Source organism: Melanostigma gelatinosum (assembly GCF_949748355.1).
Source record: "Melanostigma gelatinosum genome assembly, chromosome: 5".
Classification (NCBI taxonomy): Eukaryota; Metazoa; Chordata; class Actinopteri; order Perciformes; family Zoarcidae; genus Melanostigma; species Melanostigma gelatinosum.
In genome coordinates, this window is record NC_136638.1 from 10,530,555 (window position 1) to 10,674,733 (window position 144,179).

General features: G+C 44.2%; 6 protein-coding genes across 10 annotated transcripts in view; 4 read left to right on the forward strand and 2 right to left on the reverse strand.

Annotated features, from left to right (window-relative positions):
• Positions 1-57,839: 57,839 nt before the first annotated feature.
• On the forward strand, positions 57,840-64,308 carry LOC306777593 (uncharacterized protein; the record flags this gene model as incomplete). Its single annotated transcript, XM_079268756.1, has 6 exons — positions 57,840-58,086; positions 59,346-61,019; positions 62,055-62,369; positions 63,143-63,269; positions 63,384-63,490; positions 64,285-64,308. Exons 2-6 carry the CDS (start codon positions 59,412-59,414, stop codon positions 64,306-64,308), a joined length of 2,181 nt encoding a protein of 726 aa, XP_079124882.1. The 5' UTR covers positions 57,840-58,086; positions 59,346-59,411.
• arhgef9a (Cdc42 guanine nucleotide exchange factor (GEF) 9a) lies at positions 63,191-102,128 on the forward strand. 4 transcript variants are annotated; one of them, XM_079268791.1, is made up of 12 exons: positions 63,191-63,269; positions 63,384-63,490; positions 85,951-86,130; positions 86,717-86,806; positions 87,841-88,041; positions 90,091-90,270; positions 90,692-90,924; positions 91,962-92,091; positions 93,573-93,704; positions 95,905-96,148; positions 96,301-96,369; positions 98,412-102,128. In XM_079268791.1, exons 3-12 carry the CDS (start codon positions 86,005-86,007, stop codon positions 98,585-98,587), a joined length of 1,581 nt encoding a protein of 526 aa, XP_079124917.1. In that variant the 5' UTR covers positions 63,191-63,269; positions 63,384-63,490; positions 85,951-86,004; the 3' UTR covers positions 98,588-102,128. The 4 variants fall into 4 exon arrangements, with proteins under 4 accessions (XP_079124917.1, XP_079124918.1, XP_079124916.1 ...); XM_079268792.1 differs by lacking the exon at positions 86,717-86,806 and having other exon boundaries at positions 63,192-63,269; XM_079268790.1 differs by lacking the exon at positions 63,191-63,269 and having other exon boundaries at positions 63,393-63,490; positions 96,301-96,392; positions 98,412-98,507.
• A 137-nt stretch (positions 102,129-102,265) lies between these two features.
• LOC306777624 (ankyrin repeat and SOCS box protein 12-like) lies at positions 102,266-108,046 on the reverse strand. The gene is made up of 4 exons (XM_079268793.1): positions 107,858-108,046; positions 107,156-107,479; positions 104,037-104,565; positions 102,266-103,954 (listed from the first exon to the last, which is right to left on the reverse strand). Exons 2-4 carry the CDS (start codon positions 107,438-107,440, stop codon positions 103,809-103,811), a joined length of 960 nt encoding a protein of 319 aa, XP_079124919.1. The 5' UTR covers positions 107,441-107,479; positions 107,858-108,046; the 3' UTR covers positions 102,266-103,808.
• A 17,790-nt stretch (positions 108,047-125,836) lies between these two features.
• Positions 125,837-130,196, reverse strand: zc4h2 (zinc finger, C4H2 domain containing). Its single transcript, XM_079269306.1, has 5 exons — positions 130,066-130,196; positions 129,168-129,339; positions 128,781-128,953; positions 126,971-127,133; positions 125,837-126,582 (listed from the first exon to the last, which is right to left on the reverse strand). The coding sequence occupies exons 1-5, from the start codon at positions 130,116-130,118 to the stop codon at positions 126,469-126,471; spliced, it is 675 nt and encodes a 224-aa protein (XP_079125432.1). The 5' UTR covers positions 130,119-130,196; the 3' UTR covers positions 125,837-126,468.
• A 3,049-nt stretch (positions 130,197-133,245) lies between these two features.
• On the forward strand, positions 133,246-140,609 carry LOC306778015 (moesin-like; the record flags this gene model as incomplete). The annotated part of the gene is made up of 13 exons (XM_079269345.1): positions 133,246-133,335; positions 133,414-133,509; positions 133,694-133,816; positions 134,394-134,545; positions 134,648-134,731; positions 134,829-134,975; positions 135,521-135,617; positions 136,300-136,463; positions 136,611-136,741; positions 136,948-137,108; positions 137,536-137,628; positions 139,031-139,264; positions 140,445-140,609. The coding sequence occupies exons 1-13, from the start codon at positions 133,273-133,275 to the stop codon at positions 140,607-140,609; spliced, it is 1,710 nt and encodes a 569-aa protein (XP_079125471.1). The 5' UTR covers positions 133,246-133,272.
• Positions 140,610-141,390: 781 nt separating this feature from the next.
• Positions 141,391-144,179, forward strand: part of LOC306777780 (progesterone receptor-like) — a 12,271-nt gene continuing 9,482 nt past the window's right edge. For both annotated transcript variants that reach the window (XM_079269058.1, XM_079269057.1), the window contains exons 1-3: positions 141,391-142,698; positions 143,537-143,673; positions 143,892-144,008. In XM_079269058.1, the coding sequence (XP_079125184.1) occupies positions 141,848-142,698; positions 143,537-143,673; positions 143,892-144,008 (1,105 nt within the window). In that variant the 5' untranslated portion in view covers positions 141,391-141,847. The remainder of the gene's footprint in view (positions 142,699-143,536; positions 143,674-143,891; positions 144,009-144,179) is intronic.

Sequence of the window (144,179 nt, forward strand, 5' to 3'; positions counted from 1 at the left end):
CAAATTAGACGAGTGCGCGCGCCATCTATAATTTCATGCGCGAGTTATGCGTATATTTACGTAATAAGCCCAGGGTCCCAGGACAAAAACTGAACATGCCAATTAAGACACTCATTCCCAATCTTCTCCCTTTCTCTCTCAGTCTATTTTCTTTCTTTCTTTTTCATCCTGTACTCTTCTTCTCTCCTGATTATATCTAATGCTGCAATCTTCTCGTCTTCCCCCAGACACCCACCCACCCACTCCCTCCCACCACACCCCGTCCCCCTGTTAGCATCTCAACCTCATAATTAGCCGGCATTAATTAGATGCACTGGCATAATTGTTAATCATTGGTTACGCTGGAAACATCTTGGAAAATGAACGGAATGCCAAGCAAGGCAGGGAGGAAAACAGCAGCTCGGTAGCAGACAGAGGGGGAGACAGAGAGGGAGAGAGAGGTGGAGAGGGGGAGACAGAGAGGGAGAGAGAGAGCGAGAGAGAGGGAGAGAGAGAGGGAGAGGGGGAGACAGAGAGGGAGAGAGAGAGAGAGAGGGAGAGAGAGAGAGAGAGAGAGGGAGAGGGAGAGGGAGAGGGGAAGACAGAGAGGGAGAGAGAGAGGGAGAGAGAGAGAGGGGGAGACAGAGAGGGAGAGAGAGAGAGTGAGGGAGAGGGGGAGACAGAGAGGGAGAGAGAGAGCGAGAGAGAGGGAGAGAGAGAGGGAGAGGGGGAGACAGAGAGGGAGAGAGAGAGAGAGGGAGAGAGAGAGAGAGAGAGAGAGAGAGAGAGGGAGAGAGAGAGAGAGAGAGAGAGAGAGAGGGAGAGAGAGAGGGAGAGAGAGAGGGAGAGAGAGAGGGGGAGACAGAGAGAGAGGGAGAGGGGGAGACAGAGAGGGAGAGAGAGAGAGAGAGAGAGGGAGAGAGAGAGAGAGAGGGAGAGAGAGAGGGAGAGAGAGAGGGAGACAGAGAGGGAGAGAGAGAGGGAGAGAGAGAGGGAGAGAGAGAGAGAGAGGGAGATTGGGTGTAGTTGTGAGGAGAGAAAATGCAACACAACGTCAACAAGTCCTCAGCTTTGCTGCTTTGCTGCTTTGCTGCTTTGCTGCTTTGCTGCTTTGCTGCTTTGCTGCTTTGCCCAAGGAGGCGGCACGTGCAGCTGTGAGAACAGGCCGGTAGGTAATCCGTTAATGACTCTGAGGCCTCTCTTACCACCTGATATTATTGCTGCCTGCACCCCAGAGGAAACAACCCGTGAACGAGCGTTGCAATGGAAAATCGTGGGGACAGTTTGCTTGTGAAGTCGTCCCCCCCCCCCATTTGCAGCTTGCTGACACTGGCAGTGCCGCTGCCTGTCCATCTCCGATTACCATCTAATCGAATTCAGCCTCATGTCTGGCTGCTCCCGCGGGTCTGCTCTGGCGGTCGCCTCCTGTGATAAAACATAAAAAACAAGACGCCGCCATTTCATTGTGGCTGCAATCAAAGACGAGGGGGGGTGTGTGGGGGGGGCATCAAAGACCTGCATCGCCTCTTTCTCTTTAGCTATCACTCTCCTCTACCGTCCTCGCTTTGCTTTCCTTCATCAACTTGTTTGCATTCTTCCCCCACCCCCGTCTGTCCCCGAACCTCCCCATTTCTTTTCTCTCGCCTCGTCTCGCGCCACGCCGATGACGGCGGTCAGGCCCCGGATACGCCGGCCGAGCGCCGCGCCGGTCGTGTCATCAGGAGTCAGGCGGCATCCTGCAGAGGTTACACGGCTCATTCTTTATTCTCCGTGTCAACTGCCCGTAAATGTTTACGGCTTTGTGGTAAGACCTCGACTATTCAAATTATCTTGTCACAATGCATCCCTGAGCAGGAATAAAGCCCGCCTTTATGGGAAACTGTAAACAGTCGCTGTGTGCTTCACGGGGAACAATACCCATTTATAAGAGTCCAGCAGAGGCCCTGTCCATAGCTGACAGTCAACTTTTCTTTCCTTTCTCCCTTAGATTTCCTGTTTCTTCTGCTCTGTATGTTTTTCCCTCTGCTTTTTTTTTTCTTCCTCTTGCCTTTCTCACCCCTCCTTTTCCCAGGGCTTGGCTGAGATCAGGCCGGGTTTTAATGAGAGCTGCAGCTTCAGCCTGAGCCCTCCTCTCTATGCAGCTCCATGAGCCTCGTAATCCGCCATCGATCCTGCCATGAGTTGTTGCTGTCAGCTTTCTGAAATAACAGAAAAGAAGAAAAAAAACAAAGCGCCATTCCAATTAGTCCAGGTTATAATTGGGTATTATTACAGTGTCGGAGCGGGACTCGGTGGAGCGCGACGCGTGTCACCGCTCGCCCTCACAGCAAAGCCCCACCGAGGGGTCGGCGTGACACGGTGCCCTTCTTGCCAGCTCACATCCGCAGAGCAGAGAGGCGCCTGCTGCCACAGCTCCCAACTCAGAGCACTCCGTTTGAATGTGACCATAATCCTAGTTGCATACAGACAGCTATTTGGTGCAAGCTCGCCCTCTTGCTAAATATATATATATATATATATATATATATATATATATATATATATATATATATAAACGTACATCTACAGAGATGGACTTTCTGAAAAATGTCCGCTGACTTGCTTGAAAATGCTCAAGGACAGGCGAGGGAGATAACCTTTCTGAGGAGCAGCAGTGTTACAATATGCCGTTCAAAGCTTTTGTCCCATCAGTCTGTCTCACCTTTTTGAATCATTCACTGGACAACTTTTTTGAGTCGTGGCTCTGCCTTTATGGTGCTGAGGTTGTACAATGGAGCGGATTTGAATGACAAAGAGAATCGTTTAAGGAATGAGCCACACACTCGTTTCCTCTGGATAATAGCCACACAGCCTGATATGGCAACTATCACTCATTTATTCTATATATTTTTTCTCCAATTAATATCATTAAATCTGGGTTTTTAGTACACACATTTGTGTGTAAGCAGATGTTAGGCTGCTACCAAAACACTTGGAAAGCTTATTGCTCTTCATCGATAAAAAAGAAAAACCTCTTTGGGACAGATGGGGACGATCTAGACAAATTGTTCCAGGAATAAATTATATTTCCTTTTGCTCATTTCAAAACTGAGTTTGTACTTTTATCTGCTTGAGTCCCATCTCTGATTCCAAGAAAAATAATCTTCAGAACATTTGAATTACTGGGCAAAGGCAGAAAAAAAAAAAACCCGAGACGACTCAAAGCCAAAGTAACATTTGGTGCAAAAACTCACAAGTGTTAGGGAGGCTTAAATGAGTCTTCACACTCCTCCTCCCTGAAGTGTATTCAGAGAATTGAATTACACCCCTCCGGAGAGAGCAGAGTGAGCAAAAAAAAGAGGAAGAAGAAGAAGAGAGAGACAGAGACGGATAGAAAAACGTCTTTGCCGTGTCTGGCTATATAGCAAGGCAGAAATGTACCGTTTTTGGGCACTGCAAAGAGCAAACTTCAGGACTATCAACTCGGATGCTGGCACCTATATGCAGGAGCTACAGTACCGCGCGTTGCCATGGCAACAACTAAACCAACCGCCGATGTGATGCAGCCTGATTGTCGCAAACACGGTCACCGAGACCTGGCTGTCAAGCTGCTTGGGGAAAAGCACTCAGCGCACTTACAGGCCCGTGCTTTTCCCTCGGTTTACTGTACCCTTATCCGTCCAACTGACAAACTCGGCTTCCGTGAAGGACGGGCAAGTGTGCGCCGTACTTTTATGCCCCGCTTGAAGCGACCTGTGTAAATCTGTGTGGGCTGTTTGAAGCTGGCTCTGATTTGTAGCATCTAGTCTCACAAGGCCTTTGATGTGAGAGAAAAGCAAAAGCAAGTACACACTGTGCATGGCTGCACCATTAAAAAACTGAAAATGTTTTTTTCCAGACTTTTATGTGCTGATTAGGTATTCCGTGTGAAATGCCTTTCTGTTTTCTCGTCGGAAGCTGCCGAGCCGCAGACCGTGAAGGTGTTTAATAAAGACAGGGCATCGACGGGCGATCTTTGCCTCGCCTCTCTCCCGTGGGAGAGGCGGCGATCGGCAGCCGCCACCTGCCGCTGAGCGCAGAGCACTTTACTGGTGCCATGAAAAGACAGGCAGCTCTCCACAGGCCAATCAAAGTAAACCAACAGCTGGCCGGCTGCCCTCCTCAGCCTTGCTCTCTCTCTCTCTCTCTCTCTCTCTCTCTCTCTCTCTCTGCCTCCCTCTCTTGTGTCTCACCGCCTCAATCTGTCCCCCTCCTCGCGCATCTTCACTCAGACGCTCGATCCCCCTCCGCACCACTCAGCCCTTTTTCACATCATCCGGCTGGCCAGGATGGCACCGCGGAGAGCCTCTCCGTCCCCCTTACGGCTCCCTCCCTGGCGACAAATATTTACTGCGCTGCCCTGATTTATTCTGGGTTCATTAGTGAAAGTTAAATAGCTATCATAGGCTTGATTCCACCAACACATGGGCGCGCACACACAATCACCCTGACAACTGGCTGTCTCGCACAAACTCTGTGCCAGCTCCTGACCTGCCCCCTCGCCTCAAAGGTATAATGTGGTTCATTATAGACATGTGAAGACTTAATTAGATGTGTATAATGCATGCTGTCCGGGGACTGCTTGCAGTGCTGCTGTATAAACCAGGCCGCGTATAAAACTGGCTGTGTTAACAGCCTGCATTAGTAAATCTCTTTGTGTGTTATGTTTGCGACGAGAGGCAGCTTGGTGGTAAAGCACTGCTTGCTCCTCATTATGACAGATATATGTTGCTTTGCTACAGCCGGGGAAGAGGAAAAGTAAGGGCATGGTGTCACACGTGCGCGTCTTCCTCAGCTTCTTTTTGTAAATAATTGGCTCTCCGTACGACGAGGAAAACGGAACAGTGTGAGCAGTTAAGTAATGAGCATCATCATTAAACAAATACAACCTGATACACCTTTTGGCTCCCCATTTGACAACTGCTGTAGTGACAGCTGGCATGTCTTAGTATGGTGTGCAAAAACTCCCTTCAAACTCGGCTGGCAAAGAACTTCTGAGGCTCCAAGAGAGTTTCTACATCTCTGGCAAAATCATCCAGAGATGCTCAGCGCCCCTGCCCTGGAGAAAGCCATAAAGATTAGCAGTTAGATTGCGATGCAGGCCAGAGCTGTGGCGATGAGGGAGATTAGCCCAGGCTGAAACAAGAGGGACAAAACAAATCCAGTCAAAGGAGGAGAGGCCGGTCACACAAAAGGAAGAGGTGCTGTAAAAAATATAAAAACAGAGCATTGCTGCTGACTCCAGGAAAGATTTATGACCCACAGTGGGCATAAAAGTTGAGTGAGAGCTTCGGTGAACCAAACGGAAACAAAAAGAGGGGGAATCAATAAATCTATACAGGTTCACAGTAACGCCATGCTCTGACATTTGTCACACGCATTATTGGCCCGTTGGACAGGACAGTGACCCTGGCTGACACCGCCGACCCTGTGTTCATCTCTGTCTTCAGAAATGTGCAGAGCCGACACAAAGTGCTGGAGGAAAAGCAGTGACTTATTATATAACGTTGCTCATCTGTTTTTTAAAGGATACAGGATGGTGTTATTCTGGAACGTCAACAAACCCGGTGAAAAGACCAAAGCAGACAGCGCGTGAGTCCGTGAGTCCGTCTCTCAACACATTCAGAGCTCTCCGTGTCCTCTGTGGCAGCGCCGAGCCCATTCCCCCCCCCCCCCCCCCCCCGAAGAGGTAGATCCAAGAAAACAGGTCGCGAATGTCTCGTTCCATTTTTAAAAAAAGGCACAGTCAGCTGGGCATTGTAGTTTTTTTAAGCAAATATTATTCAAACAGGTGTAAATATATATTTTCTTTTGGGACTATTTTCAGCTGTGGATTAATACAGAAACCCGCAGAGAACATTTGCAGCGCCAGGAAAGTGTATGATGATTATCTCTTAATAAACTTCCCTTATTCGCTGTAAGTAAGTTTTCCACTGCGACACGTAATACGCTACATCAAACATTTGGCTATAGGGCTAATACTTATCAATTCATTGTTGCTTTTTGTCTTTTCATGGGATTTGCAGACAATAAGAAAAACAAGAATATCGGCAAAGTTATCTTTATCTTTCTTCCAGGAATAGCGCATTAATCAATTTGACATTTGAAGCAGCTCTGTATGTATTATACCAGTTATAATGATGTTCGTTAATGCAGGAAATTAATTGGGTCGGGTCGTGTAGCTGTGCCCTTGCCATGTATGCAGTAGTTACACATTCCACTCATACTCCGTGTTGCTGTTCTAAGCTGGTTAATATTTGTTTCTTAATGAACAGGAACTCTGCATTGCCAATAGGTGTTTCTGTAATCTTATCGAGTCAATACTGTAGCATTCATATTTATACAGCATGCTATCCTGACATTTTCTTTTTGAAATCAATAATTCCCTCTTTGTCTTTCTTTTCTTCTTTCACCAATATTCCTTTGGGGTCCTCTTCTTCAGTTATCAGTTTGCTGATAGTCTACTTGCTTCTAAGGTCACTAGAAACTTTCTCGCGTTTTTCTAGTAGAAAAACGCTTTAATGCTATTTGCTAAATTAGCATGAACAAATTGCCCGAGAGAGTGAAATTTAGGGCTGCAACTAACGATTATTGTTGGAATGCTGATACTAGGCTACTACTTCTTCTAAATACTAATACTTCTTCTAAATACTCATACTTCTACTACTAATGATACTTCTACTTCAATTACAACTTCTACTACTATTACTACAAATATCACTACTTCTGAAATTTGTTTAAGCTACAGAAATTGTTCAAATATCAAAATGTTCAGCTCTTTCAGAAGAGGGGTGCTTTGACTTTTCATATTTGTAATCTTTAAACTTTTTGAATTAAGCTTTTTGCAATTTTCTTTTGAATGGGATCTCTATGGAGAACATCTTCAAATCCTGTTATACTTCTTCAACTTTCAAAGCCTTCTTCTTCCTCATACTTTCAGCTACAGACACCATAGTTAGACATTTCAACGAGAAGGTTTTTCAGCAGTGCAGTTTAAATGCTTTCGGGCTTCAACATTTTTCAGACAGATAGTCTCCCATTTCTTAATTTTCAGCAATTTTTTCACAATTAATTTCAGCTTTCAGCATTCCAACGCATTTTCAGCAGGAAATACATTTTCTAGTTTCACTATTTCTTCCGTCCCACCTCTTCTTCTCCTTCATTTTTTAAGCTACAGAACCCATTCAACTATCAGAATGTTCAGCTCTTACACCAGAGGGGTGCTATGACTTTTCATATTTCTAACCTTTAAACTTTTTGAATTATTAAGCTTTTTATTTTCAATGGGATCTCTATGGAGAATATTTTCAAATCCTCTTAAACTTCTTCAGCTTTCAAATCCTTCAACTTCCTGATACTTTCAGCTACAGACACCATTTCAACTTTCAAATGTTGAGAAAACCCTCAACTATTGCCAACATGATTCAGCTTTTTGATATATTTTAAACTTTTTGAACTGGAGCAATTTAACTTTTATGATTTTTCAGCCCTTTTCTGACTTCATAATGGGTGTGTATTGCGCAGCTTAGAGTGAAGAGCAGCTTGAGATTCTTGTGAAAAAAACATTTGTATTTTGCCACTGTGTCCACAATCTTCACTCTTCATGCATAATTTCTGGATGTAGAAGTAGCTAATATTGTCCTTGTCGTAGAAAAATTACTGTGGAATCCCACAGATTTCCACATTTGACACGGAAGCCGTTAATTGAGAGGAAAACCAACTTTCTGCTCCATAGAGACAATGCAATTTTGCTTCAAAAACATCTTCCACAGAACACGGTACCCCATTTCTAGATCGCCAATTAAGCCACATTTGTTACACTACAGACACAATTTTTACAGGATCTGTTCTTCAACTCATCCTTCCTCGCACTTATTAATATCAGAGCAATAGGAGCTACGTTTATGGGAGTTTTGAGGATTTGTTTGAGAGGTATTTCCCTGTTTTATCTCCATGAAATGGCTTCAGGCACACAGGTGTTTGCGATTGAGCCAATTAGTGATGTTGATAAACACACACTCACAGACACACATGCACTCCTCTCTCTCTCTCTCTCTCTCTCTCTCTCTCTCTCTCTCTCTCTCTCTCTCTCTCTCTCTCTCTCTCTCTCTCTCTCTCTCATACACAGTCATTTCAGGTCTTGGAGACTTTTGGAGGAGCCCCCCCACATACACACCCACCCCATTTTAAAATAAAAGCCGCACACATGATTTGTTGCAGCTGTTACGTGTTGCATCTCGGCCAATCAGATATGAGGATTCTGATAAGTTTCCTGATTCGAGTGACATTTACACACACCGCGACACAAGAGGGAGAGACGAGGAAAGACATGGCAGAGCAGGACAACAGTCATGTAAGCTGTAAACGATAAAACATCGGACAATCTCCAAATGAGAAAGTTTGCCAGAGATATCAGAGTCTCTCTCTCACTCGCTCGCTCACTCACTAACTAATTCTTTCTCCTCTCTCTCTCTCTCTCTCGCTCACAAATTCTTTCTTCTCACTAATTCTTTCTTCTCTCTCACTCACTCACTAATTCTTTCCTCTCTCTCTCTCTCTCTCTCTCTCCCTGTCTGTGTCTCTCTCTCATACAGTCATTCAGGTCTTAGAGACTTTTAGAGGACCCCCCCCCCCCACACCAACACACCCCATTTCAAAATAAAAGCCCCAAAGAGTGAATTCTAATCGAAATGCTTGTGATGAAGCCAGGCATTTAATAACCTCTGTTTATGTGTGTCAGACATTATGATTATGTCTCCTCTCCCCCCCCCACCCAGCACCACCCTTTCAAAATAAAAGCCCCATGGATTAACTGTATTTAAACAAGCTCAAAATTCGGCTTTTTTGTTAAAAAAATGAATGCTCTTACTAATACTGCGACAACTACTACTGCTGCTGCTAATATAGTATTACTACTACTGCTACTGATACTACAACTTATACTATAACTTTTGCTGTTGCTACTATTACTACTACTGCTACTGCTATTACTGCTACCATCAATATTATTACTACCACTACTGCTATTACTACCACTACTACTATTACTTATACGACAACTGCTACTACTACTACTGCTGTTCATGCGACTAAAAGTAGTAATACTACAGCATTTAGTACGACTGATACTAGTACTACTACTACTGCTACATATTCTACTGCCATTACTATTACTCCTACTACTACTACTCCTGTGATATTAAATACTACGACCAATACTACAGCTATTACTATGACTACTGATAGTACGTCTTCTACTACTTCTTGTAATTACTAATACTTCGACAACTAATAATACTTCTACTACAACTACAACTTCTACTACTACTACAAATATCACTACGACTACTACTAGTAGTTTTTCTAATGCTACTAATACTACTACTAATAATACTTCTACTACAACTTGTACTGCTACAAATATCACCACTGATGAATTTTTTTAAGCCACAGAAACTGTTGAAATGTCAAAATGTTCATCTCTTTCAGGAGAGGTGTGATATGACTTTTCATATTTGTAATCTTTAAACTTTTTGAATTATTAAGCTTTTTGCAATTTGTTTTTGAATTGGATATCTATTTTCAGCAATGTTTTTGCGATTAATTTCAGTTTTCAGCATTCCAACGCATTTTCAGCAGGAAATGCTTTTTCTAGTTTTAATAATCGTTTAATCTGGCGATTATTTTTTCGATTAATCGATGAATCGGATATTAATGGGCCAAAAAAGGTGAGTGAATAAAAACGTGTCTTTAGTCTTGCAAACTATACTACCCCTGCTTTACTACTGTTATTAACGAGCTAACGCTAACTTGTCATGCTTGTCAAGCTGGATAACGAGTAAACACCAGCACCAGAAGAGCTACTGGAGGGACGTTAGGTTCCTCACTTCAAAACGGAACTAAAGTAGGATTCTGTAGTGATTTACCCTGCTGTTGAACATCCTTCCTCCTCATCAAGGACTCCAACATGTTTACGTTGTTGAATCAGGAAATACTGTAGCCGTCTGTGTTCACCCAGAGCTCTACGATACCTCATATCAATAGACACCGGACCAAACTATGTGTATACATGTGTGTGTGTAAACCATACGGTACAAACAATGAATAGACGCTGCCGTATTTACGTCTAGATGACGTTATTCTGAGTGTTGGTGGAGCTGCTACAATGTTAGCATAGCCTAGCACCGAGCCGTCCGCTCCATTGAGAAGACAAGTAGCCTACAAATCGGCATCATTACGTAGATATTTCGGAGTCCCTTTTTGTCGGTTTTTTGCCGTTAAATCACAGCCAAATCAGTTTATTTTGTGTTCCTACAGCTGTAGTAAACAGCGACGTGTGGCTTGCTTGACACAGTGAATACAGCTCGATACAATCCATGGAGCTCCTCTGGACTATGTTATGAACCAGACATGACGGCGTTTAGTTTCCCGGGATATCTGTGACTTCCACAACACATACCAAGCAGAAATAGAGGTTATTTTTTCCATGGTTAATGGCGGACAGTTGAACGGCTTTCATGGCGTTAAGCCACGCCCCCTCTCCGGCGCGTCCAGTGCTAATGAACACAAATAGTCCCCGGAGAGACCGGCAGCGCGAAAACATCTCCACGACTTATTGAGTGGCGTAATAATCGCGCGACACAACGAATCGATAATGAATTTCGTTGCCAACTCTTTTAAGAATAGATTTTTATCGATTTTATCGATTCGTTGTTGCAGCCCGAGTGAAATTGATTAATTTTCTGACTAATTATACAATATAGACAATGTACTGCATTTCTTATTTACTGACGGAAATCAATGTTATAATGCAGGGAAACTGACAGTAATCTAAAATACAAAGCACAGCTCACGTTTCATATTTTCACCGCACAATCCGTTTCAAATCAAACAAGCATTTCCACAATTACCTTCAGGAGTCGCTCAACTCATTTCTGCGGACCAATTTGAACACTATTCACCGAACAAACTGCTTAATTGGGTAAAACCAAGCACAGTCGTTGAATTGGAGCCAGCGGATCCCTCCGGACCAGGTGTCTCATAACAGCAAACGAACGTTTCATTTCCATAATCCAAACTTGTATGCTCCGCACTCAAATGTGTTTGCATACAGTTTCTACCATCGCAACAATACTGGCTAAATGAGACAAACATGAACCCTGCGTGCACAAACAGACTAGCTGTGATCATTACTTTCGGAGGTGCGTGGCTATGATTACAGTGTGTGTGTGTGTGTGTGTGTGTGTGTGTGTGTGTGTGTGTGTGTGTGTGTGCGCGTTTGTCATATTTGCTTGAGCTCGGCCTGGATGTGTGACTGTCGGCTGTTTTTGTGTGCGAGTGTGCAGAAGTGAGAGCTGCTACCCATTCATTATCCTGCAAACACAGCCTGAGCCAGAGACGTTATTTAGTTGTGGGATAAAACAGTGAGAGCAGCTGGTGAATTTAGGGATTTACTGAACACTAGAGCGAGCTGACAGAAAGATAGCGTCCTCATTTTAATAGACGGTCATAAGGACGCCGATGGAAACAACAAGTGCGACTGCATAGTTTTTGCCAGTCATAATGTTGTATTGTGATCATATAAACCAATCAAAATGTCATCATATATTTGGAAGAGCAAATCCTTGTTTGCAGAAAAACTCTCCTGGAAAAGCCCAAACTTCCAGTTTTAGTATTGCGCTGAAACCACCTGTTGCTCCTCCTGCTGGATGCATCATTACCTTCAATCGTTGTGTCTCTATGAGCTAGTGCATGCAGTCCAGTCTTACTGCCTGCTATTGTTAGTGCGGCACTCCACTTGCCTCGCACATAGCACAATGGTATCTCCTCATCAATCACCCCATTCAGTTTTGGACCAAGTGTCGAAAGAACAAAAACAACATTTGGTTATCAGGCCTCTTCAGCCAACTATGTCTTTGTGCCAATCCCTATGGTTCAATCCACATCGGACACAATAAGAGCTGAAAGTGTTTTAATAACCTATTTCATCAGCAATTGCTTTGCATCTTTCCCCAAATTTGGTAAATGATATCTTTGGTAAACCCAGGGCGCATTTATAAGATACTTAGAAGTCAGGTATTTCTACAACTCAGTTCCCAATACTTCTACATTTTATACTTAATCTCAAACATGTATTGCTCTTCCGTGTCAAACCTAAAAATGTCAGCTTTTCCTGTTGGAAAAAAAACATGTGAAATGTGAAGATTATTCAATATTCAACAAGATTCTATAGGCAACACGATTAAGTGATTTATGATGAAAACAATCCACCTGTATTTACCCCCAAAAACGACCAGCCCAAAACTGTAGATGGATCTGTACCACAGAAGGAATGTGGCCCTGCCTTACACATCCTCAGGTTCTGATCTTGTTCATTCGTAGTCGAATTTGGAAATAACTCTTCCAAACCTCTTGTGTAGCAATGAGCCCAACCCTTTGGCTGCCATCACTGGCATATGCAACATAGATATACGCCAGCACTGAACTCTCTTTCTGCTGGTGCCGTCTATGTGTCCGGCTTGTTTGCAACATTGTTTTTTTTTACGTATGTTGTGTTGCTTTTAAAAGATGTGGGTTTTTACACTGCCTGCTCTGTTTTTCCTTTGTTTTGGCTCTGATGTATTTTAGAAGGTGTTTCGCAACACCGTGGCCATGAATTACAGGAAAAATAGCCCTTTGTCTCATTCTCATTCATCCAGTCTGTGATTCTATAACTTTGATGCCATGTGTGTTAAATCATTTACAGTACACCCCCCCCCCCCCCCCCCTCAACTAAACTACACTAGTCACGAATTGCTCTTGCCCAAAGCAAAAACAACGCATGCCAACCTTCACCTCCTTAAGGGCTGGGGGAGCTTCACTACTTAAATGGAGAGATGCGGTTCCCTCTAATCACTAGAGGGACATTATGACGTATTTGATTTTTGTTTTTGAAGAAACTGCGACTTTTGTTTCTTGGTCATTTATCCTGAGCATTATATTACCGGCAGTACTTTTCTTTGGTTAATTTTCTTATTTATATTATTTTCTTTCTTTCTTCCTCTGTCTTTTGTACGACTCTCTTTTTGAATGTGCAACCTGCTGATACATCACTCATGTGTCAGTATGCGTGTACTTGTGAGTTGTCTGTCAGCCAGATTTCGGAGTTTGTCTTGATCTGATTACACTGATACTCAATAAAAAAAACATATTTTATGAATGAATTCATCAAACGATACAATCACTGGATTATTTTTTCTTTGAATCAATAGGAAAAAATAATTCTTAATTAAAATGCAGGAGCATCCTTTGTGTTCAGTCAGTGCGGCATCGAAAACCAAGCTGAGAGAAGTTGTTCAAGGTCTCGTTGACTTCAATGTGAGGCGATGGATATTGGAAAATAACCAGTACCTTCCATTCTTAATCTCATAAAACATTGTTTTCACTGGAGCGCAGCTGACATTTTAAATCCCCCCCCCCCCTCCCAGATCACTGTTTTACACTTTAATTGGAAATGGAAGTCATCCTCACAACTGTTTTCACTGGACCGGACTGTCATTGTCTGCTTCGGTTTCTCTGCTGTGCCGTGATGGCCGTCTCTGAGGAGCTCTGAATGAGCCGCTGATTCGATTAATAAGGCGGCAGATTGAATGTGGTGATGTGTTTGGTTTACAGGTCGTTCCCGGGGCTATAGGGGACCCGGCAGTGAAGCCATTTGTTGTCCACCGAAGACGCTGATAGGTCCCCCGGGAGCCGGTTGTGGTTGGCTAACTGCTCCAACGGGCTGAGCGGTCATGTTGCAGCGATATACCCCCTCGGTTTCTTCCCTCCTTTACATATGCAAGGCGCGTCTCGCGATACGGCATCTTATTAAGTCTCCACGAAAACACAGAAAACCTTGTGGGACAATCTTGAATTTGCTGCTGACGCCGACCGAGCAGGGCTGCTTCACTTTGATATTTCACCAGAAGAATTTAAGTGCAGAAAACTTTCAACGTGGATTTTCTAATATCCTGGGGTTGATATTGCCTCGCTGTTATCGAGGCCCGCCGAGGCTCGTATTATTCTACGAGATAATGGAACAACGGTAGCCTCTGCTGCTTATTTCTCCCCCTGTATAATCACTGATATGACATGATATAATGTGACAAATGAAAAATATCACATTTCAAACCGACCAGCGCCTCGCATTCATCATCGTTTCAGGAGCTGCTCAAAGGGTGAAGCCACAGTGCTTACCCGGGACTGTAGCCTATTGATCTCAGCTGGCTGCACTAACTGCTCTATTCATCCTGCTCCGGCATCAGGTCTCGCACAAACACAGCCGTCAATCACCCGCCTCGGAGGAGCATTGCCCCCCCCCCCTTTGGCATTAAGCTAACAATATCATTAGTCTCTTAAGTCACTTTTCTGCAGAATTATAGGGGCATTCGCAGGGGGAATCCTCTTCCATTTAGCCTCCAAAGACACCAAATTAAATTTAAAGTTTAATTAAGTCGTAATGAAACTTGAAGGGGAAGGCAGTGCAACTCTCCTTAAGCTCTAGTTTTGCTCACGGAAGCAATTTTAAGGTGCAGCCATCCATTCTAATGTATGCCGCTGCCACTGGAACACGTGGCGCTCCTGTGTGCCGCGTTAACACGGCTGCCTGCTGGCACGCCGGTGAATGGCATCAATGAATATGTATCGATGCGTGCCGGGTTAAGTATCCGACTCAAGGTCAGAGCAACAATGTCACTACGTCAGGAATCCTGATCAAGCTTGGGGCGGGGGGGGGGACAATATCTGGAAATAATATCGACACCTTAAACAAGTGACGATTTCATTGGGAGCTCAAGAAAAAAAATCCATTTCACATGGTTTCCCCATCAGTAACGAACAGAATGTGGGCATTAATAATTCATCTGGATTCAGGGGGAATTGATCCACAGAGATGGCAGAACCCTGACGGCTGGGAGTGTTGGAGAAATTGCTCACGCACCATGTAGACGCTTGTGCACGCTTTTACATATGGGTATATGCAACTCGCACACGTAAAATAAAGACTCCGAAAAGTCTCGAGTTCCTGATGAAACGCTTCAGCTCTGAAACACGTGGAGGAAAACAACATCCTGTAGAGCTTTTAAAGGCAGCCGCACATTAATGTCATGATAAATTGGCTCATTAAATAATGATGATGCTTTTTTATTTAATCCCCCAATTCACAGGAGGGATATCAGGTTAGCCTTCACATAGCTTCTTCCTGAACGCTAGGCGATGCCCAATTTCTGCAGCAGTTAAATGGCGCCTCGCTGTCTTGGTATCCGTGAGGTTCTTTTTTTTTTGCTTTGAATTTAGTTTATCCAATTATCTTGCAGGTGTGACATCACTGGAGCCGAAGAAAGCCCAGGAGGCAGAGAAAGTGCTGCCGGTTGAATGAGAGATCAGCAAATGAAAAAGATGCAAATGGAGAAAAGTTATTTTGAATTTTTTCGTTTTTTTGGGGGGGGGGGGGGGGGCAATGTTTAAGCTAATTGGTCGCAAGAGAGAAGATGCTGATGCAGAGGTTTTTTTTTTTGCAGCCTGCTGCAAAGCCACCCACTCTACAGCTCGGGGGGCGAGCACGAGCACGTGCACGCGCAACACACACAAAACATGCGCACACTACAATGCCTACCCTACGTCGCCTTTCTTAACAATAATCCGCTCTGCCAGTTCACATTGGACTTCATTGTGTTCTTGTGTTCCGTATCATTTCTCTTTGTGACCGCCTTTTTGTACGGCCTATGCTAAAAGCTGACATTAGCACGCCGCTAACGTGTCCTGCTTTTGTCCTTTTCATGAAGCATTTCAATCTCTCACCTGCCATTAGCCAACGCGGTCTGTCTGCCCGAGTAACGTTTTACTGAAGGGAGACGAAGAGCTGTTCTCTCCACACCCCATTAGAGACCAGGGAAAGAGCTCCGATAAGCCTGGGACTCTCTCACACACAGGTGCACACACACACACACACGTTTACGCACACACATACATTACACAGTTAGTCACAAAGCAGGCGGGCTGTTCCTTCAAAATGTTCACCGCAAAAGTCGCGAAAGATGCGATGAAACAAACCGAGACAAAATGAGCGGCGTTCTAATGAGCTGCAGAGGGAGCGGAGCACACCTGTTCCTTTATACAGTGTTTCACAAACACTGTTTGGGTTAATCACCCGAGGTGCTGCCAGGGTGACGCTTATCTCACAACGGAGGGGTCGGCTCGCATTAAACACAGAGGACAGATGCCGTTCCATTCTGCTCTGGCTTTTCGGTTTCAGCGCCTGCTTTTTATTTATTTTATTTTTTTCCCCCCCACCGATGCAGATGTTCTGTATTGTGCTGCACCTGCACTTCCAGCCCGGCTGCTGCTTGCCGACCATCAGAAAACAGCCAGACTCTATGTGCTCACGATGAGCACCTCCCCCCTAAAAACCAAAGATGGGAAAGAAAGACATCAAAAAACGATTTCAATCTCGCCTCAATTTTCTCTGAATAGTTGTCTGTAAAGTAGTTCTCCTCTATAAGGAATAAAGAGAATTCCATTACATTTTTCTTATTTTTACTAGCTCTGTTGCCTCTGATGGCCTTTCAACAGCTGTAGTTACCACTTTATTTGCTGCCTCCATAAAGGTGACTTATAAGCTGTTATCACAAGGCCGGCAAGAAACGTCAATACAAGATTAAAAGCTGTGAACCAGAGAAAGGGACAGACTTCATTAAAGTTGATGTAGCTACAAACACTATTTGATATGTGTGAGACATCCAGAGTAGTTGAGAGGTTCAATTGAGTTTTGGCCCCTCATTGACACCTATTGACTCCCATTGATTCGGCAGCGGGCTGACGGGGAAATCTTGTTGAGTTCAACATTCATTTTCAGACAATGGTAAATATCGGCGCTGCATCGAGAGGACTGAGAGGAATGCCACGGAGCAGATGGACTTCACCGGTGAGACACGCTGATCCAAAGACGATCTAAATGTTTTGGTTTTTTTTGTTCCAGAAACCACACACACACACACACACACACACACACACACACACACACACACCTACACACACACACACACACACACACACACACACACACACTGATTGACACGGTGAAAACAAGGCTGGTGACTCAAACTTCCTCAACTTGTGTTCAGACTTCAACGACAGAACAGGCCCAGACTTGAACATAAAACATGATAAAATACACAACACCTAGAATGAAAATATGTAACACACTCCACGGGCACTCGAAAGAAAAGAAACAATGTCGTCGGCTACCTGTCATCCGTGGTTACAATAACATAACACCATTGTTTCTCACCAGTTGTCAAACAGAAGATTCATCATCAACTGACTCATCGTGCAACAATTCGATGGCATGAGAGATAATTCAGTTTTGAATTACTCCATAATGATGTTTACCTTTGACAAAAAAACAAACCAAAAAGAGGCACTTATGTTCAATGTGATGCATTACAAAACTTCAGCAAGTTTCAATAGCCTGCGAATGGATTTTCATCATGCACCAAAAGAAAAAGAAAAAGAATCGATGGCTGGAACAAAAAAAAGCAGCACAGTTTGCCAAATGGTGAGCTCTGATATTAAGTGTATTTGATGAGTACTTCAAGAGCTGAATTGTACAAAACCACTAGCATGGTGCTTTAAAAGATAAGTGTGTTGATATTCTACAGTTCCCTTATTGTTAAAACATTACATGAAGAGACCGAAAGCAACGGGGAGTTGATCCTATAACGAGCACCGTCTGTGTGCTGAGCCTGATGTCGCTAGTTCCTCTGTGCCATAGAATTCCATTGTTGTCCAGAAACTACTTAAAACACTCAAATGAGCCATATTGCTGCACGTTCCCTCATTACAAAGAACGTGGGCAGTGCACAGTAGATCATCTTGAGTCAATCGCACCTACACTGTCCTGCTGCCATACATACTCAATAGAGCACCATATCAGCTCCTGGAAATAGTTTCCAGGAAACGCATAATTTACTCCTACATGTATGATACGATATACTTTATTGGACTCCCAACGCTGCACACATGATATGACACATGACATATATCTGAGTAACATTTACAGTGCCCTGCTCTGAACAATGATGTATATGTTTGTGAACTGTCTTTAAAGATGTATGTTTTCAGTCGGATTGACGTCGACTAGAAGTTACTGAGAGATGGACTTCAACGTTGTCGGATTTAGCCTTTTCATGAGATTTGTTGACGCTCACAAAAAAATGTGATAATCGCTGGTCTTATCTTTTAATATAACATTTTGGATAGGCACACATCTTTGTTAGGGGTCGGGAAAAGCTCATGGTCATCGTTAAAGGTGCTATATATTCGAGATTAGGAGCATTCGGAGTGCCTCTGAAGGGCTCTCCGCGTGGGGACTGCTCGCAGCTAACGGGGCTAATAGCGCTAACAGTACCAACAATGGCAAAACTGCTGACAGAGCTCCCAGTGATCACTTGAGGAGGAACTGAAGGGTGGCTGGTGGCGGCCACGAGCTAGCCGAGCATGCACTAACATGCACTAACATGCCCTAAAAGCCTGCCCACCCAGCCCCCGCTATGTAAACAAGGAACAGAGATGCTCGGGTTACAACACACTTCATTCCTCCACGACATCTTAACATAGCTGTTATATGTCGTAAATAGTTGTATGCTGCCATATTAATGCTCGGAATCTGGTATGTTGCACCTTTAAGGTTCGTCTTCTTGTTGATGTGAACACAGTCGCTCTCAAAAAGCCAGCTTGACCTCCTGACGAGGTTTTGTATAGTTTTAAAACAAACACCACGCTACTTCTGCCTTTCCTCCAGAGAGGGGGCAGTCATTATTCTGAAAACCGCAAGAGACAGCGTGTCAGAAAGACATAAACACAGGTCATTTCAGGCATCTGAACAAGCATATCTGTTGTATTTTTGGTGAAGACCGTACAAGAAAGGAAAAAAAGAAATATATATATATATTGCACGTCTCCGCTCTGTGGGTCAAAACATGCGACAAAAAAACATCACCGAAAAACAGTGCTGCTGCTGCTGCTGCTGCTGCTGCTGGCCTCTGTGGCTGATTACTCACTTAATGCATCTTCATATCGCATCATGCTGTCCTGGCGTAGTTTTGCTCTCAGCTCCCGACAACAGAGCGAAGGCTGCAGCAGGTGAAAGAGTTCATTAGAGCGGCAAGCTGGGGTCCACAACAAGAGGCCTCTTCACATGGAATAGCAGAGCTTAGCCTTCAGCTGTGACCTCTCCCATCTAACACGCAGAGATAATACGGCAGCGCAGAAACTCAAGGCAAACAGTGTTCCCACTGTGCTTCAGTCAAGGCAGAACGTTTAACAAGTAGCGCATAACAACCTCTCCTCGCAGCACACTGCCGCCAAACTTACTTCTTACCCAGACTCTCCACAACTCACAAAAAAGTGCCTTTCAAATATCTTTATTTTATTTTTTAATGTTTACAAAGGTCAGAGCTTGAAAAGTTGGGACACTGTCGGAAGAAATCTGAAGAGCTAAGGTCAAGGTTAGGGGTGTAATGAAGGCAGAAGACAAAACCTCGGCACATATATTTCACACTTTTTGCATGCTGATGATTTTTGCCCACCACCCTTCAAACACACAGGAACATGCTCCATCCCGCCTTCATATGGGCACAGAAAACAAATGTCTACCATGCGTATCAGGTGTAGAACAGAACCAGACATGCCTTTTTCACTCAAAAGCATTTTACCTATAGAAACTGGATGAGCACAAATATATGGCAGTCTGTTAAAAATGAAACTAAATTGCCATCTCCTCTGCCTCGGAATAACGTGTATCATTGTTGCAGTTTGCCAACAGAATGAATTTCCTTTGATACAAACATTATTATTTAATCTCTTGAGTTTAATTGGATTCTCTCAAAGTTGGTTTCATGCAAAGACGTTGAGAAAACCGCCACCAAATGTGCACATTGATGTTTTTCTCTCCACCAACACTGTTCTCGAAATGAAATGATCACATATAAACCTTAAGTGCAATTTGCAATGTTTTTTTTGTTGGTGAAAGGCCAACACTGTCTCGCGGCAGTTGGTAAAATAGTCAGGAAATGCAATTTATATGTTTTGTGTGAAAGCATACATTGTCCTATTATTTTGTGACGCTCGGAAGACTTCTTTTTCGGGACGACATTACCGTACAAAGCAAAATGTAAGTTTAGGCAAAACCACTTAGTTAGGTTTTGGAAAAACATCATAGTTGGGCCTAAAATACGTACAGTTAGGTTTAGGCAACGACAACACTTAGTTAGGTTTTAAGAAAACTGTAACGAACATTAGGTTCAGGAAAACCATCACAAAGGTTAGGTTTAGGCAACAAAACCCCTTAGTTAGGTTTTAGGAAAACCATCACGAACATTGTGTGTGTGTGTGTGTCATCTTAATTGACTTTCCATTGGCATCATTTTTCTTCCTGAGCGATACAACAAAATGAGTGTCCATGTACACAAAACTAATAGATTACATTGTGTGACTATTTCTCGACCTGCCATAATACTGGGCTGGAAAGTATTGCCTGACAAAATGTAGATGTTGCTGGTTATTTGTACAGCATTTGTTTTCTCCAAAAAATGCTCTCTTCAGTTTGTTTCAACAAACCATTAAGAGGTTCTTCGCAAAGCCGGGGGTCAGCTTGAAGTAATTCAGAGAGATGTCAAGGTTTGTTTCCCACTGGGACTGACGTGCTAAGAATGTCAGCTTTCATAAAGACCATCAGGATGCCCATTAAATGAAATGTTCACTTCTCTCTCAGAATATGTGACTTGCCTCAAACAACACATCCTGTTTTAACTAGTTATGGCAAAAGCCTTGGGTGTCTGACTCACTCAAGCCTTCGTCCTGTCCTTGTTCTACTTGTCTGCCTCCACCAAATGGATAATGGATTTTGAGCAAAATACCAGCCAAGAAAACCAGCCAACCAGTCAAAATGTTCTCCAACAGTACATCAAGCCTCCACTGATGACAGTAGAAGCCATTGAGCTCAAGTATGAAAGATCAAGGTGAATGATTTTTCTTTTTATCCAGGTATGCTACAGTAAGTGCTACTTTGCAACAGCATAACTCCTTAAAAATCGAGCTGTACTTTCTTATAGACATCCTCTTTATCATGCATGAATTCAAGAGACAATCTCGGAGGCACAAACTATTTTTTATGAGAAGTTGTATACGATCCAAGAAGAAGAAATGGCTTCCTATACGCTTGTTTACTTCTATCGCAATTGTTCCTGTCCAGTGGGGGAAACTGTATGAAAAAAGATAAACGATAAAAAATTGTTTCTTCGTATCTTCTAAAAAGAGTATTTTTGATCAATGTCTTCGCACAAAGTCTGACCATTCAATTTGAATGGCAACACGGAAGGAAACCATGCAAAGTTACGCGAGAATCGCAGGATCACATAACACACGAAAGTCCACCTCGATCAGCTACCGGTCGGCTGTCCTGCAGGTTGAGCAGTACTACGGTCCGATTTCCCACGTCGATGCTGTCAGAAGACCAGTTATAAACTGCTTTAATATGTTTTTAATGCACTGCGCTGTGGTATAAAACTGTACTTTGCTGCAGGACAGACAGATTACTGTGACTACATCTTTGGGCCCTTTCCCATATGTTTCTCTGAGGATCTTTTATTTCTTTTCTTCTCCTTACTTTCTGTTCACAGTAGAATTCCACAAAGAAATGCTGCCTTTCTCTCATTTTGTCAACATTGGTGAGGAGTTAGTTGTTTGAATAAACTTTATTGGAATTGTCAATGGACTAAACCGACCGTGGGTTCTGTGCTTACATTCCGTCTGCCCTGTCTCTTCAAAGTGATGTTCCCATACAACTAAATTGTATTTTGTATTAAGTATCGAGGGAAAAGTACTTTATCGTAAATTACGTTTGCTTTTAATGAGCCACAAATTATTTTTAAACAAGTCTGCGGAAGTCCGTGTAGGGAGGAGGTCGCGGTGGCGGATGGGTCAAACACCAAAGTGCGTTCACGGAGGAGAGCTGTCCCTGTTCCGTATAAACCGAGTACCTTTGTTGACAAAAAATATTCAAGGTTAGTTTTTTTTGTTTTTGTTTTGTTCCAATTGACAACGTTAACCTCGCATTTCAAACTGCTCAAAACCGCAAATGAGACCTGCATGAGTGTGCAGTTAAGTTGTAGGGAAACAAAATTGTGTCGGAGACAGTGTCGAAGCGACAACATCGCTAATTGATGCACTGTGTGAGCGTAACAGTCGCAGGTTATGGCCATGCAGTAAGGACGATTAAAACCTGCAGTGCGAGCGTCTTCCAACATTCCCACGGTCACAAATACTTTCGAGGTGCTGCAGCAACTGAAGAAAACCCCACACATGCCCGGAGAGAGCGCTCATACTCCACCAAAGAAAGGTCACAACCGCCAAGTGGTTTTAAATCCAGGATCTTCGTTGTGCCAAGAACATCATTACCTACTTCTTGAAACTGTATTCTTGTGCAATGATAGACTTGCAGCGTGTCATTAAAAGCAGTAAAGGTAGCGGTGCGTTACACTACCACCGGAACAGTTGTAGGTCTTGCTCAACAGCCCTTTTCCTCATTAAAAGTTAGTTAATTGACGATGAACTGGATCCACTTGGGAAGGAGTAATGAGCTGGGAGGGAAGGTCAGCTTCAGTGAATCAGCACTGATCTCACTCGTGCTAATTAATATAAAGGACAAATCTGGTCGACTTGCATAAGGAAGCAGAAACAAAACCACCATGACAATCTGTTTGTCCATCGATGGAGAATACGCTCAAGAATTGACGCCGCATCGTACAGAACCTTGCAAGCACGAAATGTTCCCTTTGTGGACCAAAACATGTTGAGTTAAACGCATCAGCGGCAATTTGATCTCCTCCTCCGCCCTCTCATCCTCTGTCCATTCGACTGGTCATGTGCGTGTACGTGACTGCCTGTCCCGCCACCCTGCAGCGAACGCATTAGCCCCTTTACGTGAACACTTTATCATCCTCCCCTATGTCAGCATCCGCTCCTCAACCCTCCTTCGCTTCTCCACTTCTCTGCTCGCCCGTTTTCTTCTTTCATTTTCTTTTTTTTGTCACATGCTGGCCAGTGTCCCTGCCTCTGCTCTGCCCCCCCCCTCCTCCCCTCCACTGTCTCTGCTTTATCTCTCCAGATGTCCCTCCCTGCCCTCCCATCTGCTGATCAAGCCCTGATAACTCTGCCAAGAGAGGCTCTCCCCCCCTCACACAGTCCCTCTTTGCTGACGCTCCCCCACTTTGTCCCCTATCTATCTGACTTTCTAAATACGCCATCGCTCCATCTCTCTATCTCCCTTAGCCTCTTTCCTTCCCTTCGACCTCACTCCACGTCTTTCATCCATCTCCCTCTTCCTCCCTGCGTCTATTCACAAACCCGGCCATTCATCTAGCCGTCCATCCATTCATTCAGCCAACTCTTCCCCTGTACACCCAGCCAGTCCACACCCTACAGCAGTGGGATCAAAATGTAGGGGAGCCAGAGCATGAGCCAAGATAAGCTCTCCCCCGCAGGTTACTGTCTATGTACCAGCTGATAGGAATCAATCTGCACCCCAGGATACTGCTCCTTTTGTTGTGTTTTTCCTCTCTGTTACAGGCACCGTCGTTTTATTTTGCTTTTACTCTAATCCTCGCCTTTTTTTTTCTTCTGAGGCACCGCCAAAAATCATTACAGTGCAATACCTTGATCCCAGTTTTTTTCTTTTAACTCCTCAGTGTCTGTAGAGCATTTGATTGTTATTCTGAAAACCAGAAGGGGCCGGTGTCTTGTCGTTGTCTCCAGAATAGCTGTTTTTTTAGCTTCTGTAACTTGATGCAATCTGCCATTAAGTATTCCTGCATCTGCCTTTCTGAAGTGAAACACGTCCCTGTGGTTTATCATCCTATCCTAAGACAAATGAATATCTATTGTTGTAGATGTTTAAAGAGCATCTATATCTGGAGACTTGCCATCCACAATTGAATCCATAGAATTGAACCTGAAGTGGCTACATCAAGAGAAGAACGGCCACATTAGGAGGAAGGTCCACAGATCTCAGCTGTTTCATGGAACCATTTCCTTTCAATTCATATAGTTCAACCAATATTCACTCTCCTTTTTGCTCCTCTTTGGTCTCCACCAACTTGAACCGTCGCTTTATGTGTTGAAAACATCTACCTGCTGCTGCTGAAAATGAAGTTGCTGTGAGTAGAGAAACTGAACCAACACATTAAAGATTATCCCACAGACATATGTTTATGAAATGTGAAAATACTTGAAAATGCTTTGAATAATATTTCGTGCCTGATCTTGTTTTTCCACACAAAAAAAATGAACAAGTTAGAAATTCTCCACTCCTTTCCCCTCACTGGATTCACACAAAACCCAGAATCTATGAATGTGCAAATATGTTTCACTTTGAAAGCTTAACTGCTCTCCTTCTTCACTCGAGCCCTCTCTCAGTGTATTTGCACCAGAGGCTTGTGTAGATTGTATATATTGGATGGCGAATGAATGTGAAAACAGTCTGCTGGTGTCAAACTCTGCACAGCGAAGCTCAAACACCCAAGTGAAGTAACTGTTAGCAAATCACATACAGCATGTGAGTGTTTGACAAAGCAATGAGCTGAAACCCTTTTCGCCTCATACATGGCCGTGGGGTCTATTGTTAGTATAAAAATAATGATAAATGCAATTTGATGTGCATTCAAAATTGTACTTGAGGAGAAGTACAAAAGTTTTAGCATCAAAATATACTTAAAATACCAAAAGTCAAAATATTCGTTCTGCAGAATATCCCATTTCAGAATAATGAATGTTATATCAATGAAGTATAAGTATCGATGCATTGCTGTGTTCATCACTTTAATGTTGCAGCTGGCAAAGGAGCTCATTTTAATTCCTTGATATACTTTTGGGCAGCTTGTAAATTCCACGAAGGGATCAATAAAAGGGAAACAATGTTAACTGTGTTTTGAATTGATCTGAATCTGCAAAGTAACTAGTGACTAAATGTTTCAAATAAATGTAGTGGAGTTAAAAAGTGCACAATATCCCCCTGAGTGGAAACGCTCAAGTGAAGTACAAGTACCTAAACATGTCCCAGTTAAGTGGCAGTTTATAAGAGTATTTTAAATAAAATCCCTTGCGTTTGACTGATTGATTCAAATTGATTGATAGATGGATGTCATGATATTATTTCTTGAAATCAGATGATACCAGCATACAAAACCACCCGTCATATTTTGTTTCAAATGAAGAAAATAATTACGATACCATATGTTGCTAAATGTTGTAAATTAGATGCACAGTATGCCTGGAGATGTGATCTAAAAGGGTCAAAAAGGCAATTTTCACTTCATCTTGACTTGAGCAAATGCACTTTGTAGCATTCCACCACTGCCATCAACTGGCCTCAGCCTGTCAGTCTGGTGATGGTTAACCAGCAACCGTCTTGTGCTTGTGAGAAATAGCGGTCATTAGAAAAGACATTAACTATGTTACATTGTCAGGTTGTAGGACATAATTGTTAGTCATTTGCAAATTGTCATTTACAAATTATGTTGCCCAACTTCTGGAACAGAACCAGAAAGTTGTGCTGAAGTCGACCAACCGACCATCCATTGATATTTTCAATGGTGACGCTCTTTGAGGTCCCCAGTTAGTAGAACCCCCCCCCCCCCCCCCCGCAAACACACACACACACACACACACACACAGCGGAGAAAGGTCACGGTAAAGGTGGATGGGAGTGGACCACACGCCTCCTGCTACAGAGAGATTTATCAAGCCAGCGCTGCTCCCCGAAACACATGGTTAATTTAGCAGCCATTACAGGTGACATCTTGATGAATGGATGAGGGCTGTTCACGCATACATAGGCAATAGGCATAAACACACACAAACACACACGTACACACACACACACACACAGGGAGAGAGCGAGAGAGACGCTCATGGAAAGAATAATGGTCATTTTACTGCAGTGTGCAGGAGGACAGGAGATAAAAGTTAGTGTTGGGAGAATGATGTGTCAGGATGGTTTCATTAGCTCACAGATAGAAGACTCCTGTCTGCGCCATCAGGGGGAAGAAATCATTCTTCACTGTCGGAGACGGACATGTGCACTAACACAGTGACAAACTATCATGTTAACTACTGTCAGCCCTAGCTGCTTATGCACTTGGCTCTGTCATTTCCGAAGAAATTTGAAATGCTAGGAGCATTGTGTGTGTGTGTGTGTGTGTGTGTGTGTGTGCATCCCCAGAGAAACTAGTGAAGCCACGAGACAACTGGCCATTGCTTATCAATCCCATCACCCATTTGTCATCGTTCTCACCCCTTGAATCTGATACGTATTGATTTGGCGGAGCTGCCCTTCACCGCTTTGAGTGGGAGGTTCCACACGCACACACGCGCGCACACACACACACACACACACCGCAAATATTTGATCACTGTCAGACACGTGTTGGCCGGGCCTGTGACAAACGTACACTAAGCCGCTCTACAAAGAGCTGTCTCTTCAGACCAACAGATGACGTAGAGCCGCTCTGCCCGCACGTTGCAGGCAAGCGGTCGGCCTGCGGTTGAACGGCAGCCCAGAAGCAGGAGCGGATAGAGAACGTCCCTTCATGAGGCAGCGGCTCTGCTCATGCGGCCTTGGCAGGGTGCAGAACAGACGCGCAGACAGACAATGGAGAAGTCTCTATGGAGATAAGCCTGCACCGCGACACGACCACCACTTTTTCTCTCTTTCTGTTATTCCCCTTCCTTCTCCAGTCCCGATGCCTGCAGGGACACTGTAACCCTTTTAATAGACATTTTGAAAACACGGACAAATTCATTTTGCTGCACTTTGTCGAATACCAAAGTGCTCTCAAGGACTAGCCGCCGATGCAGTGGAAATTACACCGTGCAAATTAAATGAGAGGCCCGAGAATACATACAGTGTAGCTCCCAATAAAGAGATGCGAGAAAGTCAATACGTTGTTTGTCTGTATCATCGGAGTAACAATCATATCAGGTCAAGCAATCACATCAGATGCAAACTTGATTCGATTACAGTTTTCTGCCACTCTGGGTGTTTTCCTAGCGACTGGCGTCGCGGAGTGGAGCGATGTCATTACCTTCGGCACCCATCAAGATGCACCGCTGAAGGTCAGACCGGATGAATTGGAGAGACAGCTCCGTTGTCGAGAGAGCGGCCATTATCTATGATTCTGAAAAAAAGATTATTCACTCTGCTGTGAAAGGAGAGGACAGGGGAGGAAAGAGGAAGGAAAGAAAAGGAGAGAGAGAGCGAGACAAAGATTGAAGAGAGAGGAATAAAAATAGGAGGGTGGGGGGGGAATTGGCGCACCGCATCCAGCGGGCCCTGAGAACACCTCAGTGAAGAGTCACTGTGAAATGTTGATAGCTGATCGGTGACAAAACTCCCCTACCCACTTAAAGCTGACACCTCGGTGCAACTGTTTCTCTCCACAGCAGGCAGTCAGGGATGATATCAGTGTACCAGAGAGAAGCTCAAATACTCCCAGCCCAGTTAGAGCTGACACCAGGAAACCCTCCTGTCTCCCTCCTCCGCTCCCCTCTGTCTCAACTCAACTCAACTTCTTCTTTTTTTTTTCTCAGCTGAGATGTCCTCTGACAAGATTGCTGTGCTGAAACCACTCCACGAGGCTGTAAGCCGCGGATCCCCTCAGGCTGGAATTTGAGGAGGGAAACGCCTGCTGGTTTGAGTGAATTAAAAGGAAGTTGATCCGTAACCCTATCACCAAGCCATTTGCCACTAATCTTAAAACATGCGGACGTCCCATTGTACACCCCAAAAATAATCCCGCAACTTACATTTTGAAACAGGGGGGGGGGGGGGGGGGAAGTGCTTAGCTGAGTCAGCCAGCCTATGGGATATCCCATCCTAATAGGGGTCTTCTTGAATGAGCCCATCTCCCAGTCTGTCTCTGCTTCACTCTGCAGGCTGTGGTGAAGTGAAGTGAAGTGCTCTGTGCCTGCAGTAGTCCAGCGGTGTGCCATGCATGATAAAGAGCAGGAGATTGTGGGGGAAGCCTGGGGAAGGCTGTGCAACCTGCAGCTGCTGGTACAAAGCTGCAGGCCAGGAGCAGAGCACGCTGTAGGCCGTGGGGGGGGGGATAACGGCTGCAAAACTCGGATGCAAATAGGCTCGGCATGCTGCATAAACATACAGTCGGCGGTGTGAAATGACACGCATAAACAAAGGTGAGTGTCTGGATTTATCCACGGGAACAAAAGGAATGCTAATGCATGCACACAGCCACACACACACACGTATAACTGCATATTGTATACCCATGTATACGCTCACCCTTGTGATCATCTACAAGAGATGAATACAGAGAGACAGGATATTGAGGGAAGAAACACCTTATTTTTCTTCTTCTGTTGTGACAGATCACGTAGATTCACACCTTAGCCTCTAATGTCTTACACTCATACCCAAGACACAGGGGTGAAAAGATATAATAACACATAAGGTGAGTTTGGGAATTCAAATGACCACAAAAACAACAACTTAGTCATAATTAAAAGTAAAATGCATCATTAATTAAATCATTTAATGGCAGAAAAAAAAACAGCTGTGTGTATATGTGTGTGATGTGTCTACTTCAGTCTCAAAGCTCAGAGGATTCAATTAGAGGAGGAGTGGGTTCTCTGTTGTGAACAGGGGAAGGGTGGAGCAGTTCACGGGTCACACCTCCAGACTCCAGAAGATCTCAGGGGTTCGGGGTGGCAGGATGACCCGAGGTTGGCCTGGGGAGCCCACGCAGAGACGGGCAGACTTCACTGTGCAGGTCAACTGCACCTCTCAAGGGTGTAATTAAAAAGTTAGAGGTGTGATTTCTGCTGTTGCTGCAGAACACAGTACAGTGTGTTGCCCGAGGCAAAAGGTGCTCGGTTTCTCTCGGCGAACATTTGTATTTTTGGCCATTTGAGTGATTTTGCTGTAAACATTAATTCATCTTAATATTGAATTCAAAATGGTGTGTTTTCATTTCATGCTTTATCTGAAGTTGAGTTGACTTTGTTTCACCTATACTTAAAATTCACATGTATCACACATATATATTTAAATCTTCCTCCCCATCGATTTTTCTTCCCGGAACCACAATAAATTTTAAGGCAGTGATGTACAATCTTTATGGCACGCAAAATGAAGCAGTGTGTCTGTGCATTATGACAATAATAATAATGTTTGAGGCCTGAGGAGGGAGAACAATCCAGTGAAAAAAGCAAACATTAAAAAGCACTTAAAAAAGAAATAAACCACCCCTCAGATTCATCATGTGACCCCTGAGGTCCCTAATCCCGGGTCTGGAAGCACCTGTGAGACACATGTAATGCTCCTCCGAGTAAACCAACATGCACAGTTGCATGCTGGTTCTGATGGTTTTTAGGACATAAACGTATTGTTCCTGAGTGACTGTGGCAGCCTCATCCAGCTACGATGAGCAGCAGCAGTGGAGAGTAAGTACGTACTTTTAATTAAGGTACTGTACTTAATAATAACAATAATAATACATTTTATTTATATAGCGCTTTTCATGACACTCAAAGACACTTTACATTAAAATCATCATATATAAAAACAATACACTAAAAACAAAGTACACAATAATAGTCACGCATTAAAAGCAGTTTTGAACAGGTGAGTTTTGATTTGTGATTTGAATGTGGAAAGGTCAGTGCAATCTCGGATGTTTTTGGGGAGAGAGTTCCAGAGGGAGGGGGCAGATATGGAGAAGGCTCTGTCGCCCCATGTCCGGTGCTTGGTCCTGAGCGGAAGGGACAGGAGGTTGGCATCAGAGGAGCGGAGCCGGCGGGATGGAGTGTGGTGGTGAAGCAGGTCGGTGAGGTAGGAGGGGGCCTGATTGTGGAGGGCTTTGTGAGTGAGGAGAAGGATTTTGTATTGGATCCGTTGTGGGACGGGGAGCCAGTGGAGGTTCTGGAGAACAGGGGTGATGTGGTCACGGGAGCGGGTGTGGGTGAGCAGGCGACCAGCAGAGTTCTGGATGTACTGGAGTTTATTTAGGATTTTGGATGATGTGCCGTAAAGAATCATGTTGCAGTCGTCAATTCTGGAGGTGATGAAGGCGTGGATCAGAGTTTCAGCAGCAGATGAGGAGAGTGATGGGCGGAGACGGGCAATGTTTTTTCAGTGGAAAAAAGGCAGTTCTGGTGATTTGTTCGACGTGGTGTTCAAAGGAGAGGTTGCTGTCAAACATGACTCCAAGGTTTCGGATGTGTGGGGAGGGAGACAGAGTGGAGTTGTCGATGGTGAGGCAGAAGTTGTGACAGGTTTTAGTGAGGGATTTGGGACCGATGATGATCATGTCAGATTTATCACAGTTCAGTTTGAGGAAGTTGGTTTGCATCCATGATTTAATGTCAGTGAGGCAGTTGGTGAGAGTGGAGTGAGTAGCAGTGGTGATGGCTTTTGTGGAGATGTAGAGTTGGACATCATCGGCGTAACAGTGAAAGTGAAGTCCATGTTGACGTATGATGTTACCAAGAGGGAGCAAGTAGAGGATGAACAGAAGAGGACCAAGCACCGAACCCTGGGGGACGCCTTGAGACAGAGGAGCAGTGGAGGAGGTGCAGTTGTTGATACTGATGAACTGTTGTCTGTTTGTGAGATATGATTTAATCCAGGAGAGTGTGATGTTGAGGGAGGATTCGAGGTGGGAGAGAAGGATGTTGTGGTTGATGGTGTCAAAAGCTGCGGTGAGGTCGAGGAGGATGAGAATGTTGAGACTTAAGTACAGTTGAGTAGTTTTGCAATACTGTATACTTGTTTGACAGTGCAGTTACCAGATACTATGAAGATACAACACTTTCAAACATGAATAAATGATAAAATTAAATGAGATACAATGTTCAATGCATCCTCATCCAATTATTTATATGATATCTTATGAAAAGTTACTGATTTTGTTGTGTTTTCCTACAAAAACGAGCGATCAGTGCGTCTCTGCAAGCACATGCGGAGTTTTGGCAACAAAACAACTTGGTTAGGTTTAGGAAAAGAAAGCAGTTTGGGTTAAAGAAGTTAAAGTTACGTGGCAAAACATTTGACTTCTGGTTTCCATTGGGACATGGCCAGCGGTCTCCTGGGTGAAAGTCCAGTGTTGTTAGACCCACCCATCCCCCCCGACCTCCTCCCTACATGGACTTGTTTCACTCTTTATGTCCTGGCTCACGATAACATATACCAAGTAGGGGTTATTTAATACTTATAATGCAGTATTTTTGTAGATAGAGCAATGTATGAGAAGAGCCTGCATTGTTACATGTCAAACTACTCAATAGCATATAAAATAAGTTGAAATTAGCTCCATCTCCACCAACGACAACATTAAAAGGGGACCTCCACCGAATTGACATATAAAGGTCAGCTAAGTGCGGCAGAGTACCAATCAGCCTTTTAGAAACTGTCGGAAGGTCTCCTGTGGCTCTGGAGGAGCCTTGTCAAGTCTGACAAAACAACCCTGATGATGTTGGGCTAACAAATTCAGAATGAAAAGATTCTGGTTGAATTATGGGAAATGTAGGATCCAGATCCATCCGTAGTGGATAAATTCAGACTTTAACTTTCATTTAACTGCTGCATGTTTCTTTCATGTTGAGGAAGCGCCTGTGCACATGGCAGACAATGTTTAAAAATCTGGAAAAGCTGTTTACAAGAGAGAGTATCCCCGGTTCAGGAATAGCACATCCAGGTTGATGCAGGTTTCATAGTTTATGCAAAACATAACCAAGATACTCCAAAAACCTGATCATAACTAAGGTGTTGTTTTATTGAGGTATTGTAGACTAGCACAGAGCTCCTGAAGATGGATTTATATCGTACTAACTCAATCACAACTCACACCACAATACTCTAGATCAGAGGTCTTCAACAGGGGGTGCGCGACCCCTAGGGGGTCCGCGGAGGTACTGCAGGCGGTCCGTGAAATTTTTGGTTGATTAGACAATTTATTTTTTATTTTTATTTTTTTTTTCCAAACATGAATCTGTCCATTATTTTAATAGTTCAGTATTGTATGAAAGATAACCGGTATCTTTATGCATTGCAGTGGCATAGGCGATCACTCATTTTCGTTTCCAGAATCAAATAACGTCAATTTGAATAGCTTGTATGCATGATTATCATGCAATTAACAGACAATGTTGATATCGGCCATGGTATCAGCTGACAAGGTATGTTTATGAATGGCAGCGGCACGCCACCCTACTCACTGTACCTTACACATGTTTAAAATAAAAACATGAATATATGAACCTGTGTATTATTTGAAAAGCTTAGTATTGAATGCACAATAAAGAGGTCTACATGGTACTAGGCCCATTTAAAAATAAGTATTTTTGATTTTGGGGGTGAACTGTCCTCTGTCCTATTTTGGTTTTAGTCTTCAGAGGACCCTGACTCAAATATGATGGTCTTGACAGTGATGGCAGGATCACCGTGAGGTTCAGGAGCTCCCGGAGCATGAGGTCAATGTAAAGTGTGGCCCCAGTATAAAGACATCCTTACTGCAGAGATTCTGCATTAGCTGGCTGACCCTTTGCCCCAACCATGGGAGGCACAACCTGACTTTTTCCAAACAAGATCATATTCAGTTTTATACAGCAAAGCCCTTAAAAATCCTTCGCTGCATGCCATCCCTCCCTTTGCCCGTCTCAGCGAGTAACAACTGGCCACTGGAAAAAACTTTTAATTTGTTCATGTTTTTTTTTTTACAGGGAGAATCGCAGTAATTAAGAACTGACAGGATCTCAAATCGCGTTTATTTTGTTATCATGTATTTTTTTTTTAAGGCAGATATAATCCTGAAGAGACCATCAGTGTATCGTAGAGAAGAGCTCTCGGCAGCTGCTAATAAACTACGAGCTGCCAGTCATGTCTTATATCCTCCCCCAACCCCCTTCCTCATTTCCCAGAGGGACTGAAGGGAGGGAAGGGGGAGGAAGACGGAGAGTTAATCAAAGGAGTAGTCTTGCAATTAAGTGACAGTGAAAGTTGCAGGATTGTATCTTGAATCCATTTGGCTTACTTCATGCCTGAGATGAGGGCTCTGAATAGACTGTTGATTCCCAGGTTCAGTGATTAAGCTGGTCATGGCGCATGAGGCTACAATAGAGAAGTGTTTTTACACCGCTTTGCCGTCCCGGGGCAAGCGGGGTCAGTTTTGTTTTGAGAAATTCCCCCTCCGTCACGCATGTTGAGGTTAAATTCAAATGTTTCGTGATGCTCATCAGCTTCCCCTATGAATATTTCCAAGAAGCCTCCATCCGGCTGAGGCAATTCGTTCTGATGGGACTGAAAGTCATCCACGCGGATGCGGAGCGTGATCTCAGTGTATGATTACATGTTTAGCTCCGATATTGATGTAATCCTCAAGGGTATAACCCTCAGGCAGAATACCTGTAGCTATGCAACACGGAGCTTTAAATCTGCACCCAATCTCCCGGTATCTTTCCCCCCCCTGCGGCTTTTCCTATCAAGCGGCGGCGATGCAGCGCACTTCCCCTGATGGGCTGCTCCTCTATTCTCCCGCTGCTGTTGGACAGCTGACCCTCTCGCCAAGGTGCCTCCTCTAACGGAGCCGGAATGTTTTATTCATGGCACCTGTGGAACACAGTAAACTGCTCGACCACAACCAAAACAAAACGGCTCAGTCCCCTCGGGAGAGCCACTTTCCCATGTTGAAATAAGACACCTCACATCTCTGTTGCGGCGGTGCTGTGATCCTCACACCATGCAACAACCACGCTGTGACAACCAAATCCATTTATGGTTGGTCGTACATCAAATATTCGTATGCTTTTTTGTCACCCACAGTATTCGAAAGAGAGATTTATTCTCATGTCTTGGATGTTGTCGAGGGTGGACTATTTCCATCTTTCAAAATAGCCCAGCTATAAGTTTCATGCTTAAGGAAATAGTTTGATGTTTAAGGGTATATACATTTATTCATATATTGCTGAGAATTATAAGAACATTTATACCATCTCGTATATGTTCTCATAATTTATTGTTCCACGAAAAAAAGGCAATTTTGTTCCCCTGTTTACTGGATATTGTGCAATAATAACTTGACAATAATTGTATCCTGTACCTCGTACATTTGTTCGGGAAGCATAGAGAGCCGAAGTCATGATCGCTGGTCCACACAAATTGAAATCTTAACATAGAAAGAAAAAAAAATTGAATACAAATCCCATGACAATTTGCAAGCACAGCATGGTAACTTACTTTTCACTCACATCCATAAAATCCACCAGCTCACTTCTTAATGGCATTCTAGAATTGTTTTAGTCGTAATCTCTGCTGTCAAACACGCTCACAGCGTTCGCTCTCCTCCGTACTGTCGCACCACAAAAGGACATTCAAATGCAATTAAAAACATCAATTAAAGAGAAAGGAAAATCAAAACAAGCTCAAATAGAATAAGGCAGGTATAAAATACAATAATGGAAGTTGCAGTGCAGAGTAAAACATGAATAATTGTTTGATTTCATAAAAGAACGCAGCAAACAGAGAAGTCTTTGGCCTTCAATTAAAAGAACTGAGAGTTGGAGCAGACCTCCAGATGATGTGGTGCATACAAACTGAATGCTGTGGTTTGTTTAGTTTGATTCTGTGGACAGAAAGCAGAGCTGTCCCAGACAACCTGGATGGTTCATAAACACCAAAAATGTAGTTTGGCCTTAAACTATTCAGCACTTTATAGACAGACAATAGTATATTCAATTCTTGAACAAACAGGAAGCCAGTGTAAAGACCAGAGAACCAGAGTCTTAGTCTGAGTGAGGACTCGAGCAGCAGCGTACTGAATCAGCTGCAGCAGTCTGATCGTTTTTTTAGGGAGACCTTTAAAGACGAGAACAGACAGTAGCCGTAGACAAGGCATAAAGCCTGGTAACAGTCAACACATTCTCCCTCCCGTCTCCTCAAGCTTCAAACTGTGACGCTCTAGATATCCCTCTCGCGTCACGTATGCTCGAGGCTGAGATGGCATGTCGGTTTCCACTCATAAAATGCATCGTGTCTTTTCAAAATAAACGTCATCACAGGTTTACCCAAACAAAACCACTTAGCTAGGTCTCGGAAAAGAGTCGAACTTCAACGACTCATGTGACTAGCGACTCTCGTGTGAGTCACGTGGCTGACGACACCGACCACTCACGTGGCAAAACGTCAAGGTTTTCTATTCGTTTTGCACGGGACACATCCCGCGGCCTCCTGAATGAAAGTCCCGTGTTTGTTTGGCCTATCCGCCCTGAGTAGACTATCTCGCACTATACCCCGTCAGTGGCTGTGACCGGTAATGCGTCTCTGCATCGGTATCAGACCCCGAGTACCACTGACCAAACGTTGGTATTCGACCAGTTGAAACGGTCGCTGTTCTGGGCCATGAACAGAACATTTGAGCTTGTTTTACTCTTTGGTTTTCATACAGATTACCGGCTGCTTATAGCCTTATATTAAACCAGGCACACAGAGAACTGTATATCTGAGAGTGGTATTGATCTTCTCATCTCGGCAAGTAAGTAGAGTCAAACTATTGCTTTAGAAACAGTGTGGCTGCAGTTGCTGTGAAGGAGAGAGTCTGCCTCTTTCACTTCTCCAACCCCGATCTTTCAAGGCAATCAGTGGATTTGAGCCAGTGGCAGTTTGAATCACAAAATGTCTTCTCCCTCAATAAAAATGCAGGAATATCCTTCATGATCAATAACACTGGATCCCAGGTGATCAGACAGAGTGCATAATACACCTTGTGTGTGACAGCCGCGCAATCGCATTGAAATTGATGCGTCAATGTTGGGCAATCACAGAGCTCCCTGTCTCTTCTCCTTGATCCTTCGGAGTGAATCAGAGTCAGTCTTTGATCAGTCTCTGGCGCTGTACCCGGGGACCCGACAGAAAGAGACAGGCAGTGCAGAGGAGAGGACAGACACAGCCACGTATTTACCCCTGCATTTCAATTTCGCGAATGATTATTCACGTCCAGCCACTGTACAACAGCTCGGAGGAAGCCAAGTGCTGAGGCTTTATTATGGAAGATCTGAGTGAACATTATTGCTTTTGCTGCATGAAACAAACGCTTCAAGCTATTATAATGATTATCATTATCTGCTGAGAGACACGCTCGACGCAAATTACCTCTATGTCAGTAATTAAGAGATGCACCCCTTTTTTAGCGTGTGGGGGGGGGGGGGGGGGGTAAAGTTTTCACGGTGCTTTAAAAAAAAAAAAGCCTGAGTGTTCATGGTTCGTGGTTCATTTGACCCCTTTTCTACAAAGGTTCTACATTTCAATGTTTTCACCTTTCACGATGGCTAATTACATGAGAGGAAAAAGCAATAGGGACAATTTGCAGCCCAGTATGAATCTCTATACTCTAAAATGCCGAGCAACACAAGAAATGTACTGACTTAGTCAGGTCTGACTTGTGTAATTGTACTCGCCGATGTTCTTTTTTTGTGTCTCTAATTTCCTAATTCTTTCACTGGAAATGGACCAAGACTGTGTGTGGCAGTGTGTAACAGTCTAATTTCCTCTCCACCTCGAGCCAAGAGAAGGTGTCTGCCTGCATTAAAACAATGTATCCAGCCTCATCCCCATAGTAACAGCCTCTCCAGTTACAGTAGCACCACCAGCCAGTCCAGGTGTGAGTTTATGGATACATAAATTGCACATTAATTTGGATTTTCATCACCTTGCCTCCGCTGCTCTCACAGAGGTGTTGCTGTGACAGAATGAGGTTAGGCGCAGCATGACCAAAAAGGGATGGCTGCGGTAAAAAGCAATGATAGGAGAGCCAAACGCCAGATGCTGTCACGGAAGAGCGTTATTTGTTTGCATCTGACGTCCTCTCAAACAAAAAACAATCATCTCCAAACTTCCCCTTCACTTCACACGAAATGGAAAACTTTTGAGAGGATTGTTTCAGAGCATTTTAGAGTTGTTGGCAGGGAAACATGTGGACCCGCTGCAATTTGCTTACCAGGCCAAAATGAATATCGAGGATGCCATTCTTTTTTTTGTGTGCTTCAAATGTGTAAAATGCAGATAGCTCCGTCAGGGTTTATTTAGATTTTTCTCTACTGCTTTTAACACGATCCAGCGCAGGCGTCTCTGCTCAAAGACATGCTGTTTCCATCTCCTATAATGAATCTGCTTTAAAACCCAATATGGTATGTGTGTAACGCCGGTACACATTCTCCCCAAGCTGATGTACTCTATGTACTATGTTTCCTTTGCACTGCTGACTCCCATTGCAACCAACCTGCTTGTCACATACATACAGATCTTCTTTTTAATGTTTCTTCTTTGATCTGTATACCTATCCATCCATCCAGCCGTGTGTTATCTATACCACAGGTCACACAGGTATTAAACACGTAGAAAATGCCTGGAATTCACCAAGCAGTCAGCCCGCTATTTGGAGGTGCTTCCCGACCATTAACAGCTGGCTTAATGTTAGCCCCACTGACTGCACGCAGCACACTTCGGCTGCATTCACACCAAACCATGCGTTGCGGCGAAACCCTTGCATTCATTTGAATGTGGGTGGTGCGCCTGGGCCGTGGTGGTGTCAACCGCGGGATGCTGAAAAGAAGCAAAAACACATCGGCCTGCAACAAAAAGTTGATTCCACATTCACTTTCGGAGAAACAAATCCCCATTGTCAAGTTATATGGCACGTAAACCAGCGATCAATGGGCCATTGTCATGAAATGGGTCACCCAAATGGGTGTCACTCAAATGGGCCATTTGATTGATATTCCCACACTATTGGACCAAACTCTCCATTAATTGCCGCAATGTCTGACTTAGTGTGAACGTAGCCGAATGTCTTCCTCACAGTGAAGATGCGAGATTGACACATTCATGTCGAAACAAAACCGGATCGATCGGCCTACCAGCGGCTAATGATAGCGAGCCAACAACTAAGAAGACACAACACGTAAATATGACAACTCTGAGTAATTGGGCGTTGAGTTGTTTCTCTTTTGGTAGATTCTAACCCATAAGTTGTTATCAAAGTATCGGAGCGTTGCTGGGATAAGTCATTGTGATGTTATTGCTGAATATCAACTTGTAATCTCATAACCTCTTCATTGCTAAAAAAAAAACTCATGACATGTCTCGGGTTACTAAGTAATGTACTGGTGCTCAAGGTTGTCCATCTACCGCTGTGTCTATCTATCTAAAAAAAAAATGTTTTGAAAAGCAAAAGCTTCACATCTTACAGCAAAACCATGGAAAATAAACCTCTTGTAATTATTCAGACTAAGCGGAGGTCACAAGTGGAAGTGGGCCGAAGGACTATTATGCGATCCTCCGCCTGCAGCTGAGTATTCTTCATGCGTTTAGAGGGGGGAATGGGACTGTGCAAAAGGGCACGAAAAGAATTATAAGCCAAACATCTCACAACGGAGCGAGAGAGAGAGAGAGAGAGAGAGAGGGTAGAGAAGGTGAAAAGAGAGAAGGAGAGGATTGTGAGATTGATGTGCGGTTGGAGGAGAGGAATGGACAGAGCGGAGGAGTGGGTGGGTTTGGCGGGGGCTGTTGCTTGGGTGCAGGCGGCTGGGGAGGGAGAGGAAGTGTGAATCCATGGGATATTAGATGTCCTGACCTGGCCAGTGGAGGGCGTGAGGATGGATTGGCCACTACGGACCAACTGAGAGAGCAAGAACAAGGGAGAGATGGGGTGATGGAGGTGTGGAGAAAAAGAAGGGAGTAAGGAGAATATCAATGGCCAGACAGAGACACTTATGGATTTCTCTTCCGTCTCTTCAGAGCCCAACTTTACAGCGGCGCAGAAGCGGATCGAATCGGGAGGGAGGGAGAGAAAAAGTGCCTGCTGATCCTCCCCAGAGAAATCAACACTTATGCATGAAAAGCTTCTTTGACTGTTAACTTTGTTTCCCTGCTCATTGTTCAAGAGGATGCACTTGCTTTTTCGTGTCCTTCTGTTTACAAGTCGACACAATGAAAGCAACATAAGGTGGTGACAGAAAATAATGAATACCACATAAATGATGAAAAGCAAGTCCATGCCTCAGACTGAACTAATAATAAAAAAGAAGGACATTTATGAATAAATGTGGTTATTACAAAGTGCTGCCTTGCGATTATTTGCATAATTCCAATTATTGCACGATGACACAGTTCCTTCCTGATGTGATTTGTGCTGACTGTTACTCTAATACCATCAGCACAAACAAAGGAATCTTACATTGATGCTCAAGCTAAATCCGCCAATGTATGCATCAGCATCCGCATCATTTTAAAAAACTGGAATGTGGAAAAGACATTAAGAGGTTTTGCTGTTAAGAAATGATCAACTGGAATAGATTAGAATAGAAGCGAGTAGAATAGAATCGAATATATCTCACCACAAGGTCATTGTCGTTGCTGCTCTGGATAAGTCCTTGATTATGATCTCAATGGCGACCATGTGATGGTGAGATTGTTTTCTCAGCAGCTGTTACGAAGGTCGAGATTGGACCTAGAACCTCGTATTTTAAGCAGACATGGACCAGACGATATTGAAGTGCTCAGAAAATAAAAATGTAATAATTCCATGGGGGGCAAATGGGCAAACCTCATCTGCTGATGAAGAGCATGTGATGCAATCTAAAGCTCCAGAAGGCACACTAAATAGACCTTGTATTGAGAATGTTTTCCATTATTTCCAAGAATTCACTTTAAAAACTTAGAAGAGAATGAAATTGAATACAACAATCTCACCTCAAAGTACATGCGGTTGTGGAGCTTTCCTTCATATCATGATCATATGATGATGAAGATCATGTGATATGGATGAAAGCTCCAGAGCTACAGCTACTAAACTAACCATGTATTGTTGAGCCGTTTTCTCATATAAACTCAGGACAATCGGGTCCGGACATTATCCGGAGTTTACTGTTCACACTTGTAGCACACAACAGAGTATTGTCCATGTTAGATGCGTTCTTACTGTCTGAAAATAGGTGAGAATTTGGTTAAGGCAAGGGGCGGAGCCTGGGTAGAGTGTTCAGGAGACAGGACACGACGCAGTAGCAGGTTCTAAATTTGGTCATAAACAACTGAGTCTCTTGCTGTTCCTTGAACGATTTTGGCGTCATCCATTACCGACAGGGGTCTTGTCTTCTTGTCTCTCCCATTTTCGTCAGAACTTTATGTAAACAAGCCTCATTATTCATCCGGATATCATCCACTCGCTCGCTTGTATTTACCGGACAATGAGCGGCTCTATTCACACATATGCTCAATCGGACATTACGCAGACTTTGTACCAGGGAGCTGGCAGGCTACAGTCAGTTAAATGTCCAGTCCAAAAGATTTGGACATTTGAGTTCTCACATACAGCTCCTCCGGGTCAGGTCAGGATGAGTTCAGGGTTTCAGTGCTTTTTGAAAGGGATTTCAGCTGCTGTTTTTAAGGTCGCAAAACCTCTGACGTGAAATGAAACTAATGTGCATAGTAGAAGTTGTTGTGATCTGGTGAAATTACCCTTTAAGCTTTACATATACAGGACAGAATAGAGCAGAATTAGAGTAAAGTATAATGGAGCGATGGCCTTTGTTCCCCTAAAGGGGGGATCGCCTGTGAAGAAGATAATGAGTAAATCAATAAGGCTGGTTGTAGAACTCAAGTTCAGTCATGCCTGCTCGGTTGGGGGTAAGCTGTGTCTTACCGTCAGCCCTCCAGCATCAGCTGAAACATACTGCAACGGCAATGTGTTACACGAGCATGTGTTAGTGTGGGTTTCTCAGCGTGTGTCACTGTGTGCATCCCAATACGTGTGCGTGTTTCCAGGAGGGGATGTGTAAGGCGCCGAAATGATGAGAATCGGGTACGTGCGAATGCTTCAGCTGCCACATCCCTGCGTCGTTAAACGCCGTCCTCTGTAACAGGGACAGAGGCAGAGAGGAGGGTCCAAGTGAAGCTAGTCTAGAACAGGGGTTCTTAACCTTTTTGACCTCGGGGCCCAACTTTTCAAGTACAAAATGTCCCATTCAAATATTAACACTGTATTAGTTTCACGAATTGATCTCACATGGTTTGATTTGTATTCAATGACTATATTAAATCCACTCACAGTTTAACAAGCAAAACCCTTGTCAAATAAATGAGATGATACAATGTGATGATCACAAAGACATTTATTTATCATGTGTATGTAAACCTGCATACACAACAAGAAGCCCAACATGCTTTCCCAGGAGCGTTGGATGTTTCGTCGCTAAGTGTCGCTTTATTTTTGAAGGCTTCAAATGAAACCAAATAAAATGTGTCTGGAGCCGCAAAAACTATTTGATATCACATTTTATAAAGTTGTATATATAGTTATATTATATCTACAAAAACTACAGTTTGTTGTATTTATGAAAATATAGAAAATATATCAAGACAATTCTTGACATTTTATTGCAATTTTACCTGATATAACAATATCAAACTCTTATGAAGAGGAGAGTTTGCAGCAGCAGCTGAGGAATCGCTCTTTGTTGCTCATCTCCAGCATGACACTGTTCAGCACATGCTGTGTGCTTGTTCTGGAAGCATGTAAGCCAGCATCGTTGGCAGTGAAAGCAAATTAATACGTCCACGCAGAGTTAAACTCTCTATTTTCCTCCGTGACTTTTATTTTTTTGGATTTCTCCATTGATCGTTTACAGAGGGCGGGGGTCTGAAAATCATGATTAGCCGTTCGCGGGGGGAAAGCGCTTGACAGGGGTAGAGGATTTGACTGCCTGTGGGAATAATTAACATATAAGATTCTGTTCATTCTTGCTTATAAATTATATTCTCTCTGAACATGTTTCTCTTTTTGGAGAACGTCATGTGAGATATCTTCTTCGATCGGCGCGATTTCCCTGCTCTTCTTTCTATTTCCTCGTCTCTCCCCCGTGTGTCACGGTGTGTGTAAACCTCGCCCGAGTCAGGAAACTTGTCAGAATACTCATATTGAGCTGCATCACCTGATGTGATTTACAAAGCATTGGTCGGTGTGATTCCTGCACCGCCGAACAAGTGCCGTAACGGCTGAATAAGACGCGCCGGTTAAAGTATAAACTCAGTGCCTAATATATATAATTCCGAATTATCTATCGGATTTAGGTCCTGGGACCGGATCCGGTCCGCCAGTTGGGGACCCCTAATGTTTGATATTGCTTGCTGTACTTTTTCATGCACCCTTAGTATGCAGTAACGTCAATATTATATTTCTGTAAATAACTTACAGAAATATAATATTGACCTCAATGCAGGACTGATGTAAGTTTGCTCAGCAACAAAGACGGGACCATCAGGTTGGCCACGGTTGGATGTAGGAAGGAGCTTCTATACTTACATAATGTAATCTGTGTTCTATGATGACTGGAACTAGAACATATTACCGGGTACAGTTCAAAGTAATATAAGTTGTTGTCACTCTGTTGGATATTGTTGATGACGTTGATTGCTTTCTGATCAGATGTCTGGGTTCATAATATTGTTCAGAGGAGCTCCGTGGATTTTATCGAGCTGTATTCACTGTGTCTAGCAAGCCACCGGTCGCTGTTTACTACAGCTGTATGAACACAAAATAAACTGATTTGGCTGTGATTTAACGGCAATAAACCGACAAAAAGGGACTCCAAAATAACTACGTAATGATGCCGATTTGTAGGCGACTTGTCGTCTCAATGGAGCGGATGGAGCGGTGCTAGGCTATGCTAACATTGTAGCAGCTCCACCAACACTCAGACTAACGTCATCTAGGAGTAAGGCAACTGTTCTTCCCACTGTGGATCTGGAGTGTAAAAACAAGGCTGAGCTGTGACAATTTGCAAAAATACACTTATTCGATACCACTTTCTTTATATATTTATGGTGAATATGAAGCTACATCCGTCCGCTAGATATGATACTACTGCCAGCTAGCTTCGCTTAGCATAAAGACTGGAAACAGGATCTGTCTAAACAAATGAGATATGTTAGTTAGAGAGCTTTGAATGTGCTCGTAGGTGTGTTTTGTTGTTGTTTTTCGGACAGAGCCTGGCTAGCTGTTTCCCCTTGTTTCCATTCTTTATGCTAAGCTAGCTGGCAGTATCATATCTAGCGGACGGATACGACAGTAGTATCAATCTTCTCTATCTAACTATCGGCAAGAAAGCACATTAGTAAAACTGTTGCTTTACACGTATTTTTGAAATGTACAATTTGTTTTGTATTTGACGGTGCTGGAGTAATGTTTATATTGTTATCAGAACTAATCTCCCTTAAACCTTTATTTGTGTGCATTCAAACTGCCTGTGTTAAAGAGGCCTGTGCACCAATCCAGGAACCCATTTTATCTGTGCGCAGTAACATGCGTCATCAAGCTCCGAAGCAGCATACCTCCTGCTGCGAATCGAACACAATCATTTGCTGAGACTCTTATCAGGTCGGCGGGGGGACGCGGGTGGTGGGAACATAGTGCTTAACCCCAGTTACACTACGATACTACTGCATTCATTTCAGCAGTTTGATGTTGGCTATTTTACCAGAAGAAAACAATTGTAACAATTTGACGTAATTGGTCATGTTCCTTGTGCACACGCCGCATGCGTGCTCCACACAGCCAAAGCATTGCTTTACTGTGTTAAGATCTTAATTGCCAGAAAACAAGAAGCACCGAGCAGATTAACATACATGGCACGGAAATACTTCAGGTGCTTAGGAGGCTGTATATGTTGCCACAAAGAGACCGTATAAAAAAAAGTATTAAAGCCGAAGACATGCTACCAAGCATAACAATACTAACCTTATAGCTGAGGGAGCATTGTACTGCAGCTACATGAATGATAGCTCGGTGCATTTAATGTTGGGTGCGGTTTGATCATGAAGTCTGTTTGATATTTCATTCATATCAAATGTAGTACATTGAAACGCTGTTCCAGTTCTCTAAAGGGAACTGCATTGTATTTTTGAATGAACATGAAGAAGAATGCTTTACCTTTGCTTTCATCCAGGTTATTGTTGCGCTATACTCTGTCCCTTATTCTACACATTTACATTTGGAGCGTTTTATATCCTCTATCAAAAATGTGTTCTGACATACACTGCTCTTTCCCCTCCCCTGCTCATAAACAACCCATAAAAGATGCATCCCCGAAACCATGATTACCACTTTTGACCCATTTTACATCAGGCGGGGAACGTGAGTGGACTGTGCGAGCTGCAGGCCTGCCATATGTTGTTCTCGTTATCTGTTCACATCAAAGAGGTGTCCGGTAAGAATACTTTCAGGACGTTAATATTTCACAGTCTCTCAGCTCCTGTAATGGCCGTTGTGCTGGACGAGAGGAGAGCAGAGCAGACCTTGGGTCGGTTATATATTCAGGGCAGAGCTCCACTCTAATCCACAGACACTCCAGCTCTGTCCCCCATGTGTGCCCTGCCCTTAAGAAGACAAACAATGGATATCCTTCACTCTGCTCCAGATCACGTCTTCCAACATATTACCCTCCATCTCATATCCTCCTCATCTCTTTCACATGCACATTTATCTGTGTGCTCTTCATGTAGAGCAGAGAGACCCGTCAATGTGAAAAAAAACGTATTTCGCAAACATGCCCAAATGGCAAAAGATTGTATGCGGGGAAAAGAGAGAGAGAGAGTAACACAAAAGCCCTGGATCACTTTCTGTTTGTGTAAGAGGGATTTTTAGTTCAGCCCAATTTAACATTCAGTGAGTTTAAGCAAAGGTGCTCCACACTTTCTATTCTGCAGCATAAACACTCAATATATGCTAAGCCTCAGTCTCTTGGTGTGCATAATGCTGCCTGGATCTCACCGAGCTTCCGTGGACCCGCACACATGGCCCCATCCTCCTTACTCCGTGTGCCAATAGCTGCCGAGGAAAATCAATATGTCAATACACATCGCAAATGTTGGGTCTTGACTTTGCAAGGTAATGTCTGCTTGTCTCTGCAATTTTGCTCTGTGCGCAAAGGCAAAAAAACAACAACAAAAAAACAACAACCTGTTCCCTTCGCTCTCCCACGGACGTTGGCTCGTGAAAAACATAAACGGGTTGTTCTCTGGCCTCGAACGTGAGAAGTGGCATTCTCTGCTCTCCCACTGGTCACCCTTCACGTGCTCGTCACAGATGGCTGTGCACAAAACAACTTTTTCTTTTGCAGTCTGAGAACCTTGTGATCGGGAGCAGAGGGAGGCACATCAATCCAACCGTCCGCTGAGCAGATTTCTCACTCTTTTTTTTTGTTGCTCCTTTTTTCAGAAGAAGAAGAATCAGGGCTGCTTTTAAATGGGAACCACAACCCCGGAACCCACAGTGTTGCATCCAGGGCTCCATCCCAAGGCCCCACAGTATTTAAGCGTGGCGCTGTATGAGGAGTGGGAGGGAAACGGCAGAGCAGGAGAAGCCGGGCTCAGCGCCAAGAGCCCAGAGACCCCCGTCTCTCCGAGAGATCGGTTCTACTCTGAAGACTCTATCTCCGCTTAATCCTGTCTCACGGGGACACACACACGTGCACATACAAATGAAAGCGCGCAAACACACATGTAGCCGAAATAAGCGTTCGCACAGAACGAGCAGCAGATCGCACATAATCACAGCAGCCGCAGGAGCCGTCCTCCGTGCTCGGACTTGCACCGATGAGCTTGGAAGACGACAGCGAAATGAAAAATAATGACATGTTTTGCACTCAAGACTATTTTCTGACTATACATTAGCTCACAGCTAATATCACAGCTGAGTTTCGCTGTGGGGCTGATCGCTTTCCAAAAGCACATGTTGAAAGCACACATGAACCGTCTCCCAGGAGAGTTCTCGCTCGCAGCGCAAAGTGTGTGACGGATGAGTCGCGCTGGAACATTCTGAAACATCTTCAGGAGCCAGGCTGCCCCACCTTTACAATTGAATATGCATGAGATTTGAAATTAGCAAACGCTTTTTTTTCTTCTCTTTTTGTTTTTCAAATACGCGCATTTCAAATACACACACATGCTGCCTCTTCAGTTGTCACACGCTGTGCTCGTATGTGACAACAAAAAGAAGCACACTCGGGTTTCACATTTTATTTAGATATCACTTTCCATCATCAAGCACAAAGAGCACCAAGGCTAGTTTGATCTGTAATTTCTGTTTTTTTGAGAGAGACAGAGAACTTTCACAAATAAGGTTACTAAGGAGAGACCAAACAACCCTGTCAGACACCAGCAGTGTCTGAAAACACATCAAGGTTGCTTTGTCTCCAGGGATTGCTTGTCGCAGCCACCCTCACTGTCTTGTTCTGTTGTGATCCAGCCCTAAGCCCTCAACAGCTTTTTGGATGATCAATGATTTTGCTGCAAAAGGTGACTCATGAATAATAATGTTTTTCCGAGCGAGTAAATTAATTCTTTGGAAACGTGTCAATGCCGACACTCGGAATAAACACAACATTGACAGGTCTCCAATTTTAGGTGAAATTGCCACAAAAGGGAAGGACTGTTGCTGGTGCTGATGTTTGCCAGCTACGCCTACAGGCACTGGCACTGACCGCCCGCTGACTGCAGAAATGTCATTCGCGTGAAATAAGTACAAAAATAAAAGGGGGCATGTTAGTAACAAGTCCCTGCTTATTCATTTGGCAGACAATGGTGTTCCTGGCCATGCGACAGTACATTTCACATTCACCCTCAAATGCTAAGAAAAATCTCTTGGCTTTTGAGATTTTCGTAACAGCTAGTTGCTAGATTTGTTCCTCTGCTGGTGGTTTAATAGGTGTGTTGAATAGTTTTATCGGAGCTTGTTGGATGAAAATGGATGCCTGCTGCTGTAAATAAAGCCTGGGATTGTTGTAGTCGCGGTGTTCTGGGGGTTTTGTTGTTGTTGTGACTGTTGCTTATTCACTCATGAATACTTCATTTCATTGAGTTCTACATTTGGTTTTGAAACCACATTTTCAGGGTTTTTGAATATATCAGAATTCTATCACATTTTCAACGAGCTGGATGTGGCTAACATTTTTGTAGGCCAATCGCAGAAGTTAGCATCACACTCGACAAAAAGCCAATGGGATGTTTCCACTGGAGTTTGTTTTTATTGAATAAAACAATATCCGTCGCAAACACAAGTTTGTGATTTTCAAGGTTTTTAACTTTAGGCTTTTAAAACAAACTACACCACGTTTGCATGGGCGCGAATATACACAATGAGTGTGTGAAGGCGGACTCGTAGGCCTTCACACAATGGCGTTTTGTGGTCTCATTTAACCTCTCGTTAGCAACCGACATTTTAAAGACATGTGAAAGCTTCAAAATTCAACAGAGGGATATCTACTGACGTTTTATATGGGACGTAGAACAAAAGGTTAAAGTCTCCTTTCAAACATTTAACAAAACAAAAAAGAAGTTTTTTAAAAATTCTGACTCATTTCAGTGTTTAAGGTCTCGGTCCTGCAGCACTCTATTCCGGGGATTGTGTTGTTGAAACAGACTTTCTTTTGAGTATTGGGTGGTTTTCTTTGTGTTACTGTAGTTCAACATTTAGTGACATAACACCCACAATAATGACATTACAAGGACGTCTCTCTCTCCCAGTGAAGGCATTGATTTGTGTATATCAACATGCCTTGCATTGTGGTGGAGATAAAGCAGACTGCACAATGAAAGAAACCTTGGGAACTTTGCACAGCTCCTTTGCTGTAAGTGCAGCTAGAGCCATTCAGGTGCTAGGCCACATTTTTTAGATTTTCTTCTGGTATTGCAGGATATCTTGTATATAAGCCTTATCTCATATGCATCGAGGAGCGCCAAGGGAGATAATGTTCCCAGGCAGGAGGAGTATCTTTCTCTTAATTTCAGGTTTAATTAAGTCATTATTAATTCACATTACGCAGTACCGCCTTTGCAGCTTCAACTTCCAGATATGCAGCCCAGTAGAGCAGAAGCCCTCCTCCAACCCTATTACCCCCCCCCCCCCCCCCCCCCCCACCCCCCCAGTGTGATAATAAAAGTCAAATTCCACAATTTCCTCCTGGCTCATATTTCTAAAAAGTAATTTGACACTGTTTAATCAGAGATGTGTAAAATTGGTCTTTTCACCAGATTCCACCCGTTGCTCTCAGGTTAGGACAAACTAATTCATCTATAATCCATGACAGGCTGTAATTTATTGAGATAAAGTCACAAACCATTCCTCTCCTCTCTGCCAATATCCACCATCCAGAACAAAGTGTCACCTAGAGAAACACTGCAATGAATACAGGAAGAGGAGAAAGCAGTTAGCATCCTTTGCTTCTTTCACTTGATAAATCTTTGGTTATAGATTTGGGCTTAGCTCACCTGTTCTAATGCTACTCTGCTTTTATACTCTTTTACAATTGATTTCGTTTGTTTTCATCAGTGGCTTGGTGGTTACCAATGTTTCCCTTATTCAGCAGGAATACCCTGGTTTGATTCAAGCAGGGCACTTCAGTTTTATTGTAGGCTACATGCCAAAAACAAGGTCAGAAAGTTTTGACTGCTGTAATATGTGGGCGTCAAATTGTGGTTAGCGGCATGAAAGATGCATGGCTTGTCCGGGGTATTTCCCAGGTTCATTGTCAGCCATGCTAGCGGCATTTCTATTTCAGCGGCAATTCTATTTCATTGTATATACTGTGCATTTTTGTTGTTTTATCTTATATAATCTATATTCTGATATTTTAATTTGTCCTACTCTGTTATTCTATTGTGCATTTTTTAAGACTTAATATTTTTGGTTACTCTGCTACTTTGCTAATTGGTGTGACTTGCTGCTGTAACATACAAATTTCCCCCTGGGGATAAATAAAGTACATATCTATCTATCTATTTCTCTAGGGACGGCAATGGCGGTCGTTCAGTTGGTCCATCACTTTGCGCCGGACTGAAATGTCTCAACAACTATTGGATGGACTTTCTTTTGATTTTATTCAGCCAACCAGGTGCTCAGAGTTCAACATTAGCAAACGCTATCACACTAAACTAAGCTGGTGGTCAGGGTGAACATCAAACCTGTGAAGAAATCAGCATTGTCAAAGTGAGCTTGATGGCATACTGATGTTAGCATGTTGTTCAAAGCACAGCCTTACAGAGCCTCGAACATGGTTGTAGACTTTAAGTCTTGTGTTTTTCTCCAATAAATTAGTCATTGAAAAACAGCAATTACAGAACCTCCTGAGCCCAAAGTAATATCTTCATTCTGATTGACCAATGACTAGAAACCCTTTCATGAACAGAGCTGAAACTATCAATCGCTTTATCAATAGTGAAATGATGGAAAATGAATAACCATCAACACACTAACATCATTTCATTCATTTATGAAGCAAAAATGACAAACGTTCTCTGGTTTCAGCTACTTAAATGTGAGGATTTGTTGCGTTTGTCTGCTTTATATCTTCATAAATTGAAAATCTTCGGTTGGACAAAACAAGATATATCAAGACACCACATGTTGACTCTGTAAGACCTTTTGATGGACATTTTTTCACTATTTCCTGAAATTTAAGGCAAAAGAATGAATCAGTGAATTGAAAACTATCGGAAATACACAAAAGCAAACACACCTTTGGTCGTTTTACCTGGCAACTGATTTAGATTACAACCAACTGTAAGAGTAAGAGACTAATTCTGTCCCAGCAATGAGTTATTGAGCCAATGACGACTAATCACTCGCTATAATGCTTGGCTGTCCTGCTAATGCTTGACACTTAATTCTGTCCAATTTACATCCATCCGTTTAACATTGGCTGATGTATTTGGATCCATGTGGATGTGCTTGTGTTTTGTTTTTGGGGGGGGGGGGGGGGGGTGGGGTTGGGGGGGTTATGTGATGTTCAGCAGCTCATGCAGATGGGAAAAGCATTAGATCGCTCTCGCGTACATCCAATGGAAACATAAAAGGAAGAATTGAGTGCCCTTCATAGCAATAGACAGTTTACAATAGCCCTGGGGGAAGATGACACACCAGGGGAGAGGAGACACAAGTGTTTTGATTGGTAATACTAATTATCTTCAGACCGTTAGCAAAGAAGCGAGAGCATTAAGTTAAATGGCCTGCTCCAAATTCTCTTCTCTTTCAGCAACATAAATAGCTATCCGACGAATCACACCTTCATGCCTTTCTTATCATCTCTCCCCCTGACTCCCCCGTTATTTCTCTCTCTTTAAGGAGAGACAAATTAGTCAAGATCCCGTTCATAACGATGACATCGGACAGCATTAAATTGTTCTCCTATTAAATCAGCCCTTTGTCAGAACAGACATCTTCAACACACAGCAACAATATGACAACTGGGTTCACGCAGGTCTCGGCAGACCAACGAATGGATCTGCTGTCACACTTAGATGATAATTATAGTATATATTGTCACAGTGGTTGCATCCTGACAAAACACAAACACGCCATATGCAGATTCGCCAGTTTAACAGGCTGAGAGTAAATCAACATTTAGTGCGCACCGATGCTGGGGAAATATTTATCCTGGAGGACAAACGATTTGCGTGACAAAGCAGCCATATTGGGAGAAGTAAATAAGGCAGATTAACCGTTCTGGTGTGGTGGTGATGTTGTGTTCCCAAACATGTTCTAGTCGGACAGATGGAGGCAGTGAGACATGCAACCCACATTGGTTATCCTCCCAGACTGGGCAAAGCCGCATTAGAATTCATCAAATGAAAATAAACTCAGCGTGAGGAGCGCTTGATTACTTATATCGTGCAAGGACCTTGGATGTGAATTGACAGGGGCTCAGCTTGAGGCAGGACCGCGGAGGGCGATCAGCTTCTTTCAACTTCTGCTCTTTGAAATCACCAAAAAAAAAAAAACAACTACATCTCCTCCGGTTTGAGGTTACTTTTTTTGTAATAACTTCATTCGGGCCTGGAATGCTTTTGCCCTTTAGCCTCAGCATCATCACTCTTCCCGTACAGGTGTTTGTAAACCCGTCTGCCACCGTTGGCTTTCACTCCCCGATCATACTCCGTCAACAAAATGGTGTTCTTCTCTTTTTCTTTTTTTTCTTCTCCCTGTCAGACAGGACAGTCTGATATTGATGTCAATCCGTTGGTAAGGTCCAGGCGGTCGAATGAAAGGTCAAAAAACAGACTCTATTTTCCTTTTCAGTAGCAACCACAGTCACCCACATGTAGCTGCATTCTCAATCCTGATGAAAAGACGCGAGGCAATCTCTCATCTAACCCGCCTGAGAAATGTCACCTCTTTCACTTGGACCTTGCCACGTGGTTGAAGGCGAAGCCGCTTGTGTTTGCCGTCCTTGCACTGGTTGTCCCGCTGTGAAGCAACGTGTTGAGGTATTATATAAAAATTGAAAATAATCCACGGATATTTACCTTTTAAGCACTCGTGGAAACCTGACTTTGATCGGCTCCGATTGATTGGCTTTTTAGACTGTGATGAAAACATCACGCTGTCTTAAAGTGAATATCATGTGTTTCCCGTAATAAATGATGCGAGCCCTACCGCTCAAGCTCGAACAGCATTTATCTCCTGGCAAAGATCAGACTGAGATGCAGATCAGTGGAGGAGACTCGAGGGAAAACTCGGTCTCTCTCTTAACAATAATAACAACACATGCATGCTTATAGACTTGAATATGCAGAGATACTACATGGTCGTTTTCTCTTATATATATTTATGGGCGTGTGTTGTATACATTGTCTCTCTGCCTATTTATGCAGCATAATCAATGTGAAAAGAGCCAGGGACATTGCAATTACAATTGCTATTTCCATAAAAACAATCTCTCTGTATATCCACACACCAGAAGGACCCATCTAATTGAATCCATTTCCTTTGCAGATGATGGATTGACCTTCTGTCATGGTGGATGTTGTCTGATTTCCATGCCGTGGAAATATGGTTTTATTTCTGGCTTATCTCTGCTTATTCTCTACCTCATCTGCTCTTGGTTCCCCCCAGCATTACTCTCTCTCTCTCTCTCTCTCTCTTTCTCTCTCTCTCTCTCTCTCTCTGACCCCCTCTCTCTCTCTGACTATCTCACTAACATTCCTATCACCAGCAGAGAAATGATGGTAATTGGCCATTTTGGGCCTGGACAGCTGCTAACATGAAAGCGAAAGTGGCTTCAGCTTGGAGTTCTGGGCTCTCACCTCTTCAACAGTCTTCCCCCTAATAACCAAAATACCTCTTTCCCTTCTCATACTCTGCACTCTCAATAAGCATGCATGAATAAATGAATGTGCACCCAGGTAAATTGGATAAACACATGTGGGACACACGGATACACACCGTCTCTTCTGATTTCACCCCGTCTTGACTGATGCAGTGAGATCTGAGACAGTCAGGTCTCCCTTATAACCAGCCTCTTATCTTGCCTCTGACGGCTTTTAAGCAAGGATGATGTGCTTCGCCAAATGATAAATGAGAAAAGTTCTACTTACTTTGTAGCTTTTATATTTAAACCAAGCCATGACTTGCATAAATCAGGCATCGTTGGATTCTATAGAACTGGCCATCATGCCTTCTTCTTCATCTTCATCTTCATCTTCTTCTTCTTCTTCTTCTTCTTCTTCTTCTTCTTCTTCTTCTTCTTCTTCTTCTTCTTCTTCTTCTTCTTCTTCTTTTGCTTGACTGAGCCTCTTTCCAGATGTGTATAGCAAATGAAATCATCTCACGGTGTTACAGTGAAAAATCAGGAAATTGAATACGGAGTGATTCCGCTATTCTGGAGAACATCCCGCGGCCTGGTACCTTGTAACAGAGATCCAATCGATGCCTTTAGCTTTAATCACATCTAACTGTTATGCTGGCCACATCTCCAAGGTCTAATTCTTTACTTTCACACCAAATTACTTTTTAGCCCGAGGCACATTCTCCTCAAAAAGTGTATCTGCGGTCACAGCTCCAGCAGCATGACCATGGTCCATTGATTGACACGCGGCTAAAGGCTGAATTCCAATGGAGTTACTGCACATGTAACTACACCTTCATGATAGAGCGAGGAGCCTGAAGCCTCAGGGTGCCTCTGTCATTAATACCGCCTCAATTCAGACCAGTGCAGAGCCCAATCACGGCTCTTTATTGGGTTTGGTAGCAGTTTCTTATTGAGTCGATCTAACAGCAACCGCTAATTCAATGAGAGAGCGGCTCCACTTCCACAACTCTGGTAGTTAATTCAAATCCTCACAGCAAATCCGGTCAATTTCATTTCATCATTTTAGATCAACTCCTCTGGTTTCACTCTATCAATCAGATTCCCCTGAACCCTGGATTTGCCTGTGCGGTATTACTCCTGAAATAGACAATATTCTCCAATGTACGCCAGATGTGATTTTTTATATTAAAGATTGTCTCGTAATCCACAGCTCCACTGGCAAAGGTGTGTGTTGACCGTCCTGTGAAAGAGCCAGAGTGCCATCGTGTGGCAGAGGCCCTTCGCTGCAGTTTGGTGTACAGGAACTCTCATGCACAACTAGAAGTATAAACTAATAGTGGAGTGGCTGCATGTGTCAGCCTACTATGCAGAAATGTGTGTATTTTGTATCTAAAGACACACGTCTAATTTGACATGTGAAAAAAAGAAGAAGAAAAAAACATTTACACCCTGCTGGTAAGTAAAATAAGCGAACAGTTTCAGCCGGTTCCTCTAGATGTCTCTCTTCACTCAAGTGTATCTCTGCTTTTGGATATTTAACAACCTCTACATGCAGTTACATCACCCTGACAGAGAGGATCTAAGTGTGTGTGTGTGTGTGTGTGTGTGTGTGTGTGTGTGTGTGTGTGTGTGTGTGAAGGGGCGGTGGGTTGTTGCGATGGAAGGGAGGGGTTTGGTTTTATTCATGTCATGAAACAAACTATACATAACACAAAAACCAAAGCCAACCAAAGAAAAGACACAAAATGAATTGAGCTCGAACATGCAGTGACATAAAAAAAGTACATTTAGACTGACAATAAACTTTAACCATTCAAGATAAATATCTACAGAGGCTGTTTTTAAGAAAGAGTATTGATGTCAGGGTTATGAGAGACGGAAAAGATTTGGTTATAGCTGCTAGCAAAATGTAAACTTCACAAAATGTCTGCGTCACTCCCTCTTTTGCTCCGTTCTCAGAGATAAGACAGGATGTGCAGTGAAAGGAATGGGAAGCTCGCGCTCCGCCTCTAACTGGGACACAGTGAAGGAGCTGTAGCGGAGGACAGAGGGACAGAGAGGGGTGGAGGGGGGGGGGATAATATCCAGCTATAATTGATAGGCCTAATAATGTGCCTATTGCTTACGTTAAAAACTGGGATGCCCAGGCCGCTATTTTCACAACCTAGCCGGGGGCAGAGGATGCTGACCAGAGACAAGGATTGGGGTCAGAGGTCAACATTCATCAAGGAGATAAAATAAAAAGACAACTATAAAAGAACCTTGTTGATGACGAGACAGCGAGAGGAATGCCGGTTTACCATCAATCACACTGTTATAATTGTTTACTCTCTCGCCTTGGATCGCACCCCTTTTACTCCGCTCAGCGATCCTGACACATTGTGAGAAGACACATGATGAACTGCAATGCTTCACGCTCTTCTTCCCAGTTAAATACCCCTCCTCTGCTGCCTCCGATCCCTCCCTCTGGACCCCCGTCCCCTTGGGTCCCCCCCGATCAGAAACATTGCTTTCCGACAAAGTGGAAGATGAGCGGAAATGATGTTTTCTATGCTGGCCTGCTTTCCTCTTGCTGCATGCTGACCCACAAACAGAGCCAAGTCCAGCTCAGCCCAAAGTGGCAGGATATAGAGCCACACAGGTACACAGATACAGAACTGGGATGATAAACATCTGCCTGATCACACATTTGACAGCAGCATTTGTTCAAAAGAAATTAATAAAAAAAAAAAAGAACTGCTTCACTAAAAACCCTCATAGGTTTGAGAAAAAGCAAATTGTAGCACACGAATGCTCATAATGTTGTCCTTTCCGGAGTGTTGATTCTGATTTGAATTCCTAAAAGATCTGCAGTTTCCTCCCTTGCTCTGAAACAGGAAGTAGAACTGCGGTCGTCTTCCTCTCGTCTTGTTTAATGGAACCCGCCTTCCTGTTTTCAGATTCATCCTGATAATGGCCGAAAGTCCCCAGCTGAAAGCTGCACACACACACACACACACACACACACACACACACACACACACACACACACACACCCTGTCCTGTCCCTCTCGATCTTTGCCTCTCTTTACGTCCCTCTCTTCCTCTCAGATGGCTGCTATAGCTACTAGTCGTTTCGTGGGACCTTCCTATCACCGACAACAGTCGGCCCTTCACACACATTAACATTCCCGCCGTCCATGTGTGTGCCATGTGTGTGCGAGCGCCCAACCTGATTGATTATCCCAAACTGATTGGAGTAAAAGATCAAAGTGTCTGTGAAGAAAGGGGCTCAAATGTGTGTGTGTGTGTGTGTGTGTGTGTGTGTGTGTGTGTGTGTGTGTGTGTGCGTGTGTGTGTGTGTGTGTGTGCGTGTTTCAGGGATAGTGCCATGTGCAGCCAGGCCAAGGAAGTATGCAGGTCAGAGCAGAGGGAATGTCAGGAATGTCAGTGTAATTCAAACTCTCTTCTTCCACTGGAGGCAACGACATGGGCATAATCATACCAGACGTGGGCAGAAATGTTGTGTGTGTGGCAGTGCGCCGGTTCACTTTGTCACGCCAGACCATAAGGTGTCATATACAGTATATATTACACACAGCGTCATCAGCATCTCCTCATTTAAGATCATCCAGTAACGTCACGCATGCAGCTACGCAGTGTTTCAGCCTCGGGGTCCACAAACACCTGCACTGGAAACCAACTGTGACCGAACCCCCCAGCTGTTGTCACACGAGTGACACCTCCTGAATCCAGTTCCCAGGCTTGTGCTAAGCCTTTCATTTGATATCACAACACATCTGCCCTCACCCCCACCTCACCCCCTCCCTCCCTGTCTGGCCCGGCTTTTCCACGGCAGCCTGTTTTCACTCAACTTGCTTTGACAAAGACTGGTGAAATAATTACAGCCGGGCCTAAACTCAGCAAGTGTTTGTCTCCAGTAATCTCCGTAAAAACCCAGCAGTGGGCCCGCGTCATAGGAAGAGGAGGAAGAGGTCGATTGTTCTGAAAATGAGGGGCCAATGACATCATTTCAAAGAGCTCTGTTCTTAGTGTTCAACACTCGCGGTAAATAGGCGACAATGTAAACGCGCTGCATGTGCACAGCTCGCCAAACGTCAACAAAACTTATCATTTCAGACAAGGGCCCAGCTGGTAGGGAGCCTATAAATCTCTGATCTGTCCATTCATCACCCCCCCCCCCCCCCTCTCATACTTTCCATACTCAAACAAAATGTTGTTTGGGTGGATTTATTTTTCCAAAGATGAGGAGTTAAATGGTTTTATGTCGGCATAAGCCAGATCTGAGCTAAAACACTTAGCCCGTTTGAGCCAGGATGTCTTTTGTGACGGGTAGGGGACAACAGGAAGTCTGAGGGGTTCTGAGGGAAGTGAGTGAGTAAGGGGGGGAGAGAGGGAGGGAAGACGAGAGGGAATGGAAGTGAAGGAGAGCAACAAACAGCGAGGCAACACAAAACTCTCAGGGAATATGACAGCATAAAGGACAAATGGCAAAACAGACAAATAGAAACGGACAAACATAGAAACTGAGAAAAAGAGCATATTGGGTCTACATATGAAACGTTGTGCTACGGAAGCTACTTCAGAGGAGAGGTCACTTGAAGATGAGGTTGCTGTAATTCACAGTGACAGTTGCGGATGAGTTACGGGGGAAGTGTAGCATGTAAGTCCCCATCTTGCTACTACTACTACTACTACTACTACTACTACTACTACTACTACTACTACACCCTCAAGTACTCAAAGCCGCTCCAGGGAGAGGAGCTGCTCGGGCAGGCAAGGGAAGCATGGACACATAGAGATATTTACATACAGTCAGACAGACTTCCTGGCATTGTCAGCCTGAGAGCGTTGATGTCAGATCCACTCCTTCCTGTGCAGAAGGGAAAACGCCATGCGATGACAATGGGCCCAAAACAGGACAAAGAGGAAATGTTTAAATTTAGGCCCCCTTCTTCCACCATCTCCTCTTCCACGGCTGTGGAGCTCTGGAGCTGTTTGGTTTTTTGTGAATTCCTTCAGTCCCCCCCTTGAGCTCCCTCTCCTCATTGTGCCATTTTCAATAGAAGGATTTTCACATTCAACGCAAATCCCGAAGGAGGATCGTCTAGTAGTGAGACCAGAGTTCAGTCAATCACTTGTTTTCACTGATGTTCCTTTAAAGATGATAAGTGCTTCCTTATTATTTCATCAAATAGGAAGAAAAAAAAAGACCTCTTAAGTATAGATAAAAATATGCTATAAAGGCTCTGGAAAATAGTTTAGGATTTGAAAGAATTGAGGGATATAAATAGGATTAAAAGCTCAGTAAACAATATAATATAATGTAAGCTATATAATATATATATTACAAAAAAAACAAATTAGCTCTAAACTTGCTATCTAATAGACACACTTTGACATACAATAATTACCATTTGCATGTGTGTGTGTGTGTGTTTGTGTGGAGAGGGTGTGTGTGTGTGTGTGTGTGTGTGTGTGTGTGTGTGTGTGTGTGTGTGTGTGTGTGTGTGTGTGTGTGTGTGTGTGTGTGTGTGTGTGTGTGTGTTGCTCTGTCTGCGTGAGCGCTTTATCACAAATCAGAGTGTCGGCGTCTGCAGCACAGGGCAAGAGTTCGCCGGTCCGTCGCTCGCTCGGGGAGTTTCTCTCAGTTTGGTGATAGCTGACGAAGTTTAGAGGCTAAAAAACCAAAAGACATGACAGCTGAGAAGGAGCCTCCGTCCGCAACATAACTTCAGCCTTACTCATGGACTCAAGTTAAGACCGTGAACTGCGCTGGATGCGTTCAGCCGGTGTGGCGTGTTTACTGGCTTCACGGACAGCAACGACGATGCCCGTTTAAACGGGGGGAAGTAACGTTACTGTGGGGTAAGTGAACCGCTGTAACGGAGTGGTGAACGGAGACACCGTTTCTTTTTTCGCGGGTGTCACTTGAGAAGGAAGTTTGTGGAGTTATTGAGAAGTGTAACATGAACTCGCGCGGACGTTTCATCCGACTGACAGTTAACTGACGTTACCGGTGAACTAAATTAAAACTATTTGACATATTTATTTCTTCAAACGGGATTCGGCAACCTGCTGCTGGTTAATGGCAATTTTACTGACGCCATATGTAAAAAAAAGAAGGACAACAAGTCGCCAAACCAAACATAAAGGATACCTGCCACCGTTAACTGTCAGTTTGAGATGCAGAGTTAGCGTTCGTTACCGTAAGTTTTGTAACAGTATGGAAGCCACGAAAGCGTTGTAGCTTGTGCCATTTCACCACGCAGCAGGCGTTATAGCAGATGAACAACGTCACATTAAAGTTATCCGAATAACCGGATGTTTGTGGTCAAGTAAAGAGACGTCACATTTTACATTTAAATGCTCAAAGTACTTGCTAGCACGTGTGACTATAACTGCTCGTGAACTCTCATGTTTTACATTTGTGGAACGATTGAGTAGCGTTGCTTTCTTTAAACAGCACTCATAAAAAGGCTTATCAGTGAGAAGCTCGGGCCCATTAATGAAACAAATTGTGACTTTCTGCGAAAAAAGGCCATCGTAAATGAAACACATCTGTGGTGATGATCTCATTTGAACAACAAAGACTCGTGCTGGAGGCCCCAATTACACAAGCGGCTCCCATACATTAAAGGGATTATGATAATTAACATGTAGTAGTGCAGCGTGGCACTTGCCGAGCATCTTCCCTCCTCAGAGGGGCCTCATCTGAGCTGCGATGACGTCACAGCCGGAGAGCAGGGGCCTGAAATAATCAGGCATCTCTATAGCGAGGGTTTCCATGACAACGCAGCCTCCTGGTTCAAATGTTGGAATGGGGTGGGGACTGAGTCTTAAACGAATGCTTTGGATATTATGGGTGTTTGTGACTCGTGGTACAAAAGCCCTCATCTGACAATCACAACATGAGACCTCGTTGTGTGTTATGGTTTAAATAGCACTCCACATATCTATTATTCTAACGGTGGACCTCCCCTGTAGGAGGTGACACACTGAGACGATTTGACGTTGTATATTTTGCATTTATGGCATAGACAGAATAAGCATGATGTGAAAGGATAAGGTTGTCAGTTTAATGTCAAAGTCCTGAATTAAAAGATGAAACTGTTTTGTTCCTCCAGTTGTTTGAGAGGCCCGAGACATGACGTCCATTGGAGCCGATAGCTGACACTGTAGAATGAGAGAGGATGGAGCAGACAGACAGCCCTGCCCCTGCGAGAAACAACCCTAATGGGTTTGTCAACCGAGTGTTTGATGTTTCTCTGGATGTGGAGAATGAGACCGGCAGTGTTTATATTCAGGAGACCGGGCCAGGGCCTGCAGAGGGCCAGGGAGAGACCCAGGCTGCCTCTTCTCAGACCCCTGTCAAGGAGAGACAGGAGGTCAACCGGAGGCCCCGTGCCACGGGGGGCATCTGGAGGATCTTGCACCGAAAGAGAGCCGTGTCAGAGCTGGAGCGCAGACCCCACTCCATGATCCTGCCCGGGGAGGCTTCCATCCCCAAACTCTCGTTTGCCGACAAAGTTCGCTCCTTCAAGAAGCTGAAACCCCCCTCTGTGTTCAGAGGGAAGATGGGGAAATTGTCCACCGCCAAGTTCGGCAGCTCCTGGGTGGATGAGGAGTCTTTCTGCCGGGACATCGGCACTCCTCAGCAGTCCAGCAGGGGCCCGCTCAGACACCGCGGCAAGAGGCACTCCTACGCCGGCCACACAGCAGAGTTCGACTGCTCGTTCGAGGACATCGACCTCACGGCTCCCGCAGACGGCCACCAGGCCGCTGTGATGGGAGAGGCTGTGACTCAGAACGGTTGCAAACTGTCGGACAGAGTTTGCTATACCAAGAGAAGCCACGGAAATTCAAACAACTGCAACAAAACGGCGGCAGGCTGCGATGAGCCGAGCGTGAAAGGTAGCCCGAGCACCCACCACGGTAGAGGGAGGAGGCACAAAGACGTGTGGAGTTACCTGAGGCGGATTTCCCTTTTGGGGAAGGCCAATCCGGCCTACTCAGAGCGGAGCTTTGACTCTGAACTTCCCTCTTTGGACAAGACCATGGACTCGGACTACGGCTCTGTGGACTTTGAGAGTGTCAGAGACTTTCAGCCACCGGCCCCGCAACACTCTGACACCAAGGGGCACTTTGGTGGTCTGTTCAAGTTTTTCAACAGTGTCGCGGACACGGCCAAAAAGTGGCGGACGACATCGCACTCCTTCTCTCCTCCAGAGGGAGAAAGGACACCGGTGGGCTCCCCACGGGCCCCGCAGCCGTCAGTGGACAGCATCCACAGTGTGTCCCTGACACTCCACAGTGAAGGACTTCCAAAGTCCCAGCCGATGCCGTCATCACCGGTGACCGCTAAATCCTCACACTCAGGCAGCCTCGACAGCGAGGCTCCAGCACCTGTGACAGGTGGACGATCCCCTAAGGTGGTCCTAAAGGCCTTCAGGGCATGCCCAGGAACTCGCGCTGTCAATGGCCTTCAGGGTTCTGAGGGCTCAGACAAACATGTAGACAGAGAGACAAACCACAGGTCCACGGCCATAGTAGAGAATCATATCCCCCGGTCAGGTCAGACCACAGAGACTAAAGAAGAAGCAGAGGTTGAAAGTGATCCATTAAGCTGTCTCTGTCAGGAGGAACAGGTAGCGAGGCAGACAGGAAATGAGCAGGATTCCAGGGATGCTCCACCGTTCACCCGCCAGATACAGGAAGTGAATGTCCAATCACAACAAGGTGATGAAGAGAGCACAACCAATAGCGTGCCCGCATCAGATTCCACAGAGGAAATATTCAAGGTATGTGACTATAAATACACAATGAGCTGTATGCTAATTACCAGCCAATACATTTGAATAAATGTATTTGTTAATGAAGTCAGTGATTTGTGTTGCTGAACAGCATTTTCACGTATAATGTGTCTCACAGTCATGCCATAACCACAATCCATTGCAGGCTTTTTCTCACATCATTAACAATTGCCAAAACATGTAATTACTGCATAAATGCTCAAAAGTATCATTCACGTAACTGTTTTAACCACGGCCATTCTTTTGCTTCTTAAAAATCATCAACAACAAACTAGACGGTAAATAGCACCAGAGCTGTTACTCATTTCCCCATGATAGACGTTCCTAGGTGTGGTGCATTAGCTGTCTGGCAGAAACAAAAACATTCAACACACCACCAGCCTGTGAGGACATGAGTGGGGCAGAAACTGTCCTTTTGCCCCATCTGTTGGAGAGAGGAGGAAGCAGTCAGTCGTGACAATGGTGGACAACACCTTATTAGTTTGTTCCCTCTCCTGCTCAGCCAGCCTTGTGTGGCCTGCAAGGAAAACCCTATTTCCCATAAAGCCGTTCGCATGTGGCTGCAGTAACCCCAGAGCCCACAGTGATGTCCGTGCATCATGACGTCACCCTTTCCCTTCTCACTCCAGTGGAGGCGTTAGTCATCATCCCTTCCAGTCACACCATCGAGTCAGGACACGTTTGCCCTGACTCCCGATGACAAAATGAGATGTGACATCTCAATACTCAGCACACTTTCAGCGGGGTTGATTACGCAAGGGCCTGTGGGAATCTGTGTTTTGGGAAGGGTGTTAATGACTTATTGTTTTCAGGGACTTTCTCTGGCACCAGCCACTAAATGCATAGCAATTAGAAACATGAGCTCATGGGCTGGTGTAATCTTTTTGATATGAAATGAGGTGTATTTTACCGAATCTATGGAGACGTTCTTCCCCAATTCCCAACACAAGAAATGCAGTGTTGCACCTTTTATCTGGGCCAAAAATCGCTGAGTATCTGTGCCAATCACAGCTGTGTGAGCAGATTGCCAGCCAGACAGGCTGCGGTGTGAGACAGCCGTGCCCAGCCGGGCCCGACTCGAGCACAGAGAAGGCCTCTGTGCCCCACGAGCCGCCGCCAAATCCTCCTCGGCCGGCCTCAGCCGCACTGGACCCGCGGAGGCCCGACCCGGACCGAGATGTCTGCGACCACTACGGCGAGGTCGGCTCGCTGTGCCGGCGGAGACGCAGGCCTGCTCCCGCCACGCAGCGCTCTCGGACGGCCGCTCGCTCCAGGCCCTGCTCCGTCATAGAGGCCAGTGTTACTCGGGAGACGCGGTCCACGGAGCTGCGCCACAGAGTAAGACGTCAAAAACAATACAACACAGGGCATTCACGCATCATTTCACGAAATGCAAACACACAAACATTGACTTTAAAAACGACACATACGCCGTCCCCGCAAATATATAAATACACGGTTATACGGCGTAAATGCATTCATGAGCAGTTAGCATAAATATAGCATACCCTGAGGTCAAAAATATGAAAGTTGGAGGGCAACTGTCTCAACCAAAAGCCCAAAATGAATCAAACACACGACAGACTTTGAAGGGCAGCCCAGTATTTATACAACACACTGTTAGTTGCCACAGTGCATGTATGCTCTGCCCCATTTATAGAGGCCAGTATTTCTGGATGCTGCTTTTCCCTCAGCTCACCTCCTCCCCCTCTCCCTTCTTTCCCTCCCTCTCTCTCTCTCTCACCCATTCTTTGTCTTTCTTTCTTTCTTTATTCCTGACTTCTCTTTCTCTCTCCCTCACTCTCAGTCTCTCTCTCTTTTCTTTTTGTCGCCAATTTTCTGCCTCATCGCTCCCATAAGCTCTACCTCTCATTGCCCTAACTCTGAGTCGTTTCATTTTATCCTGTGAGACCGCCCCGGTTGGCATGATGTATAGTCTCTCAATGAGCCAGAATAGACTTCCTGGATGTGAAATACTTTAATTCACTGCAAAAAAAAAAGAAGGGGGACAACGCAGTAAAAGGGGGGGGGGGGGGGTGTAACATGAATGAAGTGTATCATAAGTTACATATGGACTATAGGAGATGCCCTAACCACTCAGTCCCCTCTAGGCCTTGTCTCGCCCCCCGGGTGTGTCCCCGCTAGAGCCCCCACTAAGGGCTTCTCTCCTGCGGTGCCGCTCCCTGCCGCTACCCCCCAGCACTCTCACTGCCTTGGCGCTGCTCCTTCCTCACTCAGGTACCCTTTTGTTTTTGTCGAATTCCCCCATTAATACGCAGGCTGTTGATTGATGTGTGTTTGGTGAAATTGATCATCTGTTTGCCCGGGCCGTCTCTGCACGCGTCCCCTCAGACGCGGGTCAGTCGTCATCGTCGGTGCGTCTGCGGTCCGGAGGCTCCGGCAGCTGCAGGAGGAGGAGGCTGCTGAGACCCGGTTCGGAACCACTGCAGGTCAACGTTGTGAGTCACAACACACACACACACACACACACACATACACACACACATGATTACAGATTCATTTAGCTTTTACTCTTCTTTCTGTCAGGCCTTCAAGGGCTTTATAAAAACACATTGTACAGACTATAAACAATACTATGACCACTATTGACACTGTTGATATTGACTCCCTACACACACACATTGTCACACTGGGTTTGTCCACCCGTCACACACATATTAGCAGATGTAAACGAGATGATGGGACATAGCATAGAGCAGGAACGTGACAAATATAGAATAGAATATAATAGAAAAGTACTTTATTCATCCCCAAGGGGAAATTTGTCTGTGGCAGCAGCAAACAGGGTTACACAATAAAATAAAATATTGGATATGGAAAATGCACACTATATACAATATAATAAAATAAGAGAGCAGGACCTATTCAATTTAAGAAAACAAAGTAATACAAATGCACAGTATATACACTGAATATAATTGTATTAAGTTAACTGAGTAGGAAAAATAAACAAAACAGTATTGCACAAGATCACCAACTCCCACTCCCAAATATCCTCCCACTGATACTGATAATAGGGAGAGGTCAATGTTTCATCAGACGATTAGGGAACTGATCCGTGAAGATGGTGGCCACGTGGATTAATGTCATCCGGTACTCTTGGGCCATTACTCATCGTGAACAGGCCACCCGACACATCTGATGGGGATTCTACTGGAAGGAGACGCAGAGTTTCTCTGCCCCGGGGTGTGGTGCACATTTCTGGGGCCGTGTCCAACCTGTGTACCTGCAGAACCGCAACGCACAGAGCGCGTAACGCTGTTTACATCGCTGCTTTCATCTCTGCTCCCGAGTCCCACATGCGAGGTTTCATTGACTGCAATTTAGCTTTCTTTCATTGAGGAAAAGGCGTCATGCATAATGTTTCCGAGCAGCGTTTGAATATGTGAGAAAAGAAGGAGTGTGCACGGCGTTGTAAATATGTGAGCTGTTTACGAGGAGTCAGTGAGGATTCACCACAGCGTTTGAGGCACAATCACAAGTCCATGTTCATGAGGGATGCCGGCTACTCGACTGCTGAATGCTGAGCCCAGGGCTCTCTGCCTTGGCACGTCCATGCATTGGAATTGAGTGAGCTGTATTCGATGCCGCCGCATTTAGGCTTTGATCATAACTACTTCTTCTTTTTCTTTTTCTCGCTGGTCTCAATAGTGTTTGTGAGCCACTGCACGTTGTTGCCATGACACTCGCTGGCTGTTGTTCATCTCCTTGCTTCTATCTTTAGGCCGCCTTTTTAAGTGTGAGCTAAATAGAGAAAGTGTGTGGGCGAGAGAGAGAGAGAAAAGGGGTGGGAGAGAAACGGAGCGGGGAAGAGAGCGATGCTCCCTTTTGTGTGTGCACTTTTTGTGCCGTGGCCCTCCCCCGGGGTCGGGAACGTGGACTCACAACACTGGAAATGTCTTGTGTGTGTGTGCGAGCGTGTGCGTGTGTGTGTGTGTGTGTGTGTGTCTGTGAATAGCAAGGGGGCAGTTCATTTGCCTCAAGTTCTGGGATTCATGACTGCGTCTTGAGCATGGAGGTAGCACGTACACTGTGTATGCTGCATAACTACTTTACATGCACAATATGACAATATATAACGCAGCTGTAGTGGAGGGACACGGATGGATGACGCTTCAACGTTAATGTCTCCTTTCTGGTAAGTCAAGCATCGCTTACATGTTATGGATCTCATGTCAGCATCGGATCTGTTGTTTGGGATACAGTGCAGTGTGTGTGTGTGTGTGTGTTACAGCCTTCCTGTTAGGACGGCTACTAGAACCTGGAGGCCGCAGGCAGAGAGAAAGCGTTCTCACTGCAGTGGATTAACTGCTAATGCTGACGCCTCTCTTCTCCCTTTCGTTTAACTGGATTTCTCCCCCTAGTCTCTCTCCTCTCCTCTCCTCTCCTCTCCTCTCCTCTCCTCTCAACAAACACTTAGCAATGGGTGTCTTTGTTAATTCCCATGCAGATGAGAGGACAGTTCCCCGTGTGTTACTGATGCCGTGCCCGAAGCTCTGCTGTCAACTTGTCAGAGACGGGGGCCCGTCTTATTAAGGGCTTCACGCAGATTAGGAGTTTCAAGAGCAATCTTACATGATTAAGTTTGGCCCAACCCAGGTCTGTCTGGTCATAGTCATATTACGCAATCCTATCTATTTATTATGAACGCATGAGTCAGCAGGCAGAGGCGAGTTGAGGCAAGTGGTAGGGCAGTGTTGGGGAAAAGTGCAACTACTTATGCAAGCGCACTTCTTTTTTTTCATACACCAGTGCTCAGCTGTTAATTTGACCACACACACACACACACACACACACACACACGCATGCATGCTGTTTATATCTGCCTCCCTCGGCCCCGGGAGCCTATGATACACCCTCTTCACTCTGACGCACACTTCACGTGCACACTCCCGATGCATTGAGGAATTCATCTGTCGGGGTTTGTGAGTCATCGCGTCGACGACTTCTTTATTTGCCGAGAAAAGGAATAGCACCGGCCGGCGATGCCTCTGTCGAACACGCTGTGATTGTGCGGCATCGGTCTCGCCCCCGGGGGCCTTATTTCTTTTCTTTAAATTCGCGGGCGAACCGCGGGAATAGGTCTCCCTCATAAAATAACCGCGTGTATGATGTACGGCCCTCTCTTTGAGCCACAGGCCAACTAGAATCCTTTATCAGTGTTCATTCGACATCGTCCCCCTGGTATCCGCCGTGACTAATGCTGTTCTGCAGGACGCATCGGGGCTCTAATAAATAGCATCGGCCAATCTGAGCAGGTGGTCGTGTCAGAGCCTCCCCGGGCTGTTTCTTACAAAGAATACGTTTCTACCTAGCAGGTGTGTGTTGTGTGTTGTTGTTGTTGTATGCATTGGCATGTGACTCATGCACTTACGTGGTGTGTGTTTTTGTGTGCTAGAGAGAGAGAGAGACAGAGACAGATAGGCTCAGGGCCTTATTTCTTATATAACTGTTGAGAGGGTTTCCTTTGCTCTGGACAAAAGCCATTTCCACTTTTATTTCAGATGGCTGCATGTTCCCTGGGACTGTGGGGAACTGTGCTGTTGTGTTAATTCTCCCACTCACTGCTGTGTTCCGTTTTACAGTATGTCCGCGTTCTGTTCGTATTTCGTCAGATCGTGCACGCCTGTGCATGCCCAGGTTTATTTTTGTGCATACTTGCAGTTTTTTTTTTTTTTAACCTCATTAGGGCCAGTTTCTCTACCCGCCCATCATCACTCGTAAGCACTGCCACTGCCTTAGTAGGACAGTGGGGATATACTTGTGGAAGCAATGTCACAACACGCAGCGCTGTTTCGTTATGAGACTATTTAAAGGCCTCAGGGCACTCCGGTGCTCGTTATCCAGCCTCATTTGTATCATTTGTGGGAGTTTTCCCAGGCTGCTCAGGTGATTTCTCCCACAGCCATCAGCTTCTGCTGTTTGTGTAATGCACACTGCTGTTTGTGTCGTGTTTTCATGGCTATCCGACGTGTGTGTATTTGGGTTACAGGCTTTTTTCTGGTCTTGAGTCAACTCAGAAGAACGTCACCTTGTGGTAGGTAATAGGAGGATCCCTTGTTATCTGACAGCACCATCTGAGAGCAGACACCCCACAGGCTGAAATGTGTAACCGATGTCTTTCACAGAGACATTGTGGAAGTTTTACGTCTGTATTAATTCCACTTATAACTTCCACTGTATCCATTCTGTTCACCCGACTGTAATAATAGTTTAGGATTGGATATTTCTCTGTCTCCTTACCTCCCTAGGATGCACTGCCTTGTAGAGAGGAGGTCCCGCCGGCATCTAGTGGCACCTTGAAGATGCTTCGACGTCTTCCCAGGTGCAATTTGTGGGATACAGAAGTTAAATTCACTTGGCTTGACTTTAGTACAAAGACACATAATAGTTCCTTCTCACTCAAGACTTCACATTTTGCCATCAACTTTCTCTTGCAGCAACCTTTAACCGAATCCTTCCACGTGCTGATTAAATAACCTCAGTAGCAACAGTACTTAGCAAAATACAAAAAATGATTGATGTGATAAACTAGGGCGATCGACATCACGATATGAGAGTTTCCTCCGTATCGCCCAGGTCTATGATGAACAAATAATGAATACAACTGTGTAATCCTATATACATTCAAAATTAATATTTTATTAAGTACATTGTATTCATGCTCAGCTCTCATTCTCTCTAAAACAATAAAACAATGTAACCAACAGTGGCGTGGGCGAGTACTTGCGCTCACCCATGGCGTCGATACATTATTCAGACGTGATTAGAGGTTGTCGTCTCGCTGCTTTGTCAACTCGCAGGCTAATATCTGCTGGCTGTTGTCTTGGGAATCATGTGTGTTTTGGAGAAAATTTGTCTGTATCTTCAAAACAGCGCCAACTCAATCTGCCTTACTTGTAAATTCCCCACAAGTCACCCGCTTCGAAAAAGCAATCATTTTTGCAATATTGTCAGTCAACACAGTTTTGGCAGCAGGTAAAGGCAGCATCCTGATGAGACCAGTTTAAAGGGGCTATAATCAGCGAGTGTTTTGAGGAACAGTACTTCTACTTAAAGATGGTTTAGTACTCTTTCCTATTAGTACATTTAGAGCAATGAGTACGCTTCATACTAACATGTAACATTTACAGTAATCAAGTATTTTTATGAGCTCCAGAGGCACGATGACCTTTCAACGGAGCAACAAGTAATCATGCATTTTATGATGGAGAGCATGTGTGGCTTTTTACAAAACACATCATTTTTTTGTAAATTAAAAACTAGACAACAGCTGTGATTTAAATATGCGTAAATTGAGTAGTTGTACCCCGAATAGAAGACGCCGCTCCCGTCCTTGTTGTCCCTGCCCTAAAATAATGAGACAGAAGCTAACTGCCTGTAAAGTGTGCTGCTAGTTAGAATGTATCCTGCAGGCCTTTGTGAAAGATGGGCTGTACTTTTCCGGCAGCTGCCACTTCTTGCGTACATAATTTAGCTTAACTTTCTGCCTCTGACCTCTCTGGCTCTCTCTGGCTCTCCCTGCTACACCACATGCGGCGTCTGAGCAAACCCTACGACACGGACGCGTATTATGCAACCGCCTTCGCTCCTCGGACTGCTTCCTCGTTTCCCCCTCCCCATCCGCCTCCCTTTTTTGCCATCACTTCCCCCTCTCTTTCCCCCTCTTCTCAGGTCAAGCCCCTCCCCCACTCGTTGCCCCGCTCCCCCCTATTCGCTCCATCCCGTTGCTCCCTCCAGGCCCGTGAAATAACAACCTGCTTCTTGAGACGTGCCTGTGAGTTTGAGAGCCCGCAAGTTTATACATGCACCCACGCCGCAGACACAGATGGCAAGCTCGGTAGTGGGTATTTTACAGGACAGCGCTATATCCGGTCTATGAAGTCTGAACTGACCTATCAACGAGACGAAAGGTGCAGAGGAACAACCCTGCACCCTAATACCGTTTCATTGCAGAGTTTTGCATTTCAATCCGACGCTCTGCTTCTGAACTCTCGTCGCGTGGAGGCAGTGAGAATGTAAAATGGTTTCAGCTCAGAGGACAGGCGGGGCTGTGGACTCTCTTATAGTGAGTTACGGTGGGCATAATGGTTGATTAGAGGAGGTGAGTAGGCCGTTCTCTCTCTCTCTCTCTCTCTCTCTCTCTCTCTCTCTTAGATGATGTGACTATAACCTCATCCTGAAACTGTTACAATGGAAATCTAAATCTGCTCCCTGAAGAGACACCAAATATCAAACAAACGCTGCATGCAAATGTAGCCAGCCAGAAAGCTGGCGAAGGAAGGGAAGACACTGCTGTTCTTACCTCCCAGTGTTTAGGGGCCGCAGGTGGCTGACAGTGCTCTGATGAATGATGACACCAGCGAAGCAGTGCCGGCTGAGGCAGCCAACCAAATCCCAGCACAGGTCATTTGATTTTATCCCTCGCCCCACAGCTGGGCTCTCAAATGACCAATCGTCGGGCTCTAATTAAGTACACACTGGCCCACGATGCTGAACAGAAACATAAATGAATAATATCTCAACCGTCTTCCTGAATGCTTTCTTCTTGTTGCAGTTTGTGAACAATGCCTTGTCTTCGGGGAGCTCGTTATCGTGCTTTTTTAACAGAGGCACTGTTTCAGACTTACTACACCGTCACCAAAGAGTTGGCGAGCTTCAGGGATTTCAGTTTGCCGGTCTTAATGGATATGTAAAGGAGCCAGAAGAGGGACAAAAAAATAGAAAATAGGTACTCAGGATGAAATTCATTCCAGTAAAATGATAAGACTTTCTTGCGAGTTGTATGAGAAGATTGATACCACTCTTATATCTGTAGGATGGATATGACACTACCAGCCAGTACCTTAGCTTAGCATAAATACTGGAAATGGGGGGGGGGGGACAGCTAGCCAGATCAGGAAACGGTGCTGTACATAACTCCTCGTAAAAAACAACAATGTGGTCGATTTTACACCTTGGTTTTTGTGCAGATTAAAGAAACAGGGAAGCAAATGTATTCCCCAAAATGTTGCACTATTCCTTGAACCATTGCCATAACACCTCGTAGGAAGTGTGCACTGCTAGCAAACACTGGCAGTTCACCCCAGTGGTTCCCATATCATTTGCATTTTGCAGTTTTAATAGAGGTAGAGGTGGAGCTCTCCATGCTTTCAGCGATTAATGCACAGTTAATATATCAGACAATAAATTACAATTATCCAAGTAGCCATAAAAACGCTTTGGCACGAAGTTGAGAAGGGTCTCTTCTCGCCCTGTAAATGTTAATTTGTCCGGGAGGTAGCTGCTTTATTTATTTATTTTTTACATTTTTGTCACAGATGTGTAGAAAACAGGAGAGACGTGTATTAAACTAGCTTCACATTTTTGTTTCTCCTCTACAAGCTTGTCTTCAAAAGCCTGTTTTTGTTCCGCAACAGACTTCATATACCATACATCGGCCTTGTTCGTACGAAGGCTGAATGAGTAGGACTATGCTGATATCACTGGTGATGTCTGTAACCCTAATTTCTCCACCCCGCTTGGCCCGACCTGCCTCTCTTATCTCATCCATCTCTCACTATTTCTTAAAAACCCTCCATGCGCTGACCCACTGACTCGCCTTCACACTAATCGAGCTGAACGAAAAAAACAGCGTTCAGCAGAAGTCCAGCGGTTTATTTTTAGGGCGCTTCGTGGCTGGAAGGCCCGGGAGGAAGCAGGAAGTCAGTGTGGTTGCCGTGGGGACGGGAGGGGAACAAAAGAATTGGAGCAGACTGGAGGGGAAATGGGTGTGGTGGGCTTTGCCTCCTATTAGCCAAATACCGACTGACCACAAAACAGATTCATTCGCCACCACTGAAATGTATAGTCGGTATATTCGGGGGAGAGACTTTCTGAAGGCGGAGCCTGCTGGCTAAAGGCCAACAGAGTCAACGTATACTGACCTCAGAGTAGAGCCACAGAGATGCTCTCAGACCAGCAAATAAACACAAAGGAGAATTGTGGAATTCATCCGACTCGTTCTATTTCTACACTATCTGGCTGTATAACGAGTGGACGTCCTGCAGTAGTCATTGCATATGCAGAGATTCAAAGGAAACCTGCAGAAAGAGAGGAGCTGAATGTCAAGATTTAAAGTGAGAGAGTTTGACTCGTGCACTTCCCACCAGCGCCGGACTTAATGTAGTGCGTAAAAAACAGGGGAGGGTGCGGTATATCTTACCGCCTTTCGTGTAAAGGTGAGAGGTGCAAGCATTGTTCCTCACATGGTTGTCAGCGTGGCAGTGATGGATGATGCCAATATTGGGAGCAAACGACCACTGCCTAAAGTAGCGTAGCTTCCTACCAGGACTCTAATAACTATTATGAGTAGATATTGCCCCGATGGAAGTAGTGCTCTGTGGCAATACTATAATCACACCGTGCCTTTTTTGTTTGTGATATTCGTTGACAGGATATCGAGACACACTCGAGGTTCTGGAGAGGGTCCAGTCCGATGACATTAAGCTCGTCCTCTGCTATTTCTGCAGACGATCGTCTCCCCTTTGGCTCTTTTTGGACCGTGATACCCAATGTGCACTGGGGTAGTTCTCTCTCGTGGGGGGAAGAAAATGTCCCAATCAAGCGGGTGGTGAGCAGCTGCTGCTGTGTGGAGAGGTTCAGGGTCATTTTCACGAGTGTGGGTTGATGTGTGAGACGGTAACGTGGCCTGCCAGTTTGGTGCAGTGGCTGCAGTGACATTATGTCACACCCTGGTGATAAAGAGAGAGCACAGCAAGAAAGCAAAGTTCACGTTCTTACCTTTTTCTGACCCTAACCTGATTGTTGGTTTTTAGACACAGGACAGAAAGCCGACATGAAGCTTATCTGCGAAATTATTAAAGGATAGCTTCACTTTATTCATACCCCCCCCCCCCCCCCCCCCCATCTCTGAACACAGCACTCACATGCCCACATGCATATGTGATCCTCTGGTCCACACTGGCTGCAAAAGCAATTTCAAAGTAAGAGATCCGAGACAAAGATGAATTGTAAAGTGTAGCTGAAGTTATTATGAGACGTCAGCAGTCTGAGTTTGACAAATGAAGTGGATATCTTCACAATCTCTTTTGGACCAAATTACCGCGCGGTATTACTGTTGTAGAGGGAGTTTCACACTACAAAAAGACTCACTTTCAGCAGATGCAACATTCATTTCTGCTAATTCAGACGGCGAAGGCCTCGTGGTAGCTTTAGCTGAACTGTGGACGTCATTTAAAAAATGTAAAGCTATTTTTTATGTTGTTTTTTACATGATCAGGTGAGGAGGCCAGCGAGGATTGACCTCGTATGAGAACCCAGTTGAGGTGGGTCAGGTATTTGATGAATGAACCTCCCCTTTAAGGGACACAAACACACTAGTTGTGTAGATCAGAGACAGAACCGTTACACAACAGAGGGATCTGCAAAGCTCTGCGTGCCCTTGTTTTTTTTTTTTTTTACTCTGGAGCCTTTCGCATGATAAATGGCAGGAAGAATTGATAAATGGACGGGTGGGATGAAGCCCTCACAATCCAGACATGTGCTGTAGATTTCTATCTGCGCTCATTAATTCAATGTCATCATTAATTTCCATTGGGAAAACGGAAGGGTTCGGTGCAAGCTTGCCTATTATATGATGAAATCATTTCACACATTAATGCACAACACAGTGTGCTATGCAATACACAGTAATACCTGCTGTAAATACTAACCATTAGAAGCTCAGAATTGTGAGCTTTACATTTCCGTACATTATTCCTCATAATGACGACAGTCCGGAAAACGAGTCACATTGATTGACCTGCAGCTGTGCTCGTTTGTGCACGCTATTCACGTACAGTAAGGCAAGGCAAGGCAAGTTTATTTGTATAGCACATTTCAACAACAAGGTAATTCAAAGTGCTTCACATAAAACCATTAAAAGCATCAAAACATAAGGCAAAAGAAAAGGAGATTTCAAAACAATTAAGAACATTCATTAAAACATTAAAAAACAGTGCAAGAAATAAAATGCAGTAGTAAAATGCAGAAATGCAGGAAATTGATTAATATATGAATTGAATGTGGTTCAATTAAAGGCAGCAGCAAACAGAAAAGTCTTCAATCTTGATTTAAATGAGCTGAGGGTCTCAGCAGACCTGCAGCTTTCTGGGACTTTGTTCCAGATATGTGGAGCAGAAAAACTGAATGCTGCTTCTCCATGTTTAGTTCTGACTCTGGGAACAGAAAGTAGACCGGTCCCAGACGACCTGAGGGGTCGGGATGGTTCATAAGGTAGCAGCAGATCAGAGATGTATTTTGGTCCTAAACCATTCACTGCTTTGTAAACCAACAGTAGGATTTTAAAGTCAATTCTTTGTTGGACAGGAAGCCAGTGCAAAGACATCAGAACTGGAGTGATGTGGTCCACCCTCCTGGTCTTAGTGAGGACTCGAGCTGCAGCGTTCTGAATCAGCTGCAGCTTTCTGACGGACTTTTTACAGAGACCTGTAAACACACCGTTACAGTAGTCCAGTCTGCTGAAGATAAATGCATGGACAAGTTTTTCCAAATCCTGTTGAGACATAAGTCCTCTAATCCTTGATATATTCTTCAGGTGATAGTAGGCTGATTTTGTAATTGTCTTGATATGGCTGTTCAGGTTGAGGTCTGAATCCATAACTACACCTAGATTTCTGGCTTGGTTTGTGGGTTTTAACATCAGTGACTGAAGCTGAGCGGTGATTTTCAATTGTTCGTCCTTGGTACCAAAAACAATTACTTCTGTTTTATCTTTGTTTAACAGAAGAAAATTCTGGCACATCCAGTTGTTGGTTTGTTCAATGCAGTTACCCAGCCCTTGTATGGGATTATAGTCCCCTGGTGACATAGTTATGTAGATTTGTGTGTCGTCTGCATAATTATGATAACACACTTTGTTGCTTTCCATAATCTGAGCTAGTGGAAGCATGTAAGATGTTGAACAGAAGAGGCCCCAGTATTGAACCTTGGGGAACACCACATGTCATTTTAGTCAGCTCTGATGTGTCATCAGCTACAGACACAAAGTATTCTCGGCCCTTCAAGTAGGATTCAAACCAGTTAAGTGCTGTGCCAGAGAGTCCCATCCAGATGTTTAGTCTTTCTAGGAGTATGGCATGGTCGACCGTGTCGAATGCAGCACTGAGATCCAGTAACACTAAGACTGAACTTCTGCCATTGTCTATGTTTAAGTGGATGTCGTTTAAAACCTTAACAAGAGCAGTTTCAGTACTGTGGTGCTGTCGAAAGCCTGACTGGAAAACATCAAAGCAGTTATTTGGTTGGTCAGCTGTTGGAAAACCGCTTTTTCAATTATTTTACTTAAAAATGGGAGGTTTGATATTGGCCTATAATTTTTCATCGTTGCTAAACTAACCTTCTTTAGGAGCGGTTTAATAACTGCAGTTTTTAGGGCTTGTGGGAAGACACCTGAGAGAAGGGATGTGTTTACAATTTGTAAAAGATCAGTGGTCATGCAGTTTGAAATATTTTTGAAAAAGTGTGTTGGTAGAATATCCAAGCAGCAGGAGGATGACTCCAGATGTTGTATAATGTCTTCTAGGCTTCTACGGTCGATTGAATGAAATGGTGTCATGATATTTGAATGGATGTTATTCAGAGATCGGGACAACACATATCCTGTGGTTCATGTGGAGGCACTGACTGCTTGTCTAATTTTCTGAATTTTGTCAGTAAAAAAGGAGGCAAATTGATTGCATGCCCAGGTGGATTGGAGTTCAGCAGCTACCGACACTGGAGGGTTTGTTAGCCTGTCGAGAGTAGCAAATAAGGCGCGTGTATTGTTCTTGTTTTTGGTTATGATGTCAGAGAAGAATGACTACCTTGCATTTCTAAGTTCCAAATTATAATTGCGAAGTCTCTCTTTATAGACGTCACAGTGAACCTGGAGATTAGTTTTTCGCCACCTGCGCTTAGCTTTCCGACACTCTCGTTTCTCTATTTTGACCAGCGTAGCATTTCTCCAAGGAGATCTTTGCTTACCCGAGACAACCTTCACTTTAGTGGGTGCAATGGCATCAATAATATTTTTAACTTTAAAATTGAAGCCATCTACAAGCTCATTGACTGAGAGGCAAGAGAGGGCTGGTGTGGAGGAGAACTCCACACCAGCCCGAACACAGCCAGAACACAGTAAGTTGAAGTTCAGTCTTATTCAACACATGATTCTCTGCCGGTGGGAGATATTCCCCCCCCCCCTCTCTTTTGTATATGCATGACCATATTAGCATTGGTGTCTGTGCAGATTTAGACTTTCAGATGTGACCTTTGTTGTCTAAATGTCAGGGAGATTGGAGTGGGAGCCCACAGAGGTAGGGCAGGCTTACATAATCTGCTCACTCTGCGTTTCACAACACACGAGCACAGAGCAAGACAAAAAAGAAAGAAAGAAGCCCGTTTGAGGACGGTTGTCATATCTCAGCCGCGATGCCTCGTACGGCGGCTCACGAAAGAAGCCCGGGCTTTCAGGAGCCACTGCTTTTATCAGCATGTATGTGCAGAGAGAGTGCCCCGGAAATTATTAATGTCTTTAAAAATACTGCTATAGTGCACTCGAACGGTTTTATTCTTTTAAACGCATTCTCTGGGTCTTTTGATCCTTCTCGAAGCTCTAGGCTGAATGTGAAGACAGGAGTGTAGTTTGGAAGGGGGGGGGGGGGTTGGATGGTTGGCTGGGTGGTGGCTCGAACTGAGCTGAACTGATTCATGTTGTGCCGTCTTCACACAACCTGCCAGCAACGAGAGGCGCAGGCACCGGGAAAAGCGCCACAGGCACCGGGCATGCTGCTTTCTGTGTTATACGATGTTCATCTCGACACCGAGGCCAAAATAATGCCGTGCCTGCATGCCAACGGCAGACACGCGCACTAGAAGGGAGCTGGAGACATTTTGTCCCGTCACTCACACGATTGAGCCTTAAAGGAAAACAGCTGTTGAATACCAAACACTCGCCTCCTGTTGGTTTGAAAGGTGAAAGGTTTGTAGCTCGCTCCCTTTGTGGAGAACTTCAGCAGTCGTCTGCACCGAGTCACGGTGGTTAATGTGGATTACAACCGCAGTTTCATGGCGGAATAAAACCCAAAATACTTTGAGGAACAGTCCTGAAGCACAACCCACTTCTCTGGTATCCATCCATATTCTCAGTATGTTACAAATGGTTCCAAAAGATATCAACCTGCAACAGTTTGCTTCTGTTCTCCCCGGGTGTAAAAAAAAAAAAAGAACACCAAGCCTAGCAGCGACTGCAGTGAGTTCATTTCACTGTATTCCAGTGCAAACGTGACAGTTTGGAGCATATTGAGCAGATTGAATGGCAGCTGTGGTTTGATCAGTTTTTCACTGACATTTCGACACCTTGTTCCTGCCATGAAGCTGGGTTGCTGCTCGAGTGTGTTGTAAATGGCCTGATTTCAAGCTGACTGCAGCATCTGTCCTCTCTAAGTGACCAGACTGTTAACAGCAACCTGCAACTTGAGTTCATGCTGCTACAAGGCCGGATCGCTGCTACTTTGTGAATAAAAATGATTCATTCAAGGGAGTGATTCTTCATACAGCTCAATCGTGACCTTTGAAATGATATTGGGCAAAATGATATTGGTTGTTACATTTAAGAGGTGATTTTATTTTACTGTGTGCTGCATGAACGCTCAGGAAATTGTTACTGTTTTATAGTTGTTTGGTTCAATATGGGTACGTCATAATGCCGTTCTGGGCACAGGGCATCACATGATTACAAGCATTACCAGACTTTTCCCGGGGGCTTGGAAATGAGATTCACCCAAAGTACTGGGCAAATCTCGGCGCTCCTGAATATATTCTCCTGCTCCACAAATGAGTGTGTGTTTAGTTCAGAGGACTCTAGATACACACCCTCTAGTTGAGGTTTGGCGTGTTTTTTGTACCTTTGTTTGTTCAGAGTTCAGTTTTTCTGAGCCCCGTGCTTTATTTCAGATCATGTCCTGCTCCGCATTTACACAGTAGCACATTTTTCACATCTGGCGGCCGCCTCTGCAAACCGCATTCTGGTCCGTGGGACACTGAGCAGCTCCACTGGTGCAGTTTGAGGTTAACCGTGTTGCTTCAAGGGCACCTCAAAGGTGGTAATGAGGTCGGGACACTTCTTCCGGACCAGTTGGAATCCATTGTGCAAAACCCAGGATGTGAACTCTCACTGGCCCACCCACACTGTGAGGACATTTGCCTCCCTGTATTTGAAGTGCATGAATCCAGGGTTGTGTAAATGTGTCCACACAATAGCATACACCAGCGGTTCCCAAACTTTTTAGGCCGCGCACCCCCTTCTACATCCCGACCGGGTTCACACACCCCCAATCCCCCACATCTTAAAAAAAAAGAAGCAACAGAGCCTATTTATAGCGCATAGAAATCGGACCAATGAGAGAACAGTTTGCTCGCGCGTGGCATTTGTTTCCAATATTTAGTCCGCTGTTAAATGTTGCAGTGTGAACACAAACCGAACAAAGGGGCAACATTGTATCATATTAATCCCTGAATCAGAACAAAGCAAACAAACTGAAGGTGTGAAAACGGCCTGAAACACTGCAACAAAGTTTCAATAACTTTCAGTTACACAAGGCGTCACTTTTAAAGAGCAATCAGGATGGCGAGCACACACGCACAGGCTCAGAGGCAGATTATCACATTTAATTTACAATCAACCACACATGGAATGAGACTGCAGTTGTTTCGGGCTGTTTTGTAACTCCTCCAATTTCGATATAAACAATGTAAGGGGCTTTTGACTTGCACTGGAATGCTTGGTGTTCAGGTGGCGACGTAAATAAGAGCTTCAGACTGTTAGCCAGAACCTCACTGCACACCACGCACTGTGGCTTTGGGCAATCTGCGTTGGCAATCCAGGTGAAGCCCAGACACAGATCATTTATCATATTTCCTCTTTTTTTTCCCAGTCTGATGCTCACTCTTGTTTCCTCTTTTTTACATTGACTCCGCGATGGGCCGATGTGCTCCCGATTTGTCTGTGCTATCCCTTCCTCCTTCCTCCGTCTTCCTCTGACTCCCGTTCGATTTCTTCTCCCGGTCTCTCCCCAACGCACCTCTCCGTTCCTCTCGCCTCCGATTCCTCTCTCTCTCTCTTTCTCTCTCTCTCTCTCTCGCTCTCTCTCTCTCTCTCCCTCTCCTCTTTTATGACTGATAGCTTCAGATGTCCCACCTGACAGTTTCCCAGATTTTCAGCCAGTTTATCATATTTGCATGAATGTTGCTGAATGAATGAAGTTAGCTGTTAGCTGACGTTAGCTGCACAAGCTAGGCTAGCTAGTATACGTAAAAGACAGTCTGGCGGCAGGAGCTGAAGTGCATTTATTTATTAAATTGTACGTTTTAAATTTTAAATTTAAATCTTACAAGGGAAATTTTATAATTCATGTAACCGAGCATCTTGGCTTCGTGTATAAGGGCACTTATCATACAGTAATAACTGGAGTCGGGAGATTAGACATCTTGTATCAGCCCACGGCTACTCTCTTTATTATTGTTTTCTCCTTTGGCCAGAGGCGGGGGTTGCGCCTTCGCTACGGCAACCCTCAAGGGACATATCATCGTCAACACCAGAACGACAAACATGAGACAGTCTGTTACATTCATGTTTTTATTTTGTGAAAATTATATTTAATATTAATTATTACACCATTAGACCACCATTACATTTTTCCTCTCGCGCATCCCCTGGAGGCAGCTCGCGCACCACACTTTGGGAATCCCTGGCATACACCATTAAAATGATTATTAAATGTATCCACATGATGCTTAGAATGCCCTTGACCCCATTTTCACTCATAGACTGAATACAAGAAGTGGACGTAGTCGGCCATCTTGGATTTTGTCTGTCGCCATCTTGGTTTTTTTTGCAACCAGTGAACAGAAGTGACCATATTTTGTCTGCGCAGGAGTGACTCTGTGGTAGAGACGCCGTATACGGCTCTGGTAGCAACCTGTCAATCACAAGGCAGCCCCGCCCTCAAGCATACTCTGCATTATGGTCTATTTGACTCTAAATGGATCATCATTTACTAAATGAACATCACGCTGAATTGAAGAAGACTTGAAACTAGCAATTGAGACCATAAACTCATGTTTACAATGTTCACTGAGGTAATAAATCAAGTGAGAAGTAGAGTTATTTTCTCATAGACTTCTATACAATCAGACTTATTTTTGCAACCAGACGAGTCGCCCCCTGCTGGCCAGAAGAGAGAATGCAAGTTCAAGGTACTTCTGCAATTGCTTCACTTTTCAGAACCGGAGGTTGCCGCCTGGTCTCACAATAATATAAAGTGTAAATTGAATGGGAGCTTCGCTGATTTCACACATCAGTTTTGAAGTCACAGGGAGTACCGCTAAAACCATGCAGGTCTCCTGTGGGTCTGGAGGAGCTTTATCAAGTCTTCGGGCTGAGCCTTACACATTTTACAACAGACAGCCTGCTGGCCGTGTGGAGTTTAGAAGATGTGGGTATTTTCCAGTAAAGACATTTTCAAAGTGTACATGAGTGTGTATTTTGCTGAAAAAAAAACATAAAATGAAAGGGTGACCTGTGAGTCTTAACTCTGGTCTTAATTCATCACAATTCTTTCCATGGGAAAAAAAAAATGTGAATTTGAGTTCAGACTATTTCATAAATGAAGGAGAATGTAACATTTGTTGGCTACAAGTGAGAGTACTAAACATTTCCCTCTCGTGCCCCTGTTCTCCCCAAAATAGCCTCACATGTTTCTCATCATACTTTTGTGACGGATGACATGATTAGATCTAGAACTGCCTTTATTTCATTTTTTTTAACATGCATTTTAATCATGAAGAGATTGCTCTCGATTGCCTGTGGATGGCACCCTCACGTGCCTGCTGCTTGTTGGTCCGGTGCAGCCAGCAGTAATGAAAAATGGGGTCGATTATCAGACCAACTGGGCACACTGTATCTGATTGATGCGTGGCCACGGACAAATTGGCAGAAACGGCTGACATCGCGCCAATACAATTATGAGACGGTGATCACTTTGAGGAGCGCGCGCGCCCGTTGTTCTGACATTCATCCTCCTTCCATCGCGGCCCCCCGTTGATGACAAATGATAAATCAGCGCGGCGCCGTGATATTTTTAGACGGTGAGATTAATGAGGTTATGATTCTGGCCCTCTGTGGTCCATGTAGTGCCCCCCCCCCCCCCCCTGACTGTAGGTGATGGCTGAAGCCGGCAGTCTGGTGGCGGAGCGCTGATCAGCATTAACACAGGACCGCCTCTCAGCCTCGCAGCCGATCTCTCTCTGGTCCCCCCACTCACCGGAAGGCGGCTCGGCAGCTGCGAACAGCCTGCGCACAGCCTCCCTCTTGTTTGCTGTGAGAAGCTATTGGCCTGAGAGTCGGTCGGTTTAGGGGGGAAGAGGCGAAAGCACCGGCAGGTGTTGACTAGCGGGGAGAAATCGCGGTGCAGACTGATGACGATGATGATGGTGAGGAATGATGCATCCCTTCCCGTGCCTTTATGAATTACATCGCGTATTGTGAAGAAGCGTAGAGGCATCTTTCTTTTTCTTCCTTTTTCCCCGTTTTTTCTTTTGGGTCATTTCTTGCCTGAGCTGTAATGGTGGATTTCTCCGTGGCTTCGAGGCTACGCGTCTAGACGTGGAGGGCTGAATTTCCGCCCCGTCTTCCCGAGAGCGCATCTCAGCATCGGCCCGCAGCGCTGCGCCATCATGGCCTTGGACGTCCAGACTTGCGCGGTGTTCACGGTGATCGCGGTTCTGGTGCTTGTGAACGTGCTGTTGATGTTCATCCTCGGTACTCGTTAATGGATCTGCGCTTGGGGCCCGGTTCGCAGCGCAGCGCACTTTCGCACAGGAGAGGAGAGACAGGCAGTGCGCGTTGGTCGAGAGCGGGGACACCCGGCGCTCCATCGCGGCTACGCGTTGAAATGAATGACGTTGGTACAACATAATGTATTTCTGTTAACCCCCCCACCCCACCCACCCGCCACCCCTCTCCCCAATCCTTCGTTGTGTCTTGTGTCCTCTCACCGTTTGTGATAGCTAGTGTTGTCTGGTGGTGGTGGTGGTGGTGGTCGTAGTTGTGCGGATACAGATCTGTGATGCTCTTGCCTTTTTTTTTGTGGTGACTGGAAATTCATATCCCCCCGCATATAAACATGTCCCCCCCCCCCTCTCCTCTACGTCGATCTCCCTCTCCTCCATGTTGTATTTTGTGGATTATGCGCATGGATTAATTTAATTCTATACTCATTCGATTCTAGAGGGAAAATGAATCTGATGGTCTTCTTCTTTTTCTTTTCTTTTTTTTACCAACAGCCTACTGCTGCGTCAGCTCTTGTTTTCCTAATGTGATCCACTGCCACATCCACAATATGGCAGCTGATAGCCGTGCAGGGATCTCTCTCCACTGAAGTAATTGGGGTATTTGTAGCAAATAGCGGGTGCTGAGTGAGAGCTTGCTGCAGATGGAGGACTCTGGAGGATCATTGCAATCTCAGCTGAGCAGTAACCAATAGCAGGCAGGGCTAGGCCTAATAAAGGAGGGCCTCCGTCACTCCAGGTTTCCCCCATTTTAGATGCAGCTAAACTCAGCTCCCATTTCACAGCCCTACAATATTCACATTTCTCCAGTTTACGTTTGTAATGTGGCACCTGTTTTATTGCAGCCGGCACATTGTTACGCCTGGTCACTAAACAGTGTCCAATGATGAAAAAGTATCAGTAAATATGCACATTTCTTACATATGAAATGTCCTCCAAGTGCAAAGGCATGTCAGGGGGGAGATAAAAAAAGCTCCTTTTCTTCTTCTTTTTTTGACCCCACTTTCAGTTGCATAATCTAATAAAGGATTGGAGGCCGGTGTCATGAATGTTGAATGAATGTCAGAAATAGATATGCTAAAAGCCCATCCCAGAGCCTTCAATGACAGTCCTATAAATAGTGATGGTATAGGCTGGCTAGGTTTTTAGAAGATACTGTATGTGTGCTCTCTCACACTCAGAGCTAAGTGCCGAGCGTTTCTTCTGTGTGTGTGTGTCTCTCGTTAAGTGGTAAATGTTGTACTGTAGGTGTAGAAATAAGTGATTGGCGACCATTCATTATAGACATGAATAGCTCCATCACATGCAGTGGCATGTGGGCTGGTGTAGTGTGTGTCTTCATCAACGCATAAACACCCCTCCTGGAGGGGACCCCCACAGGACTGTAAACACTGCATCCTAATATTGCATACTGCAGTGGCTATGGCTCAGGTGGCTAGCGGTGATAACTCAGTGCTAGTTACAAATGTGTATTCACATGTTAGGTTGCACGTGTGTGTGTGTGTGTGTCGGGGGTGGATGTTATCCATATATTCTTTGAATCTGAGTCGTGCACACGTCCCCGAGTGTTCACACATTTGTAATCCCTCCAGGGCAGGTGCCTTCAAATAGAGTGCCGTTAAATGCTGTGCAGTCAGAAGTGTCAATGTGCGGATGGTGTGCGCGAGCGAGACCACAGTGTGTGTGTGTGTGTGTGTGTGTGTGTGTGTGTGTGTGTGTGCGTGTGTGAGAGGATGTGAGTGCATTTCTCACCGGTTTTAGGCAGAGCATCTTTGATTGGCTCCCAGACTCGGGGTATAAGTGTATTACATAACAGGGTTGTCAGACACAGGGAGGACGGACCGCGAGACTCACTCAGTGCGTCGGCGAGAGAAGCCTCTTGCTGGAATACGGCAACCTTGCCACTCGACATCGCAGGCTCGGCTCTTGCGGGAGGACCACCGCCTCGAACCTCTTCCCAAAACAAAAAGAGATTTTAACTATCATGATTGTGTGAGCCGGACTTCTCCATGCATACACTCTCTGAGCAGTTTCATGTCACAAACATGGTAAGGCTGGCTAAAGGTGTGTGTGTGTGTGTGTGTGTGTGTGTGTGTGTGTTGCTCGGGGATGCTGTAGGTGCTTTTGGTGCAGATGTGCTACGGCTAGAGATAGAGGAGGATGTTGGAATGCAGTGTAGCTGCCAGTGCAGTGAATGCTGATGTGTTGTGCTGCAAAGATGATATAAGCGAGTGAATCCTCTTTCTGTTCTCACATGTTTCCTTGTCAGCCTGCTTGAACGGGAGACCGAGAGCGTTGCCGTATGTCTCCGTGTGTAGGGATGGATTCCACTGCATTCATCTGCGTTGACCCAAATACAGGTTTTGCGGTTTAGAGGCTGCAGTTTTCGCCCTTTGATCTTTGATGTTGTAACTGCGGTGTAACCATCATGATGACACAGGTCCTCGCAGCCGGTATCGGCACGCAGGTAACGAGGAGTTTTGTGGCAAGACTTCCTCTCTGTTTGTGTGTTCACCGTGTGCCATTCGATCAAGCTAGGTGTGAGGTTGTGCTAAGGCTTGGGATTGGGGAGATTGATTATGTAATGCTTTTTAATTTATTCAGACATGTAGGGGGGGGGGTGTATTGGAGAGGGCAGCGCTGATCTTATTAGGGAGATGGAGGGATGAGGGGAAGGGGAGAAGTGAGCAGGGAGGAACATTGGCCGTGAATGGATCTCTGTCTCTCTCTCTCTGTCTGTCGGCTGTGTTACAGCAGGTTGATGGGGATTGGAGAGATTGAGCTGGGAGTGAACGGGGCAGAAGATGGAGTGGACATGGAGCATGGGGGTTGGACGCTTGGGGGGTGGATTAGGGAAAGCAGACACAGTAAGGGAGCGAGAAGCAGGACGGACCTCAGTGTTTCAGGCACAGGTCCCGGTGTCAGATGGTGGCGGTCAAGATTTGCCTTCTACTAACTGTGTTGGATTTTTTTTTTTTTTTTTGTGGACTCTTTGATTTGAATCAGACTCCTTTTGTAAATCTTCTTGAGTGCTATTCATTCATTGGTGCTGTTTCCATGGCAGCGTGACACATGTTTTCTGCGGTGATCCTCCTCTCTTCCTGTAGTGGAGAGCTTTGAGATGTATTGCTACCCCCCCCCCCCCCCAGCTCCAAACCCTTACCTGATTGAATCAGGCTTCTCAAGGAGATCTTTGATCTCAGCCCTGCATGCAGAAGCCGACACAGTGTTCCTTTGATGTTCACATTGACATCGCATTTTAACATTTTAATCTTCAATGACAGAGCGATATTGCAGATATTCAGTGGTCACACTCACTCCTAAATTCGGAAATATTCCGGTTGCATCCTGAAGTGTCAGTGAAGCATCCTCATCTGTCACCATGACGACGGCTGTTCTCTCCCTTCCCAGGAATGGACGTCCCTCCCCGTGTTCACTCCTCTGCCCTGATTGGCTTATATCCCCTGTAGCTGTCTCAGTAAGCCACCAGGGAAGCAGACATGAGTCCACAGGTTGAAGGGGCAACATAGCTGCTGAGTCTGAGAGCTTGGATCCTCAGGGGGGGGGGGTGGATGGAATACAAACATACACACACACAGTCTGCCGTCCTGCAAACACTCTGCATCAGCACCTTAGGTGGGATAGCATATTGGCGCTGGAGTGATGAGGTGCATTTTAAAAAGGTTGTTCCCATCCAGGAATTTCATTTCATAAGAGCCGAAGCAATCATGAAAGGATGGAAGGAAAAAAGAAGACATTAGCAAGGTCCGTTTAGAAAGCAACAGTAGCTCAATATTAATTCGCAGAAGCCTTGAATGCAAGTAAAGAAGTCATTTAACGTCCATCCATGTGACATCTCCGGGCCTTTTGATAACTCCTTCGAGCCTAAGCAGCTCCTGTCAGGCTTGGTTGGTGCTGGCTGCTCTGCCCACAGCCCCAGGGACTGGATGCATGGTTAGCTCTGGACTGGAGCATGCTGATCAACACTACTTTGGAGAGAACAATCAGAACAAGCAGTTGTAGCTGTGCCACAGATGCATACAGGGGTTCAACGCACATGAAGGTAAAAGCGTGGCTGCACCTGTGTTGCGTTTTTAAAAAAAACAAATTTTTTAGCTCATCTCAAGGCCACCGAGCTCAGCCTCAGCGTGATGGATGGTGAGGCTGTTTAGTAGATGGATGATGTGAGAATCAGGTTCCTCCTCAGGAACGCTGTCCTTTAATGAGAACAACCTTTAGCCTCTCCAGATCCCCTGAAGAATACTGATCACCTGACAGGCCTCCATGTCCTCACGCACTATTCGCCCGATGCGTGCGCACAACAATAATACTCCGCTCGTGTGCATGCGCACCAGTTGCGCAGTTGAAACGTTTATTTCAGCGTCGCATCATGTCCACATTAGTTATTCATGACGCCAAAACCAATAGAAAAGATTTGATGAGTCATCCTTCCGTGTTGTCAAAGACCGTGCGGCTGATAACAGAACAAGCATGAAGGAAGGGAGATTATCCCTTCACATTTGTTTGCTCCTCAGCATTTATATTACATCAACACATGTAATTATTCTAATGTCATAATGGGCTAATTACCATCGCTGTGTGGAGACTGGTGCTGTGCTTCTGAACACCGTGTTGTTTCTCCACTAATGGCTCTGCCTTTTTTTTTGTGTGTGTGTGTGTGTTGCCGTATTTTGTTGTGATGTGCTGTGGTCTGTGTCGGCTATTGTGTTGTTCTATTTGCAATCCCTAAGCTGCCAGTGGGCCCTGGCTTCAAGGGTGTGTATTTGCATCCATTAGTAATCTGAGTGGGTTTCACAACAAGGATTCACATAGATTTAGGCCAAAATGAGGCTGAGCGCTGAATTACAATCACTTTTAAATTTGATTTAAATGCTGTTTTTTTTTTTTTTGGTCACGTGGATCAATATCCATTGGTGCTCGACATAACTGTTTCAGTTATGAAAATAAAGCTCATAAGGTGTCGCCTGTCTTTCCCCTCCCCTTTCTCCAGTTGATAAGTGGAGGTTCAATCGTCAACGCTGAGGCGGTATGGGACCATGTGACCATGGCGGACCGGGAGTTGGCATTTAAGGCCGGTGACGTCATCAAGGTGCTGGACGCCTCCAACAAGGACTGGTGGTGGGGCCAGATTGACGAGGAGGAAGGATGGTTCCCCGCCAGCTTCGTACGGGTGAGTTAGCTGCGACCATAGACACAACACACGCACACACGCACTGAACATATGCACACAAGCTGATGAACACACTGAGGAAGGTGCACACGCACGAGCATTCTGCCACACGTGCACGAAACACACACAGATGCACACTGTTGAATAATGCTTTATTTAGAGAACACATAACACTCAGGAGATCTGAGAATTGCTCGCTAAGTGCCTTGGGTGTTCAGGGACAATAAAACAAAGATGCTGATGAGCCCCTTTTTGTAGTTTGGCATCAACCTCAGTAGCTACCCTTGAAACCCAGTTAAATTGACATCGTGATTATATCTCACCCACAAAGGTCTGATGCAGCTACTGCAGCTTGTTCCATACTTCTCTTACTTATCTTTCTGAAGGAAGAAGTAGCATCCTTGTTGTAGGTGGAGACCCTCCTTCCTCCTCCTTCCTCCCCCCTTCCCCCCTCCCACAGACACTCCTCATGGCCATTCCCACTTGTCCACCCTTCCATATTTCACTCCTGAGAGGGCAGGCCAGACAGGCTGACCGACTGTCAACCAAAAAGTATCTTTCTCTTCTGTCATTCTCTCTCTCCAAGGTGGAACCCCACCCTCCTCAGCCCCAAACAAAACAGGTTTTCTATATCAACCCCATAGCAACTCCACGGTTCCAAAACACCACGTCAAAGGTGCGTTTTTTTTTTTTCCCCCAGCTTCATCTACCCACCCATCCAGCCTGCCCGCCCACCCGCCCCGCTCCAGTCTGTCCACGCAACGTACCCCACGACATTACCCGAAACATTAACGTTCCCGTGACGTTTTCACATCATCCTCAGCGGGGCCGATAGAGAGGCAGAACTGATGAGTCAAGAGTAAAGTAATGTTAAATGTCTCCTGAGCGGCCTGCACTCAAAATTCTGCAAATGTGTTCACATAGAATCAAATGGATTCTGGAATCATGATTCAATATTCATGGTGTTTTCTCTTTCAAATATGGATCATTAACCTTTTTCCATTTACTGTTGACTCTGACTATTTCTCAGTCTGTACGCTGCGCTCCATAGCTCTAGCCTGCACTCAGTGCTCCACCACCCGTCACTCTGCTTGTCTGTGGCGCTGCATTCCTCATCTTGTGTTTGGCGTTCTACCCGTCGGGTTCTTTGATGTTCTTCTTGGCAAAAACTGTGTGTCATCAGGTGTTGGCCGCTGGACATCTGAAACCACGCTCACGTGTCCCTTTCTATGAGCGGTAGTGGGAACACACAATGTATGTGGTCCTGTGCGTGTGTGGGTGTCGGTGAGTGCATGCATGTGTGTGGAACGTGTGAGTTTGTGTGCCAGTGTACATGCATGCGTATGTGCAGGGGGGGGGGGGCACCACGCTCAGAAAGAGGCTTATTTTAAACTCTGGAGTGTTTGGCAGTTTGTCCCTCACCTTTCTGAAAAGCTGGACCAACAGTCACTGTCCAAACGAACCAGAGACCCTCTGAATGAAGCTCTGTGTGTGTGAGATGTGTGTTCACATGTGTGTGTGTGCATTCATGCTCATGAGGTGTGAGTAGTACCACTTCTACAGCAAAGGTTTGTGATATGAATACCTAAATGTGTCTGTTTACTTTTACTTTTTTTTCCCGTCAGATTGATACTCTGAACACATGACATGGCGGAGCACATTTCTTTTATTCAAGTGTGTGTGTGTGCGTGGCTCTGTGTGTGCACTCAGCTGTGGGTAAACCAGGAGGACGTGGGAGGGGAGCCAGCCGAGAGGACCAGCGAGGTGCAGAACGGGCACCTGGACCCGACCAATGACTGCCTGTGTCTGGGCTCGCCCCTCCAGAACCGAGACCAGATGAGAGCCAACGTCATCAACGAGATCATGAGCACGGAGAGGCACTACATCAAACACCTCAAGGACATCTGTGAGGTACTAAACACGTGCGCACACGCGCATACATCCACTGCTGTTCCAGGGCTTTGCTTTTAGCAGCAGAGAGACAATAGGAAAGGTAAACGCAAAGGAGCTGAATGAACTGGAAGGCGTGTGAGAAGAAGCAGCCTGTTTGATGCTGCACAAGGGTCTAGTATGAATTCTTAACACTCCCACATTCACACTTTTAGTCAAGACATTTTATTTTTTTCTGTTGTTATCAAAACAGTCCAAAAATAGTTCTCTCTCTTCTTTAGATAAGAAGACACGATTTGTCGATTGTACACAGTGGTGGCAGCAGCGATCTGGTCCACATTCAATTTGTGATTATGATTCATGCCGAAGTGACAGGCTCGACTTCGCACCTCATCAAATTAAACAAGAGCCCCGCCATTTGTTACATTTTTTTCGCATGGCAAGCCTTTTATAAAGACTCAGAAACATGACGCGTACAAAGTTAAATCTAAATCTAAAAACTGTACGGATTATTTATGATCGAACGTTTGAATATATTTAAAAACTCCGAAATTCTGTGAACTCCTTTTCAATGTACGTTTTCCACCAATAGTGAATTTCACAAGTCTAGTTATGTATACGGAACTGGGTTTGCATGTACATGTATGCATGTACAGCACAGCCACAGTATTTATTATATAAACTTTTGTATCTAACATGGAAGGGTTTTAACTTTGGGAATCTGACAGCAGCTAATAATAACTGCTCTTCTGTCCCCGACTTGATGTTCAAATCAAAAGTGAAGAGGAAGCAGTGCCACGTGATAATTGGTTCAAAAGAATCTCTGGGAATACAAGATTAATGATGTTGTATTAGGTAAATGTGAACTGATATTAAGATTAAGATTTCCAGATATGCACTTTATTATTATACATGATGGAAAAAGACCATCGTTGTAATCAAATGACTGTCTGTTGGTCCTACTGCCAACAGTAACAGTACAGCTGTCTTCCTGCTGATACCGTAAAAAAACATAATATAGAGACAAATTCCCCAAAATACAAGTGAGTTAAAGTAAGATTGCATAATACTGTTCTTTCTAAAATGTTGTCTCCAGCACAGCCGTTGCCTCTGTGCTAGATACATAGAGGTCGAGTCTGAATACAGAACACAACACCTGCATGATGACTTTGGGTGGGCAAGATTTTCGAGTGCAGATTTTTTGCTTATCTAACCATCTTTCCTCAACCCTCTGAATACCCTTTGTCTGTAATCCGGGTGAAGCCTCATGTTTAAAAATAGCTGCAATAAAGCGTAAATTTCACCTTCACACGTATCGCCTGTGGAGATTACCCAGCAGGTTCAGGTTTGGTACAAACAAGCACGGGCAAGAAAGACTTCTTTGATTCAAAACAGATGTGGACAAGCCAGTCAATGGGTTATACTTTGAATTACATGTTAAAATGATACTTTGTCATAACTATTTCCAAACTGTCACGAAAGTAAAAGTAAAGGGTTTTAAAATGTAATCAAAACTAAGAACTGTATTTTTTCTTGGTTATTGATGAACATGCCCTGACTGTAATGGCTCGTCACTTAGGGCTCTATGATTAAAAGAAGCTTCCCATCTCATAATCATAATAATGTATTTTAGTCTTGCGCTATCGATCCTTTTCTCAGCTTTTAATTTTGATGATTGGCGTTTCATAAACGGAGAGTGTTCTGGGCGGTGGAGTGTGAAACAGCAAAGACCTCTCACGGCAAACCTTTTTCCCAAAGTGCCGAAGCTTCGGGGCATTTAATTAACCACAAGAATTGGACTGACTGAAATTGAGGCCACAGTTCGACCTGCAGTAAATTGTTTTTGACTCTGCAGAAGCTTCGGAGTTACAGTTAATTTTGATTCAAATGAATTATGTTCAAGCAGTGACTGCAGATGTTTATTACAAAGAATTAGCAAAACTAGTGATGAGAAGTAACAAGCTGTGGCCTGCATCGGGCTTTTTCTTCAGCAGTTTTATGACCCCGGCACTTAAAACCGCATCGTCTTTGAACGCCTCGTGGTGGTTGTAACCCGTGTTGTTGTTGCAGGGCTACCTGCGCCAGTGCAGGAAGCGCGTGGACATGTTCAACGATGACCAACTGAGGGTCATCTTTGGGAACATCGAGGACATCTTCCGCTTCCAGATGGGCTTCGTTCGAGACTTGGAGAAACAGTACAACACAGACGACCCCCACCTCTCTGAAATCGGACCGTGCTTTTTAGAACACGTGAGTTCAAATCGGGCTTTCTCTAGTGTTTCCCTTTTATAGCGCACTTCATTTCAACACAGAAAAAAAAACGGGTTTGAGAAAACTTGATGTCCGGCTGAGAGCAGCCGTAATTGCTCATTATTTTTGTTGGGTTTTGTTATCTCAAGATCAGAATTTAATAATCTCGTTATCTGGAGATAAGAGTAAAGCTGTGGCTGTAATTAAGTCACCAGCAAACAGTTTTTCTCAAGATAATGAGATAATTAAGTCATCGAAAAAGAAAACCAGCTCTAATGAAAATTTTAGCGACCGGAGCTGCTCCTCCGCACATGTTGGCACGCTTCTTCTCCCCGGCATGTTTTATTAAAAAGAGGATTTAGTTTCATATTTCCCCCTCTCATCTTGTGTCTCTCTCTCTCTCTGCTCTTTTAATCTACAGCAAGATGGTTTTTGGATCTACTCAGAATACTGTAACAACCACTTGGATGCCTGTATGGAGCTGAGCAAGCTGATGAGGGACGGCAGGTACCAGCACTTCTTCGAGGCCTGTCGCCTCCTCCAGCAAATGATTGACATTGCCATAGACGGCTTCTTGCTCACCCCTGTCCAGAAAATCTGCAAATATCCACTCCAATTGGCTGAGCTTCTCAAATACACGGCGCTGGAGCACAGGTACTGTACGCTTTGTCCAAAGTCACATTTAATCTGGATATGAACGTGTTGCTTTTGATGGCATTACCGATGCATCATTGTTGTTCCAGATGTATTGTGTTGCTTTGCAGCCGTTGCAGGTGTTGGGTTTGTTCTACTGAAGCGGTGGTTATCCATGCATGAAGTGAAACAAATGTTATTTTGCACAGTTTTGCCAGCTTTCTGTGAATGTTGTGTGTGTGGGGGGGGACATTTCATCAAGGAATCTCAGTTGCATCGAAAATGTATACGACGACACTGCTGCTCATCATCATGTCACATCGTCCTCATTTCAATACACGGCCGTAGGATCACAGCACAGAACGACTGGCTATGAATAGATTGCAGATTAAATATGAATTTGGGCTTTCGCTGGCAGACGTACGAGCGTCAACATGCCCAACACACACACACACACACACACACACACAGCAGGCGCCGCACAGAAGCACAGTAAACATTTGCAGATACGAGAGCATCCAGATCTGACAGGAAAAAAAAAATGGTGCGAGAGTGATTCAGCGTGTCTCAGCCAGCTCCAGGTCATTGACAAAGCACGCGTCCTCAGCCAGAGAGGGACAGGTGCTAGCGCTGCCTGCCAGATCACAGTGTTTGACTATTTGGAGCTGTAGAGAATCTGCCTGCTCTCTGTCACACACACACACACACACAAGCAGGCATTATCTTCCAAAGTGAGGATTGGATCCGTTGCATATCTAAGCCAGAGGGATAAATCCAGCTCAGTTAGCATAGACGCAGTGAGAGTTAACTGTGGATAGAGAAAGTGGCTGATTAGAATTAAATGGAAGTATGTTACTTTCACTGTGTTCCAGCGGACTTACTGCTGCTACTTGAATTTACAACTCCAGTCCTTAAATAGGCTACTCTGTATCGTTCACTGCTGCAACATCACATGTCCTTTTTTTTTGTTTTGTTTTTTAATGGGTGGCCAAACTCCAAGAGCTATAACTGTACCCTTTAACACCCCAGAAGTACTTATGTATACACTGTGTCCGTAGTGATTATCGATACGTGGCAGCAGCACTGGCAGTAATGCGGAACGTCACTCAGCAGATAAACGAGAGGAAGAGGAGGCTGGAGAACATCGACAAGATCGCCCAGTGGCAAGCCTCTGTTCTGGACTGGGAGGTATGTGTATGTGTTTACTGCAGAACTCTTTCAAAGCATCTGATGTTGTTTTGCTGGCAGAATCTGCTCCGGTCTGCTGAGTCCATCTGCGTCGTCGCAGATGTTGCCCAGGGACGGAATAGCTTTTACTTAATTTACGTCTCGCGTGATTTATTCTAATCAGGAGTGACTTTTAAAAGTTAGAATGGTGTCGAGTCTTTGGCGATGAGACACATTTGTGACGTAGTCATATTTAGGGGGGTATTGATGCCATGGTTAGTACAGGAATAGCCGGATGCTGGATCCTACATATCCCATAATGCAACATGATAGCGTTTTTTGTTAGATCATGGGTTAACTTTAAATCTCGTTGCACCAAACTTTAAAACTAGCTTAAAATCAAGGATTCACTTGAAACCTCTCTTTAAATGTCAGTTTGGTTTTCACTCTAAACCTAGTTTAATTCTGTTGCACCAAAACAATGAACTCCAATGTGATCCAGGATCAACTTTAAACTCACGCTTTTAAATGGCTGCCCTCTTGAGATGGATCGAGCAAAATGAGCAAGTCCAAGCGCAAAGAGAATGAAAGGAACTTTGACATGGTTATGTAACAGTCTCACATTAATACTGATGTATCTGTGTGACCTACATTAGCACACAACTAGAGTGAATAAAGACATCCTTCGTCGACTAACACTCGTGAGATTCTGCAGACGAATCGATTATTTGATTTAACTGACAGATCTGTAAAACTGAGTTCCTTCACAGAGAATCAAGCAAAAGCAACTCTTACAATCTTGTTAGCACACAATATAGTAAATAAAGAAATCTCAGTCGACTAAGACCTAAACGAAACTAATCGACTAAGATAGGGCAGCCCGACAAAGAGACAATCAGCAAGATGATTGACTATTTCTATATATTTACAATATATATATTTAATGGCCGTCATCGGGCCGGATCCCCCGTAAAAACAGACAAACATTTTACGACATGCAGGTTCACCGGAGACTCCTTCAGTCTCCTTTCAACCTGCAGTTGGAGCTCCGGCCGTATTGCCGGGGAGCTGTTATGGAGCTGAACAGGAAGATTAGACGGGCAGTGAAAGAAACGCAGCCGTACCGCCGATACGCCATCTCAAAGCTTCGTAACTAGTACTGTTAGGCCACGTGACTTTTTAGCTAGCTAGCTAGCTATTGAGCTAGCTAGCTATTGAGCGAGCTATGAGCCACAGGAGACACTGTACAACTATTCTCACATGCTGAGAGCCACTGACCATGATGAGTCAACTGATCTTTACTGTCTGCTGGAACTTCTATCTTTTGGCAGTTGCGTCATAGTGCACGGTTGTGCCTATGAGTGTCTTCTTCATGTGTGTGTGTGTGTGTGTGTGTGTGTGTGTGTGTGTGTGTGTGTGTGTGTGTGTGTGTGTGTGTGTGTGTGTGTGTGTGTGTGTGTGTGTGTGTGTGTGTGTGTGTGTGTGTGTGTCTTTGTATCTAGGGCGACGATATCTTGGACAGGAGCTCGGAGCTCATCTACACTGGGGAGTTGTCATGGATCTATCAGCCCTATGGACGCAGCCAGCAGCGAGTCTTCTTCCTCTTTGATCACCAGCTGGTTCTCTGTAAGAAGGTAGGCTCTCTCTATCTCTCTCTCTATCTCTATCTCTCTCTCTCTCTCTCTATCTCTCTCTCTATCTCTATCTCTCTCTATCTCTCTCTCTATCTCTCTCTCTATCTCTATCTCTATCTCTCTATCTCTCTCTCTATCTCTCTCTATCTCTCTCTCTATCTCTCTCTCTCTCTCTATCTCTCTCTCTCTCTCTCTCTCTCTCTCTCTCTCTCTCTCTCTCTCTCTCTCTCTCTCTCTCTCTCTACCTCTCTCTCTCTCTCTCTCTCTCTCTCTTTGTTCACTTCCTTCCTTTATTTTCTTTTGACGACCCTACTTGCTGAAAAGCTGAAACACGCCCTCGGCCTGTGTTCTTGAAATGGCTGGTGACGGAGACGCTCGAAGACCACGCGACTTCCTCAACCGCACTCGAGAGCCGCCAATAGATTACATAAGGCGCCGTGAGACGCACCCGCCCTCGGCGAAGAATGCGGTCAAATCCTCGGCACCTTTCACAAAATGGAGCGGTGGTAGTTCGGGCTCTAATGCACCGAGGCTGCGCTCTCCTGTCACACAGATGTTCACGCTCGACTAGACCCAACAATACATGCACACAGAGACACGACGCGAATGCAGCCCGACACACACACAGAGGCGGGAGAGCTGCATCATCAACACGCACGCGTACACACAGCGGAGAAATACTTTCACCATCACACGGACAAACACACACACACACACACACAAAGGGAACTAACAAAGACGTACAGATATAGTGTCTAACCCCCACCGACTCACTTCTATCCCTGTCGAACATCTCTGACGCCCCGAAATGAACTCTGAATGTCTGCAGATCCTCGTGCGTGTTAGCGGTTCTGGTCCACTAAATAAAGAACTGAATGGTAGATTTTAGTCTTTGTTCCACACGTCCTCAGTGCAACATGTGCCACTTCAGCCCTCGGGGTGTGTAAGTAACACGTTGCATGTAGCCTTCCATCTTTTCCTGCTCATCCCTTCCTTATCAGCACACGGATGCAGATTTGTCTCGGCGCGCTTATTAAAAGATTCCTGTTCTTGTTTATTTTTTATTTTGTTTTACCTTCCTTGACCTGATAGTGTGGCTGCTGGTAATTTGGTCCCGAAGGCAACGGTCAAGATGAGGATGTTTTTCATGGGGACGTCTTATTCCGGCAAAGCACCACAGGTCAAGGTTACTTATGGTTGATGATCTGCTGTAGAGGTGGACCAGTTCTATTATTCTGAGCAATAATCCATTAGGATTAATTGTTATGGTTAAGAACATAATAATTGGGGGTTTAAGAAAACTGTGATGAGATATTTGGAGATGTCAACTTTGGAAATTGTCGCATTTGTCACTATTTTCTGACATGTTTTTACTCAACAATAATTCAGAGATGAATGATGAAATTAATTGCTGGAGCTACCCTGTCATAGTGTACAGAAGTTGAAAAATCGAAATGAAATATTTATGGTTTTTTGATATTTTATACCCACTATTTTTAGTCACAAGGTTAGTGTCATACTCTGGTGTTTATCTGTACTTCACTGAGGCACTCCTTATTTACTCCGGAGTACTCTAGTACTGTAGTACTGTAGTACTGTCCACCATTTTAAATGTATCCGCTATATGGTGCCCTCAAAAACCCCTTGATGGAAGGACAATCATCAGAAAATTTGTCTGAAACTGATTTGATAATTGATTCATAATGTTGAAGATTGAACTATTTTTTCATTTCAGCTCCTCAAATGTAAACATTTGCAGGTTTAATGTTTGGATTGTAAATTGAGATATTCTTGGATATTTTCTGACTCAGGGATTCATTGAGAAGAATAACAGTAATGAAATGAATCATTGGTTGCAGCCTCACAGTCAAATACAGCAAAATCACACCTGTCTGACACAAGCTGTCATCAAAGACTGGCCAGCATAAGCTTCACAAAGATGGGATCTATCGCAGCTCGCTTGTACATGAGATTTTACTGCGTGTACTCGCCAACGTTGAAATACTACTCTCTATTATTTGTGATCTGGCACTCTGCAATGTGTTTGTATGTCTGGGCAGCAGATGGAAAGGGTCGCACAAAGGCAGCAGACTCTCCGGACACCAAGTGAAGGATGCTTGTTGACACCTCTTACGGTTCAGCGCACACACACACACATGCGCATTAACAGACCGCTCCTCCTCCTCCTCTTCTTCACCAGGATCTGATACGCCGGGACATCCTGTACTACAAGGGCCGCATCGACATGGACCGCTACGATGTGCGGGACACCATTGACGGGCGCGACGACGACTTCAACGTCAGCGTGAAGAACGCCTTCAAGTTGTGCAACAAAGACAGCGAGGAGATCCACATCTTCCTGGCCAAGAAGCCGGAGGAGAAGATCCGCTGGCTCAGGGCCTTCCACGAGGAGAGGAAGATGGTGCAGGAGGATGAGAAAATCGGTTCGTCACGCATCCCTCTGTACTGTACCTCCCTGTTGGCAAAGCTTCACTTCCATTCACAGTGGACATTGGAGCTACATGTTGTATGTGCTGCAGCGTGCTACAGGGTGACTTTCTTATGGCTTTGCCACGTGTTTTGTTTCTTTGTTCAGGTTTCGAGATCTCCGAGTACCAGAAGCGCCAGGCGGCCATGACGGTGAGAAAGGTGACCAAACAGAAAGGTGAGGCAACAAGAAGATATCAGGTGATTTCCCTTTTTCTTTTCCTCGCTGGTGTGCTCTGTCTTCTCATCGCTGTTTACTCTTTACTCCTTAACCTGCTCTCTTCTTTTGTCTTTTTCCTACTTTCTACACCTTTTTTTTTAAACACGCCTACTTTGTTTATGAATGGACCTAGACTATCTGTGTACTACGTAAGCTAGAAAGAGTCAAGTCGATCCATGTTCTTCTCGTTATAATACACACTTCCCTTGAGTTTAAACGTCTGTCGGCCCGTACGCGAGGTTCAATTGATATGAGTTGCGAAGCAGCAGTTAAGCATCAATGAAAAGACAGAGGGCTGTTTGCATGACGTATTGAGTTTAAAGGGCGATAGTGGTGTTAGTGACATGTGGGTCCTGTGTCACGCTGGTCTCCAACAAATTCCAAGTGTTTGCATTTGTTCTGTTGCTGAGTTAGAGTGGTTGTCGGAGCTTATCGCTTCCATTTACATCCAGACAAATAGCTCTTAAATCTGACTTCTGGTGCGTTTTATAGTTGATTTATTTTGTTTAAGGACGAAGGAACAACATGACACCTTGAAGTCCGGAGAGACATCGGGGGTGATCGTGTTCTTTTGACTTATTTGGCGATTTGAACAAGTTCTGTTTTAAAGCCAGATGTGTCAAAATACGGTAACGCTCCAACAGCCGCTGGCTATCTCAGTAACACAGAAACATGTCAAGCAAGTTATTCAAGATGCTAATTCCCCGCAAAGCATCAGACAGAGGACCCACATGTCCAATACTGTCGGTATCACCCTTTAAGATTTAGCCATTTTAGTGCCAGGCTAGATGTTTGTACATTTACCATTACTGATGTTCTTGCTATTGCCAGTTCCACAATAAGCATGACCATCCATTTAGGTATTAATTAACCAATGACCCCCCCCCCCCCCCTTTGCTGGAATGTTCTCTCTTGACGTTAGGATCCCCGTAGATGTCTGTCAGAAGTAAATGTTGTGTGTTTCTAAGTGCTGTATGTGTACATGGCTGGCACAAGGTGAAGTACTCTCTTGAATTTCAGATTCATTTATAGATTTCATCTTGAGAAAGAGGGCCATGTTGTATGGACATGGTTTGAGAATGATAAAGGTATATGCATTAGAGTTCTCCTTAGCGCTAGCACAATAAGATGCCATGGCAACTGCTGAGCAGCATTGGGAGGCGTTGTGATTGGCACATTGGAGCATGCAGTCACAGTCCGATCTGTTTACAAGCATTGTGTTGACTGCCCAAGATAAAAGCAGGTTCCTCTTAACACAAGTAGAGCAAACCCTTCGAACTGCTAAACCCCCCCCCCCCCTAACAAAAGACACTGTTCCTCATCTTTTCATTTCTCCCAAAGATGCCATGGCAACTTTTGACGATTTCATCTCCAAATATTGATTGTATCTGATTTCTAATTGCACTAGCTTAGCTGTGATGCTTGTAGACCGTAGCTAGGTGACGTCGTAGGCTGTAGTGAAATGCATATCAACAGCTTTTTCTGTTGGCTCTGTACTTGCCGCTCTTGTGTTCTGAAGTGTCGAGGGTGCTATTCAAACGAATGTGCTGTCAACAAGCGCGGAAGAACAATGTCTCTCGTCCAAATGCCTGCTTTTCATCACTGTATCCGGTGTAATCTGTCGGTTCTCCTGTTTGTCTGCCGCAGACCTTTGATTGAATAGCATCTTCAGTCTCCCTTGTGTCATTGCTCGAGCTGAATTCCACCCGTGTCCCAATTCAGCCGTCACCATATGCTCACACTGTTATCATGTCGTAGGTTTAATATGCAGGAATGTTACCACCGGAAGCTCATCTTGTACGTCCACGTGCCTGTTTTCTATGGACGCATGACTCGGTGTTGTGTTCTTGTGTCTGTTCAAGATACATTGACTGACGGTGTCTCCTGTTTGCTATCCACCTCCTTCCTTCTTCTCTCGCTTTGTGCCCTGCGCTGCCTCCTTGTCCCTCTCTCCCCCCCCCCCCCCCTTTCTTGCTCTTTTTTTGCACCTGCCTTCTCAGGTGTAAACAGGTGCACGCCCCCCTCATACCCGCCCCCCCAGGACCCCCTAAGTGCGGGGCAGTATGAGGTAACGGAGGACATGGCACAAGGAGAGGTTTTTGAATTCAGTCAATCCAAAAGAGGCCAAGCTCCTTTCTGGCATAATTTTAGTAGATTAGCTCCATTTAAGAAATAGAGACACACAGACTCTTCTGAAGGACCAGCTATTTTTCTTAGAAGCACTGAACACAGGATGATCATGTCCCATGATGAAGAAAAATACGAAACACACACACACACACACACACACACACAAGAGACTTTTGAAAATATGGACCATTGTTAATATAGCGTGTGACTGGAAGCAGCAAGAGGACAGAAGACTTGGATTTCAAACGTTGAGAAAAATGACAAAACATGACAATTCATATCCGTCAGTAACGTTCTTAGTTATCACGCTTCTCCAGCTGAGTCGCCTGTCATGAACTCTTTCCACCCCCCGGATTCTGCATCTTCACGCCATCTGAATGTCCCAGAGTTGTTTAGGTTGTCACATCAATCCATTTTCAGTCCATCGTCTGGAGAGAAACACGAGGCCAGCACGGGGCATTGCTAGTGGTGTGAGTGCGTCGACCTCGCCGCGCCGCTATGTGAGGTCGCTTGTTGCATTCTTCTGAGTGCGAGAGTGAATAATGCGACGGGCACCGTGGCGTCTGAAGGGACCCCGTGAAGCTCGGCCGTCGGCATCATCTCTGAGTTAGATCCATCCTTCCACTGATCACAGACCAGCCAGGCCGCCTCTGCTCAGCCACAAATGCCTGCGTCTGGATCTCCTCCTCACTCTCAACGCTCCATTGTTCCTCTCTCTAGCTGCTCGCATACAGTAGCCCCCCCCCCCCCCACCAAGTCTGACGTTTTACGGTGTCTCCCTCGCTCTCCCCATCCATCCCTTGTCCTCTCTATCGCTCTACCCACCTGCTCAGCCCGCGTGTGAGTCACCGGCTCTCGGAGGGAGAGCTTCACTCTTTTGGAAACCTGCCATTGGCCATGATATGATGGGTCAGGGAACAAATCAATAGTTGGAACATCAATAGAATGCTTTGCATCCTTTCACCAACCACTTTTGACAGGGTATTCATAACCGTTCATGCCGACAATTTCCGACGAGAGAGCTTTTGCCGCTCAGATGAAACAGCTGGCAGCAGGAGATAGGCAGGCTGCGGTCCACCTGCCTTGTGTCAAAGCCCCCCCCCCCCTCCCCACTCTCCTCCAGAGACCACCCCTGTAGCACTGTGCTGGCAGCTCACTGGGTGTTTGGAAAGAGAACAGCCGACCTCCGGAAATCCACCGAGAGGTCTAAAAAGTGAAGTTGAAGCATTGGCCAAGGTCTAAACTAGCATCTCCTTTTTCACGTCAGCTGTCAAAAGAAAGACTGCGTTCGGTTGGCTTCATTATTTTCTCGGTGTTGCTCACACTGTAAAAAGCACAGCACACATTCAGTCCGAGGAGCGCTCCCTCCTCCCGTTTAAAGTAGGACCGACGCCAACGCGCCGCAGTCTGAGAATTCCGGAACAGGCCCTTAACCAGCACAGAGGGGAAATGGTCCAAACAATACATCTGTATAAAATGAACAGGACAACCGTAGCGGTTGGTTGTGAGTCAGCACTGGAAAGGGACGTACACTGCAGAAGTGTGAGGCATCACGCACAGTTAGCTCGGCACTGTTAAGTGATTTACACGGGACTGTGGCCCGATCAGATTGTTGTGTTTAATCAACAATGTCGGCGAAAGCTGCTGCGGGCGACATCCCGCCATATGCTACCGACAGAGAGGTGTTAGGAACGAGAGGATCCCCAACACAGTCCACACGCATCATGAAGGTATATGCTTTTCTACAGTGGGAATGTACGTGACACACGAGGCCACGCTTTGTGGGATCATATTTTGACCTCGGACACAGAAGTACATGTTTGTGTTGAATTATATCACCTGATGGACAGTACATATACAGTATGACAACTTGTGCAATGTGATACATCATTATATATATCTTCACTATCCACTACAACGTGATATGAAAGAGTTATATATCGTTCTATGTCATTTGTTTGCCTGCTTATAGGCCTTATAACCTATTGGGGAGGGAAAAAAAGAGACCTTAGAATTGCTTTGTATGTTGTGTAATTTATGTTTTTGTTTCAGTAAAGAAGGTTGAGCAATGCGTGAGTTGGCTGCTGGTGTCTGTAGAGAGATGGCTCCCAGTGAGATTGTTTTGGAAGATAATTCCCTGGTCTGGCACAGCAAAAAGATATGGTTCCCAGGCCATGATAACCTCAGGTCCCGTGCTACACCCCCCTCCCCCTCCCTCACCTCCCCTATACTCCACGCCACCACCAACCAACATACAGACACAAGCATGCAGCCAAACACACACCCACACACACACACGCCATCATGCGCACTTGCTGGCCCGTTCTGCTGCGGAGAAGAGAGATGCTATCTAACAGTGCCTTCCAGCATTCCACTAGTCATTATCTATTCAGTTTCACAGGCAGATTTGAATTCGTCATGTATTTTCCCTTCAGTGTGGGACTTGCATCTCTCTCTCTCTCCCTCTATTTCTCTCTCTCTCCCTCTCTCTCTCTCCCCCTCTCTCTCTCTCTCTCTCTCTCTCTCTCTCTCTCTCTCTCACACATACACTTTGGGAATTCCTCGTTCCCCGGTGCATGAAATCCACTCGGACAGAAACTTAGAGGTCAGGCCTTTTCCATATGAGTAGACACTGTGCCGTCTGACTGAAGCACACCGTATGATGTTACACCACACGTCCATAGCGCTAACTTTATTGCACAAAAAGAGGTTCACTCTAATTTCCGACGTTTAGAAACTACATAGAATTCCTTAATTGTTATATTTAACATCCTGACAGATGGTTTCATTTGAATATATTGTAGGAAAGCAGCTTTTCATTAGTCAAGTGAGGTTTCACTTTTCAAGGTATATCATTAGCAGTGTGTTATAAATCAAAAGAAGAGTCATCTATTTTACCGTTATCAGCTACACACTGTAAATAGTGTAAAAAGAACAGATCATATATTTGGATATTGGTATTTTGCGTTGGAGACGAATGTTGTTCCAGTTCTAGCGTGCGGTAGACCTCAGTACCAGGTAAATGCATGCTCGTGGCATCCAATATTTTGCATGAGACTTTAGACAACTCTTGACAGATTGTTTAGTTTCATTTAACTTCCAATGGGATTTCTTTTTTTCCCCACCGCGGAACCATTCATTTGTGAACCCGTGCCATCTCACTAAGGGGCGTTCTTTTCTCCGTCCACCCGTCTCCTGCTCACGACACATTACAGGTTGTAGCTTCTGTTTTTATTTATTAGGTAGAGAGGGGGGTACATCTTTCCCCTCATGCTGAATCAAAGACTGAACTGTTGATGGGTGAAATGAAAGGCACCAATGTTCTCTTTTGCCCAGATGTATTGGGTCCTATAAACTGTAAACTTATTCTGAAGTCTTTATTTCCTCTTTTCTTTGACTCCAATCTGCACTGTCATGGTCCAAACTGCTTGTTATTTTTTTGGGGGGAATTCCATTAACCGCTGAGGAAAAACGGGTATCATTTTTCTATGACAACAGTGAACCAAATAGGAGTTAGCACTGATCATGGGTGTTTGTGGATAGATTTGTAGTCAAGCAGAAGAGCTGAATAAATGCGAAACCTCTCGGGATGAGCTAAAAATAGACATAATCCTGAAGATGCACACACACACACATACAGTACTTCATTGCAATTCATATCATGCTCTTGTTTCTACTTAAGAAATGATTCTTTAAAGTGCAATGACTTGACAGTACAAATTAATTCCTCACTTGTATTTATTGAATGCAGTATTAATTAAATAGAACCATTTTGGCCACATTGTTCAAAAGGATGTATACATTATTTTTTATGATATAATTATCATTCTGACCTTGTGCTGGGAACTTAGAGGACAGCTTTCTGTGTGGAAGATTTCTTTTTTTCATTCTATTTCCTGTCATAAAACCAAGACAGCCAATTTAGCAGCCTGTCAGTCGGACGCATCAGAGGCTGCTCAGATTAACGTAGTTCCTTCTCGTCCAGGCTGCGCGCGAGCCACTCACACTTAGCATCGCGACATCGTCAGTAGGATCTCCTCGCAGTGTTGTTCCAGAATAGTCAGGGTACAAACAAAGAGTCTTCAACGAGCCATATGTCGACGTGGTGTTCACTGACAACAAGGTAAACAGAGGACTGACACATTCCATCTTTGAAATCTATTCATTGTATATTTTCATGTTTTAACTGGATTTTTTTTGCCTCACACAGAACAATTTACTCACAGTATCCATATCCTTTGTCACCATATGCAAACATTTTGTCATTTTCTTTCTCGCTGGCCTTTTGAGTTTGATTATTTGTTGTAGAAATGAAAAACCTGAAAAATAATGCCTATTCAATCCAGAAACTGTGAATGGGAGAGTGGAGATGTCAACTGTATGTACATTCTATGTTTTGATGTAATCAGAAGCACTGGGAATATGTTGTACTTCGCTGTAAAAATAAATCCATATCTGATATAGCTGTACTTTTGTTGAAAATAAAACCTCGACAGAAACTGCGTGTTCGAGGCCGTCAATGTGTGAGTGGAGGCATTGTGCTGGGTTTCCTGTTGTGTGACATCGTTTCCTGTTTGCAGGTCCCCCCCCATTCCCAACAGCTGACGCATTTTAACTCCTGGATGTGTGACAGAGGAAAGATTCAAGGGCATGCGAACATAAGACAATCACGGTATCAGGAGGCGTTTCACAGCTCACAAATGAAACATTCATAGCCACAAATTGTAGCCGGCAGATGTCTTCTCCGCTTCCTGTTTTGAAGTCCACAGCTGCGAAAGATCTTAGACATTGTGGTAAGATGCAGACGCCTGTGTGCATGTGTGTCTGGATGTATACATCTTTTATTGTGTAATGTTACCTCAGAGGAGAACAGCTAAAGGTGATGCAAGGAGCCGTTACCTGATTTGGACCAGGGCAATAAGCAGTCTTGCTGTGGTCTCTAGTGGTCAACCACGGTGTTACACTGCAAAAAGGACACGGCAGTGTCCAACATGGAGTCCTTTAGGATGTTCATCTTTCTGTGTTTGACAAAGACACTTCAATGAGCTTTGTAGAGAATAATTGAATCAGAAGTTATATATCTGTTTAGTAGGCACACATTTCAATCTTAATATATAAATAACAAAAACAAGGATTTATAGCACTCACTATACAGTACATGGGACCTTTTGTACTTATCGGAAAAGCTAGAAATCAATTATCCAGTCATCAGAAATTAGGTAAAAAGCAATTGTCACTGGCCATATATTCTGATGCTGCGGTGAGCATCACATGTGTTCAGAGGTTTCGTGCTTCAGATAGTTCCTCAGGATCAGAGGAACGTCCAAACAGTCGATGACAGGCTCTTTGTTGGCAAAGGGGAGGTCTCTTCGGATTGCTAGCCGAGTCTGCGACATCAGTGTTTTGGGACAAACTGGAGCAGGAACAGGCAAAACCAAGGTGGATCAACATTTTGACACTTTGCACACTGAACCAAACCATGACCGGTGTCTCACCTCTCTCTTTGAGCAGCAGAATCAGAGCTTCCTTCTGCTTCGTGGTCTTGTCAATGATGAGTGTGGGCAGAAACACGTCTGCCCCAAAGTCTACGAGCAGCTGGATGTACTCCACCCCGCAGCCGTAACGCAGACACACCTCCAGGACCGTCTTTGGCTGCTTTATCCTGGCCAGCAACGTCTCGTCGGTGCAGTTGTAGTTGGGGTTGGCCCCGTGGAGAAGGAGCAGTTTGAAGCAGTCCAGGTGTCCATAAACAGCTGAGATGTACAGGGGCCCTCTGCAGGCCGTGGCATTGGAGGCCCACTCGGGGACCTTGGGTTTGGCGTCCACCTCGCCTCCGAAGCGCAGCAGCTCTCGGAGCACGTCTAAGTCGCCCTCGCGGGCTGCGGTCAGCGCCGGGGAGCAGTTGTTGTACTGGCTGCCGTTGGGATCGGCTCCGGCCTTCAGCAGGGCAACCACGCAGTCCAGATGTTTCCCACTGACAGCTGTGAACAGAGGCGTCTGGGCCTTCACGTCCAGGCTGTCGATCTGGATTCAAAACACAGCAGTGCGCCGACATGTTGTCACAGGAAGCGGTCCTGACAAATTTGGTGATCCAACAACGTCGATATGCATCATTACAGCTGCATTATTTGACACAGAATTGACATATTCTCGCCTCTCAATTTGTATTTATTTGTTCATCTAATGCAGGGGTGTCCAAACTACGGCCCGCGGGCCAAGTACGGCCCGCGGTCCATTTTTAATTGGCCCGCAGCAACTTCTAAAAATATAATGTAATATGGCCCACACTTGAAACTTGCGCTTGACTGTATTGTACTTCTTAGTTTCACCACTAGGTGGAGATACTGTGTTGAACAAGGCAGCTTCTCCACAAAATAAGAGCAATCAAAGAAACGTTTAGCCCCGGATCATGACACGTCCTACACTGGTGCCGAGCGAGAACAGACAAGCTGTGTGGAGTTATAACAGATAGGGCTCCAGCTATGAAAGGCGAGCACAAGAGAGCGGAGGTGAGGCTCTTCAAATGCAGCGTATCACCCACCAAGAAGCCCTCTGTGCTCAGACAGTCCAGCTCGGCGATGTGATGAACACGGTTGTGAAAACTGTCAACATAATTCGAGCACGAGGGCACTCTACGCAACTTCAATGTTGCGCACTTCCCCACGCAGTCCGAAGTCAAATGTGCTTTTCCAAAAGCCAACCTTTCTGCTGAAAGGGGGAAATACGTGTCCGTGATAACGTCTCTCGTGACAGAACTCAGTCAGTGCTGAGTGGCGGCTGGTCAATAGAGGGCGATAGGGCGCCGCCCCACCTTGAGCCACAACAAATAAAATGAATAATAATAACAATAATAAACTGTACAAATTGTCAATATTTGTGTTTTTGAAATATGGACTCACCCAGTAATATGTGTAAAATATGATATCTGCGGTAAATATATGCTTTTCCTGCATGTCCTCTCTGCGTGTGCACGTCTCAGCAGCGCTGGAGAAACTGCCCAAAAGAGCAGTGACGCAGTTTAGCCAATTGCTGATTAAAGATATAAATGTGTGACATACAATTTAGCCAATCAGCGCCCTCAAATAGATTCAGCTTGGGGCAGAATCGATTCGGGGAGTTGACGATCATTTGGGGTTCTGCCCCAAGCTGCGCGTTCCCGTCCGGACGAGTCTCTACAGGCGGGCGCGAGCTCCAGCGCGAGCACTACTCCTCCAAGACCCGTTTGAGAGGAGAAACTGCAGTGCTGATATCAGATCAGCCTGACCTCACAATCAGACAGCAGACTAGCAGGAAAGGGAAGCAGTACATGAAGCTACCAGCTGTAAATAAGATGTCCTGACGTGTTTGTCAAAGTGTTATTTTCTGCTTTTTTTCATGTTGGAATAAATGTTAAATATTTAACTGCAAAGTAGCAATACGTGGTTGACACCTTAATTTATTTAGCATTAAATCATACTGGGATGTTTGCTGAAATTGATTGGATGTGGCACAGCCCTACCTAGAACATGTTCCACCAGCTGCCATGGCTTTCAATATGTTTCTCTCATTGAGAGAAACATCGAGCTGTTCTCAAATCCCTTCTATTTGAATAATGAGTCTGTTCGGCTCAACATACGTGAGCAAACATCTCTGTTAAATCTGAACAAAAGCACATTGAGAACCAAATTTGATTGATTTTGCTCACTTTAACACACTAGGGGTGAGGCGATCGGACCTGAGTGGTATATTTTTCTGTATGTGGCCCTCAGTGAAAAAAGTTTGGACACCCCTGATCTAATGACTTGAAATCCAATATTCACTCTGCTTTTAACACTGTTTCGAGCTCCACCAACTCCTGCCTGAGGGAAATATCCTGCTTATTAGCAGCTAAATGATCCACTATATCCCTCTCTAATCCCTGACATTGGCTATTTGCTGCTTTGCACTGGTCAGGTAGGAAATAATGGGTTTATTGGGGCCTTACTTTGTGGAAAAACAGCTGCCTGCTGCTTCTGGAAACAACCTTGAGGATGGAAAACCGAAACAAAGAGCTAAAAACACGCTCTGAGGTTAGAACTGAGGTGAACTGCAGAGTTGTGTAATAACTTTGTGTGGGCTTGTCACTCAGGGACCAGTTTCATATTACACCTAACTGTTTGATCTAATGTCCTGGAAGGTTCCTTCTACAGTTTTATCCTTGATTTTAACTCTTGAAGTCCCTGAGTGGCACATACGGACCGTCCTGGTGAGGTCATGTGACAGTGAGTTGATTTGTGTACCAATGACATCACTTCCAAAATGGCCGCCTGGCTGGTCAGCACATTTGGCAGAACTAGCTGATTTCAAAAAGCTTGTTTTTGTTGCTAACGTTAAGTTTCAACAGATTTAACAATTCTAATGCTTTGATAACATGACCTACATTACATCTAAACTGTTCTGACCATGTTTATCAAACTCATTTATGTCTAAAAAGTTATGAAAATATCGTTGTGACAGATATGTCACATCGGGCTTTTAAACCAATGTGACGTTTGTCACAATAAGAAAAATAGTAATGAGCTGCTCAATTGATTTAGCCAATTCAGTTATTCAAATATGTTATTTAATCAAAATAAACACTCTCTCCGTGTCTCACCTCTGCACCGTGCTCCAGCAACAACTCCAAGCACCTCAGGTGTCCCAGAGCAGCAGCACTGCGCAAGGGGGTGACTGGGACCCCCCACCCGCTTCGAGCGTTGATAGACCTCCTGTAACTCTCCTGAGGCAGAAGCTCGGAGAGCAGAGTCACGTTGTCGCTGCTCACGGCGTTGATCAAGGCCTGGCACTGCTCGTTGTCCTCGTCCTCCTCCTTCGGCTGCAGCAGGGAGAAGATCTTCGAAATGTCCATCAAACTCATGTTGACAGCTTGGCCCAGAACCATGATGTAACCCCAGGCTGCTGCGAGTCAAAGCCCTTCCATCTGCAGCGGCGAAAATGTCAGAGAGAGATGGTAACGCATCCAAACACATATGCACAGCTGACATCTTGGGTTATTTTTGTTGGGCACGATTCGTCTTTCAACGTAACGAAGTCCGACATGAAAGACAAAAGAACGACTTCTTGCCGTGACCCTTCAGTACTGCCATGAGAACACGCAGTTTGTTCATATGACACAGTTACTTCACACAAGACAGATCACAGCAATGCAACTTAAATCAAAGCCACACGTGAGTGCATTTCATACTCATAGACATGAGAAAGAATGGTTTCCGCTGGAGGTCCACATGATTTGCTCAGCAGAAACAAGACTCCGTGGTTCCGTTCAACAGCAGCAACATTACTGTAACAAGACACTTACCTCAGCTAGTTGTATGAAGGTGTTTTTTCCCCCGAAGACATTAGACGAGAAGTTAAAAACTTTCAATACTCCATAATAAATCACGTGGGAGAAAGAAAGAAAGAAAAGTCCTCCAAGGAGTGTGTGACGCTTCCACAGGAGTTGTGAAAAGCGCAGTATGGTGTGTGTGTGTGTGTGTGTGTGTGTGTGTGTGTGTGTGTGTGCGTGCGTATGTGTTAACAGACAGAGGGGACCAGAGCTCCTTTCTGGGGGGTAGGGGGCTAATTTTAGGCCGCAGATGGGCCTGGCTGAACTTCCATTCTTGGAGAATCCCGGCTCAGGGTTATAATTAGAAAGGTGATACCAGTGCGACACTCAGTTGGAGATTGGCGAGTGTGTCCGGAATAAAAACTAAAAAATTGAAACAGAGGCTTCTGTGTCTCTTTCTACGTCACGGTGCACTGAGTAGCATAACTCTCCACTTTTTATTTCAGCTTGTCTCTGCAGGTATTAAAGACACAACTGTGACATCGTGACGATAAAGCCAAACAACCCATGAGAATGGCCGTTAGTTTGCCTCCATGTGGCCCACGCTATCACCTGTTTCCTCTCGATTCACACCGAGGCAGCAGGGGCTCGGCCTTTAATACTCTTCAATAGTGTGATGGCAAAATTCCACTGTGACTTATCTATCACACCACACCACTCGGTGTTTTGGCCCTTTTGGTTTGAAGGTTAATGAATGTCAGACATGGTCAGTGAGAGTCCTCTCACGTTGAGTAATATTGTGTGTGTGTGTGTGTGTGTGTGTGTGTGTGTGTGTGTGTGTGTGTGTGTGTGTGTCTTTATCAGGGGCATGGTATTGTCAGCTTAGATAAAGGGCTGAATGTGGATGCAATCAGAGGACCATTCAGTGGTTTATACGTCGCACACAACCAACACTCTGTGTTCCTTCCTCGCTCAGACTTGCTTTGCATTCTGTATGACGATTGAACCTTCTCTATGCGTAGAAAGCAGCCATTTCAGTAGGTGTCAGTGTCAGGAGCAGCCAGTCAGCTGTTCCTCTGCCAAACCCATGTCTTCATCCTGCCCCGTGTTCAGACGGGAGCCTGTGACACATCACATTCTTTCAGCAGCAGATGGCACAAGAGTCCAGATTCCTGGCATACAAATGCAGGAGGACACTTTATTTACCCATCGGAGCGAGCAGTCCTGTAACAATTTAATGTGGATGACAAAGACTTCCTGAAACCTGACCCGAGGACAGTGACAAATGCAAGTGAGCAAAAATAAACCGTTTTTTAATCGCTGTTGTACTATTGGAGGTATATCCAAAATAAAAGGTAGATGGCAGCCAGGTGTCTGTAGCCAACATTGCTATTTGCACCGGACCCAGGCACACATTACTGAATATGTATGCACATACTGTAGGTTATGTGCATATTCAAGCCGAATAGCTGCTGTGTAGCTAACTTATTCTCACCCGGATGCAAATAGACACTCTGAAAATGAAAATTGTAACTTCATTAAACCCTGTGGAGCTCAATATTAAAAAATGCATCTCCCCCTAAAATGTTTATACTTGACACTCCAAGCTCCACTATAATTGATACTTTAACCACCTTTTAACAATTTCAGACACGAGTTTTGAAATTCTTTTTAGTTTTTAGGTTTTTCTTGTTTTCATACTCTCCATTTATTAACTAAGAAGCATAATGAGTATAAATAGATGAATAAATACAAAATGAATGAGAAAACAAACAGCATTGCAACAACCATACCTTTATTTATGTCCCATGCATGAGTGTAATGCACAGTTATGTTATTTACATACATGTTTCCGCAGGACAAACTGGACCATCAGGATATGTATGCGATAGTGATGTGACATGAACGTATAAACACAAGAAAAATATATATTTTGGACATTAAATCTCAGATATGTATTCAAATCACACAACACAACAGTGAACTCGTTCTTCAGGGGGAGAGAAATATACATTGTATCCATTTCCACTACTCTGAGATCAGCAACACGGCCTCTGATTCGTCGACTGACTTCGCCCAATGCATCATGGGATACATCTAGCCGTAGGTAGCCTTCAGCTAACGGCTAATAGCAACAACAACAACTCCTTTCAACACGGATACATGCATAAGTAATGAAAGAAGACGTGAACTGCTTGATCCGTTAGTTAGTATAACGGCTCGGTGTGATTCCTTGCTGGAGCACAAGGTGTGTGCGAGCGGGAGGAGCCCCGGAGCCCCGCGGGGAGAGTCTGCATGCGGTGAGACCGTTTATCCCGCAGGTGGTGGTCTACGCGCGTGCTTCCCAGGTGAGTAAAGTCTCAACACGTCGTAAATATTCAGTAAGACGTTGTTGTTTTTTACGATTGACTGGAGTTTGAATTGGGAAACTTTGCGTTTCTAAAGACTCGAAAGTAGCGATGTGAAGATTTTCTTGCTGAACTAAACTTTTAAATATATTCAACGTTTGTTTGCCACCGAGTTTATTTGCTACAATAATCCAAAATCAAAAGGAGAAATCCAATAGTTTTTTCCCCCCCAAGGAATCTAGAGCGATTCAACAAACCTTCAAAAGCATAAAAACATCCTTTACAAATAGTTATTGTTGTCTTATATTTGTATCATATATTTGCAAGGCAAGTTTATTTGTATAGCACATTTCAACAACAAGGCAATTCAAAGGGCTTCACATGAAACCATTAAAAGCATCAAAACAGAAGGCAAAAGAAAAGGAGATTTAAAAACAATTAAGAACATTCATTGAAACATTAAACACAGTCATTAAAACACTAAAAAGCAGTGTAAGCAATAAAATACAGTAGTGAAATGCAGGAAATTGATTAATATATGAATTGAATGTGGTTCAATTAAAGGCAGCAGCAAACAGAAAAGTCTTCAATCTTGATTTAAATGAGCTGAGGGTCTCAGCAGACCTGCAGCTTTCTGGGACTTTGTTCCAGATATGTGGAGCAGAAAAACTGAACGCTGCTTCTCCATGTTTAGTTCTGACTCTGGGAACAGATAGTAGACCGGTCCCAGACGACCTGAGGGGTCGGGATGGTTCATAAGGTAGCAGCAGATCAGAGATGTATTTTGGTCCTAAACCATTCAGTGCTTTGTAAACCAACAGCAGGATTTTAAAGTCAATTCTTTGTTGGACAGGAAGCCAGTGCAAAGACCTCAGAACTGGAGTGATGTGATCCACCCTCCTGGTCTTAGTGAGGACTCGAGCTGCAGCGTTCTGAATCAGCTGCAGCTTTCTGACGGACTTTTTACAGAGACCTGTAAACACACCGTTACAGTAGTCCAGTCTGCTGAAGATAAATGCATGGACAAGTTTTTCCAAATCCTGTTGAGACATAACGTTATATCATTATTAACGTTATACCATTATTATTAAGCCTGAGAGGTACACACCCAGCTCAGATGCTCAGATTGACTTGTGACACTACATCTGCATTTATTTGTACATACTTCTTTTTGTCACTGATTACATTTCTCTCCATATAGTGTGTTGATATAGTGTAACATTATGTACATCATTTACATTTTCCATACTCTTTCACTCCTGTACAGTAGCAACTGTAACGTCCCTCTGGGGATCAATAAAGTGTTCCTCATTTGACTTTACTTTAGTTAACGTTACAGTAGAGACCGTGGTAAAGACACATGTAGTTCAGCGGGTCGACTCCAGCATGTCGCCGGACAACGAATAATATTTTTGTAATAAAGATGGATACTATATTCTGTGTGCGATCAACTCAGACTGCATGCTTTACTTACAGGCTGTATGAAAGTATGAACGGGTCGACTTGACCTCCGATGAATAATGATATATGATACAAAGATAAGACAGTTTTCTGGTATTTCTTGTATAATGGGTCATCAATGGCCACGCCCACGACACATCAGCCTCACGCATGCGTACGGTATGTCACCAGTTACTTCCAACGCTAGTGTTCTTGTACATGGTAGCTATAATTCTGCAGAGATGTCCTGGTCATTTTAAAGCAGTTTGAGATATAAAGCACGGTCATTGTGCAACGATCCAGCGGACAGATTCACCAGAATGATGCATGGCAGAAATGATTATTGTGAGAAGGAAAAAGGCGTTTATGTTGGTTTCGTTGTAGTTTTCCTACCGTTAATGTCAGAGAACGGCACTTGTGGATGAGCCTGTAAAATGAATGTACGCTTGTGGAGTTTATGAAACACGTTAGTTTAAATAACAACGCTGCTCGCAGTTAAATGGCGGCTGTGTGTGTGTGTTGCTAATGGTTCGTCTCTTCGCCGGTTGTTTCACCTGCTGTGAGATAATTACTGCACAGACTTCATGCATGATTCTGTTGATCTATTTTCTCTTGCTTATATATGGTTTATTAAGGTAATCAATCTCCACGTGTATAACATGTTCAGCATCTTCTTGGTTTTATTTTAAAGTGCGTAATGCGCCTTTTTTCTGTCATCGTCTCGCATTACCGACCGCTTGGAACGTTGCTCTTGTTGAGCAGAAACTCTTAATTTAGGAGGCGGAAACATATTCTAGCAATGGCATAGCAGTGTACTCAGTGACTCAAAGAATTGTGAATATATATATATTGATAGATTCTACAATGGCTGACTAACCTCCATTTGGTCTCTAAGCCATTTCAAATGACTGTCTCCAGGTCTGTATACGTGAAAGGAAGGACCTGGTTTTGCTAAGCTGTCTCGATTGAGCAAAGCAGATCTGCACATCTTTGGTCAGCTGAGCATCAACAGTAAATTCAGAGTCAAAAGTAAGATCTGGTTGCGGGCTTCATGCCGAAAATTATTTGATAAGGTGCCCAGACTTGAGGAAAGATCATTAATGCAGCTAATGTTCGGGCCAGCAGGGATAATTATATCAACTTCATTTGGCGTTATTTCGTTCCAGGATATTTTTGGACATCCAGTTTCTAATGTCGGCTGGGTCCGCGACCAGAGCAGTCCCAGTGCTGTGAAGAGAGCGAGAAGCTCAAAGGTTTCATTGTTATTCATAAAATAAATCAATTGAGTGGAAACAGTCTTTTCTAAAAAAATAAAATAAAATCACACCTGGTTTTGCTAAGCTGTCTTAATTAATTGAGCAAAGCAGAACTTTGGTCACCTGAGCGTCAAAAATCTATTCCGAGTCAAAAATAAGAGCAAGGTTTGCGGACTTCATGCCGAACATTATTTGACGAGGCGCCCAGACTTGAGGAGAGATCATTAATGCAGCTAGTGCTGTGGTCAGCAGGGGTAATTATAACTACTTAATTTGGAGTCATTTAGTTGCAGGACATTTTTGGACATCCAATTTCTAATGTCGGCAAAGCGGGACATGATACACGAAACAGTGCTGGAGCCAGGCTTGATCGGGATGTACAACCGGGTATCATCTGCGTAGCGATGGAAGTCCGTATTTTGTTGCCGTGTGATATGTTCTGAGGGGTAACTTGGAAAACGGTGAACAGGAGGGGAGCTAATGGGGTAATGAGAGGAGAGGAACCTGGAAAAGCACGGCCTCGTGATCACAGACGGCAAAGTCACTGAGATTGACATTATCTCATTGACACCACTCAGAAACCACGGGAGAGCGTGTAAGAGGTGTGCATTCCTCAGGGCCAGTCCAAGATTCTGTGATCGTGAAATAAAACTCTGGTAAATAATGAAAAGATAAACACTTTCACTTCCCGAGCCAAACTAGAGACGGTCACTACTCGCTGCTGCCCAGACAGAGCCGGCCAGCCCACCCGTTGAGAAGTGTACAAATATTTATTATGAAACTTCAGACAAGATGAGCATTGGCAAGCTGCCACCGTCTAGTTAATTAATGGGGAAACACTGCAAAGACTAAAAATCAAAACAATCAACACAAAGTCACATCTGCTCCTCACCAATAAGATCTTCTACAACATATTTCATGGCTAATTATTCATAGATTAATGGCTGATTGATTGAATTATTCCGCCACGGTATCTAGAAGGGGCATAGTTGGAAACAGCAGATGTCTGATCGCAATGTTACGAAAATAGGCAATTTAATGTTTCCTAAAAAAAACCACACTTTTCAGATGCTTTTATTCGTCACTCTCTTGTAGACGTGCGGCCTCATCTGGGAAGAAGAGGAACGCTCTACAGACAAACTGAGAGAACGTCTTCTCCCCGCTAAAGCTCTGAGGTAGGCTATCTTTTTCCTCGGCTCTGTGTTTCCTCTTGCTGAGTAATGAAAGTGTACCAAGTACCGTACTTTTCGGACTATAAGCCGCTACTTTTTACCCCACGCTTTGAGGCGTCGGCTTATAGTCCGGTGCGCTTTATATACGGATTTTTCCGTAGCTTTTCTCCGCCACAACAACAACCGCAACTTCCGGTTCCGGTCTAACACAACATTTACTAGCTCCAGACACAGAACAGTTGCTACCAGCAACCCCTCTGCTACCAGCTGTTACTGACAGGGTCGCTACAATATGGATGAAGTACCTTTGACCAACCTCTCACTACGCAAGATGCTTTTAACAGTACATGTCCGACTCGCTAGCTTCTAAGCTAATTTTAACATTACGGCCAATGGGGAAATGCTAACCGCGATTAGCATTAGCGAATATATAATATATATTTGTACATCTTTTCATGCAGACATACTTGCATTGCAGACTAAGGCATCTTGTCATGGCATCTTTCTCTTCTTCTCTCCTCAGATGAGTGTTCCAGACCAGACAACGACAGAGTTCTTCTTTTTGTTCAGCGTATTCTTCTGTTTGAACTCAGAGGTCTTAAAACAAACCCATGTCGGGTTGACCGCCAAGAGTACGATGACGCATTTTCAAAAATAAGGAATAGTTAACTCTATTCGTCATTGATCTTTTTCACATTCATGACAACAGATCTACTGACAGCTGCAAGGAGTTCCACATCCATGTCATGTTCTTGGCCGCTGACTTTCTCTCTGACCTCTCAGCCAATAGTTCCCACCAACATTAAGTTAAAACTGATTATTAACTACTCCTCCTTATTCACAATGCACGTGCTTGGGCCAGTGCAGTAGTTCAGTTTGTAACCGTCGCTGGCTAAAACAAAACTATGAAAAGTTAACTCACTAATTCACCTTCTAAATAAGGAATGGCATTTGTTCTTAGTAACTGCTCCCTAACAGAAGATAAACAAGTGTCAAATGAACTCTGAATTATTGTAATAAGAGACAGAACTTACCACAGCTTCTGGATTCATCCAAAATTAATCCAAAAGGGAACTGAATTGGATTTGTGGATTTATACAACAAGCTCGACTTAGATTTGAACCTTTTTCATGTATACTTATAAACTCTCCAATTGGTTGTTTCTTACATCAATACTATCTGGGACTCGTAGTTGACTCCTATGTTTGTATGTAGGAGTCAACTTTTTAAACCGGAAAAGTTTCTTTAGAACTGATTTTATATCTCCCCCGACAATCGCTTGATGTTGAAGTTTATAAAGATATTTTTTCTACTGAATAGAAACTGTAATATTTTTCTTTGTTGTGTGCATCGGTTCCTTTCATTTCTTGCTGTAAAATTTCTGTTGTGATCCAGTGTAAATTTAATAAAAGTTTTTAAAAAATCAATTGGATATCGATATTTTTGTTTCTTCAGTTGTAAGATTTTACATGAATGATTTTTATGGAGAGAAAATCAAGACAATAGAAAATCTTGAAGAATTATTAAAGGATGTGATTATTTTCGCACAATCGTGAAATGATTCCTTAAAGTTTGGAGGATGTGAGTTGAATCTTTTAATGGCACACTATGAATTTGTTGTTGCAATCAAGTTATCTTTGAAGTCATTTTTCATGCAAATGCGTTTTGAGCCACTCAAATATGGAGATTTCCTGCTTCCATCTGTTTTATATGATATTAAACTGAATATCTTGGGGTTTTGGACTCACAAAATAGGCATTTAATGAAATCCCCGTTGACCTTTAAGAAACTGCGATGGACATTTTTTACTATTTTTTGACATTTTATGGACAAAACAATTTATCTAGAAATTTATGGTGTCAATTTATGGTGTCATCCTGAAGTTCACGGATGACACCACCCTCATTGGACTCATCTCTGGTGGGGATGAGTCCGCCTACAGGTGGGAGACTGACCATCTGGTGACCTGTTGTGGTCTGAACAACCTAGAGCTCAACGCTCTAAAGACAGTGGAGATGGTTGTGGATTTCAGGAAGAACGTAGCCCCACCAGCCCCTATCATGTGTGACTCCCCCGTCGACGTGGTGGAGTCCTTCCGCTTCCTGGGCTCCATCATAACCCAGGACCTCAAGTGGGAGCTGAACATCAGCTCCATCACCAAGAAGGCTCAGCAGAGGATGTACTTCCTGAGGCAGCTGAAGAAATTCAACCTGCCAAAGACAATGTTGGTGCATTTCTACAGAGCCATCATTGAGTCCATCCTCTGCTCCTCCATCACGGTCTGGTACGCTGCAGCCACTGCCAAGGACAAGGGCAGGCTGCAGCGCATCATTCGCTCTGCTGAGAAGGTGATTGGCTGCAATCTGCCGTCCCTCCAGGACTTGTTCTCTTTAAGAACCCTGAAGCGAGCAAGAAGGATTGTAGCTGACCCCTCTCACCCTGGACATGAACTGTGCCCCTTCCATCTGGTAGGAGGCTGAGGTCCATCAGGACCAAGACCTCACAACACAGGGACAGTTTCTTCCCGTCGGCAGTCGGGCTCATTAACAGAGCCCGGGACCCCCACTGACTCTGTCATCCCCAGGACAATTTCCCACCGGTCACTCCCCCGCACATCCCTTCTATCAAACTGGACACTTTCACACTACACTTCATCTCACTGGTTTATAGTCCTGTTACCTGTCCGCTTGTGCACTCGACTTCACTTTATTTTATATTTCACTTTATCTTATATTTCACTTTGTTATATTTTACTTGATCTTATATTTTCTGTAAATTTAATTTGTTTCTACTTTGCCTTGTTGATCGTTGTTGATTGTTGTTAAATGTTACGCACCTCCCGTCATGTCAAATTCCTTGTATGTTCAACATACAAGGAATAAACGGATTCTGTTTCTGATGCAAAAAGTCATAGAACAGTCATAGTGTATGTCAATAATAGTAACAAAAAAGTCATAGTATAGTATGTTGAAAAAGTCATGAAAAAGTCACAGTATGTTGAAATACGTTTTTAAAAAGTCATAGTATAGCATGTCAAAATAAGTCATAAAAAGTCATAGTATAGTATGTCAAAATAAGTCATAAAAAAGTCATAGTATATATAGCATGTCAAAATGAGTTTAAAAAACATCATCGTATAGTCTGAAAAAGTAATTAAAAAAGTCAGTACAGATGTCATAGTGTATGTCAATAATAGTAACAAAAAAGTCATAGTATAGTATGTCGAAAAAGTCATAGTATGTTGAAATAAGTTTTAAAAAAGTCATAGTATAGTATGTCAAAATAAGTAAAAATAAGTCATAGTATAGTATGTCAAAATCAGTAAAAATAAGTCATAGTATGTCAAAATAAGTTTAAAAAAGTCAAAGTATAGTATGTCAAAATAAGTCATAAAAGGTCATAGTATAGCATGTCAAAATAAGTCATAAAAAAGTCATAGTATAGCATGTCAAAATAAGTTTAAAAAACATCATCGTATAGTCTGTTGAAAAAGTAATTAAAAAAGTCAGTACAGATGTCGAAAAATTAAAAAAGATTGTCGTCAAACGTCTCAAAACAATCATACTGTATGTACGTTGAACAAAGTAAAAAGTCATAATAATATGTCAGAAAAAAGTAATTGTGTAGTATGTAAAAAAATTCACAAACAATCGTAGTATTGTACATAAAATAAATCACAAAAGTCATAATACAGTAAACAAAGTCATAGTATGTCGAAAGACGTTTTTCAAAATAAGTCATCGTATAGTATGACAAAAAAGCCACACAAAAAAACAGCGTATGGTGAAGCCTACATCACATTTTAGATATATTTGTTCAGCTTTAATATGACGAGGGTAAAAGCACAGCAACTCAAGATTTACAAAACATTTAAATCAATAAACATACAGTCTGATCCAGTTTAAGTTACCCATCTCTCTGGAACTGACAACGCAGAGTTCCCCTCATCTCAGGGTTAACTCACTCAGAGTTTTCACTGAACTTGCTTTCTGAAACAGGACAGCAGAAACTCAACACACCGCAGACTGAACCCCCATCTGTTCTGACTGCACCTTGGACCCATAAAATAACAAAAACAAAGTATGTACTTGCATGATTCTTGCAATTTTGCGGTTGAATCCAAATGGTTGACTGTACTTGTTGGAGTTTACTTTGGATTGAAGTTTCAGCTTTAGAAATTACATACAAATTGAATTAACTGTACTAGATTTCATTCCAAATGTTCTTGTGGAAAGAACTTCCATCCTCAAAACTTTGGAGTAAGAGGACGCTTTATAGAAAGTAACTTAATTACACAATTAAGCCAAAAAAAATCATATATTTGAACAGTTTTTCAAGATATTCTATCGTGCTGGTTTTCTCATTTTCTCATTCATACAAAGTCTTACAAGAGAAGCTACAAAAGAACACACACAATTGATTTTTATAACTTTTATTAAATCTACACCGGATCACAACAGAAGGGCACCGCTGCACTCAAGAAAGAAAGATATTTGAATTTGAATTTAATAGGAGTTCAGTTGAAAAAGACGTGTTTAGACTTTGACATCATTCAACACTCGGATGAACTTTAGTCTCTCAGAGTTAAACCCTCAATGCAAAACATCAGACATTTCTGCTTGAAAAAGATAAACACATGTAGGAGTCAACTTAAAGTCTGAGAAAGCATTGCTGTCAGAAGCATTATGTATAAATTAAAGGTTAAATTAGAAGTTGAGCTTTATAGAGCCTGCTGGTTATATTCACTTATTTGATTGTGTTCACTTTTCGATTCATTTTGGACCAGTCGAGCAGCTGCAGTGAGTTTTGTGAGGGGGGTTATGGGACAGAGTGACCCCCACGAGTACATTCAAAAGGAAGGAGATGATGTGAGTGAACAAACTCAGGCTTCTTCAGTATTAGTCTGGAAACTCTTCACTCATCTGGGGAGAAAATAAGCAAGGACAACATAAGAATGTGCATCACATTCAAACACATTGTGCCTACTACTACTACTACTACTACTACTACTACTACTGTTACTGCGACTACTACTACTGTTACTACTACTACTACGACTACTACTACTGTTACTACTACTACTACTACTACTACTACTACTGTTACTACTACTAATACTACGACTAATATAAATAATTGATATCTTCTGGGTCCAGGCTACAAGGCTAATGACACCAATGACTCTCTCCAGGAAAAGTCGGGGCCCTGTATGCAGCTAGCCGTTTCAATTCCTGTCCTGCAAGTTTATAGAAAAAGAAAGGTGAGGCTGTGAAGAAACAATAGTAAACATGCAAACTTATCAAACTTAGCATACATTCCTCGTCAGCCTGTCCAAATAAATTGGGCAAAGAAAGCTTTAACCACATTAAACTTAGCTTTATTAAATGTCAGGTCTCTGTCAGGAAAAACATTTTTAATCAATGATTTTATTATTCGGCACAAACTGGACATTTTGTTTTTAACTGAAACTTGGTTAAATCAAGATAACAGTGCAGCTGTTCTTATTGAATCAACACCTCCCAACTTCAGTTTCATGAGCGAAACAAGAGCGCATAAGAAAGGAGGTGGAGTTGCTGTTTTATTTACTGATTCTCTTCAATGCAAGCAGATGCCCTTTGGTCATTTTAGTTATTTTGAATATGTGGCTCTTAATTCCACTCAAGCTTTATTCCTAAACATTTACAGACCACCTAAATACTGTGCAACCTTCTTTGATGAGTTTACTGAACTGCTGTCTGTAATCTGTATTGATTTTGACTGTGTTGTTATTGTTGGTGATTTTAATATCTATGTTGATAATCCCCAGGACAGAGAGTCTATAGAACTATGTGGTGTCCTTGATAACTATGATCTGACTCAGCATGTGACAGGACCCACCCACAACAGGGGGTACACTCTGGACCTAATCATCACCAAAGGTGTAAACATTTCCAAGGTTGCTGTGACTGATGTTGCACTCTCTGATCATTTCTGTGTTTTCTTTGAGAGTGCAATCTCCTTGCACACAAATGTCCAAACCAAGGTTGTGACAAAGCGTTACATCTCTGAAAACACCAGTGAACTATTTATTCAGAAGTTCTCCTCCACACCAGCCCTCTCTTGCCTCTCAGTCAATGAGCTTGTAGATGGCTTCAATTATAAAGTTAAAAATATTATTGATGCCAATGCACCCACTAAAGTGAAGGTTGTCTCGGGTAAGCAAAGATCTCCTTGGAGAAATGCTACGTTGGTCAAAATGGAGAAACGAGAGTGTCGGAAAGCTGAGCGCAGGTGGCGAAAAACTAATCTCCAGGTTCACTGTGACATCTATAAAGAGAGACTTCGCAATTATAATTTGGAACTTAGAAATGCAAGGCAGTCATTCTTCTCTGACATCATAACCAAAAACAAGAACAATACACGCGCCTTATTTGCTACCGTCAATAGGCTAACAAACCCTCCAGTGTCGGTAGCTGCTGAGCTCCAATCCACCTGGGCATGCAATCAATTTGCCTCCTTTTTTACTGACAAAATTCAGAAAATTAGACAAGCAGTCAGTGCCTCCACACCAACCACAGGATATGTGTTGTCCCGATCTCTGAATAACATCCATTCAAATATCATGACACAATTTCATTCAATCGACCGTAGAAGCCTAGAAGACATTATACAACATCTGGAGTCATCCTCCTGCTGCTTGGATATTCTACCAACACACTTTTTCAAAAATATTTCAAACTGCATGACCACTGATCTTTTACAAATTGTAAACACATCCCTTCTCTCAGGTGTCTTCCCACAAGCCCTAAAAACTGCAGTTATTAAACGGCTCCTAAAGAAGGTTAGTTTAGACTCCGCAACGATGAAAAATTATAGGCCAATATCAAACCTCCCATTTTTAAGTAAAATAATTGAAAAAGCGGTTTTCCAACAGCTGACCAACTTCTTGACCGTAAATAACTGCTTTGATGTTTTCCAGTCAGGCTTTCGACAGCACCACAGGACTGAAACTGCTCTTGTTAAGGTTTTCAACGACATCCACTTAAACATAGACAATGGCAGAAGTTCAGTCTTAGTGTTACTGGATCTCAGTGCTGCATTCGACACGGTCGACCATGCCATACTCCTAGAAAGACTAAAAATCTGGGTGGGACTCTCTGGCACAGCACTTAACTGGTTTGAATCCTACTTGAAGGGCCGAGAATACTTTGTGTCTGTAGCTGATTACACATCAGAGCTGACTAAAATGACATGTGGTGTTCCCCAAGGTTCAATACTGGGGCCTCTTCTGTTCAACATCTACATGCTTCCACTAGCTCAGATTATGGAAAACAACAAAGTGTGTTATCATAATTATGCAGACGACACACAAATCTACATAACTATGTCACCAGGGGACAATAATCCCATACAAGGGCTGGGTAACTGCATTGAACAAACCAACAACTGGATGTGCCAGAATTTTCTTCAGTTAAACAAAGATAAAACAGAAGTAATTGTTTTTGGTACCAAGGATGAACAATTGAAAATCACTGCTCAGCTTCAGTCACTGATGTTAAAACCCACAAACCAAGCCAGAAATCTAGGTGTAATTATGGATTCAGACGTCAACCTGAACAGCCATATCAAGACAATTACAAAATCAGCCTATTATCACCTGAAGAATATATCAAGGATTAGAGGACTTATGTCTCAACAGGATTTGGAAAAACTTGTCCACGCATTGATCTTCAGCAGACTGGACTACTGTAACGGTGCGTTTACAGGTATCTGTAAAAAGTCCGTCAGAAAGCTGTAGCAGATTCAGAACGCTGCAGCTCGAGTCCTCACTAAGACCAGGAGGGTGGATCACATCACTCCAGTTCTGAGGTCTTTGCACTGGCTTCCTGTCCAACAAAGAATTGACTTTAAAATCCTGCTGTTGGTTTACAAAGCACTGAATGGTTTGGGACCAAAATACATCTCCGATCTGCTACTACCTTATGAACCATCCCGACCCCTCAGGTCGTCTGGGACCGGTCTACTTTCTGTTCCCAGAGTCAGAACTAAACATGGAGAAGCAGCGTTCAGTTTTTCTGCTCCACATATCTGGAACAAAGTCCCAGAAAGCTGCAGGTCTGCTGAGACCCTCAGCTCATTTAAATCAAGATTGAAGACTTTTCTGTTTGCTGCTGCCTTTAATTGAACCACGTTCAATTAATATATTAATCAATTTCCTGCATTTCTGCATTTTACTACTGAATTTTATTTCTTACACTGTTTCTTTAATTGTTTTTAAATCTTCTTTTCTTTTGCCTTATGTTTTGATGCTTTTAATGGTTTTATGTGAAGCACTTTGAATTACCTTGTTGAAATGTGCTATACAAATAAACTTGCCTTGCCTTGCCTTACTACTACTACTACTATACTGCTACTACTACTGTTACTGTAACATCTAATACAACAACTTCTACAACATTAAATACAACTTCAACGACAACTTCTTCTATGTCTACCACAGCTACTATAAGAATGACTACAACAAGCTTGACTGGAGCCAGAATAATGTTTGGGGGTTGCCTGGCATTTTTTTTATTCTACAACACGTGTTGTTGTTTTTGGTTAGGAACTGTTAGAAATTGTTATAGCATATTTGGGACAATTTTCATGGTATTTTTTGTGACATACATTATGTATTTATTTTTATGACATTGTTTTATGGCATTATTGTGGCACACAATGGCATATACGATACTATGACGTTTTATGAGAACTGGACTGATGACGTGTTTTTTGGCATTCCATACCAGGACATTTCATGTTTATTTACATACTTATTGTACTTTGGCCTTTTTATTATTATTTCTTTTGAAGAAATCTACTGTGATATTTTTGTGGCATACTATATTATGACATGTTCAATGTCAATACAATTGTATTTCCTTTTTTTTGGTGACATGCTGTATTTTTATTGCACACCATACTATCTTTATCATTATTTTATGTCAAACCATACTATGACATTTTTATGACATTCCATGGCATTTTTTGTGACATACTACATCATATTTTTTTTCATGGCATACAACAGTATTATCAGTACGGTATTATTCTTTTAGTTTCCAGTCGTATACAGACGGCAGTGTATTTATGGTCCATCTCTCATCACCTTGATGTCATCGTCTCCATCCAGTCTGCTGCTCCTCCCCCAACACCTCGTGTGTTTTCGTCTCTGAGAACCAACAAAGAAGACAAAAGAAGATATTATTTCATCTTTAGGTATTCTGACGTTCTGGACATAAGAAACAATGATGTTCTGGGGAAGTGAAAATTGCACTGAATGATGGATGAATGTCTATTACAGACCATATCTAAAACACCATTTCACAGCTGTAAACGTAAACATTCCAAATGTTTCCCCACTTTATTTCCTGTCACAGATGAAGACATATCATCTCAGTTGGTCTGTATAATGTTCCTCTTCTTCCCAGATGTCGTGCATTGAGGCCGCATATCTACAAGTGTGCGACAAATAAAAGCAACTGTCTTGAAATGCAACACAACAGACTAACTGAGCAAATATCACACACACACACACACACACACACACACACACACACACACACACACACACACACACACACACACACACACCACTTGCTTCCAACAATGTTCCTGCAGATGTGGTGGGATGATTGAATCACTCAGTCGTATATCTATAATTGATCGGTCACAATGTCGTCCCTCGAGTGGGAGAAGATGTTATTGGAGAGGAGTGGATACAAGTGACTTTAGTTTCCAGGAAGCAAGAGAGTCTTTGTGAGTTTTTTGGCATTGACACACGCTCAGACGTCTCCAATATGTGTAATTTACATACAGCTGGCACAGCGTGGGTACACTCAGTTGTTATTTATGTCTACCAACATAGTATAGTGTGTAATATGGTCCGGATTTATTCCAGTGATCACAGTGCTATAATAAAATGTGTTACAGACTAAACATGGTTAATTAGCCACTGAAGAAACGATCAATATTCATCAACACATCTTTAAATCACTGAGTAAACTGATATGCCATTACTAACATTTTTCTGCCACTTGAAGTTAGATAATTGTGCTTATAATAGCAACATTACGGCAATGAGGCCATGACAGAAACAGGAGCATCGTGTACAGTAAATTAAAAGTGCGCCAAAACGAATAAAAGTGATGCTGAATATTTTAGACACGCAGAGATTAAAAAAAACATATTGATATTCAAGCAAGAGAAAATACATCAATAGAATCATGTATAACTATTGCACATTTAGTTTATATTATCGTTTGTATTGCACATTTCACAGTTGGTAATACACATTGTTCTGCACTTGTGATTATTGTCACTTCATGTTTCACCGTACATCCTCCGTCTTACATGCAATCAATACAAATAAAGTCATCTTTCAATAAATACACAAATGAAAGAATGACATTGCATTCCATTTAAAAGTACCTTCCTGCGCGCGCGTCGACCACCAGGTGGCGCTTGCAGTTCGCTGATGGCAGGAAGTGCGGCTGTGATAAACACGAAAAGAAGAGGGCGTGCAGCGCGCACTGAACTTTGCTTCCAAGTTAAAATCGGTTGTTTCGCTCCCAAACGTCTGTTGTCAAGCTGTTGGTTTCGATACCGGAATTCCCCCCCCCCCCTAAAACAAAGGCTGGATCCTCGCTTTAATTTGCAGTTTGACGTTACGTAACGAAAAAAAACGTTATTGTTGGTTATAAGATTAAATAATCCTTTATTAGTCACGCAGTGGGTAAATGATTTCTCGTGTAACAAACAGCAGCGTTCTGAGGAGAAGGAGAGAGGAAACAAGCGCAGGGAGGGTGGGAGGGAGGGAGGCGAGATATCTCCGGGGACGAGTTTAGGGATCGCGGGAAATGTAACCCTCCCTCTGCCAGACTGTACGGCACGAGAGACTGGCAGAACCTCCCACAAGCTCAAATGTCAAGGTCCTGAAATCCAGACCGTCCCCCTTCAACTCATCTCAACGCGGAGGCTCTAAACTTTCAAGGGTCAGGCGCGTCATCTGCCGCGTGTGTGTGTGTGCGTGCGTGTGCGTGTGCGTGTGCAGGCTGCAGAGGTGGAGCTTCATGATCCCGCTGTCTGCAGCGTGTGTGAGCAGGAACAGGCTTCTCTGGCCTTGAGACGTTTTATCAAAAGAAAGAAGACACAACTGCAGCTCCAAACACTGAAGGGCAGACTAAACACACACACACACACACACACCTGATCTGCGCAGTAAGTGAAGGGTTCAAACTCTTAATATTCTCCAACTGACAACTTATACAACACAATATTATAGTTATTCCTGTGAATCGGTCGGATTCACAGGAATAACTATAATATTGTGTTCTGTCACAGGAGCGTGTGCACTGTGGGGGAGTTTCCATGCCGTGCACTGGATTTAGGAGGAACTACTTGGTTGAGATGTGTGTGGGTCACAGCAACCTGGGGTTGCCTTAGCAACCACTAAGGAACGGGGAGTTGCCTTGGCAACAGATGAAATGAGGAGTTACCCTGACAAAAACAGCAACAGGAACTCATTTAGAAAGACCTCGCTGTCCTTTTTCAGACAGATAGCTGCAGACGTGATGGGCACCGCATTAACACGGTGAAGAGGACAATGTTGTGCTGGAGTCAACCCCCCCCCCCCCCCAAATAAACACTCATCCATATGCTGATGCCAGCATCCTCTTCACCACTCAGCTACAGCTGTGTTTATGTTCACACCACGAAGTACCAGAAACAGAAGTCTAGCCTTTGTTTTGATTGGGAAAAAAACAAAGACTCACAAGGTTAAGTACAAAACAGCCATTTATTGTTATCACTGTATTAAAGCTAAACACACAACACCATTCAGAGCAAATGAGAGGCCTTGTTTTTCTTCTTCTCCCGTCTGTGGTCACTTGAACACTGTAAACATTAAAACAACAATGTGTTTTATTTAACTTCAATTAAATATCCAATTTTTTTACACTGGCACAAAACATACACGACAGAAAGCCATGGAAGCACGCATGCATTGCAAAAAAAAAAAAAAAAAAGTGAAAGTACAATATCTAAGGCAAAAAACAAACAAACAGCAGCAACATGGGCAAAATGATTTAGACATTTTATCAAGTTCCTTTTTGCATTATTGCAGTTACGTGGTTAGTATCGAAGTCGTACAATTACATATAAACATCCAAAGCACTGATCAAAACCAAACAACAGGAGGACATTAACACGTTCTGCATCCCTTTCCAGTTGACGGTTTATGAAAAAAGGTACTAAGACAATTTATTGACGTGGGGGGGGACTGTGGACATTGTCCTGAAGCAGAGATCCGTGATTTCAGCCATACACTGGGGATGTACAGGGCTGATCCTAGATCAGTGTGTTGGTCCAGGGCCCTTTGAAGCCGACCGAGGCTGAAGGTGAAGTGGGATCTACTCGTCGGGCTTCCTCTTGGGCTTCTTCGGGTTGCGGGAGCGGCTCTTGGCCTTGCACAGCGGGCAGATGGGAGCATTACGGTGGATCTGCTGGTGGCAGGACAGGCAAGCCTGGAGAGAGAGGGAGAGGGGGGGGGGGAGAGTTTAGAGCCATCGCTTCTCGTCATGTCTCTCCTGCCGTGCTGTAGAGATGAGCATCTTTGCCAGGTGATGTTTGGGCGTGTCTGTCTTAGCTTGTTCTTTTCTTTATTTAACTTAAGGGTGGTGTCTGTTTATTCTATCCATGGCACAACTAGGAGCTGATTGCATCTGGGACAAACCCACAGGGCTGTTTCTTAACAGAGAAAGGAACTACAAAGTGCAGCCTTATTAACTGTGATTTATTGACTGAGCAGCTGCATTGTTTTCAGCTCAGACCACTCAACAGCCATTCACACTTGAAGGAGATGCCTTTTTCTTTCGCGGTTGTAGCTGCTGGTCGGTCAGTGGGAGGACATACCTTCATAGGTGGGGGTTGCTGTCTGAAGGTGGCCGTCTGACGCGCATCTTGCTTCCTGGAAACCTGGAGCTGCTGCGCTGCTGCTGCAGCGGCAGCGAGGGATTCTGGAATGGCGGGCTCATGCGGCTCCTTCTGCCACTCGGCTTTCTGCTTCTCAAAGTAGCTGTTTCGAAGCAGAAGAAGAAGAATGCTTACTTTAGAGCGTGTGAATCATATCACAGTTGAGACTATCCCATGTACTCTGTGTATAAAGACATGAGGGAGTGGCAAAACCAGATATAAAAGGAGGCTAAAATTGAAGAAACAGTATAGTCAACCTCACACATCCTCTTTGTGCGAACGACTCGGAGCAAAAGTACTTTGTGAGGGTGCTTGTCTGCTTGCATGCGAGCGTGTTCGTGAGTGCGGAGGGCTGGGAAAGAAATGTGGCCTTGGACGTTGTGCCTCACTGGCCCATTTTCAAAATAAAAAAAGTGATATCCCATTTCGTTAGGCTCTCTGGTTTCTCTGAAAATAGGTCTGCGATAGAGAAGAGCGTTAACAGAACACATGTAATCTTGTCAGCATGATCCACCAAAGCCCCAACAAACATTAACAATCACTGTTAGTTAATTCTCTCTCTCTCTCTCTCTCTCTCTCTCTCTCTCTCTCTCTCTCTCTCTCTAGAAGGGCACCGCAAAGGTCAGAACTTTATAAGCACACCACCGAAGAAGGAGAAGAGAGACTCCGACCACACAAACTCCTTCTCCGAGCGCTCACAGCCGAACACGGCCAAACTGAAGCCGCCGGGCCGGCCAAACCTTCTCACAACGTAGGCGTTTCATTTGTAAAAGTCTATTTCACTTTACAGTACAATGAAATATCCCCGCTGACCAAAAGCAGAAATAACAACATGTTGAAACTCCCAGTAGTACCCGTGAGTAAGGGGCCTAATGAACCTCGTCAATACAGGCAAATCATAACGGGGGCATCCTGACGCTTGAATGGATTTATTGCTCAGCGGTTTCTGAACACACTGAAACCGAACCACTGAATGTAGAGGTGGACGTGAATTTCTGAATAGGCTGACAGATGTAAAGAGAGCCTGAAATGAATCAGACGTCCTCCACACATCACTGACTGTGAGCTGCAGAGACTCCGACATGGCGTGAGTTAAAGCAGTGTTTGGCCCTTTTGATCTGATTGTCTTAATCTCATTCCTCTGTATTTGTGTGCATGCATGCACAGCCGGAAATATTTCTATAATTTCACTAGAAACTGTTGTATTCATGTTGCAATAAAGTTCTTAATAAAATGAGAAAATACTCACACTCAATACTAATATTTTTAAGTATATAATTCACACGGGAGTATACAAAAATGGGCTTTACCAAATGGTTAATTTTTTGTACAGACAATGTATTTATTGAATTACTAGAAAAAAAAGTTGTGATATGTATGTCGTTCTAAAGAATTCACTTGAACTTGCAAATAGATGCATCTCCGTCCCTCAGCACCCAACAGAACCGTCTGTGATGCCTCTATGGGACCGTGGTGTACTACAAGGCTCCATTCTGGGACCAATGTTCTTTGTGTAACACAATATACTCGAATGTGATAAAGACAGTATTTAAAATGTAGTTCGTGAATTATGTGATTTGACTGTTCATCTGTGAAATAATCAGCTGTAAATCCACTATGTTAACAGGGAAATGTTATGAGACCTAACACAGTTGTAAATGCGCTGTAAACACTATTATTCAAAATAATTCCACTGTACCTTGCATGCATTTTAGTGTACGTGTGTGTTTGTTTGTGTGTGAATACTGACTCCAGGGAGAGCTTCTCCTCTTCTTCGTTCAGGTTGGGGAGTCTGTGGAGGCCTAAAGTCATCCTGAGGGCATCAACGTGCTCCTTCAGAGGTTTGTACTCATCGTGCAGGCGCCGAGTAGTTTCTAGCAGCTTATTCAGGTCATTCTCCGACTGCTTGATGGTGCTCTCCATCTGAGGAGGACAGGCGTGGGTATTTCAGAGAGACACAAGTAATATGCTCTGTACAAGCTATTCGTGGTCGTACCTGGTCATGACATGTTTCATACTGAAAATAACACAGGAACAGAAAGTGCATTCACTATATCTTTACCATGCGGTCGCTCTAGCATTGCTATTCTCAGGGCTGTTGCCAACGCGTGCATCTCTGAATGTAGGACTCGCTCACCACATTGATGTCTGCGTGGATGAGCCGCAGCTCCTCCACGTGTGCCATTTTCTCCTGCAGAAGCAGCTCCATCTCTTGCTTGTACTCCTTCAGGTGCTTCTCCTCAGACTCCAGAGCGTCAAACTCGGTCTTGAGACGAGACTTGATCTTCTGCATCTGGACCGTCTTGTTCCTGCAGACAGTGGCACAGACAACAGAGACCAGCTGTTAGGCCCTTTCCCTCACAGACAAACTGATTTTTTTTATTCCCCTCACGAAAACAGCAAGATCTAAAACACCTGACATTATTTTTTTTTCCCCCATCTGCCATGCAGTGCTTTGAATTTGTATACAATTATGAATCACTTCAAACGTTATTTATGCATTGATATTAAGCAGAATTCCCTCAGCCATAAAATAATGAATTAAGCACGTGGATTACTGTTACTTGTTATGCACATCTGCTACGCAGTTACTTAAAAGACATCGGGGCAGACAAACACCATTCTGTGTTTATAGAGATAATGACAGACCGATAAGACTGCTAGCTAAGCTGCTAGCTTAGCCACAGAAATAGTTAGCACGGCACATCTGGCATTTTGTTGATACACATCTGGAATGTTGACACATGTATGGGCCAAATATGCACTTTAGCTCCAGCTTCTTTGTGTCCATGTTCCGTCTTCAGCCTGTGGTGATTGTTTCACCAACACCCGGTCGGAGACGAGCTACAGCTAGAATAGCAAAAGTCCATTCAAGACAGGGGTTGGCAGCAGACTGGCTAATAGTAGCTAGCTCAGTAACAAAAGCCAAGTCAAGGCGGCTCACCGTTGATACACCGTCGCATTGATAAACGGCTCACCGTTTATCAATGCGAGTCAAACCTCTGACAACGGCTGGTTTTATTCCACCGTCTCACCGTATTTCTAGGATGTTTTCCAACTTGCACATTATTTCTTGTTCGTCCGACATGGTTCCGCAGTCAATTGTCTGTCGTCCAGCTCTGTTTACCCGTAAGGCCACGGTGGTCTCCTTGTTGATAAAAACACAATGGACGGTGTGAGCGCGCAGACGAGCACGCGCCCGCAAACGTGAAACAAGTGGCTACGTGTGATGACGAGTGGGCACCGCACGAGCTCTCTGCCTAAAGTGAAGTACTAAGTAAGTTATGCTTCCCTCAATCAACCGTCTCATACACGAAAGCGACTCCACGCGAGCGTGAACTGTAACATTGAATTGACAAGTTACATTTACAGCAGATTTCTGAACAGTTGGACAAAATGATACATTTTAAATACATTTATATGGTAGAACTATTTAAAAGTACAGCCCTGGTAGCAGTTAGCAACAGGCCGACAAGCCGCAACACACTAACCCTAAAAATCACTGTACGCCATAACTTGCTCTTAAAACATTAACTCGACCGATTATTCGATGAGGAGACTGCTGAAGCCTTCACTGCCACTGGAACACCAGGTGCTACTGAGTTAGGCCTACTCCTAATTTGTGTACCTCTGTAAATGGGTTTGGGAGACGAAGATCGGTGTCCTGGTTGTACATAAATGATACTCAGTCAAAACCCAATCAATTTAAGAGGAAAAGTCTTCAAAGTAGATGAAGGCTGCCTCTCTAAAAACATGTGGGCCCCAGGCTGCCATTGGATTAACTCGGAGAGAAGCAGCCTACTTGGGAGCAATACAATGGTCCATTCTCATTCCGTAATAATCCTTGTAGGTATTGCAAGCAGTTTCATATGACTCCGCAGAGAAAAGGCTACTACAAGCACCTCCCTGAAGAAGGGTTTTGGCTACAGATTTAAAAAGTACAAATGTCAACGGTAAGTAGCTATACCCTTCATTTTATATGAACTTCATTTTCACCGTGTTTCGTATGTGCAGTGGTTGTATTGCAACCGTAGTGGTTTGACTGGAGTTTGTGAACCTGCTGCTGCGGTATTTAAAGGCTTCCAGGAGGCATGGTCGCGTAGCTCTTAACCTTAAGAGAGAATTCTTAGTGGAAACCGTGTGACGACATCATGCCCAGCTGCCAAATGTTTCTAATTGGTAGTGTTTGTTGTTCCTGGAATTATTGTGTTTCGTCACATTATCTAGATCAGGGATTCCCAAAGTGGGGTGCGCGCACCCCTGGGGGTGCGCGAGCTGCCTCTAGGGGGTGCGCGAGAGGAAAAGTGTAATGGCGGTCTGATGGTGTAATAATATTAAATATTTAAAAAAACTAATTTTAATTTAAAAACTGTCAGGTGGGACATCTGAAGCTATCAGTCGAGAGAGAGAGAGAGAGAGAGAGAGAGAGAGAGAGAGAGAGAGAGAGAGAGAGAGAGAGAGAGAGAGAGAGAGAGAGAGAGAGAGAGAGAGAGAGAGAGAGAGAGAGAGAGAGAGAGAGAGAGAGAAATCGGAGGCAAGGGGAACGGAGAGGTGCGTTGGGGAGAGACCGGGAGAAGAAATCGAGCCAGAGTCAGAGGAAGATGAGACGGAGGAGACCGAAAAGGAGGAAGGGATAGCACAGACAAATCGGGAGCACATCGGCCCATTGAGTCAAGGTGAAAAAAGAGGAAACGAGGGTGAGCATCAGACTGGAAAAAAAAGAGGAAATATGATGAAAAGTATGTGTGTCTGGGCTTCACTTGGATTGGCAACGCAGATTCCCCAAAGCCACAGTGCGTGGTGTGCAGTGAGGTTCTGGCTAACAGTCTGAAGCTCTTATTTACGTCGCCACCTGAACACCAAGCATGCCAGTGCAAGTCAAAAGCCCCTTACATTCTTTATATCCAAATTGGAGGAGTTACAAAACAGCCAAAAACAACTGGAGTCTCATTCATGTGTTGGTCTATAAATGACGCACTACGGGCTTCATATCTGGTTACAGAATAGCGAGAAAGGGGCTACCGCACACAATCGCCGAAGACGTGAGCTTGCCAGCTGCCAGAGAGATGGTGGAATGTATGATTGGGGGAAAGAAGCAAACAAGTTGGACATGATCCCGGTGTCCAACAACACTGTGTCGCGCCGCATCGATGCTTTGTCCGAAGACATCCTGGCTACATTAGTCGCTCATTAATTGTAAATGAAATGTGATAATCTGCCTCTGAGCCTGTGCGTGTGTGCTCGCATCCGTATTGCTCTTTAAAAGTGACGCCTTGTGTCACTGAAAGTTATTGAAACTTTGTTGCAGTGTTTCAGGGCGTTTTCACACCTTCAGTTAGTTTGCTTTGTTGCAGTTGCTCCTTTGTTCGGTTTGTGTTCACACTGCAACATTTAACAGCGGACTAAATCTTGTAAACAAATGCCACGCGCGAGCAAACTGTTCACTCATTGGTCCGATTCTTATGCGGCTATGAAGGCTTAAAAGGCTCTGTTGCTTCTTTTTTTATTTTTTATTAAGGGGGGGGGGGGGGGGGTGCGCGAACCCGGTCGGGATGTAGAAGGGGGTGCGCGGCCTAAAAAGTTTGGGAACCGCTGATCTAGATAAACCAAAGCTGAGAAATTCTCCTCCTGTTTTCATGAATATTCATTGAAGCCAATCAGTCTCCAGAGGATTGTACAACAGTTGTACATTATTGTTGTTACTATTATTGTTATCGTTATTAAGGGCACTAATGAAAGCCTCAGCACAGTTTATGAGTAATGAAGCCATCCACTTCTCTATTCTGCTTCTTTTCCCCCCCTATTGTACAAGTCAGTCTGAACAACTGCAGATGTGTATGTGGTTTTATACTAACGCGCAAGATTGACCCTATTTGGGTGTCATTATTTTTGACCCAACTGTTAATACTCCTGCATCATGGAATGAACCCCATGTTCTCAGTTAAGTCTAAAACATACTGTGGGCTTCATTTTGTGATTGTAGTCCCCACCAACCTCTTGCGATTGGATGCTCCTGGTTGAACAGAATGTAAGGAACACTCTTTTTTTTGTAATTTTTCTGTCAAACAACCAAGAAATGTAGCATTGTTTCTAAAGAACAAACTAAATGATCACAGAATTGGTAGTGGTGATCCTTGATGCTTCTCCAGTGACACAGATGAAAGAGCAGCAGGGGCCGTTGTCCTCCTGTGGCTTTAGTGTGACTGTTTTTCCTCTGGCAGATAAATGTCAGAGTTACAACCATGGACGCTGAGCTGGTGTTCGCCATCCTGCCCAGCACGACTGGCAAACAGCTTTTCGACCAGGTACACTGGTGCATTACAATCAAACAGGTGCTTAGACAGGCAGGTGTGTGATTGTGCTACTTATTGGTATACGTTTAGATGGTGAAGACGATCGGCCTGAGGGAGACCTGGTTGTTTGGCCTCCAGTATCAGGACAGCAAAGGCTTCTCCACCTGGCTCAAGCTCAACAAGAGGGTGAGGAGAATGTCTGCGTTTGAACGTCACATCCCTTGATGGCATAGCTCGACTCCCCCGACATCTGGATTCAAAATGAAGATGTAATCATGCTCATGGTTATGCTACCGTTACCCCATTGAGGCTAATTAGTACGTATTTCTTCATTCCGGCATCCCTCTGGTGTGGGATGCCGAACCCCCAGGTGACGGCTCAAGATGTGAAGAGAGACAACCCTTTGTTGATTAAGTTCAGGGCCAAGTTTTACCCCGAGGATGTCACGGATGAACTGATCCAGGAAGCAACGCAGCGCCTCTTCTTTCTGCAGGTTGGAGACGAGCACAAGCACATTGCTTTTATGAGGAAAATTTGCGACCCTGAAAGATGGGATGGAAAAGATGGGACTGTCCTAATCACTGTAATTCATTTTATGATTAAAATTGTATTTGTGTGGATAGAGAATGATCAAGACCCACTTATTTACTCTTGATGTATGCTAAAAGGAGCGCAAGATTCATCGTAAAAGACAATAGGAATCAGTTGAAAGCGCATTAAGAATCTGGTAAAAGTGGATATCACAATGTAATGAAGGCTGTCTCATGCAAGTGCACCCAGCAGATGCATGCGACAAATAAGGAATCTCGATCAAAACAAAACACTAAACCTTTAACGACCTACAAGAATCATCTGTGATGACTCATGTAGATCCCATTAACCCCGGGGGTCTTCCATTAAGGGAGTATATGCCCACAAAAGAGGGTCCAGCTGCACTGAATTAACACCAGAACACATAGAGTCTCTCCCTCTGTAAGTCGCATCAACATTAACACCATTGTGTACTGCATCATAAACCAATAGGGATTTGTGTGTTGAAGCAGATCTTTCAGTCTTTTTCTGTGTTTCAGGTAAAAGAATGCATCCTAAATGATGACATCTACTGTCCACCCGAGACTGCGGTGCTCTTGGCCTCGTATGCGGTTCAGGTCAAACAAGGAGACTACAGGAAAGACTATCACGTATCGGGATACCTCGCAAGAGAGAAGCTGCTGCCACAGAGGCACTGAGTCCTATGGTTATGAGTGTTAAGCAAAGTTCAACTTTATTCTAGTTTCAGCCATCTGAATTCTAACCGCTGTGTCCTCTTTGCTGATAAAACCAGGGTTTTGGAGCAGCACAAGCTGAATATAAATCAGTGGGAGGAAAGAATCCAGGTGTGGCATCAAGAGCACAAGGGACTGCTGAGGTACTGCAATCTTATTTCATCAAAAGCCAATTCATGCATTGTTTTGTTTTTTGTAAGCAGGTGTTCTGTAGCTCATTAAAATTACTCCACACCACAGAGAAGACTCCATGGTGGAGTACCTCAAGATAGCCCAGGATCTGGAGATGTACGGGGTCAACTACTTCAACATCAAGAACAAGAAAGGATCAGAGCTGTGGTTGGGAGTGGACGCACTGGGGCTGAACATCTACGACAAGAAGGACAAGTAGGCGGCAGTTTCAAAATGCCTCTGACAAGTTGTGAATCAATATATGCTACTTCATTCATGGTCCCCAGAGGATAACTACTACCCACTTTGTTGATCCCCTGACCTTCCATCTAGCATCACAATGAGGCTGACTTTTTCCTCTCTTTTTGTCTTTCTTTTGTAAATATTGCAACGAATTATTGAATGGATTTCGACAAAATGCGATACAGATATGCATGGTCCCCAGATGTTGAACCCTAATGACTTTGGTGATCCCTTAAAGATTCCCTACAGACTGAAAAGCACATCTATGTTTTGCATGCCAACATACCAAACTAAGATTGTGAACATGCATAGATTCAGCTAATGTGCATCGTCACTGTGAGCATGTTAGCATGTTGAAGTTAGCATTCAGCTCAGAGCACCACTGTGCCAAAAGTACAGCCTCCAAGAACTGACCTTTTTTCTCTCTCAGAGTGTCGTAATTATGTTTTGACTGTGTGTAAAAAAAAACACGACGGGCTCCGTTAACTAATGTGGTAAAACATGCCAATATTTTACAGGATGACCCCAAAGATTGGTTTCCCCTGGAGTGAGATCAGAAACATTTCCTTCAATGACAAGAAGTTTCTCATCAAACCAATCGACAAGAAAGCTCCGGTATGCAAAAAAAACAAACAATATCATTGATGGTGATTCATCTGCAGCAGCTACAAGTTCGTTGAGGCATGTCATTACGTGAAATGCAGCACAGGCCACACTGACGGGAGGTTTAGTTTGCGGGAAACTTGCTATTTTTTCCTGCATACCTAGAGTCAGACTTTGTGCAGGTATGTTGATCTGCGAGCTTATCTTAGCCAAACTCAATTCATGGGTATTTATGGATGGGATTAAATAGCTGCTCCTTTCGCCAGTGCTTAGGGTTTAATAACACATGGTACTCATTATTTTAGCATTCGCAATTTTTATTAAATAGTTTTCCCAACTATCCTACGAGAAATTCTTCAGAGATATGCCTATTCATATTTATTTAGCTGTGACTATGAACAGGAGATGCGAGAGAATGTCATATCCTTGTTACTGGGGAAATTACCAATTTTGCAAATGCATAAATTACAGGTTAATGACAGCTGCTGCTGCTTGATCTAACTCACAAACATGAATTTAGCCTCGCACTTCAATTTGTCTGCATGCGCAGACTTCAGGAAAGCCAATTGTTTGTAAAAATTAACTTAGTTCTCCCAAACAAAACCAAACCCCTTCAGGACACAAACCGATTAACTGTAAAACAGCTCTGATGATGTGTCATAAATCACTGAATGCTGATTTTTGTGTTAAAAAGGACTTTGTTTTCTACGTACCCCGTCTTCGCATCAACAAACGAATCCTGGCATTGTGTATGGGGAACCACGACCTGTACATGCGCAGACGTAAGCCTGACTCCATCGAGGTGCAGCAGATGAAGGCCCAGGCCAGGGAGGAGAAGAACAAGAGGCAGATGGAGAGGTGAGGAAGGAGCACATAAAGAAGGCTGATTTCAAAAAAAATAAAAACCTCTACAGTTTACGATGTGTTCTCTCTGCTTTAAGAAAGAACTGTCGGGGGATCGAGGCTTTTTTTCAGGCGTGTATTTATGCACAATTCTCCTGTCAGGGCTCTGCTCGAGAGTGAGAAGAAAAAGCGAGAAAATGCTGAAAGGGAAACAGAGAAGATTGCTCGTGAGACCACGGAGCTGATGGAGAGATTGAGACAGATTGAAGAGCAGACAAAGAGAGCTCAAGATGGTCTGACAACTTTCTGAATACAAATGTTTCTCAAACTTGAGTTTTATATTTTTCCTGTTTAAGAACATCAAAAGAAGCTTGCAGTGCATTGAAATATTTGTGATTTTAGGATCTCTATGAAGCATATACTACGTGGGCCTATCTGGGTATATGTGTAGGATGATTTTTTATTTCTTTTTTTGCGCACGGGTGCATTTGTGTTTCAGAGCTGGAGGAGCAGACTCGCAGGGCTCTTGAGTTAGAGAAGGAGAGGACAGTTGCTCAGGAGGAGGCTGAGCGGCTGGACAAAGACCGCAGAGCTGCAGTGGAAGCTAAAGCAGCCCTGCTGCACCAGTCTGGAAGCCAGATCAAGAGCCAGGAAAGTCTGGTAAGAGAAACAAAAACACACACCTGCATACTGGGTTCAATTCAACTCCACTTGAATAGATTAAATTATGAAGTGGATTCCTTCCAAAACCTTAAAAGAGAAAAAAAAAAAAACTGCTGTAAAGGGATTATTCCAATTGACTTTATTTCCATGATCAAGAACTCATTGTGGTATATTTACAGATATTGATTGAGTCCACCTTTAAGATAGAAACTAAGGTTCACAAATTCAGCTTGATAGTATACTTCAAATCATTCCCATTTCTAGCTGACTGAAAAGCAAGGCCATTTACCGCATAACACCTAAGTGCAGGCACAGACACGCACACACATGTTCTCTCTAACACACACCGACACACAGGCAGAGCACAATGACCTCAGATCAGGAGCACTCTTAACTCTCTTCCCATTTGTGTGCGTGTGTATAGGCCACTGAGCTGGCAGAGCTTACCTCTAAGATCTCCCAGCTGGAAGACGCCAAGAAGAAAAAGGACGAGGAGGCGAATAGATGGCAGGAAAGGGTGAGAATTAATGAAAGAACCACGAGAGAGCGAGAGATAAAGGATGAATCAAACATGAGCAAAAAGGGATGTCTGACACGTCTTAGCTTTAGGCCCGGTCGAAGCAGACGCAAGGCCACAGAGTAGTTTATCAGTAGACTTTCAAATTGGGATTGTATGAACTTTATGGGTGTCACTTCATTGTCACAAGTAGCAAGCCTCAGCCCTGTGATGCCAGCGTTGGTTAAAACAAACCATTAAATGTATATACAAATTTCACAAAAAGATTTACCAAAAGTATATGCAAATATTCGTACACTAAGAAGAAGTGCTATACTGAACTAGCAGTCGCCACATTATTTGAATGACCGACGGAGACTGATGCACGCAATGCTAAGAAACCTTAAGTCACAGAGGACCTCGTATTTGGGAAATCGGTCTCAATTTAATACCGATTCTTCTATATGATCTATATTAGCAAATGGGACCACCATTGAGAAGACTATTTCCATATAGTTATTAGGGGTGTAACAATACACGTATTCGTATTGAACCGGTCGGTACGAGGCTCACGGTTCGGTACGCATGACGAACCGAACAATACGTTTGAATAAACAAAAATTAAAAAAATAATCTTTTTTTTTTTCTAAACCTTTATTTAAGCAGGTAGTCCCATTGAGATTAAAAATCTCTTTTGCAAGATGTAAGCAACAATACAAGATGTAAGTAACAATACTACAGAACATTAAGGAGCCGTTTTTGTTTTTTATGCTTATGTGTTGCTAAGAAGACACCCCAGAAGATGAGTCACTCAGGTATAGTTCCATCATTGTTCAAAGTCAGAGAATAACTTCATGATGTTAGTTGTAATGAATAAATATATTTTAAAATAAAGTACATTTCTCTGGCATTTATAGTTTTCTATTGTACCGAACCGTGGCTCCACTGTATCGTACCGAACCCAACCGTGAGTTTTGTGAACCGTTACACCCCTAATAGTTATTCTTAATACCGATCGCTAAACTACAAACCATCCTCTGGCAAATCTACTCTAGATTGGAAAGGTAAGAATATCAGGGTAAGTCAATCAAAAGGCAGAGCAGGGCGGGTCCACCATAAGTCTGATTCTCCGCAACATCAGAACCAACAATTCAAGGCTTCCTGTGTTTACATTTCCAAAGGCAAGGTTTGACAGGGAGTTGTCAGCCAATTAAAAGGGATTACGTTGTAATTTGTAGGTATGGAGGACACTGGGGCAGTATCAGCAAAGAAAAAAGGATTGACCGAAGAACAAAAAAAAAATCTAAAAAAGGGGCGGTGTTAGAGCACGCGCAAAAAAGGGGATTCAACCTGGAGGAAAGCTAGTAGGCTCCTTGCACTTGAATATCCATCCACAGCAACAGCGATTCGTGTGCGTTGACAGGCGACGGTGGTAGAAGCTGATTTGGAGCGAACCAAAGAGGAGCTGAAGACTAAACTCATGGGTGTCAACATCCAGGACTCGGTCCAGCCTCATATGCACGAGCACGACGAGACGGATGAGAGCAGTGCCGAGGCGAGCGCCGAGCTGACACCTCCAGGCATGGTCCGAGATCGCAGTGAGGAGGAAAGAGTAACGGAGGCCCAGAAGAACCAGCAGCTGCAGAAAAACCTCAAGGTAAAGTTAAGTGAACGCTAGCAAAGTCCCTACTTTTTTTCTCTTCTCTCATTCACCATCGGGTCAGAGGTCATGGTTTAGATAGAGATTAGCAGTCCCTGGGCTGTCCTGGAGCTTTTCAGAGTGTGTAGACATTTCGTAAAGGCATTCATGTTCCCCAGAGGATGAGCCCCACTGGCTTTGGTGAGCACCTGGCTTTTTTGTATATATATTTTTTTCTCTAGTGCCACCAGGAGGTTGGCATATTTGATTTTGAGTCAAATATATCTTGACAAATATTAGATAGATGCTTTAATCCTCATCTGGCCACATCAGCTCAAAATTCAAATTCTTTCGTATACAAATAAATCCAGACAAACATACATAAAATTGTAAAATGTAAAATTCCCCTGTCCTCGGGCGCACATTGTGTTTCATCCTATTTTCTAAATATCAGCATGCTAACCGGCTAAATTAACCTGATAAATATTAACTGCTAAACATCAGACTGCGTTGAGCATTTAGCTCAAAGCACGGCTGTGCCTTAGTACAGCTTCAGAGCCGCTAGCTGAAGACTCTCGGCCTTGTTTACAGAGAAAGTCTGGATCACGGACTTCAACTCTTCAGAACAGTTTTTTATAGTCATTTTTAAAGTAACTTTGATGTAGAACTTGTGTGGAGTGACGTGTGCTTTAAGCTTAAAATTGCTGTGTGGTGGATGCCACTTCCTTTTCTCAGGTCTCTGAGTTTGTGGTTCAGAAATCACATTTTTGTTGCTGTTGTGAGATTTTGAAAGTGTTCTCGTACTCTGTGCTGCCTGTGCACACAGTAATTTAGAGGTTTTGACTCTCCTCTAAATATGGCAGCTTAATTGCCACCACAGAATGTGTACCACCCAGAACTAAGTGCACTCTGCAGAATAAAACAGTCATTCTATTGGTTTTATTCAATTCGCAAATCTCATCCAGACCCAGGGCTGTAATAAATGAAATAACATTGGTCTCTAGCTCACAGCCCAAACAAGATATGGTACTGCGTAGAGGACTCAACACAGAACTGGACTTAATAACGCTGCACAATAGCGTGTTTTCAGATGGGGATTGAGTGGAGTACAGGGGCAGGGGCAGGGCTTCTGAATGGTCTCCTAAAGATTTGAAGGGAAAGGGGATCTTATTCACTGTGTGTTTGTGTTCTCTTTCAGTTCCTGAGCATAGAGCTGGCTGGAGCTGTAGACGAGAGCAAAAAGACCCCCAATGACCTGATCCACGCCGAGAATGTGACGGCGGGCCGTGACAAATACAAGACCCTGCGTCAGATTCGTCAGGGCAACACCAAACAACGCATCGATGAATTTGAGTCCATGTGAGAGGGGCTGCTGTAAAGGCCCACTCAGACTGAAGGATATAGATGATGAAATGTTACACATTGAGAGATTTTAGAAGCAGGTGCAGATTATTGCATAGGTAGAAAATTAACCTGACATAAAGGGCTGAATATGACGGCAAATTATACTGTTGCCGCCTTTAATGTCCATGATTTTAATGTAATTTCATCAGGAAACAAAGTCACAACTTTAAAAAAAATACATTACAATTACATAAACAAAAAAAAAGCATTCACGGTCCACTTGAACCATCATCTATGCTGTCATTTATGAAAAGGGTTGCTGTTGTCCTTCGTATTACAATTCCAATCATGCCAACTGATGAAAATGTTAGACGCTGATTAATGAGAGAGATGACATTTAAGATACCTCCATCGAAATGTTTTTTCTCATAGCATAAATAACAAAATACACTGAAACACCATGGGATGTGCTTGTTTGTCCATGTGAAGGAGGACGCGTCCCCTTAACTGGGCTCGATAAGGCAAACCGTTCAAAAGGTGCCGTCAGATAGAATTAATTATCAACCTCAATGTCCATCCAATACAAATACACAGGAAATGAAAACATTACATTGCCACTGAGGTAGCTTGCATAACCCCCACCCCCAGCTCCCATCACTTCCCGTTACTACTTAACAGAAGGCAATATGCCTAAATCAATAGAAAATGGATTTCTCTCAAAAGTCAGTTAATGTGTGGGACAATATGTATTTTATCCAACAACAATTACTACCATGTTTTGTGGATTCAGCCACCGGATACAAACAAGCCTATTTAGCCGAACAAAAGTATTGTTTAAATCCCAAATTAACTAGAATTGTCATATTCTGAGCAGATGTGGCAGCTTTCAGCGAGTGTGTTGCCGAGAGCCGTGGCCTGTCACGTTTTTAGATCCAGCTGGTTGCTCTCGCGAGACTTGTCAACACGCCAGAGTACAAAATCAAGTTACAGAGTTCAACTCGTTACTCGAAAGTTCTTCGTTGGCGCTACAGGCGATGAAACGGGTTACTTTGTGTGTAAAGAAAAAAACAAAGAGAGAGAGAGAAAGAAAGCAAAAGTTATCCGGTCCTTCATTCAGCAGAGTCGGACGGGACGTCCCTACGTCGTCGACAGCTCGGATTTTCCGAAGCATATGACGGGAGTCTCTCAGAGTGGAGTGTTGTTGTATTTGTTCACCGCGCGACCAGCGCATTGCTTTGAAACGGTCGCGAGCCGGGGATGGCTTTTCGCCTTTTGAGCATGTCCGACTTGGAGGAGAGCTCTTTGATAATGAATCACTGGGATCGGCTGAACACCGCGGACACCTGTGCGTGCGCGACCACGGCAGAGCTCAGCAAAGCCGTGTCAGTGTCATTGGGTTTGGATTCGGTGTATTCTCCGCTCAACAGCATGCACCCGTGCTCCGGCGGCGCCTTTGCAGACTTCGACCCGGCCGCGGAGAACGGTTCCCGGAGGAGGGCGCCGGAGTTAGGAGCCCGAATTGTGGACCCGGAGGGCAGCCGGCTCCTGCTGAGCGGCGCCGACCCGAGGGACGACGAGGACTTTGGAGAAGTGTGCCACGGCGTTACGAAGGTGAGCTGCATAGATCTGCTCCGGTCGGGCGACGCGGGCAGCGCGCAAAGCGAGGCGCGCGTCTCGGCGATATCCAGATATGTCTGCAAGGAATCCAACTTGTTCATGAGCCCGACGGCGGAGCTGCCCGGACCTTCTCAAGTGGACAGACCATACTCCGTGTACTCCTCCGGTCCAAACCTATACAGGGACACGCCGGGTGTGTGGCGCGCGTACAGCAGCCGATCCGAGCCGGAGAGAGGCGGATCTGGCGGACATGATGTCTTGTGCAAATACTGTAATTGCGTGCAAGCCTCTCTCGGATCCGGACAGGAATGTCACTGTATCTGGTTCAACAAGGGTGAGCAGGGTGGCAGAGGTGCCGTGCGAGCGGCGATGAGCCAAGGGTACGGCCAAGTGGAAAGTTACCAGAGTGCGATTCCCCAAGAGCAGCTCACTTCGTCCGCCATCAAGACCGAACCTTCAGTTTGGATGGATTGCTCGGATCGCAGTTTCAGGTAAAAAAAACAAAAAAAAACCGTAAAATAAAGGAAAAACAGATTTTAATGATTTGTTCTGACTTGGTTTACATTGGCATCAAGTCAGGAGGGCAGCCCTGAGAAAAGCTACATTCTTTCCGTCCACTTAATATAGTCTTTCATACAAATGCAAAGTCTGGCCTTGTTGGATTTGGTCCATTTTTTATTTATTTCTTTAAAGTGTTTATTAAATCCATAATATTACTTTAACGCTGCCCTGTCCTTCTCTTCTTCTCCTAATATCTTGATATTACCCTAAAGGGATTATTGCACTTCTTACAAGGCAAATAAAGCAAATGCAGTAAACATTTGTTTTGGACCATTTTCGACGTGGAAGCCGAGTCCAGCTGCGCCTCGGCATTCAATTGCAGCAGCCGCATGTCCTTGGCCATGTTTGTGTTTCAGCATCAAAGTTCACCCCATCCCTATAACTTCCCACTAATACCACGTAACATATCACTATAAACAAGAGATACAGCACCTGCTCTGTGCTTCGGATGGAGGACAATGTCCTGTTTCCACTTCTCTGATTCCTTCCTAAAAATCTGGAACGGCCAACTTCATTTGTTGTTGTGTCGTCAGTCCTGGAACAGAGAAATCTCCGACTGTAATGGGAATTAGAACCCCAAATGGCATAACACCCTCTGAGGAAATAGTGACTTCAAAGCTTGTTACTATGCCCGTCTCCCTTATTGTTGCCGTCTGAGATGAAAATCTATAACTGTGTAGTAGCTGTGCCCGCTTTGGAAGCCCTTAAAAATAGCCCAATTCATTTAAATGTCTGTGTGTGTGTGTGTGTGTGTGCGCACGTGTCCAGGCATGACAATCTGTTTCCAGGTGTGTACCTGTCAGACAGGAGAGTGTGCCAGGTGTGCAGCGATGATGCCTCCGGCTGTCACTATGGAGCAGTCACCTGTGGGAGCTGCAAAGTATTCTTCAAGAGGGCCGCCGCAGGTGGGTGTGACGCACGCAAACACACACAAAATGACTCAACTGCTGATTTAATTTCTTACGCCCACTCACAGCAGGGCACAGTGACCTGACATGAGGTTGACTTGCTTGTTATCAGTAAACACCCACATATCTTTGCCTTGAGCGGACGGAAGCCGAGACAATGTTGAGCTTGCTGCCCTAAACCCACACCCACTCTGGGCTTTTTCCTGTACCACCAGGTAAGCAGAACCACCTGTGTGCCAGCCGGAATGACTGCACCATCGACAAGCTGAGGAGGAAAAACTGCGCCTCGTGCCGCTTGAAGAGATGCTTCATGTCGGGAATGAGCCTTAAAGGTTAGGGAATAACGAGAAGATCAGAGCGAGAGAGGAAAGTATGCGTGGTGTGTGTTTGGAAAAATGGGGTCAGGGCGGTTAGAAAACGTACACTCATTGGATCAGAACATACTAATCAAATGTTCTAGCTTAACTGCGGTGGAACAAATCCATTTCTCCAAAGGTTTCGTG

What these genes read in the sequence shown, in the direction of transcription:
- arhgef9a (XM_079268791.1), top strand. Translation starts at nt 86,005, where the DNA reads ATGGCGGACCGGGAGTTGGCATTTAAGGCCGGTGACGTCATCAAGGTG. An exon ending in TCCAAAACACCACGTCAAAG is followed by an intron (nt 86,807 to 87,840) that starts GTGCGTTTTTTT and finishes GTGTGCACTCAG; the next exon opens with CTGTGGGTAAACCAGGAGGA. An exon ending in AAAGGTGACCAAACAGAAAG is followed by an intron (nt 96,370 to 98,411) that starts GTGAGGCAACAA and finishes CTGCCTTCTCAG; the next exon opens with GTGTAAACAGGTGCACGCCC.
- LOC306777624 (XM_079268793.1), bottom strand. Translation starts at nt 107,440, where the DNA reads ATGGTTCTGGGCCAAGCTGTCAACATGAGTTTGATGGACATTTCGAAG. An exon ending in TGCTGGAGCACGGTGCAGAG is followed by an intron (nt 104,566 to 107,155) that starts GTGAGACACGGA and finishes TTTTGAATCCAG; the next exon opens with ATCGACAGCCTGGACGTGAA. An exon ending in TCTGCTGCTCAAAGAGAGAG is followed by an intron (nt 103,955 to 104,036) that starts GTGAGACACCGG and finishes TTCCTGCTCCAG; the next exon opens with TTTGTCCCAAAACACTGATG.
- zc4h2 (XM_079269306.1), bottom strand. Translation starts at nt 130,118, where the DNA reads ATGTCGGACGAACAAGAAATAATGTGCAAGTTGGAAAACATCCTAGAA. An exon ending in TCCACGCAGACATCAATGTG is followed by an intron (nt 128,954 to 129,167) that starts GTGAGCGAGTCC and finishes TGTCCTCCTCAG; the next exon opens with ATGGAGAGCACCATCAAGCA. An exon ending in GAGGAGAAGCTCTCCCTGGA is followed by an intron (nt 127,134 to 128,780) that starts GTCAGTATTCAC and finishes GCTTCGAAACAG; the next exon opens with CTACTTTGAGAAGCAGAAAG.